Consider the following 123824-nt stretch of genomic DNA (forward strand, 5'->3'; position numbering starts at 1 on the left):
ATATATTACTATATTCTACTCTTATAATAGCTTAGGCAGGGTCGGTAGCTAGAGGATTAGCTCGTCTAGAGTCGGCAGCTAGAGGATTAGCTCGTCTAGCGGCTAGCGGCTCTAGTATACGACTACCGGCTAGCTACTATTATTCTACGACTTCTAGTAGAGGAGTACGTTCTAGGTATAGAGGGACCGAGTCTCTATCTACTACCTACTTAGCTACTATTATAGTACGGGCAGCTAGAATAAGCGGTAGTAAAGAATTGCGGCGTTAGTAACTACGACCTATAGCTCTCGTAAGTAGTAGATAGTCGTTCCTACGTCTACGACGCTATACATTTCTATACGGTCCTACGTACTCGCTATAGAGTCCGTTTCTACTAAAACTACCGAGTAGTCTCTACTAGTATTATTAGTATAGGTTATTATAAACTAGTTTACGAACTAGTTCTTACTAGTTCTCTATTTCCGCCGTTACTAGTATCGGACTCGGTAAAGGCGTTATATAGACGTAAACGACTAGTAATTTAACGGCCGCGAGGACGGGAGTCTCGATAGACGGCTATAGTAGGGAGATCGAGAAGTGCTCTAGAGTTCGTAGTTCTAAGCTAGAGGGCTTAGATTATAGCTACTACTTAGATAAGTTAGTAGGAGGAGAGCGCTTAACGGACGTATTAGATAGAGTTTCTTATAGCTATTCTTATAAAGTCTTAGGCTACTAAAATAGCGGGCCGTACGCGTCTAGCTATAGAGGCTATAAACGCGAACGCGAGTATAAACGCGGTAAGGATTTAGTACGTACGGCGCAGTTAGCTCGGTTTGCGCGTCTGCGATTACGTACTATACTACGTCGAATCTCGTTTAGCGAGCGGATAGGTCGATAGCGGATAACTACCTAAGGAATATCGTTAAGAGCTAAGCCTTCTTCTTATTATACGTTAGGTACTACGTCCTAGATAGCGACTAGTTCGCGATACTACGGCAACTCTTAGACTAGCGGAAGATTTAAGAGTACGACTTTTACTATAGTCGTAATAGAAGAGGAGTTTACTACCTAATCCTATAGAAATCCTAGACGAGAGGTACCGCGTTTAGCTAACTCTATAGCTAGTTCGTATTCGTTTAGAGTAGGGTAGTATATCGTTAAGAAGTCTACGAGCTTTTTTAAGGCTAGCTTTTAGCGTCTAATATATATTAAAAGATTATCCTTCTTAAGGAAGGCTTTAAATAAAAAAGCAAGAGTAAGAGACGTAGCGTTAATATCGGGCAGGTCCTAATTCGCTAGAGTAGGTAGGTCTAGACGTAGTATTTAGTAGGAGAAGTCTAGTACGCTATAAGAGCCGTTATTAAGCGTATCTAACGACTGCCGAATTAGACGTTATATAAATTAAGATAGGACTACGGGGCCGTCGCGAGCTACGTACGGCCGGTATAGAGGCAAATAGAAGCGCTACGAAGGCAGACGCGTTACTAAATTATATAGTACTTAATATTAGTATAGTATACTATCTCTTTCTCGTATTCGTCCGGTCTTAGTACGCGACGCGTTCCGATTAGACGTCCGAGACGTATAGATCGTAGTACTTAAGATCGGCGAGATACGAGTAGAGTCGTTCGTCGGAGTTAAATATATCTTTCGAACGAGTTTAAGAAAGAACCTCCGATACTACTAGTTTGCTACGTCTAGGACGAATAAGCTATAAGCGGTAAAGTATATATCGATTCTATATATCTACTAACTACTATCTAAAGGAGGTACCGGCCGCTAAGGTACCGGCTGCTAAGTATAGCTAGTATAGTAGCGGCGGCTATACGGTTATACTATAATATACTTACTCTATTTAAAAGAGGTAGACTAGCGTATAAGAATTATCTATCTATCTATATATTATAAGAGTTAAACTAGAGGCTCTAAGATAACTAAGAGATAAATCTTACTACTAGACTATAGAGGCTATATCTCTATATAATTATATAGAATAGTAGAGGTATAGAGCTAATATATTACTTTAGTTAGACTTTAGAGGAAAGTAGCCTTAGGTACCCCTACGATAATAAGGTAGTTCCGAGCTAGCTAGACCGATTAGTAGGTAGGTAGAGTCTCGTAGTAGTATAGAAGAGGTAGGTAATAGACCTAAGTACCTAAAAGTATATTCTTAGGCCTAGTAAAGTTAGGTTAATATAGAGTAGAAAGCCGGTTAGAGTAGATAGCGACGGCGACTCTAGCTAATTAGACGCCGAGAAATACCTCTAAACTATATAAGAGAATATAGAGAATATAGAAATCGATTATTCTATAGTCTTAGTAGCCTTCTCGCTATTATTATCGTCGGAAGTTATATCGCTAGTATAATTAAGCGTAGGCTTAACGTTAATAGCCTCTTCTATAGCGTAGTTCGTATACTCTATTAGGTAATAAGGTTATAAGATAGTAGCTAGATTAGAGATATCTAGCTTAATAGCTTCTAAGTATTTAATATCGTTATCTTATACTTAGTAGTTCTAGTATAACTTCGTTAACTTAGTAGCTCGCGTAGCGCTTAGTCGATTGCGTTTCTTAGTATAAATAATACCGAAGGCACTCTAATTACGCTTAGTAGAGCCTATAGATATCCGGATCGATAAAGCTTTCTTTATAAGCTTTATAAGCTAAGGATCCTTCTAAATACTCGATATAGACTATAAGGTAAATACGTCGGTATACTTCTAGTTAGCTTTACTCTACCGAGCGAGCTTAATATATTTCTACTACTATTAAGGAAGATTATCGCCCTATATCTTAATCGGTACGCTAAGTCTCTAGTCGCTATTTAAGGCTATATTTACCTAGATTATCTATAAGCTTACGTAGCTCTATTTCTATATATACTATCTAGCTATAAGGTAATTAAGAGTTATAGATAGCTTATTATTCGTATAAGTACTACTTAATCGCCTTTTACTTATTCGATATTAGAGAGCTATTCTATTTAGCTCGTTCGAATAGGTTACTAAAGTACGCTATAAGCGTAAGAGAGTAATTAAGTACGATCTCGTCGTAGCGTAAACTTAAGGCTTAGCGTAGTTCGTTTAGTAACCTAATAGGACTAGTCTTAAAACTAGTTATAATAGTAGAGTCGATCTTAAGCTAGAATAGCCTCTTTTTAAGTAGGTTAAATACTAGATAAACTACTAATATTAGTAGCTTATTTGCCTCTAATTAAATAGTTACTTTAAGTAGTAGATTAAAGAGCTTAAGGAGATAGTCTACTATAGGCTATAGGCCTAGTAGGTTATAGTAGTCTAATATCTCCTTAAAGACTATCTTCTATCTACTATTAAGCTTCTAAAGTAGATTATCCGAGTTAGTTAGGAAGGCCTTAATTGCTTTCTTTATAGTATTAAGAAACTTAAGAAGCTCGACGGTACCTTACTAGCGCGTATAGCTAGATAGTCTCGGTTTAGTCTATATAAGCTTCTTATTCTATAACTATTTCTATATACGTATATATAATAGTCTATAAGCCTTAATCTAGCGTATAATACTCTTCGTAATTTAAAGCTAGTACTTAATTATATTATTTAATTGCTAGTCTATACTAATAAAGTTTATATAGTACGAGAAATAGATAATATACTTAATCTATAGATAATCTTTATAGATAAACTAAGTAGTAGTTTTATTATTCGAGGCGCTATCTAGATAGACGGCTAAGATCTATATATTATTAGATTCGGCTTAATCGATAATAAGCTTTAGCTACTAAAAAATATATTTACCTATTATTAACTTAGTATCTATCTTAACGTAAGAGTATAGCTAGGACTTCGAATATATATAAATTAGTAGATTAAGAACGTACTAACTCCGAAGGTTTAACTAGCCGTCGCTAATTAGAGTAACGCTCTCGTAATTAGTAGGCTTACTAATATCGTTCTATAGAAGTTTCGTATCTTTGCGATCTACTTTATCTAATAGTATACTAGATAAGGTAGGTCTAGATAGTAGACGCTAGTTAACTCCGAGAAGCTTAAAAACCTTTAAGAGATTAGCGTTCTAGCCTATATTAAGCTCCTTCGTATTATCGAAAATATAGGTATACTAAGTATAATTAAGAGCGACCTTTAGCTCGATAGTAAGACTTCGAACTTAAGGTACTATTACTAACTCTTAATACTATAGTTTTAAAGAGCCGTTAGGTAAGCGTTTATAGATACGCTAGTATCCTTTAATATAGGTATAATTATCGCTAGATTACTAGATACTATAAAATTTATATATAAAGCGCTTAACGCTAGAATACTAGTCCTTATTACGTTCGACTATTAACTAGTATATATTCGAGTTTAGAACTATACTCTTATAAACTACTACGTCTTCGATTTTATACTACTTCTAATTATATAAAGGAGCTTACTATAGTAGTATAGCTAGTAGATTAGCTCCTTTCGCTAGCTAGTAAGGCGATTCTATAGTAGTAGTCTCGCTATAACTACTACTAGATAATACTATAGTTAGAAATACTATTCTTCTAGGCGTCTTTAGAATCGGCTTATTTCGTATAGACTACTTAGTATTCTTCTACTACCTATAAAGTATCTAGATTAGTAGTAATACGTTCGTATTATCTATATTAACTTCTATTTCGTCCGCTATAGTATCTATATCGCTAAATACTAGAGATTCGCGTAGCTTCTATATTATCTTCCGCTTATACTTTTTTAATAATTCTATCTCTACCTCGTTATTACTAAAGCTCTCGAATATATTATCGGTAGCTAGCGGCTAGATAAGTAGCTAGATAGACGTAGTTTAGTACCTATTCGAGCGTCGAGTCGCTAGCGGAAGTAGTTTCTTAAGTAGAGGTAGTTTCTTAGAGTCGATATCGTTACTAATATATTTCTTTATAGTATTCGCTACCTTCGCGGCCTTCGCTAGTTTCTTCGGTACTATTAGCGATACGCCTACTAAACTACCTAGGACGAGTTTACCGTTAGAAATCGTATAAGCCGCTAGATTAGCTAATATAGGCCGTATAGTTTATCGCTACGTACTATTAAATTGTATTCTCGTAGGCACTCGTCGGATAGATATAATATAGTAGAAGTAGAGATAATAAGTAGGAACTAACCGAGTTGATTATACTAGTTAGTTATAGGTTATATCTTACTCCTAAGATAGGTATTAGCTAGGTTATATAACCTAGTGTTATATAACCTATATTACCTAATCCTAATCTCTAAAGTATCTCTTAGAATATCTAACTAGACTGCACTTTCTAATACTCCTACTTAGGCTAGATAGTCTTCTGCCTATATTCCTATATTTAAATCTATCCCTAAATTATAATAAGTTATTAGGTGCTATAGTTATATAGTTAGAGCTATATACCTAATCTATCTTAGTTTAACTCCTTAGCCTAGTATCTACGAATCCTTCTTCTAGTATATACTATAAGGGAGATAGCTTCGTTTTTGCTTCTCTACTAGGCTTTTCCTTTTAGACTATATATAGATTCCTAGATCCTAATTACTTATTATATATAGCAAGCTACTTCTCCTATAGTACAACTCCTAGGCTTAATATTACCTAATTAAGGATATTATATATCTCTTAATTAAGTATCCTCTTTTATTAATTCTAGGTCTAGAGTTCAATCTATAGTTAGAGCTAGAATCTTTTGCCCTTTTCTATATAAGCTAGAGTTGTCTTATAAACTCCTAAAACTATAGCCTACTCTTTAGTTTAGTTAGGCTATTAGTAACTATCTCTTTTATTAGAATATATTCTACTATAATCTTTCTCTGCTACTAGAGATGTCTAATATAGTTATATATAATATTAATATATATTGAATTGTATTCTCGTAGGCACTCGTCGGATAGGTATAATATAGTAGAAGTAGAGATAATAAGTAGGAACTAACCGAGTTAATTATATTAGTTAGTTATAGGTTGCATCTTACTTCTAAGATAGGTATTAGCTAGATTATATAACCTAGTGTTACATAACCTATATTACCTAATCCTAATCCCTAAAGTGTCTCTTAGAATATCTAACTAGACTGCACTTTCTAACACGTACTACTATTATAGTATAGCTAGCCTATTAAGGCGTAGCTAGCCTATTAAGGCGTATCGATAGGCATAAGACAGTTAAAGTACTATAGATCGTATAGTAGGTGCGGAGAGGTCGCTTACGGATGCCTTACAGCCTAATTCCTTGGCTTATAAGCGGATTGTAAGCGCTTACGTAAGATTTTACATCGCTACTTTTGAACAAGTCTTCGGCTTCAATAGCTCCCTGCTAGAAATGAGTGAGATGCTTAGAATGCGCATGACTGATCTGTTTCTCACATCTTCTGGTCTTGGTCCATGAGGCAATGCAGCAGCAAGAGCTGTGATAAGGAGAATGGCGATGTGGGAACGCATGTCGGTAGTAGTTGCGATGAGATTGCTCTTTTGGTGGACTATCGTGGTACAGGTGTGTTAGAACAGTCTACACGTTCGGATAGCGGGTGTATCTCTTATATGATCAGCAGCTCTAGCTGTTAGCTGTGATTCTTGCCTCATCGCAAGTCAAACGGGTCAAGTTCGGGCAGTCGTACAGACATGCAACGCCCGCAACCTAGCTTGAACCATGAATTGAACCATGAGCTAGAGAAAAGTGGAATCGAGTTGCAACAACTATTGCTCAGAGCTCATGGATCTCCTTGCACGCAACCGCATGGGCCTGACATATGAGCTGCCAAATGACTTGCTCTTTCATGCTCCAGTGCAGTGCCCGTATCTATCAAACTCTTATGTCCCCAAGGACTTTCTTCCATCCGCGACCAGATACTTATCAAGCATCCACCACGCCAGGAACGACTAGACAATCTCTGAGTTATGGCATACACCGACAAAAGTGATCACCAGTCACTACTGGAGAGCAGTGAGCAGGACGCCGACTACGTGAGAAGAAAGCCAGCACCAATCTGCAAGCCGGCATGCGCCTTCTATCTTCATATCCTCCTCTGGCTGGTCGCGATCGTCACGGGTTACTATTGGACACAGAACCAAGTAGAGCGAGCGAAGCGACTGTGCGGCCAAATCATCTACTGTTTGTCTCACCAATATTGTGATACTTTACCATCCATGTTGACGATCAGCAGCTCCTGTTCAAAATGAGATCGAATACGAAGTTCGTGTCTTCTCTCAAGCCTTCAAGCCCGAGGTTACTGAGTATTGGGGCCCGCCGACTGAGAAGAGCAATAAATTGTGGGAGGATCTGCTGAACAGTAAGCGCATTGTCACCACGTATAGCTCGCAACACTATACTGACAAGAGTGCATTGACAGTCGGAGGAGGAGTGACACTTACCAGAGAAGAAGCATCGCATCTTGCGAATCAAACATCGCGACTCGACCCGTACTACCCAGGAAAGTACTACGCTCAGATCGGCGTGATACATCAACTTCACTGCCTAGTGTGTTGTCCCCACATCTTCGACCGCAACTGCGCGCAAACTGATATCAGCATAGTACAACCTCCGGCTGGCATTATTCTCGAATCGATCGATGTACGATGGCACACGTCGAAAGGGTCTGCTCGACGACGACCACATGTATCATTGCATTGAGAACCTTCGAGAAGCACTGATGTGTCACGGTGACATCTCATATGTTGTGATGCAGTGGCACGAGGGACGACAACGCAATGTTCTCCACGGCAGTACACCTCACAGCTGTCGCAACTTTGAGAAAATCGTCGAGTGGATTAAACCTCGTGCTGTTCATAAGTTCAACTGGGCCGAGTATCATATGGACCCGACATTGGTTGTGGATGGGCCAAAGATCCAGATATGAGAGCCTCAACGGAGACCGGGTTTGTTTAGCCATTATCCAATGTGATTCCACTTCAGTATCTCCAGCAATCCTCTCCGAGTCTGCGAGATATCTTCTAAAACGGCACAGCAGATGCACTGTCTGTGCCTCTGATGCTTCAACGTTGAAAGATCAGCATGCTCGTGTATTGCCCTGTCTTGTACGTGGAAGTAACCTGGTCAGACTCATAATTGGGACTGTTGGCTATACGGAAACGGAGCAATGGACAATTCTGTCAAGCTCGGATCCGTTGAATCGATCGGGGTTTCCTGCTTGACGTTCTTGCCCTAACGGGGGCTATGTCGTGGATTCTCGAGGTGCACGTGCTACGAATCTCTGCCCTACTGTAACGACCGTGCTGTAGGTTCAAGAGGTCCTTGCGCTTGAAACTTCTGCCCTCTGGAACGTTGCTGTTGGCTACTGCTCCTAGCAAAAGAGTCAGCTTGACGACCATGCGCCAGATCACTAATGAAACTGAACTCTACCACATGATCTGCTGACTGAAAGCCCGACTTCATGAATGTGCCATGACGCTTCAAGAACTGCGCCTTGTCAGGATCAACGATCGCTGCAAAGTCATTTCTAGCGTCCTGGTCGAAAGGATTGACTTTTGATCCCTCGTCTTGTTTGTAGCCGATTCGCACCCAACTGATGCTGTGCGCGCTTCGATCCTGCGGGATGCAGTTCTGTGGCGTGAGGCGAATGCTCGAGTGTCCATTGGTTGCCAACGTACTGGGGCGATTCCCTGTAATGAGGACGTGGTGCACCCCTAGAACGACCCAAACAACAAGGTCAACTTGCTCCAAGCCCTAGCTATCAAGAAATGTGGCCAAATCGATTGGTGGGTCGTGAATTTCTTGATTGCTATAGAGCTGTGCAGCGCGGGCCTGGCAATCATGCTGCATAGTAACATATTTGGAACTGGAATGGTGATCGTCGATGCTGTTGCTCTACCACAAAGCGAGTTAAACCTTCTTGCTCGCGGTGACATACCCAGCAGCTGTATGCCGCTGCCAGGGTGCGTCAGCTGTGGCCTCAAAGATGCAGATCGCTTTCTTGTGGATCATAGGCCTACCGGCCTGAAAGTATGTGACATCGAGGTAGGATGAGCCGATTGGACAATCGTAGCCAGGTAAGAGCTCGAACGCATGCGTGCCAAATTCATCGGCTGAGTCCAGAGGGGCGGGGTTGGACTGGAATGGATTGCGGCCTGGATAGATTTTGGTCTTTGAGCACGGACAACAAGCTTGACTAAGTATATGCGTGAACAAACGAGCATAGTGAGCTAGCCCCTCCTGCAGACTGAGCTCGAAAATCAGAGGCAGCCCTTTGAAACGGAGATCAAAAAGCCCCAGGCCCGTTTCCTGGCTGAACCCCAGGAAAAATTCAAAACCCATCCATGATATTGAGCCTTCATCCGTATCCAAAGAGTATCGCAATGCGCTGAGACCCATCGGAGGCGTAATGATGTCCAATGGCAGCACGGGCTGCTGAGCATCGGTGCCCACCCAATCGCCGTTGAAGTTCATCCCCAGTTTGACAAAGCTTTCGGAGAGACAGGCGTCTCTGAGTTCTTGTGTAGTGGAGTATGCCTCATTGTCGTAGAACCATGATAAGATTTCCCAAGAGTGGGGATCCCTTCCAGTGACATCAGCCTCAAAGTAGAGGCCAGTCGGCAGAAGTGTTGAGCTATCGAACCTTGCGGAGGACACCCCACGAAAAGTGTACCAGGTGATGATTTGCCCATCTTCTTTCTGTCCGAGTGGATCAGTGGGCACAATGTGTAGCGAATCATTAGCCGCGCCCACGGCAGCACCGTTCAGAAGGAACTGGGTAATGTCTGAGACTGATATTCCGATTTCGTGCAACCAGTGCTGGTACGATTCGCTCTTCTTGTCGACACGCAGGTCGCGCACTCTGCCACTGGTCTTTCGGGTCCATGGAAAGTCCGAAGTCTGCCATTCAGTAGTGTTCTCTGAAACAGGTAGGGGCCCAACTAGGATTTCCGCGAAATGCGGCTCGGACGTTGCGCTGAATTGCAAGAGTGCCCGCGCGTAACGCGCAGGGGCCTGATGTCTAGAGCGCATATAAGACAGGACTTGAGATTTATCCGGTCGTTAGAGCTCGATCGATGCACTGATCGGAATTGTCAGCCATGTGGGCTTGTACTCCGGGCTGTAGAGTTTGTGACATGGAGTTAGACCAGGTTGCAGCCATATCAGTCGCATCAGCCTTGCTCAAGTTCAGCTCTGGCTGCTGAAGTAGCCATGCTGCGACCTCGGCCATCTCCCTTGAGCTTAAATCTTTCCACGGATTTGTGGCGGTAGAAGTAGTAGTAACGACATGCCCAATGAGCACAAGGCTCCATGCCATGCAGTATAGGTCTCGCATCGTGATGTTACAACTCGACAATAGTAGTGGATAGTTGACAACGCAGCACCCATTTATGCCTTCAGAGAGCAGCTCAGTTCCAGCCTTCTGATAAGGAACCGCGCACGAAACCTTCAGCTTTTGTCGGTGTGTGCGAACCAAGGATACTGTGACTGTCCCACGATGTAGCCGGGGTGGGGTGGGGATCCTCGACTGATGACTAGAAAGGCCCATGGCATTTCATCTGTTGCAACAACAGATGCTCTTCGTACAAGGGCCGGGGCTCACTGGATCTCATCGAACTCCACAAGGAATGCAACTAGCTGTATGAATCAGGAAAGCCGCGAAATGGCGTCGATGCCCTGTCACTCATATCAAGCCGCGTCACGTACGTGATATCTCTCTAGCCGTGGTCAGTGCGTGGCTGCTCGAGCCAAATGCTCCAGCCACTGAGCATGACACCGCGCAGAGAACAGTCTACATACGTACAACCCCGATCCATTCTGGCACATGAAACGCACCTGAATATGTGCTTCTGCAGATGGTTATCGAGCCAGCGCTGGTGGGAGATTTGTCGATCGAGATCCCGTGCGGCTTTGGGGAGAAGGCAGTACCCCCGGAAGCTTCAAGTTGACCCTAGATTTGCACGGGCGTCAAATTGCTTCGCACCGTCTGCGCGGTCCTGATGTTACTGCACTCGAAGGCACACAAGACGAGCGTGTTGGGGCTATCCGAATTGTTGCAACCGATCGAGGTCAGACGATTGGCCGAAATATGCTCTGAATCGGCCGTGAAAGCGGAACATGTCCCGCGCTGGAGCAGTATTTGAACAGGTCGTGAGCGATATGGCTGCCGGAAGGTCGAGAGAAACACTGTCGGACGAAGGATCTGTCAGCGTGGCGGTCGCTGTTGCTGGTGAGGTTGGTTGGAGCGATTGCCAAGACTTCTAATTCCGAGACTCGGGACTTAACCTTAAACTTAGTTAATCTCAGCCACATTCTTTCTTCCCCTCTCACATGCTCATCACCTCAAACCTCCGCACTCCATCGTGTGCCGACTATACTCGGGCAATCAGCGCGCCACAGCAATATATCGTAGGGAAGCACGATTCCTGGCGGTCTTTCGACTGGGTCTAGAAGAGCGGCTCGACAGCATCCATTTTACGACCTGGCATTTCTCGGCCACTCATTCAAATGCTACCAAGTCCCAGTCCCGATTGCAGCCGATAACGATGCGAACGCACAGAAGTCGCACAGCGCTATGCTTTCCCATACGGTAGCTATGTAGCCTGCATCAGCTGCAGCATGGCGCCGCGCTGCTGAGCCTTGACAGCGCTGATCAGTGGGCTCACGGACTCTTGCGCACGCTGACCTCGCGTGCCCAAGAGGCAGCGGCGTTGGTTGGAAGAGTACAAAAGGGAAATTCGTAGGCGATCTTTGCGCGAAACATGGCCCATTCGGTATTGCGCAACAGCTACTGGGCATAAGGCGCCTCGGTGAGAAGTATTACCTTTCTTAGCAAACGGCATGTTCCATTTCTAAGCCGCCCTGGCCTACGTCTGTCGGCGCTTGGCATATGGCCCTGTGGCTTCTGAGGGCGCCGCCACTTGCGCCAAAGATGCAAGTCATCCTCAGCCCAGGCTGCTTGAAGCTGCGGAGGCGACGAGTATTTCACATGCCTTGCCAGAAACTCCTCGGCGATCCAGCCAGGTCTCCGTCGACGACGGTTCAACGCGTGGACGCAACAGAAGACTGGATATTTGCCATCACGACTGAAATACGCCATGTTTTTACAAATGTAACGAACCAGCTAGGAGCCTCGGTATATATCCACTTTCGAGGAAAAGCCACAGACTTTCTCCAGAGCAATGCTTGTTTTTCACTCTAACTTAGCTGAAAAAGGTAGGTGAGGGGGTAATCTGAAAGATATTGGACGACAGTGCTGGCGGTACTCATCTTGGTATTCTTGGCTCCTTCTCGAAGACGAAACGATCGGCCTGGCCAACAAATATGAGTTCTGCGATCTACAAATTTTCTTCCAATGGCGCGTCAAAGAATACGGTGTCTGCTCTGGTGGTGAAGTGTGGCTTGCATCGGCTCCGCAAGAAGAGGCATCAACAGATACGCAACTACCTGCGTAGGTGAAACCCAGAGAGTACATAGGTGAACGAATCTGCCACCTGCAAAGGTCATCACCGCTGCTTCGTTCATCCCTTCAGCACCTTTCATCAAGATGCGATCTTTCCTCAACATCCTTCTGGCTCTGCCAGCTGTGCTTGGTGCCGCCACTGTCGACAAGAGACAAACCGCAGACACCGTCTCTGGAAGTTGGATTGCCCGCGTTCAAGACAACTCCCCACTCTCAACCGTACTGAACACTCTCCGTCTCACGACCAACATTGTGCCCAAGCACCAGTACAACTTCGGTACCTTCCGTGGCTTCGCTTTCGATGGCGACGAGTCACTCGTCGACCTTGTCGCCAGCATCCCCCTGATCGCAAGCATTGAGCCAGACACCACAGTCCGTGCCTCAGCTCCTGTTGTTGAGAAGCGTGCTCTCGTCCAGCAGACTCCTGCCGAGTACGGACTTGTCCGCATCTCCCGCCGCGCTCGCGGAGGCAACACCTACACCTACGACAACACCGCTGGCGCTGGAAGCTTTATCTACGTGATCGATACTGGTGTCAATGCTGGTCACCAGGAGTTCGGCGGCCGTGCTGTCAACGGAGCCAACTTCGTCGCGACTGAGCCTCTTATCGCTACTGATCTCAACGGCCACGGAACACACTGCTCTGGAACTGCTGCTGGTGCAACATACGGTGTGAGCAAGCGTGCCAACGTCATCGCCGTGAAGGTTCTCGGTGCTCTTGTAAGTTGATCCACTGACTTCGGATTGTTGGCGCAACACTGATATCTCGTGTAGGGAACTGGATTGAACTCCGGAGTCCTTGCTGGTATCGACTGGGCTGTCAACAACGCCCGCCAGAATGGCCGCACCGGTCGCTCCGTCTTCTCCTTGTCTTTGGGCGGTGGCTTCTCTCAACAAACCAACGACGCAGTCAAGGCCGCCACTGATGCTGGCATCTTCGTCGCTGTCGCTGCCGGTAACGACGGCGCTGATGCTCGCCAAACCTCTCCAGCTTCTGAGCCTTCCGTCTTCACTGTCGGCGCCACCGATGCCAACGACAATCGTGCCAGCTTCTCCAACTTCGGCCCAGTTGTTGATGGTTTCGCCCCAGGTGTCGATATCAAGTCGTAAGTTTTACACCAAATTCAGAGAATGTTCAGTCATTTACTAAGCCATGAAATAGTGCTTGGATCGGTAGCCGCACCGCCACCAACACCATCTCCGGCACTTCCATGGCCTGCCCTCACGTCGCCGGTCTCGCAGCTTACCTCATCGGCCTTGAGGGCCCACGCTCACCTGCTGCTCTTGCCGCTCGCATCAAATCTCTTGCTACCACTGGTGTTATCGTCAACGCTGGTGCCGGTAGCCCGAACACCCTTGTGTACAACGGTTCTGGACAGTAGATTTACCAAGGCTGGGAGAAAAAGCAGGATGACTCCCACGATGCATGAAATGGGATACCTTGTATGAGGAATGAGGAATGATTTAATGTGCATCTGATGATGGAAATACCAACAGGTAGAAGCTCAAGTGGGATGCTGCCGACTAATGCTGTCGGCATAAATGCAAAAATTTCAAACTTCCATATGCCGTCCAGGTTCATTGACCGTGATATCACTGATTGATCGTGACTTGCAAATAGTTGTTGTTCTTGGAGAACACGAGTCTGGCACGATATGTCCGTAATGCCAAGCTTGAGCTACGGCTACGCGTGACGATCCGCTTCCTCCACGGTCAGGCTTCTGCTTCTGCTTCTGCTTCTGCTGCTTCTGCGAGCAACGAGGTCCTTCCTTTGACGAACTATTCCAACATCTTTCAGTTCGCCATGGTTGTGGAACCATCGCTCATCACGTTAGGCTCACGTGGTAATCTGGACCGGGAAGAGATGACCCATACCAGCGTTCCAGAAACGCGGAGGCAAGGGCTGTGCGAGCCGCGAACTGCATCGTTTCGAGCGTGATCTATGGGCTGCAGGCGGGCTGCATAGCTCTGACAGCAGCTCGCCTTGTACATTTCCTGGACTACACAAAATGCAGTCTGAGCTCAAGAGAAAGACCCTTCAGGGCTTGTGATGATGGTGCAGACGATGCGTACCTTCGAAAGATCATTCGACCCGCCAGTTCAATTCCAAGCAGGCCCGCTAGCTCAATACGAAAGTCAGTTGCAAGACATATCGCAAATCATGTCTGTGAATGCTTCAATCACTACCATGGACGGTATCGATTGTATCTTAGTCTGTGGAACTAGCACATTACTTCCTGAAACCAAGCTTCCCGACAATGGCCTCTTTCGACAATCTTTTGAGCGGCATGCATGATTGGGTCTGGTAGAGCAGAGAGAAAGCGTATGGTCTCGCTGCTCTGAGGGTTTCTCAAGCAGTTTACGACCAGGCCCAGCGGAACATGACATCTTCCCGGGTCATTGGAAGACTGCTATGGGAAGGTGACACGGCCACCCGGCAAAACCATGCCCAAAGTTCCTTGCGCTTTGGAGATGACTTCACTACACAGGTACGATCTACCGATGCTGTGAGACTTCGGAGCAAGTCACCTCGGCCTGGCTAAGAGCAGCACGCTATTGTGAACAATGCAAGCATCAAGCGCTTAGGCTGAATAGGTGCAGCATGGGCTTGACTGCCGCAGTGAATAGTGCCAGAGGATTCCAGTCGTGAAAGAGGCCAGGCTGATGGAGAGCAACCCAACAATACCGCCTAGCAAATTGCCCGCATGCAACATTTCTTCACCAATGCTAGCGTGGTTGCTGCCAAGATATAAGTACCCGGCTTCTACACGAGGGCCTTGCATCCTGCGCGAAACTTTCACGCTCCTTTGCCATGCCGGACATAGACTGGTCAGATGTGTTCGGTCCTGCGCCGCAACGACAATCCTCCGCGTCCAACGCTAAGGATCTCGATGCGGCGACCAACGAATTTCGATCCATATCCGACCGAGCGTTGAAGCTCCGCAAAAGGTTGACCCGCTCACATGCAGTCGGTCTCGAGGAAAGTGCACTCGCCAGTCCTCTGCTCCAAGAGGTCGAAGAAAGCCGAATAGTCAGCCAGAATGTGGACGCTGTGCTGAAAGTTGTCGACGAGATTTTGCGGGAGAAGAGAGAGAAGAGAATCGCAGAGGAATCAATTGTGAAATGGCCTTGGCACGACACCATGATGGCGAGAATGCGTGCAAGACCGAGCGTGAAGAATAAAGATCTGCCCAGGCAGGGCGCAGACGTTAAAGAAGAGGCAGAGCTGAAGAGCTTCTCGAAAGAACGATCATCCACGTCAACTATAAAGCGTCAATCGGGTAACCCCAATCGTAGTGCGCACCAGGGACTCTCGAATGCTCCGCCGAAGCGCTCGCATGTTCAAAGTACGTCGAGGGCGGAGCTTCAAAGCCTTGCGCAACCACGACAGTCATCATGCATCAGAAGCCACTCGTCGAGCTTGTACAGCCGTTCTACTAACGACACGGCATCCCATCGTTCCGTACGAAGAGAGCTGGGCTTATCGACTGCGTCAACGGAGACATATACGGCATCTGACGATCCAATGATCGCATGGCCTTGGCCTTCGACCATTGTACAAGCAGCAACCGGAAGATCGAGTACGACCTCTTCGTTGAGCCGAGCAAAGATGGGCTCGCCTCCACCTACGAACGTCTATCATACTTGACCGGTCAGCAACTTCGCCTTACGCCGCTTCAAGGTGTTCAGTAATCTGAATATCGACATCGACCCGGACCCTCGGCGAACGCTTCGGCAGCTGCTAGTACGTGGCGCCACTATGAATACATGCATACGATCCGCAATTGAGCAGCAAAATGCCGATTTCAAGTTGGACTATATAGTAGTGTCCGTTCTGGCCGAACGCAGCCCTACTGTATTCTGTTCCCACACGCAGTACCTACGAATCTTCAAGCTCCTTGTTCATCAGTTACTCACAGCAAAGATGTCGGTTTGGCCATGGCAGCCACCTCGCATGAACCGGAATCAGCCCTGACTGCCGGTTCTTCCGTTCCGGCAGTAGTATATAGAGCTAGCTCGTTCGCTACCTTCTATAGAATTAGACATCTTTATTATACCGACTTTGACACTTGATCGAATACTCTCTATAGAGGAGCCTACCTATACTAATTAGTATAAGTTCTTTATTAATTCTTACGCAAATTAGCTAGCTAGAAGAGCGTAATTAGGAAGAGATTAAACCTACGTATAGTATCGTTAGGACCTTAATTAACCTCTAATTACGGCTAATTCTTAGCAAAACTACGACTAGTATAGTATCTTAGTTATATAGCTACTAAAGAGGACGCTAAAACCTACGTTCTTTAGATTAATTTAATATCTATAGTACGAAGTATTAACTATACGAAAGAGGATTACCTACGTATAGTATCGTTAGGACCTCCGAGTAGCTACTACTATACCGTACGTACGTACGCGGTAATAACGATACTACGATAATATTAGAACTACTAGAGAAGCTATAGAAGTTTAGCGATTTAATCGATACTAGTAACTAGAAGTATACCGAACTAGATAATTAAGCGACGCCGGAAGTTATCTATAATTAGATCGTACGCTTCCTTAATAACCTTACCTTTTATTATAATAGCGCGCTATTTAAAGAAGCCGTAGATACCTTTAGCTACCTTACTAGCGAGTAATAGAAGATAACCGATAGGCGATTACTCTATAAACTAATTAATACGCTACGCTACTAAGGAGTTCTTATTTTAATTACTAAATAAACTCTAGTAATACGTATTAGATAGGCGCTAGAACTAGAAGAATACTAACTCTAGCTAGAAGACGAGGTAAAGCAATAACGTAATACTCTTAGCTTTTATAAACGATTAATTTATAGCCCTTAGCGAGCTACTAAACTATAATAGTCTCGCTAATATAAGGAGCGATTAGCCTCGAGATAAGCGACTAGTTTACTAGTACTAAGGCTAGCGACGATAGCGATACTAGTACTACTAGTAAGTAGCGATACGATTAACTCTAAGAACCTACTAGAATAACCGGTTCTTAGAAGCTAAGAACTAATTCTACCGCCGACTAGTAACTCTACCTATATCTCTTAGAACGAACACCCTAGCTAGAACTAAAACCCTACTAGTAATCTAAAATAAACTACTATAATTCCGGAGTTTAATAAAGGTAAGGCTACGATAAACCTTAATAAGCTTTATACTAATTAGAAGAAGTATTCCGAGGCTAAATACGAGATACTAGCAACCTACCTAATTCGGTTTAATAAGCGCTATAACTAGCTACGTATACTACTATTAAGCCGTAAGAATATTATATATACTATACTTACTAGAAAGATAAAGGAACTATAGGAGCGATAGATTATACCTACCTCTATAACCTTTAATTAAGTATACTAACTAATCTAAGACACCTTCGAAACGCGTAACTTAAAGCTAGAATACTAATCGGAATAGCGTAATACTACTCTAACTAAGGTTTACTACGATAACTCCGATAAGCTACTAATTTAATATTTCTAAACTATATACGATAACCTAATAACTATTAAGCCTAGACTACTAATCTTACTCTAGTACGATACTAACGTAATAAACTAGCTTATCCTTACTTACTAAGATAGAGCAGAATATTAAGTAGCGCTACTAGGTAACTACGAGTTATTAGAGGCTCTAATTACTACTATACGAACGTCTATTACTACCTAGTTAAATATTAATAAAGTATAATCGGAAACCTCTAACTAGTTTATTACCGATAGGCAATATAGAAGGAATACTAGTAATATCGGATAGGTATAGTATAGTAGCTACCTCGTATAAACCGGCTTAAGCTCTAACTACTAGAATATAGATATTCCGTTCTAGTAGTAGTATATAGAGCTAGCTCGTTCGCTACCTTCTATAGAATTAGATATCTTTATTATACCGACTTTAATACTTAATCGAATACTCTCTATAGAGGAGCCTACCTATAAGTAACTCTTATAGTAACCGAAGATAACCGAATAACTACTAGTAACGTTAATCTTAACTATAGAAGAAGTGCTTTATTTATAATAAACTAGGTTACTAGTTAAGTAATTACTTACGCTAAGAATATAATAAGGTACGAGAACGATTTACTAAGAATAATTAAGTATACTACTAGTACCTCCTTAATTATAAAAGCGAAGGATTACCTAATAGCGACGACGATTCTAATTAATTAGATAGCTAATAATTCCTTATAGAGTTTAGTACTATTATACCGGAGATAGCGAAAATAATACTTTTAGCGCTATTAGATAATTCTACCTACTACGCCTTTACTCTATACGATCTATTTACTAAGCTATCTACTACGGTTCTAATTAAGTAGATCTTTATAGCTAATCGCTATTCGAGCGCTATATTCTAAGATATCTTACCTAATACTAGAGCCTCTAGCGTATTAACTACTAGAATTAATTAGGTTAAAGCTCTTTAGCGATTAATGCCTAATATCTAGCTAAACTAGTCGATATAAGGTACTTACTATATTAAATTCGGAGCTAGTAACGCCTCCTCCTTAGGATTAATCGTCGTACTAATACTATTCGGCAATATCTAGTTCGAGGCTATTCTAACCGATATACTATTCCTCTAGTATATATAAGATATAGATAAGCTCGATATTATACTTAATAACTAGAAGAACCTACTAATCTAAAGCGATAATAAGGTTACTATACCTATCGTTTGTAAATAGAGTTATCTATAGCTATTACTCGACGAATATACCTATCTAGCTATATATAACCTCTCTAAGAGCGAACTATAGACGCTATACTGCCGATTCGGCTACCTCTCTATTAATAAGCTAGTAGCCGTACTAGAGCGGATTAGTACTAATTATAATAAGTATACTCTCTAGCGTATTACTAAGTACTATAGGTTATACTAGTTCTATAGATAACTACCTAGACGATTTAAATTTACCTTCTATAACAATAATATTAACTTTAATACGGAGGTTATCGTTAATATTATATACCTCGGACAGCCTAAACGACTAGTTCTATACGTCGTTAATACGGCTACTACTTTCTAAGCTATACGATTCCTACCTAATATAACTACTAAGGCAGTTTAGAATACCTTACGTACCTACTAGATTAACGTCTATTAAGGGCTACTAGAACGTATTATCTATAACGCTAGTACTAACTTCTATACGGACGAATTCTAGTAGTATATAGCGGCTATAGATATTACTACTAAAGAGGTACCCGTAGAGGTATATAATAGTATTAGTAAGGTCGAACGATACTACGTACTACTATAGCGAGCGTTCGATATTATTAAATCGGAAACTAACCTTCCGAACGACACGGTACTATAAATAGTAGTTAAGGCTATTAATAATACTACTAGACCTCGAGGTTTAGTACTAACTTTACTAGTATTCGGTGCCTATCTACCACTACTATTAATAAGCACTCCTACGCCTAATATTAAGTAACGAGCTCTCGCTATTTAAAAGGCTATAGCTAAACTTAAACGTCTTTAATTAGAACGTTTAATCCGTAATACTCTAAATACTCGTAATAGCTCTAATTTACTCGTAGTAAAGAAACTACTACTAGGGGATAAGGTACTCGTTTAGCGTAAATTAGGTTAATAGACTAGCCCTTACCTACTAAACTATATTAAGAACGAAGATTATACTATAGAGTTACCTAGTAGACTAACCCGATTTAGAATTACCTTAGTTAAGCTATACCTAAGTAATAATAACGAGATAGAGGTAGAAGCTAATAACTCCGAGTATAATTAACTAGAACTACTAGTAGTACTACGGAAACGTAGAAGGCTAAAAGAGTTAAAGAATAAGCTAAAATAGCTAGCGGAGGCTATAGTTAATACTAAGGAATAGCGTACTATAGACGAATTAATTAGATTAAGAACTACTAAGGTTATTACTAAACTAGGTCGTCTATTTAAGGCATTAACTAAGGTAGAGATTAAAGGCCTAATTAATAGAGTTATCGTATTTAAACCTTACGACTACTAGAGGTATAGTAACTACCGACTATTTAAATTATATATAGTCTATAAGGTTAAGAAGCGTAGTAACGGATAATTTCACGAGAAATTAAGACTTGTTATTTAAGGCTATAATAATCGTAATAAGGAAACGATTCTAATATAGTTACTAACTATTTAGCGAGTATTATAGCGAGTAATTATTAGCCTAGCTACGAGTCTAATTAAGTAAGGTTTTACGCTAGAATTACGCGATATTAGCTAAGCGTATACCTAGTTAACTACCGAACTAAACCGAGTCGTTTTAGCGTTATTACCTAAAGAACTAGAACGCGACTACTATAGAATAATTATAAGAGTCGTCCTACTACTCTATAGACTAGTAGAATTAGGTACCTATTAGTTTAATACGTATAGTAACTACTATAAGGATAAACTCTATATAGTAACTAGCTCGTTTAATCTATACTTACTAATTACTATCTCGGAATTACCTAGAACTAGAATCGTCGGAATATAAACCGATAATATACTAATCCTCGCTAACTAAGAGTTCTAGTATATAGAGGCTAAATACCTCGTATTTACTAGTAAGCCTAAGGAACGACTAATAGCCGATACGCCTCTAACCTTTAATAGATATACTATATCGCTAAGCACTACTAGAACTATTCGTATTATACTAAAAGGCTAAAGTAAATAACTAAGCCTTATCTATAATACTAATAGCTATATAGTATAGCGTATACGAGGCGCCTACCTAGTATCTATATATTAACTAGAAGCTACTTTTAACCTCTTAGTAGTAGCTTAATCTAAGGTACTAACCTCTAACGATATTAAGGCTCTTAATAAGCGAATCTAATAGTAAATAAATAACTTTAACTATAGTTTAATATACTAACTACTAAATCTTAATTCGATAGTATTATATATCTTTATTAATAGCTTATTTACGAATAATAAGGACTTCTCGTTATAAATCGGTTACCTAATCGTTATTAGTACCGAATTAAACGCTACTAGCTTATTTACTATAACTAGTAATATCGTCTATTAGAGCTTAACTAAGAGTAAACAAGTAATACGCTTAGTTCTTATATTAGAGATATATACTATTAGCTATAGTATTAATATAGTATTTAGTATTAATACTACTCTATCTATAATCTTATAGCGACTAGACAAACTAGCCTTACTATTAATCGTCTATACCGATTTACTCTCGCTTTATAAATATATAGTTAAGCTCGGTACTACTAAGGAGAAACGCTTAATAATCGATATTATAGTACTAAGGCAGATATACGAGGCTAGAGAGGTTTATAAGGTACGCTAGATTAATAGTACTACTAACTCTACTAACTCTATAACTAAATTAATACCGAATAAGGCATTAACGACGCTTATTAATTAAGGAACGATATTATATAACGTCTAAGGATAGGTTAAAAGGTAAACCAACTAGGTTCTAAACGATTTATACGAGAAAGAGAGATTGCTAGTATCGGTTTAGCTATAGCAGCCACCTCGCATAAACCGGAATTAGCCCTAACTGCCGGTTCTTCCGTTCCGGCAGTAGTATATAGAGCCAGCTCGTTCGCTACCTTCTATAGAATCAGACATCTTTATTATACCGACTTTGACACTTGATCGAATACCCTCTGCAGAGGAGCCTACCCACAAAAGATGAAGAGTTTTACGCTATTTACATCCCTGTTCATGTTTGCTCTCAGCGTTGCTGCCGAACCTTTCTCGCCCAGAGGGCCAATGGACGCCACTTTCGGGAAAAGACAGGACTGTCAAGCAAAATGTCCTGACGATGTGAGCATATCGATGACTCGTTCGAAAAGACTACAGACATTGATAGCGCATAGACTTTAGTCTGGTGTCATTGTGGAGGTGGTCTCGCTACTTGCATGGATGGCGTCACGCAGGTTTCCTGTGTACGTTGGATTTGGAACTACGGCAATTCGCAATTGCGCTGACCTATGCAGTAATGCGAGTGTTCTGAGTTCGGGTTGAGGCGCGTTCTTGCCACTTGAAAGACAAATTGTGCTATGCTATGCCTCTGCTTCCATTGACCGGACTCGTTCAAGGCGGTGCCATGTTAGGATCAAGTCGAGCAGACGCAGAATTGACACTGTATCTTGCAGGGCCACCAACTACAATTGCTGATGTTCGGACCCAGGAGTGCAATGCCCCCTTCTCATTATCAACAAGCGGAAAAGGACAAGATAGAAGAAGGTTGCGTCGTTCGCAAAATCAATCCAACGCTGTACAGCACATTGAAGCCTTTATCAAGCTCTTGCCACGCCAATGAGGCTCAGGAATTCGTTGCGCGTCTTTAACTCATCGAAGCAACCGAGGACGCAGCTCGTAATGGTACTAGTACCAGTCTTCTCAACACCTCGCATGACCATGCACAAATGGCAGGACTCCATAACAACACCGACGCCTTGCGGCTTGACAATATCGTTGACAGTATATGCCACTTGTTTGGTCAATCGCTCTTGGATCTGCAGCCTACGGGAGAACATCTCGGCGATACGTGGTAGCTTGGAAAGTCCGATGACGACGCCATTCGGAATGTAGCCAATGTGCATCTACGAACAATTATCAGCTTGAACCAGAATGACGATCGCTAGTTGGAGGAGTAGTACCTTTCCAATGAAAGGGACGAGATGGTGCTCGCACATGCTGTGGATCTCGATGTCCTTGACAATGACCATCTCATGGTGAGCCTCGCGGAACAGGGCTTTGTTGACAATGCTTTCGACGTCGACTCGATAACCTTGTGTCAGGAACAACAAAGCCTCCGCATACCTTGACGGAGTGGCAAGCAGGCCCTCTCGATCGGGATTCTCGCCCACACATTCGAGCAGTGTTCTAACGGCCCCACGCATCTTTTCCAAGCGCTTGCTTGCATGTTCAGACTCTCCACCCATGAAGCTTTCGGAGCCGCTGCTTGGCTGCCTCAACCTGTCAACCTCGAAAAATGACGATCGGGTCAGCAATGGGTTTGTTACCTCGGCGATCTGCTCCGCAGACTCGGCCCTGATATTCTGAATACAATTGGAATGTTCTGGAGTAGACAGTCCATGGCTATCGAGGCCACGCACTGAAGCAACAGTATTGTCATGTTCGATGAGCCTCTCAGTGGTCAAAACGAAGTTGTCGGTGCTGGCCATGATGGCAAGTCGTGGTATGCCTGTAGGGATGTATCACTCTATCTCGGACGGTGCCTCAGGGAAATAAGTATCTTTCCTGAGCCCCGTTTGTCAAAAGCAAGTATTGCGCTTGTCGTTTGAACAGATTTGGCTTGAGATGAAGCGTACACTGGGCACAATTCTACAACAAGTATCTGACATACGATTGATGTGATCAGGCGACCGGCACCAAGCTCCGTGAAGAGTTTGCTAATTGTATGTGTTTCAGTAGTGTCGGCGGCAGACAAGAGTGCTCACAGGAGTCCATTGGAGTCTGCCCCTTACCGAGAAGTTTCGCGCCTGCAACAGCTATTTCGGGCATTGTCGGTCAATCTGCTGGATGTTAGTGTCTACTCATCTTCTGTGTTTGTCAGCCCCTGCCCGTTTGCTGCGTGACCGGCCGGAAGGGTGCAGAACGCTTGATTAGGACTTTTCTGAGCAAACGGCTTCTTTGTGCACTGACTTGCTCAACAACTTCATCGAATTCCAAATTGATTACTGATGCTAATTCAACTTTTGGTAGAAGTCACACCACTGTCGTACAAGATCGAGATGGCGACCCTCGATGCCCTCAAAAGCGCTCTCCGTCGCAAAGTCACAGAAATCGCACTGTCTCCCACGAGACCGCTGTCCGACCTTGAATACGATGTTGGCTTCACCGCACTCGCCGAAGACTTCGGCAAAGCAACTTACGACGACTTCATCATTCCCCAGCTATCTCTTTTGCTGGAGCCACTGCTCAACTCCCGTACTCAAGTTTCAATCCTTGAGATTGGACCCGGTCCCAAAAGCGTACTCGCAGAACTGCCTGATCGTCAAAAAAGCAAGATCAAGAGATATTCTGCCTTCGAACCCAACAAAGTTTTTGCCACCAGACTAGAACAGTCTTTCTCCTCCATGTTCCAGTTCTCATCCTCACTACCGAACTTGCAGACTGCACCAGACATCCGTCGACATCGGTTCACTTTGGATCCCAGAATAAGCACGAACGCGAACCACGAGGGAGAGGGCTTCGATGTCATACTCTTCTGCCACAGCCTGTATGGCATGGAACCGAAGCGAGATTTTGTGGAGAAAGCACTTGAAATGCTTACAAAGTCACTGGAAGACGGCATGGTCATTGTATTCCACCGGCAGAGCTCGCTACAACTCGATGGTCTAATGTGCCATCGAACCGCTTCTTTCCCAACGGGAGTGTTTCATGTCGAAGACGACGACAAAAAATTGGACTGCTTTGCTCGTTTCATCGCGGGTGTCGTCGTTGAGAATGAGGGAGAGGATGAAACTGTTCGATTGGAGTGGCGGAAGGAATATCGACTGCTCGGTCGTCGTGAATCTGGTCATCCAAATCATCTCTCCTTCGACGCACCCAACATCATGGTAGCCTTCACAAGACATGCAACTTCTCTGCCTCAGCTGATGACGAAGATGCCGACGGCGCCTGCATAATACAAGGTCAAAAGCCGCGAGGCACGACAGCATCAATCTGCATTGATCGTGAAGCCACAAGAGATCAGGCATGTGCAGTACTGCGTTCGTTGGGCTTTGTAAAACCAGACTGCTCTGACAATCATCGGTGGTGGACACAGCGGTCACTGTCTCCAGCCAAATGTAGTTGCTGTTGATATGGGGGCCTTCGATAAGATACATATCGTCGCTCCTGCTGCAGGAGTGTCAGATACCGTGATTGTCGTCGGAGCTGGCAGCAAGGCCGGCGATGGATTCGCAACAGCCATGGCAGCAGAATTGACAGTACCTCTAGGATCACGGCCAAGTGTTGGTGCTGGACTGTGGCTCCAAGGTGGCATCGGTCATTTGGCTCGACTGCATTCACTCACGTGTGATGCCATTCTGGGTGCCGTGGTGGTCAGTGTTGCCTCTGGTCAAGTCTTCTGCGTTGGCCAAGTTCCAAAAGACCATCAACCACAAGGTGCAAAGTGCATCGACGGCGACAGCGATCTTTTGTGGGCATTGAAGGGTGCCGGCAGTAACTTTGCAATCACTGTCAGCGTCACTTTCAAGGCCTCGCCTGCACGACAATTTGCTATTCAGAATTGGGTCATGCCGCTGAACGATAAATCTGATGCGCGACGAAAGCTCCAGGACTTTGATCACCTTGTCGCCAGCAAGCTTCCCCAGCATTGCTCTGCAGATGCATATCTGTATTGCGAAAATGACAAGCTGCGTTTTGGAGTCAGTCTCTGCGAGACCTTCACGACTGAGCACACAGGCGAATGGCTGTCCATTGTCAGAAAGACATTTGGGCCCGAGAACGGCTCTCAGATCGTAGATGGTGTTGATCTCTTCGATACTGAGATGTATGTTTCTGCAATGCACGGAGATCATGCTGGCGGCAAGACGTCCTCTTTCAAGCGTTGTCTGTTCCTCAAAGACATCTCGGCATCAAGAATGGTCGATTCATTGATTGCGGCACTCAAATCTCGTCCCTCCCCATACTGCTACTTCCATCTTTTGCACGGTGGAGGAGCAGTCAGCGAGGTATCGGACGTCACCACTGCTTTCGGGTGTCGAGACTGGGACTTTGCGTGTGTGATCACTGGCGTATGGGACCGTAGCCAAGAGGACACCGACATAGCCCGATGCACCACACAGTGGGTGTATGATGTGGCCAAAGGACTGTTGCCCATAAGCAGTGGAATCTACAGCGCCGACCTGGGGCCAGATCTTCGAGATGCTGATCTAGCAGTCAAAGCCCTTGGGCCCAATCGCCCACGTTTGGCTCATCTCAAACAGAAATACGATCCAGAGAATGTGCTAGCATACACTTGCCCCTTGCCGAAAGTACCGGGAACTCCGAAGCTCATTGTACTGGTCACAGGTGAACACGGCGCTGGCAAGGACTATAGTGCTGCTGTATGGGTCTCGGTCTTTGGTTCCAGCACTCACAAAGGGCTCACGGCACGCACAGTCAGTATAAGTAACGCCACCAAGCGAGAGTATGCGGAGGTGGCTAGTGCGGACTACAACCGTCTGCTTGAGGATCGGAAGTACAAGGAGCAGCATCGAGGATCCTTGACAGCATTCTTCGAAAATCAGCTACATCTGAGACCTCAACTAGCCGAGGAGCACTTTATGAAAGTGGTGAGCGACGCTGAGGGTGTCGATGTTCTTTTTATCACCGGCATGCGAGACGAAGCCCCGGTTGCTGCCTTCTCACACCTGGTATCCCACAGCAGGCTGCTCGAAGTGAAAGTCAAAGCTAGTAAAGAGACGCAGCGAGCTCGACGAGGATTTTTGGAAGATGACGATGACGATTCCAATGACACTGCCACTGATGAAGATCAAGGCAGTAACAGTTGCCCCAACCTCGTTTTCACTAATGATGGTCTTGGAAAGGACGCAGCGATCAAATTTGCTGAAATTCACCTCCTGCCTATCTTCGATGACGATCTGCTACAGCTCAGGCGTTCGATCCGCCTGGTACATGATTCTCCACGTCCGGGTTTTGCGTTCCGCGATGTACTCGGTATCTGTCAGCAATCGCCTGAACGAGATTTATGCACAACCTTATTGCAAAAGCATTTTAACGGCGACCGGAAGAAGGTTGATTTGATCGCTGGCTGCGAGACGGGCGGTTTAGTGCTGGGGCTACTGTTGGCGACACATCTCAATATGCCATTTGCGATGATACGCAAAGACGGTGAACGCCCTGATCCAAAGATCGCGGTTACAAAGTCTCTCTCGTACGTCTCATCTTCGGCGACCGAGAATCCCATGGCGGAGAACATTGAGATGGATGTTGGTTTGGTGTCCAAAGGCGATAGAGTGGTGGTGGTGGATGATGTTCTTTCCACTGGCGAGACTCTCTGTGCTGTCCTACAGCTCCTGGCTGAAGCGGGAATCGATACTGAGAAGATGAACGTCCTCGTCGTAGCTGAGTTCCCTGCTCACCGTGGACGGAACCTGCTGCGTCAGCGTGGTTTTGGTGGAGTCAACGTGCAAAGTTTGTTAGTCTTCGGTGGTGAATGAGAACCGCGGATGGCAGGGCAAAGGAGATTCGGATACGAGAACGGACCGGAGGGCTTCGTACGGTTACACCAGAGCTGTGGTCGGTAGCCAGGTGGGTGGACTTTTGCACGTACTCGCAACAAGAGTGAAACATGGATTCAATACTGCATACAGGCCACGGTACGAGCGATAGCTAGTCTCGTCTGGTCGATATCTATTGCAGGAACAGTCGCATCGTGCCTGTTCGACGACCGTAGTCATGTGAAAATTGATCTAGCATTCTTCTACCACATCGAACAATGTCAGCTCGTTAGGTTTGCATGATCATGCTCCCATTTCTACATTCTCTGTCAGTTCGCAAAGCTCAATCATGACTGTCAGATTCTCAGCACATCCAAGGACAGACGTCAAGTATTCGTCAATATACATAGGCTGGTAGCCAATGTCTCGAGGCCGCAGAGTGGCAATGCAAGAAATGCAGGGACCATAGGACGGAGCAGAAAGCACGATTTAGAATGGTGTGGCGGATGTGGATGTATGTTGATTATTGACATTATATGTATGAGAGGACAAGTTTCTGTGTCCGACACGGCTTTGACGCAAACTGCATTACAATTTTAATTTCAGAATCATAACCCATCGGTTTATCAGTCTTGATTCGAATTTTTAGGAAATGGATGATAGAGGTCGACCAGGTTGTCGAATCATCATGTGGGGCTCTCAGCTCCTTAGAGCTGCATACCAAAAGCTGGGAATCGAGGCGCAGATGTCTCATCGCAAGAGTACTGTACGAGGTATGGCGACGCCTGGGTCTGGGGACCCAAGAACTCCGTGCCGTCCGGAGCGGTGACGAGGAGATGGAATTCGGCCTGCAACTGAGCGTTCGCGGCCATGACACGGATTGGATAGTAGACGCCTGCTTCGAGTGTGATAGTAACACTGACCGGGGGTTCACCTGTTGTGCAAAGTCAGTTCAATTTCTGTCAATATGTATGAGAGCGATTTACCTGGATAACCAGTGAAGCCCTGTGGTGGAGTTGCATAGACTTGCTCCAAGATGGCGTTCGTTCTTGTCCAGCCTGCATATGCGGTTGGACCAATCCACACGAGCACAATATCGTCAGCATTGTAAGATGTGAATGTGTAGTCTCCAGAGACGCCGGGGTAGATGTAAGCCTGGTGGTTGATTACCCAGTAGTCGCTAGGAATGACAACGCCGTTGTAAATTTCGAGTGTACCAGTGACACCGATCGGCTTGAAGGAGAATCCGCCAATGGAGGTGGTCACTCCTTGGTGTCTTGGTGTAATGGTCTTATAAGGCTGCAGTGTTTCGTTAGCGACTTTTCCGCATATTATGGAGCAAGTTACCACTTACCGCGGCTCTGAAGGTAGGGTAGCCTGGAGCATAGCCACCGCCAATGTTCGCGTAGTCAGCCCAAGCAAGACCTTGGTTGCCACACTGAGTCGGCGCAGGTATTGGTGGAACGACCGGATCGGTGGGAGGCGCAGGGATCGCGAATGGAGCACTCTGAGAAGTGCCGACGGACTTAGTGACAACTACGATTGGTGCTTGAACAGCTTCGGTCGCGGGGAGGACTTGAAGAATCGTGCCTTGCGTCATCGGATTACCTGTGACGATAGTGCTTGTAGAAGAGGCCAAACCGTAGCTGGTCGTTGTCACGTACAGTGGACCTTGTTGGATCACGGTTCCGGAAGGTGAGCCAGGATCGTAGTTAATCGAAGATGTGGAGACAGGGAAATCGCCAAATGCAGTCGTTGTAGTGTACTGCACAGGGACATCGACCTCGACAGTCCCGGTGGGCGCACCATCGACGTAGTTAGTGGTGGTGGCTTCGGCAGGGAAGTTTCCATACGAAGTGATGGTGGTGAGCTGAGGAGGCGAGTCGACCTCGACTGTGCCTGCAACTTGAGGTGGACCTGGGTTGAAGAGTGCAACGGTAGACGTGGCGACAGCAGCGAACTGGGTTCCAAACGATGTTATAGTTTCGTATACCGCCCTCTCGGTGACAGAGACGGTTCCACTTGGCCCACCAGTGTAGATTGTCGTTGAAGCTGGCGTATCAATCAACGGATCATAGACAGTGGTAGTCGTGAAGACCACTGGTTGATCAACACGGACAGTACCTGGCACAATGGGGGGACCTGGGGTGAAAGACGCCAGAGTGGTTGTAGCTGGAGCTGCAAACTGCGTACCAAAGTTTGTGGTTGTCTCATATACCGCCCTGTCGGTCACTGAGACGGTTCCGCTTGGCCCACCAGTGTAGATTGTCGTCGAGGCTGGTGTGTCGATCAGAGGGTCATACACAGTGGTAGTTGTGAAGGTCACTGGTTGATCAACACGAACGGTACCTGGCGTCAAAGGTGGGCCGGCGTTGAACAATGCGACAGTCGTCGTGGTCGGCTCGGCAAACTGTGTTCCGTAGTTGGTGGTTGTTTCATACACTGCCTTGTCGGTCACTGAAACGACTCCGCTGGGGCCTCCCGTGTACACTGTGGTGCTGATGGGGGTATCAACCAAAGGATCATAAATTGTAGTCGTCGAAAGAGTCACTGGCTCATTCAGCTGTACGAGTCCAGTGACGATCGGTGGTCCAGGTTGGAACGTGGTGAGCGTTGTGGACGCTTCAGCAGTAAAGGACAGGTCGTAAGATGTGCTTGTCTCATAAACAGCTCTATCAGTGACCGAGACGACTCCGCTTGGGCCTCCCGTGTAGACAGTGGTGCTGATAGGGACCTGGATGGCAGGGTCATAAATGGTTGTTGTCGCCAGGCTGACTGGCTCGTCAAGCTGGACGAGTCCGGTAACAATTGGTGGACCAGGTCGGAATGTGGTGAGTGTTGTTGAGGCCTCTGCAGTGAAAGAGAGGTCATACGATGTGCTTGTGACGTACACGGCACGGTCAGTGACCGAGACGATGCCGGTAGGGCCGCCGGTATAGACGGTAGTGCTGACAGGGTTCTGAATCGCAGGATCGTAAATGGTCGTCGTGGAAAGGGTGACTGGCTCGTCAAGCTGGACAACACCAGTGACTACAGGTGGCCCTGCTTGGAAGGTAGTCAAAGTGGCCGAAGCCTCTGCGGTGAAAGAAAGATCGTATGAGGTTGTCGTAGTGTAAATGGCACGATCCGTCACGAAAACTGTCCCTGAAGGTCCTCCAGTATAATCAGTGGTAGACACGGCATCGACGATAGCCGGATCGTAAATGGTTGTCGTGGTTAGAGTAACTGGCTCGTCAAGTTGGACAAGACCAGTAACTACAGGTGGCCCTGGCTGGAAGGTAGTCAAGGTCGTTGAAGCCTCTGCGGTAAAAGAAAGATCGTACGAGGTCGTCGTAGTGTAAATGGCACGATCCGTAACAAAGACTGTGCCAAGAGGACCTCCGGTATAAACGGTAGAAGAAACTGCCTCTACGATAGCCGGATCGTAAATAGCAGAGGTAGTGAAGGAAACAGGCAGGTCCAGCTCCACAAGACCAGTTACGACAGGTGGGCCAGGAGCAAATGATGTAAGAGTAGAGCTTGAGGGGGCTGCAATAGCGGTGTTGTAAACGGTGGTAGTCGAGTAAATAGCACGATCGGTTATGAAAACTGTGCCCGAGGGACCACCCGTGTAAACCGTGCTAGAAACTGCAGATTCGATAGCAGGGTCATAAATCGCGGATGTGGTAAATGAGACTGGAAGGTCCAGCTCGACTAGGCCAGTCGTAAGAGGAGGTCCAGGCGTGAAAGATGTCAGTGTAGAACTAGAAGGGGCCGCAATGGCAGTGTTATAGATTGTAGTCGTCGAGTAGACAGCACGATCCCTGATTACGACCGTACCAGATGGACCTCCATTGTAAATAGTTGTCGTAATTGGCGATTGAATTTCCGGATCGTATACCGCAGATGTGGTGTACGACACGGGAAGATCAAGCTCTACCAGTCCAGTCGTGAGTGGCGGCCCCGGCGCGAAAGGCGTAATAGTGGTGCTAGTGGCGGCCGAAATAGCAGTGTTGTAGACAGTAGTCGTAGAGTAGACAGCTCGGTCAGTGACGATCACCGTTCCAGATGGGCCTCCATTATAGATAGTGGTTGTGACAGGTGACTGAATTTCTGGATCGTATACCGCAGATGTAGTGAACGATACTGGGAGATCGAGCTCCACCAAGCCAGTCGTGAGAGGCGGTCCGGGCGCGAAAGTCGTCAGAGTTGAAGTCGCGGAAATTGTGATCGCAGTGTTGTAGACAGTGGTGGTCTCATAAACTTCAGGTGCTCTGACGACAATCAATCCGGTAGGCTGGCCGGGGACATACTCAGTGGAAGTCGTACCCTCACGAAGCGACGGGTCGTAGATCGTTGTGGTTTCAAAATCCACTGGCTGGTCGATGATGACAGTCCCGGGACCACCGGCAACACCAGGAACTGTGGTCGTGGCAGACGCTGTGATGGTAGGATCGTATTCGGTGATGGTAGTCAAGTTGGGAAGTGCAGTAGCGCCAGGCTGAGGAGTTGTAGTCGTAGGGCCAGTAGCACCGCCTGTTGGTGGCAGTTGAATGATGATAGTCCCAGGCTGGCCAGTGACAGTCTGAGTCACGGTAGTGGTAACAGGCGCAACGATTGTAGAGACAGTGACGGTTGTGGTGGTGTAGTTTCCTGGAAGAACGATGATGACTGTTCCTTGCTGGCGTCCGCTTGGTTGTGCGATGGTAGTCGTCACGGTTGTAGTCACAACGCTGGTAGCATTGAGGGTGAACGATGTCGAAGTCACGTAGTCGGTTTCGCAGGGTCCATAGCCGTTGCAGGTTGGCTGATCGTACGACGGTCCATATGCAGGAGGCGGGCTGGGTTGGTCGTATTTCGGAGGTGCTGGCTCAGCATATTCTGGCTGATCATATGCTGGAGGTGCTGGCTCGTTGTACGATGGATGATCGTACGTCGGAGGTGCAGGTTCGTTGTACGAAGGCTGATAGCGATCAGCTAGCTGTTTATACGAGACAGGCTTCGCGAGCACCAGGCTCTGCGAAGCCAAAAGGAGGAAAAACGAAAACATCCCGACGGGGCGACTCCGTACGGGAGGTAGAGAGCGGGTTTGCTGCGGCGAGCGGACGTGCAAATGTATTGCGTGACTTGCAATCAAAGGAGCGAGGGCACTACTTATCTTTTGGTTGGTTTCGAGCCTCCATGGTCGCTGGCGGACGGTATGAAACATTACACTTCTGCAAGCATACTGCATGACGCGTTGGTTCCTGCATTACCACGCGCGAGAGTATTGCCGACATGTCGATATGCCAGCTGAAGACGGGTGGAAGACACGTGCTAGCAGTTCAATAGCAATGTCTTATCCTGCCCGCGATCTGTGTCGTCCGATTATAGACAGGATCGGCGGAGCGGCAGCGTGAAATTCCTATGGAATTTTGGAAACCAAGTGCCCAAAGGTGAAACAGCGGCAGATCTCAAGAGCACTCTCACAGAGAGAAATTGCAATGAGCCATGCAGCTATACGTTGATCGAGCATCGAACGCATGCCTCCGGCGATGTAAGAGCGAGCGAGGCTAGTCTCTCAGTCGATGCCTTCCATTAGCACCCAGTAAGCATTGTGTAATACAACATCGTTTGCCTTCACTATTTTCGATTGAAGATCTTGGATAAAGCCGATGAAGCGGGAGCGAATGGCATCTCTGACCGGGACGGAAATGCAACGATCGATAGACTGTCCTCCTACCCATGCCGCGTTTGCCCCGCATCTGCCATCTCGCAGACTGGTCAAATGGAACGCGCCGTAAGTGACGTGCCTGGACTCACTCACGGGCCGTTGAGCAATCGATAGCAGCTTTGGTACAGCTGACCTCATTCCTGTTTACGTTTGTGGAAAACATCGTGGGAATTGTCACAGCTGCAGGGCGTTGCAAAGTCAGCTGTGAATAGCATACGAAGTGACAGCCCGAAAGAGGTTAGCCGGCGGGGACTTCTCAGCTTAAGCATGACTGGTTCCATGGATACAGCTTTGCAATCTCCAGAAGACGTTGGACTCAACCGTAAAGAGATCGCGATCCGAATCCGAAGCACCCCGGCCGATGCTTTTTGCCGTTCAGACCACATTGTGATTCCTTCCATGGCATCGCAAAGTGTTTGGATATCAGCGTTCGAATAGCCAGAGCTCCCTCGCAATATGTCGAATCGTAGCAACAAGCATTATTCTTAGACTGAGCGTTGGTTTACCAGAGCTTGAGTTCCGCTTAGCAGTGTAGGCGTACTGTTCGTTGGCCACACCTACAATGCGAAGGCGGCCGATCGCATTGCTCTTATTAATGAAATAGCACTGTCTTATTCGAGGTGGATCCCATCACTTGGATCATCGTTGGACGATTCTGAACACATGTCGAAGTGAAATGATTCCAATTCTTCCCTCGTGGACCAGTGAACATTCATGTTCTCGATGCAGTTCATCTCTGGGCGCTATCACATCTCATAAACATCAATCTGCGGTCTGCTCCGATGTTTCCTTTGTGGACGTCAATCTCGTCCTCTTCAGGCGTTGTCCTTGGCACAGAGGGCAATCTGTCTGGTCTCGACTTACAAGCCGGCCGCTCACTGGAGCGAATCTGGTGTGCCATCGCAGCGTTAGGCAATATTTCAACAACATCTCCCGCAAGTCGCCCGACTGGGTAGGTTTTCAGGTCAAAAGCGACAGTGCTCAATGGCACATAAGCGGGGATGTCCCCACCCATGCATGCAATGCTTCTCGACACAAGCACTCGACTTTGATCCCAAATAGTCAGAGTCCTGTGATGTTGTTTGACGATCTCCGGCTGAGGACAAATGGACAGAGGACTTTCACCGTGAGCGCAATGCAGCTCTACCTCCCAAGTCAACCGGCGGGTATTGCTGTAGAATACGATTGGCGCTCGACATTCAAGTTGTGCCGTCGAGTTGTAAGTTTCGGCGTGGGCGCCTTTCTTGGCAGGTACATGCAGTCTACGCCCGTGGCGAATGATTATAGCCACTATCCGATGGCATCGTAAACAGTCTGCTTCCAATTTTTCGTGCAACTTGATGAGGAGTTGCTGCGAGCTGAAACGCCATGTGGCGGAGGCGAAGCGCACCGGCGTAAAGCTTCCTTGCGCGGAGCGGCACGACAAGGCTGTATTGTTTTGCACCTCTCAGCCCCTCCCCATGCCGTAGCCAGATCGTATCCTCAACGAGCAGGTCATTTGCAAAGCTTCACTCAGGCATCTTGTGAAGAACAACGGCTATAGCATGGTTTCACGCACAGCCGCTTTCCAACGGATCGAAAACGCACACGGCAGCGACATCGACCTTGTGCCACTGACAGACACACGACACGATGCAGGCTCGACCCTCCGCAAGCAAATAAAGCAGCAGCAACATGGCGTGCCTGCAAGCAAGCCTCTGCTTGACGGGAAAGATACCCTCGCGGCCTCGGTCTCCATTGTATGCTGTGCCACAGCATCGATCGTGGTAATGGACGAGCACCTCGCCTGGAGTCTGGGCGTAAAGTACCAACTCATTGTTGTTGGCTTCCTGCTCAGCATCATGAATCTTTGACTCGATTACACTGCGCCGTTGTTCTTTCTTTGCTGCGAGGCTCGGGGAGCAGCGACTTTGCAGAACTTCGAAGCGATCATGCGCGCCACGCTTCTTGGAGAGAACATCAGCTATATCTGGAGGGCCGTTTCTCTGCTGCTAAAGATCTTGCCAATAGCACTGAGCGTTGGGTACAAACTGTTCGTGGGCGGCATCAGTACGCATGAGATTGGCGCCAGCGGCGAGATGTACCCTAAGTTCTTCGGCTTGTACGCTCCTCCTGGATTGGACTGGACTGGCCCGATCCTGATGACGAACGTGACTTTACCATTCATACAAGCGACAGCAACGAATGTGTCTTTCTACTCTGCTGAAGGAGTTCCGAAGCTCGATCCGCCGTATCGCAAACTTCCTCGAGCGTATGGTTACAACATGCTTATGCTTGACGAACACTCTGTCGCCATGCTCGACACTCCAAAACCTGAGTGGGTGAGCCGAGTGCAAGCGGATCTTGAATTGGGAGAGCGATGGAATGTAACTGCAACAGTCACAGCCACCGTTTCTGTCAAGAATGACACTGCCGACGAGTTTCGCAACCTGGATCGAGACGAAGATGAGGCGTACTGGGCAGGATATGGTGCCATTGCGGGCCAAGAGTGGCCGAATAGTACTTTCGCCACTGCGAACCGGCACAATGGCTGGAGCACAGGTCTCATGTCAAATCGAGGCGGGCAAGGCGACGAGTCTTGGACTTATATTGGCCTGTACCCGAATGTACGCACACGATCCGAGTAGCGTGCAGTGGGACATGGACCATTGCACGGGGCATCGTGGAGCTAGTGGAAGGGAAATGCGACCTTGCAGAGGGGATGAAGTCGGAGAATTTCGAGCGGGATCAAAGAGTGCTCCGAGACAATAATCTGAATATGGCAGAGCACTATTTGCCCAACCTCAACCACTTCCTGGGACCGTTTACCGTACTTCGAAATGACTCTAGGTGGATTGCGCCCACCATGACGGCAGTGGTTGCTTCGATGAAGTGGTCGCTCATTACCGTTGTGAACGACCCGTCCAGACCTGGCTGGGATACGAACTGGGATGGCATCTACGCCAACACTGGACTGAAGTACACTGCAAGGCCTAAGATCGTGTCTTCGAAATTGACCTTACAAAGATCATACTTGATTTTGCTACTCTTCGCAGTCCAGCCAACCATGACACTCGCGATGATCGCAGGCAGTATGATGCCCCGCAAGGTCCCAGTGGGCAAGGGCTTTGGTATCATTGCCGTGTTGGCAGGTGTACGACCGGAATCGTTGGGCATTCTCAAGGGCGCAGGGTTCTCGGGCGAGGTGACGGAGCCCATTCAATTGAACATTCACATCGTAGAGGATGAGAGCAGGTCGGCCAAGATAGTCTATACCCTGAGCGACCAAGGCCCGGGCCCAGCAGAGGATTTACACCGACGTTGGCGATATAGCTAGTAGCTGTTGAGATTGGGCTTGGACCATTGCTTTTGTACCTCGCTGCTGCTCAAAATGTCCAGCACGGAGAGCGTGACGATAAGGCGAAAATATCAGAGCCCCAAGTAGCATTCAAACAACCACTCGGGCATGTATTTCATTGCAGCCGAACTCCAGACCTCCACTTTCTGTGCGACGGTGATGTCGGTAGATGGATTATGTGATCCAACAGTCTCCAATGTTGAATTCTGATTTCAATCGGGCAAATGCACTTCCAAAGTTCTTCAAATGCTGGCATATTCCCGGTGAGCAAAGTGTAAACTTCCAGGATCTTGTATAGAGAAACTGGCAGCGGATAAAGTCTGTCAAGAGTCGTATCTTTATTGGCTTCCGCACTCCACGACGTCTCCGTAAAAAGTCCGAGGTAGTCGTGGGTTTGTTGAAGAGTTGAAATGGTTCTAGCCCTGGAAATTTTGTCTCGGCGCATCTTCGCCCATGTCGAAAATGACGTCCAAGTCAAGCTCACCGCAGCAGTTTCAAGGTTCACTGCCTCCATTCAGCTCTGCACCGTAGTGCGCATGAGCTTCAGACATGCGATGCTGTTTCGATTTAATGTGCATTGCGTTTGTTCGATATTGGTCCAATAGAGATGGGCGTTGAAGTGCCGCACAGGGTTGTAGTCTGAGAGCAGTCAGAAGGTGAAGTCCAAGTGGGAGTCATGCTTCTTCACAATTGCATCGCCCTTGCAAGGGTTATCCTTGTAACTTAGCCCATCAATGGACAAAATGTTCCTGGCGATGCAACGTCATTGTTGTTGGTCAAGACATGCGTATGTGAGAAGCTGTTCGGACTTCACACGCAGCTCCAGCATAGGCCCGAGCATCGTTTTTCCTTTCGCTAACGCTCAGTCGAAGACTGTCCTAGCACAAAATGGCTCCAACTCTCGAACACCACTTCACAGTCCGAGCATACTTCGATGGTCCCAACATCCTCAATTGCGGAACAGTCAAAGGTGGACCACAAAGAACAGTCGTTCCTCTCAACACCGGCTGGCTGATAGGCCTTGGCCCATCTGCAGGTGCAACAGCAGAATTGCTTCCAGGAAGTGGAGACTGGCTCTCGTGAGAAATGCTCCTTCACACGCTCTCGTGTCGAGACTCTAACAATCGTTCTCCAACAGCTCAACCCGCAAACCAACACCAGCCACCTTGACGTCCGACTCAGTTTCAGAACACCCGAGGGTCACGGCATTTATGTGCATTATGATGGCATGATGCAAGTGGATGAAGCTTGCCTGGCAGCAATCCTGAACAAGGATGCTAAGACAACACAATATGGCGACCATGAACTGTTCTCGACGCCGATTATGGAGACGAGTGATGAGAGTAAGAAGTGGATTGAAAGCTCCAGCTGGGTTGCAGAAGGGCGATGGGTTGTGGAGGACGGCAAGGTCGCGATTGAGTATGAGGTATACCGTGTCCGACCAACGAAGAAGTGAAAGACCTGGACTCTGTTGCTTGCGTGCTTGAAGTTGTATGTATGATGAGGCTGGTTCTTCCGCTGTTGATTGGTGCTGCATATACCAGAATTTGGCTTATTCTCGTCGTTCCAATGTCTGACTTACGTTCGTTCCTCATGCCCTCGCCTTGATCAAATCCGCAGCCTTCTCACCGATCATATAAATAGTGCTCTGCAAATGCTGACTCGGAATGATCGGGATGATGCTCGCGTCCACGATACTCAGCCTCTGAGTGCCGTAGACCAACAAGGTATCGCTGACACAGCCACCCAGTTCCTCTGGCATCATTGGGCAACTGCACGAAGGATGCGCGAAGCTTGGAGCTAGCGTCTGCTGCTCTACCAATGCGTCGTAAATTTCGACATCAGAAGTGTACTGTGCTCCTGGCACGGTCTCTGAGATGGAGAACTTCTCCTGGAGGGGAGGGTACGAGAAAAGTTCGCGCAGATATCGCATTCCGACGGACAATATCCGTCGGTCGACAGGGTTGACGAATGCGTTGTAGAGGACGTTTGGAGGACCAGTTGGGTTGGCTGGATTCAGGTGAACTGTTCCACGCGATACAGGCTTCTGAACAGCTACGATGCTGTAGGTTGCGTCTGCTGGAATGGGGAACTCGGCTACAGCGGCGTCTTTGCGACCGAAGATCGAGCTGATAATGTCCCTTTGAGCGGTAAAGCCAGCAAGAAGTTCGGCATTGTTCTGGTAGAGCGATGGCAGGTAGTCGAGGGCATTCTCGTTGTCAAGCTGGGAGCTGACGCTGCTGAAGTTTGCAGTCATGTCCGGAAGGGAAATGAATGCGAGGGCATTTCCGCGAGCATAGGTGTACGGTCCTGTCTTGCTGACTTCATATTCTTCCCAGGCAGAAGCATTGAACGTCGCGTTGTTCATCAGCGAGTTCACGCTTGGGAATGTAGTGGAGGTAGTGTTGAAGATAACGGTAGCGTACGGGTGATCCTGGAAGTTTGATCCAACAGCATCAAGCTCGACCTTCACTTCAATACCGGCTGCTTCGAGAACTGGTTTTGGACCAACGCCGCTCAATTGCAGAAGTTTGGGAGTCTGGATCGCACCTGCTGCGAGAATGACTTCCTTTTTTGCATTGACAATAGCGGTTTCTCCAGTGCCGCCAGATACAACCTCAACACCAGTGGCGGTGGACGGAGAATTGGCATCGCCAAAGACAATCTTCTCTGCTGTAGTGCCAGTCAAAACTTTGAGGTTTTTGCGTTCAGAGACCGGATCGATGAAGGCGTAGCGAGCATGTGCTCTGCGCCCAGTGTTCTTGTCCACCGTGTTCGGGTACCACGACGGTCCATAAGCCTCGCCATTGTTGCCGTCAATTGGAATATGAACTCCAGTAGCTCTCCAGGCATCCCAGTAGTCCTTGATATCAGGATACTGAGTATCAACAATGCTCACAGGCAAAGGCCCATCACCATACGCTTCAGGATCCCAGGTAATGTTGAAGTTCTCGGCGACAGCTGCAGATGGAGGCTGGAAGGTGGTACCCTTCTTGAAGTATGGAAACAGGCCTTGCCAGCCCCAGCCTTCGTTTCCAAGCGCTTCCCAAGCATCATAGTCAGCGGCAGAACCCCGATCATAAACCATTCCATTGATCACTGAGCCTCCTCCCAGCACCTTCGCCACAAGGACGTTGAAGGTGGAGTTTCCAAGTGCCGGCTCGGGCAGCGATGTGATATTCTCCCATATGAGACCAGCACTGGAGGTGAGATCGTTGGCCTTGTACGGAATTTTGGTGGCATCAGTGTCCACTGACTCGCCGCTCTCGATAACAAGGACGGTGACTGGTACTCTGGTGAGTGACTGGCTCCTGCCGCATTGTTCCCGGACTAACCTTGCTCATCTTCGCTGAGACGGTTTGCAACGACCAGACCGGAGACGCCGCCACCGACTATCACATAGTCATATTCTTGAGTTGCCGGTGCAGCGCATACAAGTCCCAAGGCGCCGAGAAGCGAGTATGCTGTGAAGGACTTCATATTTCCACTTTTCAGCACAGAACGAAGTGACACTGTGAAGTACTCTCAAGCAGGAGAGACGGATGATATGTAGTAGACATCCCCGGCCACTGACAGCGCGAGCACAAGCACCTCAAATGCGTAAGCGAAGTTCTTGTCTTCCGCGAGGGCCCATCTTGGCGATGGCTATGTGGGCCACTAATATGTGATCCTAGTCATTCACGCGTTCGAGATGCCCAAATGGTGGCCGAAATTGGGTTCGTCCCTCGCCTGTTGCTGTTGTCTAAAGTACCTTCTACGGCCGTGACTCGTTCAAGGTGAAACTCCCGACCGCTGGCCATCACTCAATCTTGCTCGACTGCGACTAGGCCTGGAGAAGGAGCTCATCCGGTGAAAATAGACAGCTCGTGTTATTTATCATACGAGAAGCTCCGCCTTTCGTGTGTGGAGTAGGCCGGGCATATTGTTGATGCAAAGGCGGCGACGAAGGCACAGGACTTGAAGTCGCCCATCACTGGCCAACCGCCTTTCCTGGCTGTGAGCCGATGTGATGATCCTCAGCTGTATGCATGATCCGGCAGGCATATCTTCCGCAATCCCATTTGGCTGATGCGAAGGTGCGCTGAGGTTGAGTGGCGGTGGCAGGAGGAGTCGATGGAATCCGGACGGGAGAGCCAAGCAAGACTTTGTGCCTCAGGCTTCCACATCAACTAGAATATTCAAGCTAGGCTGCGAAAACACTGTCTTGACACTTTCCTTTCAGTTGGCATGGGGCTTCTCGTTGTTCGTACGAGACAAATCGTCCAGTCGGATATCCGCCTGCCCAAATCATGAGCTTCGACGTCAAGACCGAGAACTGATATCGGCCGCGACTCCGATTCAAGAAAGTGTCCGTTGGCTCGCTTTTGTGGCGCTTTTTGCAACGCGTCTCGTGAAAGCCGTTTCTCTTCCTCCAGGGATTTGGGCCAAACTCTTCATGTTAGAAGAACTGCTCGGAATCGGAGTGATTAAGAGTAAGTATCGGGTATGGTTTTGGGGAGCTTCGCGGCCAACGGCTAGCGCCGCCGAAGAGGACGTGACTTGTACACACTGGACTGGTTAGGACGTTGCTGTCTGCCCTTTCCAAACTCATGAAGCTGTACGAAAAGATCAATGATGTCGTCGAAGGTCTGTCTCGCATCCAAACCACTGGGAGGAATGAGGTGAGGTCGGCAAGTCTCGGGTAAGTCGGAAGTGTATATGTGGTTGCCCTAGTTAATGCCAGCTTGCTCACCACACTTTCATGTTCCCAAGGAACATCCGAGAGTCAGCATGAAGATGACGTCCTTTGAGCCTTCATGCTTCATGCTGGACTACCAGAGCGATACACGATCAAGTCACACACTGTTTACTGCACTGGATCGCCAGACTTGTTTCTGCGAACCACCATGCCAGACACCTGAGTTGCAGTGATATAATCGAAATCTAACGTCCTGCTTCCTTCGACGAGATCGACATGTCGTTGGCTCAAAGACATAGCAAAAGTCTGCATCTGTACCTCAGCGCCCATCATCACAAATTTATACCGGTTCCCAAAGGTGGCTCGAGAACTGAGCATCTCCATCGAGCCCGCCGCGACACTCTCTGGACCAAGACCTAGACCTGATGCATTCGCTGAATGGTATCAAAAAGAAAGTGGACATCATTACTATATTCAGCTCAAGGAGAGTGTTCAATCGAGCACAAGCAAATGCTGATCGGGTCTTGCAGGTAATATTCCAGATTCCTATCACCCAATGAGTCTTGATATACCAGCCGCATGCGGAATCCACGACAATCGGTCTTGGCTAAATGGTCGAGTCGTAAGTCGCTCACGAGAAGTGCAGGCTTGGTGCAGCATCACAGCACCCGCTCAAGTCGCCCTCTGCGATGTTGCGTTGGGAGCCTGGGGCAAAGCACGGTCCATGAGACAAGGACGATTTTTTGCTTTTGCGTCAGATTCTTTTCCTTTTGCCTTGGTATACAGACTCTGTTGCCTCTCTAACCCGCCCAAGTCTTCAATATCATTCAAGGCAGCCTCGAACAGGCATCATATTCAAACTGGCGGCCACCTCACATAACGATCGTTCTTGCCTTCATGGTTGAGCCGTAAGTCGCCATCGCCACTAAATCTGGACTGCGCTGCTCGCTTGTGGAACGACATGCTATCACAGAGATATTGACAACTTCTCTATACCAGTGCTTGTTCTTTGCTGCAGGTAGCTATGAGCCAAGAATGATTGTTCTTGCTTCTTCTAGTCACCCTTTTCTTCTTTTCTTAGCGAACGCTCTTGCGGTTCAAGAGGGGCACAAACATGGACTCTCGCGTGGCTGTGCAACAGTCACCGGCAATTCGCCCAGCGAGCTTCGAGAACCACATTTTGGGGGTCTTCTGCGTCGGGCGATCGATGAATGAAGCACAAATGCACCGTTGACTGTGGTTAGACTTTTGATCGGCGGACTGTTTGCACTTTTGCCCTTCGCTTGGCCCCTTTCCTCTGCCATTTTTTCGTCCCTAACGTAGCCACCGTGTATGCTTTCGCTCCAACCTGGTCCCCTAAGACCTTCTTTTGCAATGCTTGCAACAACGGGCAGCATTATATGTCCTTCGAGATTCTAGCCATTCAACGATCGTCCTTGCAAGCGTGGTCCAGTCGTAAGTCGCTTAGGATTCGTGCTGTCTACAGGAAGTCTCGGGAAGCACAATACAGACCATCTGGTCTATGTGGCTTCGCGCTTGCGCTTTCCGCGTGCTGCGTAGCAAGGGCGATTGTTTTTATGTTTTGCCCGTCTTTTGTTCTTTTCTTGCAACGTCTGCCTCTGGAATTTTTGTCTCGCGCTACTCGACTCTTCTACTATGTATGACTTGGAAAGATGGTTTACAAAGGACTCAAAAGTCACTCCGTTCAACGATCGTCCTTTGGCGAGATGGCTTAGTCGTAAGTCGCAGCATGCTGTGCTGTCTAAGATACTAGCATCGAGGGGTTAAGTTGCAGGCCATATAGACCTGTGCTCTTACCATATCCGGCCTGTGCTATGCGCTACGGGCGATTGTTTTGTCCATCCCTTACCTCTTTCTTTTTCTTTTTGCTCCTTCTGCCCCAATGAGCATAAATCTCTTTTGGTAGAAAGATACGGAAGTCACCCCTAGAATACAAGCCTTCCTCCACCACCTTAGCATTCGTCCTCTGCATCGTGGCAACGTCTTAAATCGGATCAACAAGACTTTGTCTGCAAGAAAATTCCATAGTAGCGTGCTGCGAGGCATACTGCAACTTGTAGCATCTCCGTCCTTCCTGCATGCTGTGTGCTAATGGCCAAATTTCGGGATTTTTTTGTCTTTTGTCTCGCCCGTTCGCTCCGTACTTCGTGCCTGCTCTCCTGCCAGCCCTCGATTCCGAATCTACGCATTATATGTAGTTTGAAAACTTCCACAGCAACGATCGTCCTTGGTGTCGTGGCAAAGTCGTAAGTCGCTTTTTTCAGAAAGCGCTGTCTGTAATGCATGCGTGAGGCATATTAGATAAATCTGTTTTCTATCAAAGATGTCGCGGACGTGGTGCTACGGCTTAAGGGCGATTGTTTTGCCCTTTCCATCCACTTTTCTGCTCTGCAGATTGCCTTCTCTGCTCTTCTTGGACATGTATTCTTTTGCTGCCTTCTTACCCGTTAGACAACCGTTATATAGCATTTCTACTATCGCTGCTTCAACAATCCGCCCTTGGCTAAGTGGTATAAGACATAAGTCGCATCCTTGGAATGCGCTGTCTGTTACGACCCTTCGCTCCTGTAATGGTATGAGGCCGACAGACCCCCACCATTTCGGGTGAGTGGAACCCACACCAAGCGCGATTGTTTTGCCTTTTGCACGTTCTTTTGCTTTCAGTCCATCATGGTTCATATCTTGCCAGCCTGTCTCTCCCTTTTGCTAGCCCTCATCTGCGAATCCAAGCTATATGTGCTCTGCTTTCCACGGTTTATACAACGATCGTCCTTAGTCTAGTGGTACCAGACATAAGTCGCAACCAACAGAATGCGCTGTCAAAGAACGCAACAGCAAGGGAGTAGATCCAGGAATCAACTCGTTTCCCGGATCGCCTCGGCCCATGGGTTGCAAGCCACGCGCTCTGGACGATTGTTTTTTGCCTCTCACACGCCTACTTTTCCCTTATTTTCTCACGAACTTATCGTTCGACCATCTGCTCGTTTTGCTAGCCTTTGGTTCCTAGCCCAAGCATTATATGCCATTCCTGTCGCACCTCTTCTAACGATCATCCTTGGTCTAGTGGTAACAGATATAAGTCGCGAACATCACGATCGCGCTGTCTTCAGACCAGCAACGAGTTCTCTTCCAAGGCTAGCTAGTAGACCTTCGTCGATAGAAAAACTGCCTGCATCGTGCTACGGCCCAAGGTTGATTGTTTTGCCTTATCCGAGAACTTTTGCTTTTCAGGTCTGCATCATAAGTCCTCATGGCATCTCCTTTCGCTTTTGCTAATCTCACCCTGATGTTCACGTATATCGATGCCTTGAAAGCATCGATGTTAACGATCGTCCTTGGTCTAGTGGTAAAGACATAAGTCGCACCTTCGTGCTGCGTTGTCCGAAAGCAGTACTTAATGCCGGCGCTATCAGGCCGGTTAGACCTGTGACCTGGCATTAGAGTAGCTGCTCTGCCCCTTCCTAAGGGCGATTGTTTTGCCTCGTCTTTGCACTTTTTGTCCGAATCCTTCATCGCCAAATTTTGAACCATATCTCTTCCTTTTGCTGATTATCCGGCCGTTGGTTTGAAGCCGTATACACCAGTTGAAAAGCATGCGTTGTAACAATCGTCCTTGGTCTAGTGGGTGAAGACATAAGTCGCTTTCCACAATGCGTTGTCTAAAAGCGGTACTCACTGGCAGCCGTACTAGGCCGATCAGACACATCTGACCGGTCGCGGTGCGGGAATGATAGACCACTTCTAAGGGCGATTGTTTTGCCCCCTTTCATCCTCTTTCCCTTCACATCCACAATCGCCATCCTTACAGCATACCCTCCCCTTTTGCTCCCCCCACCCCTTAGAATGAGGCCATATGTACCAGTTACCGAGCGTGGTTGTCAACAATCGTCCTTGGTCTAGTGGTAAAAGACATAAGTCGCAGTTTCGAGATTGCGCTGTTCGTAAATACATACATGGAGCGGACCGACGCGAGGCCGAAGACCTCCGGGACCTGTTGCGTAGGTCGTAACCACACACCAAGGGCGGTCGTTTTGCTACTTTTCCTCGTTGGCTTTTCAAATACCGTTTCGTAGTCTTTTGCATTTTGATACCACCTTTTGCCAGACTGTGCAATTTTGAGTGGTGGGCTGAGAGGTACGATATCGCCCATGTCAGTGATCAGACGGAGGGTATGGGGCTACAAGACAGGTAATCATCCATTGTACAGTTATCAGCATGTAGCAGTTCGCAAGCGCTCAGCAGGTATCTCTCATTCGTTCGATCAAGCAACTCAGTTCGCCTCCAGCAAGACGCCATCATACACTACCGCGGGTCGCATAGCTCCTCGTCCCTACCTTCATTGCAGAGTTCCTTCAAAATGTCCCCACATTTGAAGTCGATGGATACGGAAGAAAGAGATGTTCCGAAGGCTGGACTTCCTAAGCCGCAGCTGCTTCGCTCTTCCTCTTCTTGCGCTTCTTCTTCTCGGTTCCACTGCCAGCTTCCGCTTGACTCGACTCAGGCACTTGTAGCTGTGCAGCAGAAGCAGCTTGCTCAGCCAGCACATCATCCTTCTTACTCGACTTGCCACGCTTCTTCTTCTCGCCACCCTCAGCAGTGCCCGGCGTCTCGACCGCAGCTGCAGCCTTGCGCTTCTTCGAGCTCGCTTGAGGTTGCGATGGAGGTAATGCGAGGGAGCTGGAGGGTGTCATTTGAGCGATGGGAGCACTCGAGGTCAGTTGCGGGTCGATAGCCATGTTGGCGGCAGGAGTGGCATCGGCAGCGGCCTTGACTTTCTTTGGTCCAGCTTTGGGTGTCTTAGCCTTCGGTGGCGGAGGAGTCGGCAGCTTGGCTGGGACATCCTCATGCTCGTCGGACTCCTCACTGCTAGAGCTGTCGTCGGATGAGGAATCGTCGTCGCTCTCATCTTCTGCAGCGGCGACCACATCCGCAGGCAGAGCAGAGGGAGATTCCACCTCTGCATCTCCATCTTCAACATCCTCAGCCTTGCCACCTGCAGCTTTGTATGCCTTGGTAGCCTCCTCGTACGCGCTCAGCTCGCTCTGATACGCAGCGTGATATGGCTTGCGCTGAGCTTCAGTCATGGTCCTCCATCTTTCAGTGGCGATCTTGCTGATGTCGCCAGCCTTGGTGCCATCGCTGGGCGGGTTTGTAGCAACCTCTTTCGCGATGAATGGGCGCACCTCCTTCAAGTAGCGGAAGTAGGCGGTGAGTGGTCGCTTGGGCGCATTGGGGTCGCGTTGCTTGTATGGGCGCTTCTCTCGCTTCTTGGGATCGACCAGATTGCCGTTCGCATCGATGGGCGCGGCGGCGAGCTGGATCAAGCCATTCTGAATAGCTTGCTCTGCGACTTGAGCAGCGCCTGCGACGCCTTGAAAGGGCAGAAGCAGTTGGCTGATGTCGAAGTTGCCGGCGCCTTGCAGCACGACGTCGGTGTGGGCGATGTAGGCCTTGATGGCGGTGTCGATGGAGCTGCTCAGGCCGATGTACGCGCTGGTGAGCTGCGACGCGTTAGTTCATCGTTGGAGGTGAAGTTGCATCGGCTGTTGCTATGCGCCAGTCGCGTCGAGGCTGCCTTTGTTGTCGCGTCGCAAAGTTCGGCGTAGGTGAAGTTGGCCGTGATGCGACGAGGGAGTGTGAAGACATACAGCATTGCGCGTCTGGATGAAGCGCTCCGTGTCGACCGACACCTGCAGCGTTGGAGGATAGGCCATCGCGTTGCCGTTGCTGTTTTGATTTGTGTGGTTTGGGCTGTTATTCGCGGCCCACGAGACGAGCTGGTGAAAGTGGTCGGGATATTGGTGGCCGTTGGTGGAAGCCATGCCGCGTGGTTGATGGAGGATTTGATGGGGAAATGAGTGTGACGAGACGAGAATTTCAACGAGCGCGTGCTGGAAAGTCGGTGGCTGCCCATCGGATACTCGGGCTCAATTCGGCTTAGCGGGGAGCAGGCCAAAAGAAACTTCCCCTCCAATTTCATGAGACAAGCTCCCTCTCTGTCCACCACCACAAATCACTTGCTACTCCGCATCTTCTTCCAATGGCCAGTCGTCTCCGAATGCTCTGGAAGGGGATGTTGATAACCTGCAGTATCAGTTTCTAGCCCAGCCAGTAGAAACGGCGCAGACAAGATACATCTCCTCTGCTTTTGGTCAGGTCATGGGCTGGCAGATGAGTTAATCAAATCTGGCCTAGGAATAAGCTGCAAGGGTCGCCCGCTGCATCAAAAATCACGACTGCTTGTTCCACCCTTCAACCTGCCCTCAATTGCTTCGGCTTCCACTTCACTAACGAAGATTTGCTTGGGAAACCATTCAACCAGCCGAGCCATTGACATGAGCAGTCTTCATGGCCGAATCGTCCGGCTCACGCTCGCGACTATGGGCACATTGGATTGACATGTTTGACGCACTCACAGATCAGGAGTCTATACATATGTCCAGCTTTTGCAGCGCTACTGCCAGGCCTTTGCATCCCTTCGTACGCCGGGCGCAGTCGGGGCGTGTAGTCCTCTCTCGGATCGACATTGCGAATGCCATCAGGCAGGTTGTGCTGGGCTGCACGGCGATATGCAACATCCCATGACAAGTGAACTTGCATGGCCAATCTAGTTAGCTATTGAGCACACTTGCATCCTGACCGACTACTATTCCTCATCTCCTAGCTTTGGCAAGAGCGTCGACATCTCGGCCGCGCACGTCCACGGCAGCACCCGCTAGTGCCAAGTGCATCTTTCCAAGTGAAGCATTCCACCATTTGCTCCCTCTCCTCCTGCATCAAACTCCCACAATCCATCACTTGTATTCATCTCTCCATCCCGCTTCAAGACAAAAGACAGTCTTACTCGATAGGTTCAAGTATACATTATCCAACAAACTCTCTTATCTCTTATCGCTCGCCTGGAACAGCGGCCGCCCCAATTTAACCTACACCCCCCCCGCTTTTGCGCTCTTCAAACTACTTTGCTACTCTTTCTGCTGGAGCTGAACCCTGCCATGCATTTCCTATTTACCCAAACGTAACCGTTTCCATGCGACAGCTCCTCTCACCTAAACAGATCGTCACTCTTTCCTAACTCACCATGCAATTGGCACCGAAGGAGGTAAGTACTCTCCCCATGCATCCCAATGGCTCTCACAACAAACTTCCAACCCTCCAAACACCCATTGACACTTTGCGCATAGATCGACAAACTCCTCATAACCCAAACCGGCTTCCTCGCCCAACGCCGTCTCGCCCGGGGCGTCCGTCTAAACCACACCGAAGCCCTCTCCCTCATCGCCTGCGTCCTCCACGAACTCATCCGCGATGGAACCCACTCTGTCAGCGACCTCATGTCCCTGGGTACAACCCTCCTCGGCCGCCGCCACGTCCTCCCCTCCGTGCCCCACACCCTCAAAGAATTAATGGTCGAAGGCACATTCCGGAATGGAACCTACCTCGTCACCGTCCACGATCCTATCGCGACCGATGAAGGGAATTTAGAAAGGGCGTTGTATGGATCACTATTGCCTGTGATGGATAAGGGGAGGGAAAATGAGGTTTTTTCGTGGCCGCCTGTGGAAGGGTTGGAGGTTTGGGGGGAGAAGGAAATGCCGGGGGCTGTTGTTGCTGTGAGAGGGAAAGAGGGGAGGATAGCATTGAATGAAGGGAGGAAGAGGTTGAAGTTGAAGGTCACGAGTAAAGGTGATAGACCAATTCAAGTGGGGAGTCATTATCATTTTGTGGAAACGAATCCGAAATTGGAATTTGATCGGTTGAAGGCTAGAGGGATGAGATTGGATATTCCGGCGGGGACGTCGGTGAGGTTTGAGCCCGGGGAGAGTAGGACTGTTACGCTGGTGGAGATTGCGGGGAATAAGGTGATACGAGGAGGGAATGGGTTGGCGAGTGGTGGGGTGCATGCTGTGAGTGATGAGGGGTTGTTGCAGAGGTTGAAGGAGGGTGGGTTTTTGCATGTGGAGCAGCCGAGGGCGGATGCGAGGTTGTTGGAGGGGTGTACGATGGATCGGGAGAGTTATATTGCTATGTTTGGACCTACGACGGGAGATCGAGTGAGGCTTGGAGCGACGGATCTGTGGATCTCAGTGGAGAAGGACTTGACAGTCTACGGAGACGAGTGTTCTTTTGGAGGCGGCAAGACGATTCGTGACGGCATGGGACAGGCTTCGGGAAGAGCTGACAAGGACTGCTTGGATACCGTCGTTACCAATGCGCTCATTGTGGACTACACGGGCATCTACAAGGCGGATATTGGCATCAAAGATGGCATCATTGTTGGCATTGGCAAAGCTGGAAATCCGGATGTGATGGAAGGCGTCGATCCCAACCTCATTGTTGGCGCTGCGACAGATGTCATTGCTGGCGAACACAAGATCGTCACATACGGAGGCTACGATTCGCATATTCACTTCATCTGCCCTCAGCAAGCATACGAAGCAGTGGCGAGCGGCATCACGACTTTCCTGGGAGGAGGTACAGGACCAAGCACCAGCACAAATGCTACGACTTGCACGCCAAGTGTCAATATGATGAAGTGGATGCTTCAAGCATGCGATGACTTACCGATCAATGTTGGAATCACGGGCAAAGGTAACGACGCAGATCCCGCAGGTCTGATAGATCAAGTTGAAGCTGGTGCATGCGGACTGAAACTGCACGAAGACTGGGGCACAACACCTGCCACAATCGACACATGTCTCTCCGTTGCCGATGAACACGATATCCAAGTCCTCATCCACACCGACACCCTGAACGAATCCGGCTTTGTCGAAACCACAGTCGCAGCTTTCAAAGACCGCACAATTCACACCTACCACACCGAAGGTGCCGGCGGCGGCCACGCCCCAGACATCATCTCCGTAGTCGAACACCCTCACGTCCTCCCTTCATCCACAAACCCCACCCGCCCCTACACCGGCAACACCCTCGACGAACACCTCGACATGCTCATGGTCTGCCACCACCTCTCCCGCAACATCCCCGAAGACGTCGCCTTCGCCGAATCGCGCATCCGCGCCGAAACCATCGCAGCCGAAGACGTCCTCCACGACATCGGCGCAATCAGCATGATGTCCTCCGACTCCCAAGCCATGGGCCGCTGCGGCGAAGTCATCCTCCGAACCTGGAACACAGCCCACAAAAACAAAGTCCAACGCGGTTTCCTCCCCGAAGACGCCGGAACAGACGTCGACAATTTCCGTGTCAAACGTTATATTTCGAAATATACCATCAACCCGGCCATCGCGCAAGGGATGTCCCATCTTCTCGGTTCTATTGAACCAGGGAAACTCGCGGATCTTGTCCTCTGGGATCCTGCGAATTTTGGTGTGAAACCTGCGCAAGTTGTGAAAGGGGGGATGATTGTTTATTCGCAAATGGGTGATCCGAATGCTAGTATTCCGACTGTGGAACCTGTGATTATGCGGCCCATGTTTGGGGCGATGGTTCCTGGTGCGAGGGGGATTGCGTGGGTGAGTGGGAGGAGTATTGAGAGTGGGAAAGTTGCATCTTATGGATTGAAGAAGAGGGTGGAGGCTGTGAAGAATTGTAGGAGTGTGAAGAAGGGGGATATGAAATTTAATGGGAAGATGCCGAGGATGAAGGTTGATGCGGAGAGATATGTGAGTTCTTGATCTCCAGATTTTCTTCGCTATGGTGTTTGTTGTTGTTGCTGACTTGTGTGATAGATTGTCGAAGCGGATGGCGAGGAGATGAAGGCTGAGCCGGCGGATACGCTGCCTTTGAGTCAAGGGTATTTTATCTTCTGAGCAGGTATGGATCAAAATTAGGAAACAAATGAACCTCGATGACTCCAAAACACAGGGCGTGACCAGAACTCGCAGCATAAGCACAATTTTTGCGTTGGCTTTCTTGCACCTGCCTACCTGGCCTTGCTCTGGTCTTGTGCCGAGATCGGGTTCGCGGCATTGTTGTGAACGCTGGAGACCAGTATGCTTCCGAGAAACAACAGAAAAAATGGGCCGGAATGTTTGAGCTTCAATGAGCTACTCGAGCAACAGCAGGTTTTCTGTCCTGCCTATTAGCCATACCACTCGGCGCGGCAACTCCAAGTCCCAATGGCGAGGTGCCTGGGAGTTCGGCATCGCGATGATCTTGCGGATGACGATACAGCCACTGAGGGAAGCCACATGCATAAGAGTATGCTGTCGTCATCAAGCACGAAGACGTGGTCTACTGACAATGACATGTATTGCACGTGGAGTCGGTGCGCGCCGGATCGTCTGCTTGCTGATCGCAGTGACCTTACATGGCTAATGCAAAGCCCCATCAGCTGAGCTCGAAAGGCCCGCCACCAGCCGCAACAATGTACGAATGACGAATGTGTACCAACGTGCCTTGGAGCAGAAGACCTCCAGTATCACGCCACAAGCCGGCAGTTGTCGAATACCTGGCGTCGATCATAGCAAGAACAACCTCTTCACCCAAAAGCATGGCCACGGACAGCCCGGAAACATGCCCTAAACCGCGGTATGCCGAACATGATGTGATGCCCAGTGCGCGAGTGGCTGTGTATCCCGATTGCCGATTCCTTTCTCAGCCTGCCGGTTCCTTCAAGCCGGTGGACAGAGCGTCATCTTGAGCAGACGATTGAGATTGCCTTTCCTGCGTGCCGCGCACACGGCACAACATCCCATACCTCAACGTCCATTGGTCTTGGAGCTATCGTGGGATCCACGATCTCGACAGCTGACTCGCAGATGGACAAAGGAATGCATACGATTTGCTGTGACTGTGCGCCACACATCGCGGCAGATGCGCCACTGACAGAGCCAGAAAAGCGTAATAAGTCGAGCTAAGTGCCAACTTCTCAGCGTCGTCCTAACTCCCAAATAGGAAAACACTGGAGTAGCGTGTAGATTCGCGAGCGAACGACTATAACCTGGTCGCTGCACAAGCCTGTCTGGGGAATCCTTGCCCCCTGTCTCATCTATCGACTTCACGTTGCACACGTTGCACGCAGTGTTGCAATCATGAATACCGACGCGAAGGTCGTGAAGCATCCTCACATTAGCAAGCTCATTCGAAAGATCCCCATTAACAGGCACTGGAAGGGGCACATCGTCGCAATCATCGGAGAATTCGTTGGCACGTTCTTCTTTCTCTTCCTTGCATTTACAGGAGCACAAACTGCCAATGTATCGTCAAATCCGAATACTGGCGACACGGTGATCACGGAAGCGCCGCAAAAGACACCACAACAACTTCTCTACACTGCGCTGTCATTCGGCTTCTCTTTAGCCGTCAATGCCTGGGTCTTCTTCCGCATCAGCGGAGGGCTATTCAACCCTGCCGTACGTTGCTCTTCACCTGAGCAATGCTTGCCATGTAAAACTGACATCGTATACAGGTCACCTTGGGTATGGCACTCATCCGCGCCATCACCATCACGCGTGCCATCTTCCTGTTCGTCGCACAGATGCTCGGAGCCATCGTTGCCGCATTCGTATGAAATTCCCGAGAGCTGCGACGGTCGAGCCACAACTAATGTATCGCAGGTCGTACAAGCGCTATTCACAGGAGACTTGAACGTCGCAACAACTTTATCAGACACAACAACAATCGCGCAAGGCGTCATTATCGAGATGCTTCTCACCTCTGTCCTAGTCTTCACGATCTTCATGTTGGCCGCAGAGAAGCACGTCGGAAATTTCATCGCTCCCGTTGGAATCGGTCTCGCACTCTTCAGCGCAGAACTCACTGGTGAGCAAAAGAGCAAGCAAAACAACACATACTTATCGCAGGCATACTGACCAAGTATTCCTCCAGGTGTCTTCTGGACCGGAGGCTCCCTCAATCCCGCACGCAGCTTCGCCCCTTCAGTCGCAACCTCCGCCATCGGAACAGCCGGCTGGGATTCAGAGCAGTGGGTCTATTGGGTCGGTCCCTTTGCCGGCTCAGGTCTTGCAGTGCTCCTCTACAAGTTGATCAAGATTCTGGAGTACGAGACTGCAAACCTCGACGATGATCCGGAGGCGGGTGTCAATCCAGCGGCACCTACAGAGCCTCCTGCTCGACGGATCGCGAGCGACGACACATTAGATCGCAAGGGGCACAGTTCTGATATGGATCCCATACCACCAGCTGGCAGGGTGTGAGTTCTGCGGTAATTGCTACATGAGGTATAGAATGTTACGACTTTACGAAGTTATGGATATGTAATAATATACATGAGTGATGAATGACCTTGATGGACATGCATCTTTTGCTTGGCCACATTATAAAAGATTCTTCTATCCAGCATTGCCCCCACTAGAGTGCCGTTCTTCACACCTTCTCGTCAGCAGCTGGAGCTCCAGCTCCACGACAGCCCAGACGTCATCGACTACTTTCGAACCGCTTACCAATAGTGTCACCGACGATGAGCAATCAGCATGCAAGTCAGAGCTCTGAACACAAGCACTGCTCTGTATTGTGTTCGTTATCTGATTGTCCCGCTGCTGCGACTTCCGTGTAGCCCTTGGACTGCGTCCAGACCGCTTACCTTGTCTACATCGAGGTTAGGTAAGTACAAATAGCTTCCTGCTTCAGCTGCAAGGACACTTCTTTCCTACCTCATTTCAAAGATCTCACCCTCTCCACACAAGACCTCTCGAAACAGAACTCGCCCCATAAGAACAAGCAGCTCGCTACAAAATGTCTCCGAAAGAAATTGTCCTTCCATCCGAAGGAGCTCATGGCGAGAAGGATGGAACAGCAACGGCAACTTGCTACTGCGGTGCAGTACAAATCGAGGTGCCTACCGAAGGAGAAGGATTGGTAGACACTTTCATCTGCCACTGCACAGATTGCAGGAAAATCACAGCTTCGTGAGTAGCCACTTCCATCACCTTCATCAAAAGCGAAAAAAACCCAGGTACAAATCGATCTGACACTCTCCCAGCATGTTCGCCTCCAACTTCGTCGTCAAAGACTCCCACCTCAAACACCTTCGCGGCGAAAACAAACTCACAAAATTCAAACAATCCGCCACAATCGCCACAGGAAACTGGATGGAAAATTCTTTCTGTTCTGTCTGCGGAACTCTCATGTATAGACGTTCCGAAGGGTTTCCTGGAATGTCGATTCCAAGGATCGGAACGATTGATGATTTTGGATTGCAGGAGACGAAGTTTAAGCCGAGGATTGAGACGTTTGAGAAGGATCGGTGTGCGTGGTTGAAGCCGGCGGAGGTGAAGGAGCATGTTGAGGGGGCGTATTATACGGCGGGGAAGGAGTGGAAGAGTAGTCATGATGGGGTGGGAGGGAAGGGAGAGTGACTGGGATGGAGGAAGGAGGGGAAGGGAGGGAAGTTGTGAGACATGAAGCCGTTGGTGGAACCATGGAGGACTGGAGTAATGCGATTTACTTGTAAGTGGGACTTGGCATGTACTACTCAACAGACAGAAGACTGCCTAGCTGCCGACAGCCAAATGGAAACTGAGTAACACCCACACATTGTCCTCTGTTCTCGCGACCTTGGCTGCACGGCACGTTTCTTGAGACAAAGTGCACTCAAATGCTCCGGGCAGACAGAGTGCGCAGCATTGGCCTTAGGTAACTGTTCTGCTTTCCGGCGGGAGACTGCGTCCGATTGTTTTCCAGAACATACTGACTGCAAATAGGGCTAATCCATGTCCAAGTTACAGATATGAAAAGCTTCATGCTGCCCAAGCTGCTCACTTGACTTTGCTGCAGGCTGTTCCGATGGCACGAACGTGGGCTCACAGTTGGTGATGTTCTGTTGAAAGAGCAAAGCAAAGAAGTCGACAAACTTTGATCGTCTCTTTGGAGCGAACTAGGACCGAGCGATTCTGTTTGCTGTAACGTATCAGAGCGATTTTTGAGAAGCAGGCATTGGATTGCACACTGCACGGATCTTCTCTTTCCGCCTGCGATGAGCACTTCGCATCATTGATTCGCTTACACAGACAAGCGCGACATACGACATGGATCCATGAAAGCAACTTTGGACTCACAGCCTACATTTCGGGCAGTGCTGGCTTGCGGTTTGCAGTTGGATGAGATAGTAACCCGTCTAGACCTGGGCGCAGCCGGCCTCACGATAAAGATACCTTTGAGGGTGGAGTTCACCCACTTGTACCCACTCTTCTACGGAATCTTCGCGTCCATCCATCGTGCAGTAGGCAAAATGTCCAACGCAGGATCCCTGCAGTCCATCACACTGAGTGACCGGGGCTGAGTGCATGATGCGAGCGATTAAGTGCATGCTGTGCCACTGCTGTGCGTTGTGGGCGCTTAGAACAGCTATCTCCACACAGCTCAGCTCGTTGCAAACATCCAAAACATCGAAACTCGCAACATTCTGTGGGACGACACTCGTGCAAAAGACACCAGATATGTCAGGCGCAGAGGTTGTTCAACTTGTGAGCGCTTGTATTGATCTTACCAAAGCAATCGTTACCATCGCCCAAACGGCAAAGGACTCCCAAGGACTCCCTCCAAAGGTCTCCAGATTATTTGAAGAATTGCCGGCTGTGTAAAGTCTTTTCCAAAGGGCGCTGCAGCGCAATGTTGACGTCGAACTCCCACAAGACACACAACCTGGTGTCACACTCGTGCTAAAGCATTGCGAGCAAGATCTACAAACAATGAACCAACTATTCGAGAAGATCTGTCCCAAGGTTGGGGCGAATAGCCTGCAGCGTACATGGAAGGGCACATCTGCGATCGTCTCAGGCAAGGATGTCAAATTGCAAGATTTGTGGGCCTCTATGAGAAACCATCTGGACACTCTGGAGACGAAGCACATTCTCGACATCGGAGACCAGCGGGATGACTTGACCAAGATCGTGCGTTCTTTAGCGGATGAACGAGAAGCAACCAACCAGTACAGCGTGGCTGGAAGCATGTACCAGATCAATGGTGGAACCATGTTTCACAATAGTGGTGATCAAGCGACCAACTATCAAGCTGGAGGCAGCCAGTCATTTGTGTTCAACAACAGAAGTAGGTAAATATTGCACCATGGAAAGATCATCGACACGATGATGGAACCGCACGAATTGTGATTTGAGGTTGATGTGCGAGTGTGTGAATCCTGTTCATGACCATTACTTATTTGTTTCGCTTTCCAGACGTGCATGTACATGCGAAGAAAGACGATGACGGCTCCCCACTTCAATGTCTATCCTCTCTTGCTTTCCCGCAGATGACAGCGCGAGGGGACTTTGGTCTGAAGCAGCACGTTTCATGTGATTGGGCGATGGAGAATTCTTTCTATACTAAGTGGCATGATGAAGGCGGTCTGTTATGTATCAGGGGCAGAGCCGGCACTGGCAAATCGATGCTCATGGAGGCCATTGTGACAAGTCTAAGACACAAGATGCCGAATACCCTGACGCTCTCGTTTCATTTCAATAGGCGCGGACAGCTTCTACAGTACACCCCACACGGACTTTTTCGATCTATGCTTCATCAGCTGCTTTCGCAAGATGAGGCACTGCTTTCGAAATTTTGCCGAGATATTAGCTTCGAGAAACGTGTTAGAGAGTACGGAAAGCCAGGCACAAATTGGGACTGGGATGAAATCGATTTGGATTCAAGTTTTCTCAGGAGCTGTGAGCAGTACGTCCGAGAGCATAAGAAGATCAGGTTGCTGATCGACGCACTTGATGAGATTGGCGAGAACAGTGCCAGAGAGCTTCTCCGTTGGTTGGAAAAGCTCTTTGACAAGGCTCCAGGTGCCATTGCTATCTGTATATCTTGTCGACCATATCCTCGTGTAGGGTCATCGTGGACATGTATGGACATGGAACAGATGAACAGGACCGCCATTGAGGCATATGTCCGCTCATCTCTGGAGGAAGGGATGTGTCGAATGTCCGCAATTGACAAGGAGCGAGTGATCAACGACATTGTTCAGAGAGCGAACGGTGTATTCCAATGGGTAGTTCTGGTCACGCGAAGAGTCCTAAGTCTCGAGCAAGAGAGTGTTGCATTCATCTTGACCGATATCCTCAAGACTCCCGCAGAACTGGACGAAGTATACCGACACATGATGGAGCAGCTGAATCCGAGCGACAAGAGACTTGCATTCCCTATTTTCCGCTGGATCACACTCGCTGGCCGACCAATGTCCCTGGTCGAACTGCGCTACGGAGTAGCGATAGACCCGCTTTCACGGTTGCGATCGACCGAGGACTGCATGAGGTCAATTAATTGGTGCATGCACGATGATGAGCTTCGCGAGAGGGCTTCCCGGCTGTCACTAGGGTTGATTCGCGTCGTCTCTGATACGACTGGCCAGACGATCGTCCAATTCGACCATGAATCTGTGCGAAGTTTTATGCTTCGCGGTGGCTTGCAAATACTTGAAGGCGGAGAGAGCATAAAGTCGGAAGAGCCAATGGTGGGCCGAGAACATAGCGCACTAGCTGCGATATGTGTGCATTTCTTGGCGGCACAGGATGTTCTCGATGCTGAGCTTGACACAGATGAGTTCAACAGGCTGCAGGGAGGATCGCAGGGGTTGGGAGAGGCCTTGAGATTCGTGAATTACGCCACTCATTACTGGATCATGCATGCAGCTGAGGCCGAACTTTCAGGAGTCTCGCAGAGACATCTGATTGGGATGACTGACTGGCCAGCGAATGAATTGTGGGTGCACTGGGATCAGCTATGGAAATCCCGGCGGTGGGGATCGCTAGCGAGAAGAGAACATTGTGAGCGTACAACATTACAGCATGTCGCTGCCCGATTCGGGCTTTTGAGCATAGTCACAGAACTGATAGCTCGAAGCAAACAGGGCGGAAAGCTGAAGGCAAAATTATCCAGGTGGCGCTGGCAGAATGATGGTACACTGGCAAAGGACGGCAATCGCTGGATGCCGATCGTCTATGCAGCCTACGGGGGCCATCTCGAGGTCGTAAGGGCTCTTCTTACTGTCAGTGCATCGAGTGCAGACGGCTGGCACGGTGGCGGACGCACACCTTTCATCTGCGCGGCAGAAAGAGGACATCTTGAAGTGGCCAAGCTACTTTGGAGCACCGGAAGAGTGAACTTGTTTCACGTAAGCGATTTGAGGCCTTTGCCACTCTTCCTCGCAGCCATGAATGGACACGACGGCATCGTCAAGTTCATTCTTAAGGAGGGAATAGGAGACGTGAATGCAGCCGTTGACCGGGAGACGCCATTGCATAGAGCGGTTGAATACGGACGCACGCAGGTCGTACAAACACTCGTCCAGGAGAAGAAGCTGATCATCAACGCTGTCAATCATAACGGCCAAACTGCGTTGGATCTTGCTCGTGAAAGCGGGCACGTTGAAATTCAGCAAGTGCTCATTGACCGAGGAGCAGTAACGGGCGAAAGGTAGCAAAACGCTGGAATGTATACCCTTGAGCAGCAGTCTACCTCGACAACAGCTCAAACGTCAAGTGCCGCTGGTTCAGCACAAGAAATGGCAAGTGGCAGAGATAGCAATCATGGACTTATTATTGACACCTGCCACATTCAGCGCACTTGGGTCTTGGAAGCCGCGCTGCTCCAAGGTTGCGGCTGCAGGTTTTGAATCAGGGAAGCTAAGGCTCGACGGTCGACAGGACGCTTGGTCACAAAGAAAATTATCAGCTCGAATTCCATCCTTCGGTGGACCGTCGATCTCAACATTATCCATTATCATAACTATCTCATCCGCATTATCATCATCAAGCCACAATAGTATCATGCCTACGAAGCATGATACTGCTGATGCTGAAAGTCATAGATATCATACCCCTCGCTTCCCTGCCGGGTCTGCACCCCATCATGCTGCGAGTGCTGCTGATGACCATCTTGGTGATGTTGGCCAATATGCGCCATGTAACCGCTCGCATCTGCCAAAGCTGCCAAAGCGTCCTCGTCCTTGATTACCGCCTCCTGCCCGGCACCACCATAAGCTTGCTGGCTGTCGTGTGGTGAGATGCCGTAGGTTTGGCTGTATTGTTGACTGTCGTCATATGGGGTTACGCTGTAGTCTTGAAACGTTGCTGTTGTGGATCGGGATTCGACACCGCATGTCGCAGGGACGTCGAGATTGAAACTGTATGGGTCATGCTGTTCGGTACTGCTGTGGGCGTCGCCGTCCTCCAGAGTCGCGCCGGCAGACATGGCAGCTTGTGGAGCAGGCGTCTGGCTTTGTGGTAGATGATGCTGCTGAGAGCCATCGAAGCTTTCGTACCACTGCGTGTCGAAGTCGTGATGACTGTAGTCCTGTGTTCCGTAATTCTCCAGAGCAGGATCGGTGGCAAAGTCCGCTGTTGCACTGGCACCAAAGTCAAATGCGGATGCATCAAAGGCACTAAAGTCCATATTGTCGTAGGAGATGTTGATGTTCCCACCAGTGAAGTCGAATGCATTGTCGCCATCTGGCGGGAAAAGTTCCACGGCAGAGTTTGGTGCTGTGTTTGTTCCGTCGTTCGTATCGAAGTCGTTTGATGAGGACCAGACTGCCGAATTGAGAGCGCTATTGGATGAAGACGATGTTTCGTACTTGAATGGCGATTGTAGCGTAGCCGGTTGTTGTTGTGTCATAGATACATATGCGTCCGCACCGTAAGTCTGCAAGCCAGGATACTCGTAGACACTGTCCACCCTGTCGGTCTTGAGGTCCAAGTATGGAGCAGCGGCTTCAGCATAATCTGTTCCATAGAGAGCCACTTCTTTTGCCTCCGATTTGGCCGAGTCTGGAGTCGGCACACTCAGCTGTCTCCAATAAGCACGTCCTTCTTCCGCCCGACTCAATCGGAATTTCCAGTAGATGAGCAACAACCTCTGGCCAGTCCCGTCAGGCATCTTGATCACAATCTCTTGTAATGCCGTTGTATCTCTCAACTCCTCGTCGACCTTCTCTCTACCATCTGTTGTATTTCCGAACATCCCACACACGGCATCCCTCAATCCAGCAGCTGGACTCTTCAGCTTGTTTGCCAAAGCCCCCAGCTTCATCGCCCAGAATGTAGAACCGAACTTGATCAATGTCTCCAGCCTTGCCGACCCGTCACCATCATCTACCCAATCATCCCAGGGTACCGGATGCGAACTGCCGAAGTCCTTCTGCAAAACCCCCTTCTCGTAGAATCGGTTGCAGCAGAACACCATAGAGTCCTGGGGGAGTCGCTGCGAAGAACAGGACAACGAGATGCCCAGCTCAACATTTGTCTTGTCCTTCCAAGTTCCTGTTGGAAAAGCGATGGAAGCCTCAGCAAATAGAACATTACAGTCAATGGGGCGAGCAGAATGCAAGCTTGCCAGAAGAGGGAACTCGGAGGTAAACTCATCCCAAGTAGGATGTATGTGGTCTTTGAGCGGAGCTGGGAGATTCTTGGTATAAGTATGTAGTCGTTCAGGCTCTGCACCCGGGGCTTTCCGTTGAACAAACATCTCGAACGCGATCGGGTGAAAGACAGAAAGGCTCTGTTTGATTTGTGGCAGAGTGTGGTAAAGGTTCGCAGTTTCCATTGACGGTGCTCCAGCGGCAATGGAGCTGCGTGTGGAGTAACTGCCGGGTGCTGTAGCAGGGTATTGTGATGCTCTTCGGCCTCCGACTGGATAGTGTCCGCCTCCTTGGTAGTAATATCGGTGACTGTGCCCGGTCAAATCCTCCTTGGAGAGGTAGCGCATGATGTGTGGATCGGATTCGACGAAAGGTTTCAGTACTTGGATGTGGCTGGAAACTTGCTTTCGTGTTCGAGCTTCGCCAGTGTGTTCTTCGATATAGTCGGCGATTAGTTCGTTGCGGCCGCGTTGCTTATCTTTGTGTGGAAGCTTTCTTCGGCCCATGGGAGGCCAGTTGACAAGTGCTATGAGACGTAAGCATTAGACACGAGGGTATGGAATTGTGACGAACGTACCCTCGAAGAAAGCATACTCCAATCGATCGGGCCACTTCTGCTCCGAAACTCCCTTGTCCTCCTTGTGTTGTCGATTGCGATACTTCATGTAGCCATCTGATGATCGAAAGCGATGGAAAAGATACCGTGCCTCCTTCCTGATCTGTTGAGGATCCCTCTGTCCATGATGAAACCTCTGCTGCGGGTGTCGAAGTCGATTGTGTTGTAGAAGCGAATGAGTGTTTGTGTGCAGTGGGCGGGGAACTTGTTGATAGGCGGGATAAGTGTTCTCCGTAAGGTATGAAGCAGGATACTTCTGATCTACCGATGCGGCGTAGTAATCCTGCTGTCGATTGCCCGAATGTTCCTGTAGCACTCTTGATGATCGAGTGTATGACTCCTGATGATGAAGCGGTGCATTGGAGGGCACCACTGGTGTTGGCTGAAGCATCGTCATGGTAGAAGACATGCAATCCGCTCCGGATCGAGGCACGAAGAACAAGAATGCCGCCCTTTCGAAGAATGTCTGAGAGCCCTCTCAACCGCTCAGGCCGTGATTCGTCGCAGTGAGTAGAGATATGTCTCTGACAAAAGGAACGCACACTGTAAAGGAATGACTATGGTGAGCGTGATCAAAAAGAGCGTCGTGGTAGGCAGCAAAACCGCGGATGACGCCGTCGTTGCTACGCAGAATAGGCAGTATATACAGGTCGATGATCTAGACAGGCAAAGGGTGGCGCTGACAGAGTCTTGTGTCGCCATCAGGGACCCAGGAGGAACAGCAGCAATCTCGGCCACATCCTCTGCTCATGCGCGCAAAGGTGGGTCGGATAGTGTACCGATTGCACAACCAAAAAGTGGCCAGCATGAGCAGGTGAGTTCGCACAGACCGTGCAGACAGGTCTCATCAAAGTGGAGTGCAAGGGCATCGAAGGCGACGATGTAACGCCTGGCAGAAGAGCGATCGAGAGAGGGATGGGGATTGGCTTGGCAGTGGTGGCCAATCTCCAAGTAAGACAGTCGGCGTGGCATATGGAATGCGATATTGAAGGCGACGGAATGTAAGCATTGTGTTGGCCCGTGTCGTCGAGATAGAAAGGCAGTATTTTCCGAACGACGTCCGGCTCGAGTTTTTGTTGAAGTCATCGTCTGCAAAGCACTTGAACACTGCATCTCGGTAGCCTAAGGTTGCAGAAAAGGTCGCATCAGCCACGCAAGGGATGTGTCATATGTAGTTCTCGATCTGAGCAGTAGTCCACGTGACTGCATAAACCGTATTAGGATAGCGCTTTTGCGATGTGAGTGGTTTGAGCAGAGGCCAGATGAGAACAATGTAAAAACACCGGCTGCCAGCAGCGAGTTCACATGACTGGTTGTCGATGGATGAGTTACTTGTATTGATGTTTCGGATATCACGCTTCTCAAGCATCCTCGTCAGCGTCCTGCTGAGTAGTAAACTTCCTCCTCTTGCCACCTTCAGCAAGCTTCTGCAACGCAACCTTGTTGACTTGCGCGCCAACCTTCTGCTGCATCTTTTCAATCTCTGCTTCGGCATCTTCCGGATCTTCAGCAGCAAAGTCCAGCACGAGCCTTCGGCCCAGCAAGTGAGTATCTTTCAGAGCATCCATTGCACTTTGTGCTTCCTTGACAGTAGTGAAGTCTGCAAACGCGAAACCTCGGGCTCCGCGGTCCATCTTCTTCGGCACACGAACACTTCGCAGTTGACCGTACTCGCCAAATAGGGCTCGAACATCCTTCTTCGTTGCTTCGAATGGCAAGTTCTTGATGATGACTTTAGTCGTAGCTGCCTTCTTAGCCTTATCAGCCTTCTTGCGCTTCTCCGCGGCATCTTCACCTTTGTGAGAAGCGCGGATCTGCAGCTTGTGACCTTCAAGACTGTAGCCGTCCATAGCACGCAGTGCATCCTGAGCCTGTTTGGCACTGTTGAACTCGAGAAAGCCAAAGCCCATACTAAGTTCACCTCGTTTAGGATCGACCCTGGTCTTGACCCGAGCATTGAGGAACCCATCGAGAGCCTTGAATGTTTGGGTAAGGACGTCCGTCGTGGTGCTAAAATTCAAATTGCGCACAAACAACGTCGCCGAACCTGCAGTGTCAGGCACGACAGTGTCCTTCAGGTCAGACGTCGAGAGCTTGCTAACACCTTCAGCAGTTGCGGATGTGGCGGGATCATCGATCGGCTTGGCAGAGAAGACATCCTTGGGTGCCTTCTCCAAGAACAGCACGGACGACTTCACTCTTCGATACGCCAATGTCCCAAATGCGGCCTTGCACTGCGCAGGGTTGCTGTACTCCACAATCGCTATTGTGCCAGCAGGTGGCATGAGGAATCGCTTGACGTCTCCCTGCTCGTCAAAGAGTCGCTGCAGCTCATCTCGGCTGCAGTCCGCTGGAATGTTCTTGACCAAAATGGCCGTGTCCCCACGCGCGCTTTTCTTGAACGCGTCTAGATCAACGCCTTGTTGTCGAAAGTAAGACTTTGTCTCTTGAATAATGTGTGTCTCAGCATGAGCTTGCTTGACGGCAGCGTCGCTCGAAGTTGGATCGAGAACTTCGGACTTCGCAATACCGAGTCGATTGGCAACACTGGAGATGACAGCATCTTGGTTCATGTACAAAGCGTTCCAGTTGAAGACTGTGTTCGCAGCTTCTCGTTTCCGCTTGATCTCATGCTGCTTCTTCAGTGGAAGTTTGGCGAGGTCGAAGTCATCAAGCTTCTTCTCTCGTTTTGCAGCGCCAGGAAGGATGTGCATCAGTCTACCTTGGAAAATGCGCCCATCGAGCTCAATCAAAGCTCTTTCGGCAGAGTCCGGATCTGTGTACTGAACATAAGCAAAGCCCTTCGCTGCACCGGACGTCTTGTCTAGCGGAATGTGTATCTATGCAACAGAATTAGCCACGTAGTCTTGCATGAGCATTTTGAAAACTGTGCGTAGTGTGAGATTATCAGAAACGACGAAGCATCTACTAAAATACGGTCCTCTTTTGGTCTAAGCATGTGCCGAAGCATAAGCTGTCCCTATCAGGAGATCATCAGGAAACGGGTGAGATGAAATGAAATTCACTGACCTGCTCAAGATTGCCAAATGGTTCGAATTGACCCTCGAGGTCTTCGTACTTGACATCGTATGGCAGGTTGCGCACGAATAGGCGCATCGTGGTGCGCACCTGCTTGATGTCTTGGTCCTCGTGTTCGTCATCGTCTTCCGCAGGCGGTGTGGGTATTGAGGATTCCGGCTCCGCGGGTGTCTTCTCTCGTTGGCCGGGAGCATCATCCTGCTGTGGAGACTCGGCTTCCGAATCAGATTCAGCTGGCTTCGTGGGCACAGCTTCTTCTTCGTCATCCTCCAGCAGGCCAAGCAGGCGGCTTGTCCGAGAACGAGCCCATTCCGCATCAGAGACTGCCGGTATATCATTGCTTCCATCTTGCCCAAGATCTGTCGCAGCATCGCCTGAAGGAGCTTCTGCCTCGACCACTTCCACCGCCGCATCTTGCATCGGTGTGTCCTGGATGGGCTTCGTCTCTGATCTTGTTCGTTTCGTTTTCTTTGGCACCTGCTCATACTCGTCATCGCTCTCCCCAGCCTCTACGACTGCAGCCTCCTCGTCTTGCTCTGCTCCTGCGACCATCGCCTGGTTCTCGAGCGCCTTCTTGTCGGACTTCGATTTGTACGAGTCGAGGAACTCTTTCAATTTGGGGTCGTTTTCGGTGGCGTCATCCTTGGGTTTGCTCTCGCTGTCGCGCTTGCGCTTCAGCTTGTTGCTCTCGGTAGCCGTCTGCTGGTTAGCACCTGTGACCTTAGCTGTAGGATGACGTCTGGTAGCAAGGCTCTCGTCAATGGGCTTGGCCATCTCTACGCCGATACGAGACATGCGAATGAAAGTCTTGTTGAAGTACTTGACCGCCTGTTCGGCATCCTCGCTGGTTTTGTAGCCAACATAGCCAATGCGACGATTGGGAAAGATCTTTGCATCTGTGATCTGCCCTTTTTGCCCAAAGTGCTTTCGAAATTGGGCTTCGTCAAAGGTGGGCGGGAGACCCTTCACGAAGATGCGTGACGAAGCCATGGTGGGTGGGAATGTGGTGAGGATGGGGCGGAAGTGATTTTTCGAGCATACGAAACTGAAAGCGTGAGGGAAAAGTTTGCGGGAGGCGGCCCGCTTCCCGCTGTTTTCCACTTCGCATCCCAGCCATCGCGGGCGTCACAGCGTCACCCAACTTCACCCTCAACTCCCACCCGAAATCGCACTTCGACGCGATTCTTTGATACAACCAACTGTACAGCTGCACATATATACTCTGGCCACACGCGCACATCCCATCAAGATGGCAGACGACAAGCATGACGAGAAGCTTGAGGGTGAGTTCGGTGGCATTGCGGTGTGGTAGGCAACTCTGGACTGACCAGCATTGCAGCTCAGATCAAATCGGTGGACATGGTGCGCAAGACTCCTCGATAGCGAGACTAGGCGACGAAGTCTGGGTACTGACCAAATGCTTTGCAGAACGAGGACATGCAGCAAGAAGCCATTGAAGTCGGTGGGTAGCGGGCATTTTTCCCCCAAAAGCTCCAATGCTGACTGATTTACAGCACAAGAAGCAATGAACAAGTTCACCATTGAGAAGGTACGCTCTCGTATCCTGAGATCCAGGATTGAGGAAGTTGCTAACAATCGAATAGGAAATCGCTCAGCACATCAAGCGCACGGTACGTCCCCGCAGTCACGACTGAAAGCACATCCACCTTCGATCAACATCTGACTTTTCCCTCAGTTCGATGAACGCAAGGGTGCAACATGGCATTGCATCGTGGGCAGGAACTTTGGGTCATTCGTCACTCATGGTGAGTTGTCAGCCGCGCTCTCCTGTCTGATGAGGCTGTTCCAGCCCCACTTGAGCCATTCCGCTGACTCGTGTCGCAGAGACGAAGCATTTCATCTATTTCTACCTTGGTCACTGCGCAATCCTGCTGTTCAAGACGCAGTAGATGGGAACAGTCATGTCGGCGAGGAATTCAAAAGGGGACTGAGGTGCTTCTCCATACTTCACATGCAGTTCAGCCCATAGCCCAAATAGCTTGGCACTCAATAAAAGCTGTTTCGCGGCTTGGACCCTTGAGTCGTGCTTCTTCAGTGGAACTGCCTCACTTGTCTGTTCACGTAGCAAGTAAATGATATCTTTATACCATAACGAAGCTCATTTCACGCGCTCGCGGCAACAACCATCGCTTGATACCCATGCAAATTTCCCCAGATCGACAGCCATGTGCCGGCATGCAGCCGTATGCTTCAATCCGAAAGCGAAAGTTGCTGAGCCTCGCGCCGAGCGTTCCCAAGCTCCTCTGCCGCGCAATCTTGCGACGACATCATCGCCAAAGCCACAACTGACTGCAGTCTTTCCTTGAGCCAAAGCACACATCCAGTATTGCCAACGGAGCCATAACCGACAGCGACACCTCGATCAGACACCCGCGACAGACAGTATGGCCTTCATCTTCACCTGCGGAACGCACAGTACGTCACCTACGCGCCACGCGCGACACACGACAGCTCCCATGTCTCGCTAACACTTCGGATGCGATAGCGTTCCAAAAACTACTCAAAGGCTACGAGAACGTCACCGTTCAGTGTGGGCGATGCGGGAATTGGTCATGCAAGATCTGTACAAAATGGTGAGTTGGGAGCACAAAAGAACGCAACTCCCAGAAAGGAGTAGAGCGCCATCAAGGTCGCAACATGAGCTCCCACGAGCTGACGCTTTGGTACACAGGGAATGGTTCACATTCTGTTTCGTCCCGATCATCCCATTCTCCCTCAAACCCTACCGATTGATCAAATGCCATATCTGCCCATTCGAAACCAACGTCGAGAACTCGGATGATGCGGTGCGACAAATGCAACAGATTGATCAGGGAGGAGTGCCGATGCAGCCACCGCAACAACAGCAGCCACACGGCGGGCCGCATCAGGGCTGGAATGCTGGGAATCCCTACGGAGGTCAGCCAAACATGAGCGGAGGAGCAGGAGGAGGGCAGTACCAGCAGCCACAGGGTATGCCGCAATACAAATAGGGTCCTGGTAAAAGTGTATTGCAGGACGGAGACAGTCCAGAAATTGGCGTTGTTAGGGCAAGAGCATGTCTGGATTTGAGATACCACAGCTTTTTACGCGTTATTCGCGAGTAATCGAGCCTTGATTGAGGCCAATTCTGCCGCATCTGCTCCACTCTGAGCACCGGATCATGAACTAGATTTCACGAAGGACGGATGCCTCCGTCTGCATGAGCACTGTCTGGGTCGAAGCTTGGTCATGCACCTGTGCTAGGCCCAATGTCATCTGGTTGAGAACGCAAACGCGTTCGTCCTGGAGCAATTCTATCCCGACTCACGCGTCATGCTTCAGTCGGGCTTCGTCAAGCGGTATAGCGGAAGTGGCGTGGCACACTGCCCTGTAGCTTCCTCTTTTGCAGGAGGCTCCTGACAATCGGCTCTTCTCCCTCTGGCATCCTATTCAGGGTCACTCAACTCGCTAGTCCGGAAGAAGAGCACCGCCAGTTCCATATAGACTTCCAAAGTCGCAGAAGAGCAGACGCGAGCTGATTTGCGTCCTTCGCAAGGCGTCCTCACTCGCCGTCTTCTTCGCCACAGCGGTTGAACACTGCTTGATTTGGAGGCTCGTATCCCTAGTGAGTTCGATGCCTGCCGCAGGATTGTGAGGTGGTGGAGCGTGGCGTGCCTGGTCTCAGTTTCGCGGAGCTAATACGTGCCACTGTCAGGATTTTGCAGCTCGATTCGACAGCGCGAACGCCGGTCAATGGCAATAAAGGGCGCTGCCTCCACTCGAAACTTCTGCCACGTCGCACTCCATAACAAGATTGCTCTCCCTGAAGCCTGAAATGGCATCAGAAGCGGCACAGAGCCATTGGATCGGAAACGTTATGAAGGTCTCTGCGAAGCGCAGCGTTGTGCACCCCTTGCAACTCCTGCAGATTGGCTCGAACGGGCACTATTTCCCGCGTGATGCAATTCAGACGGGCACTTTCTTCTTCGACTTGCGGACCGTTGTCGCAAGGAGTCAAACAGAAGACCGGAGGCACCGGAAGATCGCTGTCTGGACGGAACAGACGTTCTTGGAGCACTCGCCAGCCTCAAGTGCTTTCAACAGCTCTGGGGTGCCGACGAGGCAGCGTCATGAAGGGAGCGAACCACTGTGGGCGGGCGCAAGTCCGTGCGGCAGAGAATGACATTCATATATTCCAAGCAATTGTGCTTACTCAGATAAGTCGGCGGCTAATCGCTGAGTAAATGGTAGACCCGCATAAATGGGACCGTCGGCTTATCGTTTTGCTTTTCTATGGCGAAATTCGCAAGTCGCGTGGAGGTCAGGGGTTCGAAATATGCTTGGTGCGTGGTACATTTTCTTCTACCTGCCGCCTTTTTTTGCTTCTGGCTTACACATTCTGACTCGAGGATATCAAACATCTCCCCCAAGAGGCCCCGCACTCGCGAATTGCTAGCTAAGACAGCGAGATATCGCTGTCTCTTTTTCGCCGCAGTATAGCTAGCAACATAACCCCAGGTCGCGCCACTCCATCGTACCGTGCACTCGCCGCACGCAAGTATGCCACGCCGGTGCCGTATTGCGAGAAGTGCCGCTGGTCTCTTTGCTACATTGATATGTCCGGGGAAATCATGCTTACTCAGACAAGTCGGCAACTCATCGTCGATTCTAGTTCCGGCAGATCCCCATAAGCAGGATTGTCGACTTGTCGTTTTGCCGTTCGGTGCAGAATCCGGGCGGGTCAGGAGTTCGAATGCTAGTCACATTGGTTTTCCCTCCATTCGCTTTTTGCCTTTTATTTTTACTTCGCAGCTTTTGACTCGAGGCGCGACTGACGCGCTTACAGGACTGTGATGGCTGAGGCAGCGCAGTGCAGCACTAGAGACGGCTTCTCGACAAGAATCTTTTGGCCGTCTAACTACAATAGTCTCTGGACGCTGCCAACGGTTCGCCGCAGCAGCAGCAACAGGGCGTTATCAAGGAACCACCGCAACACCCGCTAGGGTTACCCCAACTTCTCGCTACGCTGACACAAAGGATAGACAGCATCCGCAGCGCGCACCTCACAGCACGCAACGCCAACGCAAGCGTGCGGGGGACCATCGTCGATATACGGTGCAGGAGAGGTTTTGCATGACCTCGCACCATCGCTCCGCCTGTGCCAGATTGGCATCTGCGTCCCAAGCGTCAGTGCGTGTGGCGTAGCATTTCCGCTGCGTTCCCTGTTTTGTTGTTGCCAGACGGAGCAGTCCCTTACTGTACTCCTCGAATATCATGATTTCTCTGCTCGCTAACGTTTGGTGGTAGGCAACCGACGTTAATATGTTCTAAGAAAACATGCTTACTCAGACAAGTTGGCGACTCATCGTCGACTTTAGTTCCGGCAGATCCCCATAAACAGGATCGTCAACTTGTCGTTTTGCTATTTTGGCGCAAGGTCAGCGGTTCGAATGCCGGGCAATTCTTGCTTCTTCTCACTGGACGACTCCTTTTTGCTACCGGAGTCTGCACTGGCTTCAAAAACCTTGTTGCCGGTCGCAATTAAAGGATCTCCAGGTCCACGCTCCATTCGAGAGATACTAGAATGGATGCCTGTGCTCGTTTTGCTAAGGACAGTCTGCTTTATCAGGCAGTGCAGGCTCTTCGAGCCACGCGGCAGTACCGTTTCTCAACTACCTGAAGCTTTGATGGAATCGCGACAATCGCAGCCACCCTTTTTGCAGCTCCAATCCGCTCGCGAAACAAGAATTACCCTTGTAGGCTCAACACGCGATGACGGAGTCAAGTCGAGCTTAGGTCCTGTTGCAAGTACATCCGATCACACATCCCAGCAGCAAGAATAGGTTCGACCGTCGAAGCAAGGGAGACTTTGCGATCACTGTGAGATCTCACAATCAATTTCCGCAGGTGGGATCAATATTTGTTGGCAGCAAGATGTGTTCGATCGTAGGAGTGGAAGGCAGCTACGGGACTTTCTCTTGCTTTTTCCAATCAATTCGTTCAGCTGAGCTACTCGAGTGAAACAAAATACTGCGCTTTTCCCGGAATTTCGGAACCAGACGAGCTGGCTGGACTCTACACCTCTTGGCGGCGACAAGCGCTCGATTGCGAGAGTAGAACAAGACTCATTGCTTTCCCCGGCATTCTGGGATCAAGTGGCTCGGCTGGAAATTGCGCCGGTCGGCAGCATTCTGCATTGGATAGCGAGAGCGGCGGACTGCTTTCGGCTCTCTCTGGAGTGTCTGAGCCGCACAAACCCACTGCTACTACCTCCTATGAGCAAGCAGCATGCATTCGAACGACAGAGACAACGGAAATAGCTGTTCCCTCCTTGAACTGCTATCTGAAACTTTCCGCACAGGTTTACATCCGTTGGCAGCGAGTGGTGACCTGAGACAGAGAGCTCCCCAAGTCGGCAGCAGAAGTGAAGCCAAGTGAGAACTGAAGTGAAGCTCGACACGCGCGACAGCTTCAACCTTCAGATTTACAACTGAAGCAACAAACACTGCTCACGTCTTGCACTAGCTGCATATGAGCCCCTCGCCGCCGCCGCCCACAAAACTTCGCACTTTTTCCAACCAAACCCTCTCCAGAACATCACCACCTCACCACCTCACCACCCCTTCCGCTCTCGCCTCGCCTCGCCTCGCTTCGCCTTCACACACAAAATGGCCGACAGACTCGAAGAACAGAAGAACGCTGTCGGCGAATGCATCAAAGCCGAGATAGCACGAAGTAAGACTGTGAAAACAGTCCTTCAATCATCACAAGGTACTATTCTCCTTAACTTACTAGTGCGCGCACTTCCTAGCCAAAGAACTAACCTAAGCTTCTAGAATTCTGGATTATCATCCGCGATGCTATGCGCGAGCCACCTTACAACATATATCTGAGCGAATACCAATGCCGCGGCCTCTACAAGACTTGCCGTAAGGCCAAAATGCCTCTGCCCGACGTGAGGCGATACATTTCCAAAGCAGTGAAGAGAAACGAGCGAGTGAGGGCAGCGATTCTGCGGGAGAAAGCTGAGTTGGCGGAGAGTGAAGGAAAAGGAATGGAGAAAGAAGCCGTTTCGGCTGAAAATGAGGAGGATGCTGAGGCTGAGGATGCCGGCGGTGATTCGGACATGGAGGATTTGGAGATGGAGAACGACGGCGAAGATGAGGGTGAGGACCTACGTGCCGTCCAGATGACCCTGGCAGTGAGGACAAAATGAGCGACATAGAAATAGCCTCTTCCACCACATACGAAATTCGACGGCACGCAGACTATTTCCGGCAGTCTTGTCATCCGAGTCCATGTTCTACAGCCTCGAGCGACTGAACTGCAGCTACTCTACCTCTCGGGCCCTGTGGCTTGAAATTGGGATGTGCTGCTCTGTTTGGCGTACGCCGCAACCCATCTGGGAGAGAGAAACTCTATGGCCTGAGGGCGCATCGTCTGCAGATTGATCATTGATCGAACGAAGAAAAGCTCGCATAGCTAGAGAGCCTTGACTGTTGTTGAAGTTCGCTTGTGGTATGCTCTTCAGCTCCTTCGTTGCACGTATACCTTTTTGCGTTCAGCACGCTGGAGCAATCCCATGCTCGCCACGTCCATGCATGCCATATGGTCATCCTGCTGGACAACATGTTGAGATCGGAAGAAGACGAACACTGTAGAAATGCAAAAGAAGTGCGGACCCAGAAAGCGGGAAGCGGCGAAAGGCGTTCGCCAGGAGGCAACTGCGGCCTCAAACCGACATCCCTTAGCCGCATGTAAAAACGTGCCAATCATATGCCACAGAATGCTGACTTCTCGCCAACCATTCACAACAAAGCCATTGATAAGGAATATTTCATGCTTGTAGAGCTGGATCAAAATGCAGAGACAGAGTTTCAGATATGTCACTGCCAATTTTAATTGGTGCATCTCGCCATGGAGTGACTTTCCATTCATCTTCAAATCATGCACGATCATCAAGGTATCATCTATCTACAATGCTCCATTTCAGTCATTCATTCATTTCAAATCTTCACTTCAGCTGGAACGCTGATTTCCATGATATCCACGCCCTTTGTGATTTCGCTCTTGCTGGGCATCTTTCCTCTGCGCATCAGCTCGGCGCTCTGTGTCATGTATGGGTCCTACAATCAAGTCAGTAAGGGAACGCGGTGTGAGGAAATACCAGATCTGGTGCGTAGTCGAGACATACCTTCATCATACTCGCAACAGCCACGATCGTATCACCCTTGGTATAGTATGCAACAAAGCTCTGCTTGCCTTCGCTGACATCTGTGTTGCCTTGCACAATGACATCGTCGTAGCCGTTTGGCGTGTGTCCGCAGTAGCGCAGTTGAGCACCAAGAGCTGACCAGAAGACAGGAATGAAGGGCTTGGGTTTTGACCCGGGGTTGTTGATGGAGTTGGCAACGCTTCGTCCTTGGTTCTGCGCGACGTTCCAGTGCTCAATTCGCACAGGCTTGCCGTTTCCATCAGGTCCATGGTATGGATATCTCGCAATGTCTCCGATGGCCCAGACGTCCTTGAGGCCGTTGACAGCAAAGCTCTCGTCAGTCTGGATTGAGCCATCCTTCTCGAGGGTGACGTCGCTGTTCTGCAGGAACTTGGTCGCTGGCTTGACACCAACGCCCTCAATGACGACGTCTGCCTCAAGTGAGATGCCGTCCTTCAGCTTCACGCTGCCGATGTAGCCACTCTTCGAGCTTGACTCCTCACCCTTCTCGACCTCCGCCTTCATGTAGAACTTGACGCCGTTCTTCTCTAGCAGCTTGCGGAAGATGTTGCCGACTGTGGCGCCGAAGACGGTCTCGCATGGCTCGCCCTCCATACCGATGATCGAGACTTGGTGCTTCTTGCCTGCAAGAGCATTGCCAACCTCCATACCGATGAAGGAGCTGCCGATGACAACGATCTTCTTGCCTCCATCTTCACCTGCTGCACCAAGGATCCCTTGTACATTCTCGAGTGTGCGAAGGAGGAACACATTCTTCAAGTCGCCCTTCAAACCTGGCAATGGAAGCTGATTTGGTGTGCCACCAGTCGCGAGGATGAGTTTGGTGTAGTCTGTCTCTGTCTTCTCGCCCTTGATCTTCTTGCTCTTGAAGTCGATCGCAGTCACGATGTCGTTGACGAACTCAACATCACCCTCCTTGTAGAAGTCTGGCTTCCTGAATTGAACCTTGTCGGCCGTGTCCATGAGTGCCTTAGACAGCTTCGTCCTGTCAATGGGTGGGTGGCCCTCGCTAGCGATGGATGTGATGTGTCCCTTGTATCCACCAGCTCGCAGACCTTCGATGAGACCCATGGCACCACTACCTCGCCCAACAACGACTACTTTGTCCTGCCCTTGGGCTTTGCACTTGATGCTCAGTGTTCTCCGTGCAGCCTTGATGTCTGCCTCGTTGCCCTTGATGTACACTCCACCATCTTTCTGAACGATCTCGAATTTCTGCAATGGGTCTGGAGCTGGGGCATCCTCGATATCGCCGGTTGCAACGTTGAAGCAGGCACCGTGCCAGGCTGTTAGATATCAATGTCAGCTTCGAAGTCGTGTTTGCCGCGCACGAGTCAGGATGGGTGAAAAGAACTACTTACGACACGTCAGACGGCCATCGCCAGTTAAGACACCCTTGGCCAGAGGTGCTCCGTAATGCGTGCACTTTGGTGAGAGAGCATGCACCTCATCCTTGACCTTGGCCAGCAGAACAGTAGCCAACTTGTCCTCGCTCGCCTGGACACCTTCCACCTCTACCTCTTGTGTCTGACCATTCTTCAGGTCGATGCTGGTCAAGCCCTTCAGCTTGAATTCGGTGGCCATGATTCTGAAACTCGTGGAGAAAGCTCGCGGGGTGAAAGTCGAAGTGGCAGCAGCGTTCCTCAGGATGTGGAGCAGGCTGCGTGTCGAGAACATGAACTAAGTGCGTATAGAAAGTGCAGTAGTGAGTGGTGTGCAGCTGGTGAGGGAGCGACAAGGACCAGGCGCGTTGCATGGCTTCGTCAATGGACTCGTCATGAGTTCCGATTGATCGTGTTCCAACAGCTCACCATGATGACATTGCCCGACAGCTCAACCTCCACCAATCATACGCCCCGCAATGGTCGGCCGGACAGCTCCCCGGTGCTGCACTTTGTCAGCACAACAACGCGCCAACTGCCCGAACATCACCACGCGGATTTATCGCCATCTTCCTTTTCATTGATTCTCCCTTTCCTTTCTTCAGAGTATTCAGGGCAGGCGATTTTTGTTCCCTCGTCTCATGGTGTTTGCAGTATCGATATCACCGGCCTATCTCGCCGGAAACTTAGAAGGTCTCATGAGAAGCAATACATCTTTTCTGAGCAGCAACGCTGAAGGGCCCGGGCGTGCTTATGAAGACCAAGACCAGCTCGACTCACCCGTTGTATCCTTCACCATCAAGATGTTCACTTCGCGCGTTTGATCTCCGCAAAGTGTTCGTCCTCTTCCATCCACTTGTTCCACTCTTTCAACTCTTCTTCATCTGTCAACACTCGGATACTACTTAGACATGATGAAGGAATAGTCGCAGAGCTATGCGGCGATATAACGTTTGGCCTTGTGGCCAAGTGCATCTAGGAGTCCATATCTACGATCCTTCAGCCCCACTTCGGCCGCAATCTGCACTCGGTACTGACTGCGTATTTGCAGTGTCGTATGAGAACTAACCCAGGTGACATAATCCGTTCGCTCGACCTGTAGCGCAATGGCCGAACTAGGAGCCTGGGACACCTCCGCCTTTTGGGAGCAAGACAATCCCGAACTGGGAGCCATCCCATCCGGCTTCGAAATAGCTTGCGGAGATGAAGCCCTCGTCGAGAATGTCGCGACGCCAGAAACCTCGAAGTTCCTCACAGAACAATTGACCGCATTCATGAAACGGAAAACCCAAGCACCGGATCCAACACCAGGACCTACAGACGCCAACAGCACATTGTACCAACTAACCCCACCCCACCACATCCGCGTCCTCAAACTCGGCCCAGGCCCCATGGACGCACCCCTTATCGCCACCCTCGAACAAATCAGCGTAGAATTTGATTACACACGAGACTCCTCCGGCTGGCGTCTCCCGTGCTCCTTCGGGATTTCTTTCATCAAACAGAAAAAAGTCCCATACACGGCCATCAGCTACTGTTGGGGCGACGATAATTTCATTCGACCGATCACAGTCTCTGGACATTCTAAGATGATCACAATCACATTAGACGGTATTCTTCGACATCTTCGAGACCCAGAAAAAGAAGTTACCTTGTGGGCTGATCAATTATGTATTAATCAGCAAAGTCCTGCTGATCAGGAAAGTCAGGTGAAGTTGATGGGCATGGTATATACTAAATCTCGGAATACGGTGATTTGGTTGGGTAAAGAACCTGGCAAAGAAGCTTTCAAGGCTTTGCAAGGCTTATCGCAGGCGACGATGGGAAGCGAAGAATTGCTAGATGAGGAATTGAAGCATTTGAGAAGGCCTAAAGGTGAGGACGCGGAGACGATGCTGAGCCTGAGGGCTTTGTTGAGGCAGCCTTGGTTTCAGAGGACGTGGATTATACAGGAAGCTGTTCTTTCACGAGAATTGTATTTGATGGCTGGACGGGACACGATTTCTTGGGAGGATTTTGCGGGGTATTGCATGGGAATTCATGACTTAGGCATCTTCGATGATGAATTTGATGTCAAAGGAAAGTCAGGCTTGGCAGTTGCGGCGGAGATCTATTCGGCGAAGAACTACTCTGACACGAGCAACGGGACGGAGTCGATGTTTCGATGGTTGGTTGATACGAGGTATGCTGGAGTGGAAAAGCCGGTGGACAAGGTATACGGTGTGCTGGGTCTTTGCGATAGTGATGTTGTGCCGGATTATAGCAAGCCGAAGGAGAAGTTGTATGGTGAGGTGGCTTTGCATGAGGTGAAGCAGGCTGTTGCAGCTATCGACAACAGGATCGCTGCTGGAGATCAGGATCTAAGAATGGTTCAGCATAATATGACGAGCATTTTGGCTTGTATCGATCACGATACGGATCCGGGGACAAGCAAGCTTTCTTCGTGGGTACCAGACTGGTCGAAACCACGAATCACAGTTGCTCTGGCATACAGGACTTCGTGTCTTGCTCATTACCGCCCAGGTAACACCAACGGACAAGCCGTCTTCAGGATCTCCGAATCAGACATGATAATTCATGTCCTCGCAAAGCCTCAAGATAAAATCACCCAACTTTCAGAAGTCTTCAACGACCCTCATCTCTCCCTCCAGGATCCTCTAAACACCAACGCCACCCTCCAAAACTGCATCGACTTTCTCCAACAACCACATCCCGCCAAACCTTCAATTTCCTCATACTTCTCCAATTCCCAATTCTGGCACTCCTTCTGCTCTACCCTCGTCGCAGGAAAAGACGACATCGAAGGCAAGAATACCTGTTCAGAAGCATACACTGAGATCTTTAGTTTCTTTTGCGACCAGCTCAGTACTTCGACACCAGGACAGACGTATACTGCGAGACAAAAGAGGCCTGCGAAGCGAGGAGTTCTGACGTTTGAGCATTTTCAAAGTGGTAAGAATGGGAGGACTTTCAGGGCGTTGAATACTGCTTTGAGGAATGCGTTGAAGGGAAGGAGACTTTGTTGGACTGAGAAAGGGTTTGTAGCGTTGGTGGGCGGATTTGCGAAGGGAGGAGACCAGGTCCTCACAGTTCCAGGGTGTGCGGTGCCGTTTGTGATGAGGAGAGCTGAGAACGGAGGAGAGAATATTGGTGAGAAGAGGTATACTCTGGTGGGAGAGAGTTATGTCCATGGGCTTGTGGAGGATGTGCGGAAGGACTTTGTGCCTTCGGATGCAATGGAATGGGTGTCGATCGTGTGATAGCATCGAGGATCATGCGAGAATCATGGTGATTCACTTTCTAAGTGCATCGTCCACCTCCATCCAAGGAGATGATTTCAAGGAGGCAAGTGGTGATCGAGACGGGGTCGCTGGTATCCACGCCCTCGAGACGCGACCACAGCTGCATTGGCCCTTTGAGACCTGGTCATATAGCTGATGCACATGCATGCTCTATCACGCCCTGTTGTTGACATGTTGGATACGCAAGCTCGAGAAGGCAGATGTTATGCACTGAAGTCAAAGTTGGGGCCAAGACCTAGAAGTGTGCCCCACGTGACCCATAGAACCTCGTAAACCTACAATTCTAGTATGTTTTTGAGGTAGTGTTTCTTAACTATTACTATATAGATTGTTATAATTTAAACTATATTATAATCGCTATATATTAAGCTTACTAAACTAAAGGTTTAGTACTACCTTCCTACTTAGTTATTATATTCTTAATAGTTTAGCTAGATTAGCTTATATACTCGCTACTAGCTTTATAGGCTCTATAAATATAGGCTATAGAGATAGTGCCTTTAACTCTACTTATTTTAATTACTTTAGAGCTTTAATTAATTAATTAAAGTATTACTAGAGCTATCTATTAGCTACTTTATTTTCTTTAATATATTATACTTCTACCTTTACTTTAGTAGCTTATTCTTACTTAGTTATATACTAATTAAGCTTTTCTAACTTCTACTATTCCTTTATAATTAATTTCTATATATTAGCTAGTTTCTTAGCTTATTTCTAAGCTTCCTTCTTAGTTTATTCTACTTCTTTATTTAGCTATTATTAAGCTATAAAGTCCTTAGCTTCCTTTATTTTCTAAGAGCTATATATTATAGTACTACTTATTATAATATAAGATTCTAAAGATATTATATCTCTCTATCTAATAGTTAGACTTTAAGTAAGTAGTACTTTAGACTTTAGGAATTCTTAGTAGAAAGTATTTCTTTATAGGCTTATAGTAGATAGAAATCTAAGCCTCTCTAACTACTTATTATAAAAGATTTTACTTTACTTTATTCTACTATATCTAGATAAGTTAGACCTCTAAATTTAATAGGTTATAAGCTTAGGTTTATATTATAGCTAGAAAGCTAGAAGCTAGAGGATATAATAGTAAGTACTCCTAGTAGAAGTTAAAGTACTTTAATAAGAGGCTTAAAAGTAATAGTAGAATCTAAAGCTATAAAAGAGTTAGAAGTAAGAGGAGTAGTCTTATAAGTATAAACTAGATAGTAGAAAGAATAGTATATATAGGTAGATAGGATATTATAAAAGAGTATATAGTAATATATAGACTATCTTAGACTCTCTATTTAAAAATAGACTAATTCTTATAGAATTATTATATATTATATACTCCTCGTATACGTATATACTATACGCTAAGTAACGTAGTATTAGCTAGCTACTAAGCGTTAGCTAGGCCTAAAGTCTCTAGCTTTAGACTTTACTTTACTCTTATAACTATTTTTTTCTTTTTATAGAGCTATTTTAGCTCGTTAGGCGAATAGTAGTATATTCGTCTATATATCGTATTTTATATATATATATATCTTATTTTACTTAATATTAGAAAATATAGTCTAGTTAGATATTCTAAGAGATACTTTAGAGATTAGAGTTAGGTAATATAGGTTATATAATACTAGGTTATATAACCTAGCTAATACCTATCTTAGAAGTAAAATATAACTTATAACTAACTAATATAATTAACTCGATTAGTTCCTACTTATTATCTCTACTTCTACTATATTATATCTATCTAATAAGTACCTACGAGAATATAATTTAATAGGTTATAAGCCCGAGTTTATAGAGAGGCTCTAAGTAGTAAGAGTTAGCTTTCTTATTCTTAAAGTAATACGTATTATCTCTTATAGGACCTATAGTATTAATTAGATAGAGAAGCAGAAAAAGAGTATAAAAGAAACTAGAAGTATATCCTATCTATACTACTTTAAAGCTTTAGAAGATTCTAGTTATAAGCTAGAAGTCTCTAAAGAGTAGATAAAATAGAGAAAAGCCTAGTAAAGTATACTCTACTTTAAAAGAGAGGTATAATAAAGGAGTATAAAGAGGAAAGGATTAGCTTTAGACTATAGTACTTAAGTAGATAAAACTAGGTCTAAATACTAGGTACTACTAATACCTTAGAACTAGCTAGTAGTACTTTTCTAAGAAAATAGATCTTTTAGAGGTTCTCTACTTAAGAACCTAACTAACTTCTATAAAAGAGAAGAGTTCTTAGATACTTTAGCTAAAAGAAAAGAGTTTTAATAACTAGAGAAGGCAGAAATCTAGAAGCTACTAATTAGATTAAAAGAGCTTATATTTCTAGAGTTTAGATTTATTTATTTAATTTTATAGAAATAGATTTAATAAGTAAATTAGATAGAAAGAGAATACTAATTCTAATAAAAGAGAACTAGAGACTATAGTTTAAGCTATAGAAAAATATACTTAGAAGAAAAGAAATCTTCTAGATAATCTTAGACTTAAAGAGATTATTAGTACTTACTCTAGCTAAAGCTAAAGTATCTAAAGCTTTATTAAGTAAAGAGAAAGGTACTATATTTTTAGAGTTTAGTCTAAAATAGTAGAAAGATAATATAAAAGTAATCTATATTCTAATAGAAAGTCTTTATATAGATAACTAAAATAAAGTAATAGATAAGATAAGAGTATATAATATCTAGATAAAGCTATATAGGAAATATAGTAAAGTCTAATAGGTATATATAATAGCTATTATCTAAGAATTTATAACTTTTAAAATAGAACTAGAGGATATAATTAGAAAATTATAGATCTACTTTAGTAATCTTAAAAGAAGGATTATAGAGATTAACTAGAAGAAGTTATACTATAAGACTTCTAATATAAGAATTAAGTATCTACTCTTTATACTTCTAGCTAAGTATAAGAGTATAAGGTAGACTATCTAAGCTTAGAAGGACTTAGACTCTAAAGAAATCCTCTAACTTCTTAAAGTAGAGAAGTTAATATAGTATAGATACTAGTTATAAGAAATAGTAATATTTACTAAAGAAAGAGAGATCTAAAGTATAAAGCTAAAATACTATTTCTATAAGAAGGAGTATTTTAGAGGTATTACTAAGTATCTATACCTTAATAAAGCTAAGAGAACTATTAACTTAAAATAGGCTACTAGAGTAAAGAAGAGAAGAATACTACTTAGAGAGAGTATATTTAGAAGGAGATCTTTACTAAATAAAGAAGTATTAAAAGAAATAGTAAAGAAACTTAACTTAAAAGTCTAATCTCTTAAGAAGAGATAAACTTTAAAGAAGTTTTCTAAGAAGATATATACTACCTAAGAAAATATAGAGCCTTCTATAGTATCTAAAGTATCTTAATCTCTATTAGAGAATAATAATAGAGATAGATAATTCTTATACGCTAGTCTACTTCTTTTAACTAGAGTAAGTAGTACGCTCTATAGATTTCGGTTAAAGGAAAAGCCTTCGAAAAACCCTCGTATATCTCTTTATTTATAGCCTATATAGCCGCTTCCTTCGCTTCTATTTTTCTTCGGATAATACTAGGTATCTAGTAAGTCCTTCTTTTACTAGACTCTATCCTTCCTTTTCTCTCTTCTCTTATCCTTCTATATCTTTTCTCTTATAAGTAAGAATTAGTCTAGGATCTCTTCCTAGATAAGCTACCTTACTATTATATATAGCTCTCTCTTTATATTAGCTAGATCCTTCTAGTTTATAGATACCTCTACCTAGAATAGTAGGTATCTTCTCTCGTTCTATTTTAGATAGAATATATATATATATTTTAGTATTTTATATCCCTACCTATATTCGTAGTCTAGTATAAAACCTAGAACTCTTCTTTTAGTAAAATACTACTTTATTCTAATATACTCTATCCTTAAGAGTATAACTATTATACTCTCTAGTCTAGTAAGTCCTTTATATAGAGTTAGTCTAATAGTAGAGGAGGTAGTAGTTTTCTATACTAGTAGTTATTCCTCTTCTACTCTTACTCTTCTTTCTTTCTTATTTCTTTCCTACTTTCTATTCTACTAGTATTTAGCCTACTATATCTTATAGCCTAGGTATACCTATATCGTTATTTCTTAGCCTTATACTATCTAGAGCATTTCCTTCTATCTAGTTTAGGTTAGTAGTATAGATTACCTAGCTCTCTTTCCTACTTATACTTACCTTTTAATCTCTCTATATCTATCTTTAATATACTAGTATATAGATTAGGTATTTTACTTTTTAGATACTTACCTAGCTAGGTCCTAGATATATAAATAGAGAGAAGTAATATTTGCTTCTCTCTCTAGAATAGCTATTATAACTAACTTATATACTCCTATAATATTCCTTAGAGCCTCTCTCTAGATCTTCTTAATAGATTTAGTAAGGTTCCTATAGTAGCCTTATATACTCTCTAGGTTAGACTAGACTTAGTAGCTAAAGGTAATAGCTAGTCTTACTACTACTATATAGAGATACCTTACTTTTTAGAAGGATACTCTCTATATAGACTTATATAGTCTCTAAAGTAATTATATTTAGTAGGCTCCTTTTCCTACTACTTATTTAATATATAGGCTCTATTTAAGTTTAGTATCTACTTATACTCTAAGGAGTCTAAGTAATAGTAGTAGTTCTCTATTAAATCTCTAGATTTAGACTATAGCCTTAAAGTTATACTTCCTACTTCTAGTAAAGTAGATTAGCTAATATTTCTATAGTATAAATTCTACTCTATATCTCCTTACTTATTCTTTATATTTCTAGTAGGCTTTCTTAAGTTACTTATAGTTATCCTCTATTAATATACTATATATAAGGATATTAGAGTTATCTATAAACCCTATTACTAAAGTAGTCCCTTTATAGAGTATTAGAAGTAGAGTAGAAGTAAAGAAAAGGAAGAGAATTAGAGATAGAGTAGAGCCTTAGAGAATTCCTATATTTTAGAGCCTTAGTTAGTCTATAAATTCTCTAAGCCTTAGGTAGGTAGTCCTATCTTAGAGGAATAATTAGATAAAGCTAATAGTATAGTCTAGGAAGCCTTTTATTCTAATATTATAAAGTAGCCTCTAGTAGGAGACCTTATTAAATACCTCTAAGATATTAAGGTAGAGTATAGATACTATAGCTCCTAGCTTAGTTTCCTAAATAGTTTTTACTTACTTAGTAATAAGGTCTAGTACTAAGGTAGTAGACCTACTAGGTCTAGTACCTATTTATTCTTCTAGAAGAAGCTTCCTTTCTTTAGCCTTTTTAGATATCCTCTTAGTAACTATAGCTTCTAGGACCTTTACTATTATATTAAGTAGAGTAATAGGTCTATATACTCCTAGCTTTAAGTAGTCTAGCTTCTATAGTTTTCTAAGTACTACTATTATAGAGTACTTAAAGGCTTTAGAGTAGTATACTATTCTTAGGTATATAGTAAAGAGTTTAGCTAGAATTAGAGAAAGTTATTCCCTATACTCTTTTAGTAAGAGGTTTAGTATTTAGTTAGGTCCTAGAGCCTTATTACTAGATAGTTTCCTAAGGACTTCTTCTACTTTCTTTAGTTAAACTTTAACTTCTATCTAGAATTAGAGTAGTAGTTAGGTATATTAGATATTACTTAAGTCTGCCTCTCTTAAGTCTAGAAAGAAGTATCTTACTAGAATTATAGCCTTCCTCTTATTAGTATCTTTATTATACTCTATATTAGCTAGACTTAGGAAGTATAGTAGCTAGTACTCTTAGTTAGCTCTCTCTCTAGCTTATTTAGCTATTTTCTAGATTTTCTTAGAGTCCTCTATAACTTCCTTTATTAGTCTCCTCTAGGCTAGGTTCTACTCTTTTCTTATAGCTTTACTTCTTATATATAATACTTTAAGATATAGCTTATAGCTCTATTTTATCTTATAGTTCCTCTATTCTCTTCTCTTCCTTCTTATTAGCTTTATAGCCTCCTTATATTCCTAGGTCTATACTATCTTTATATAGCTTAATAGTCTAGCTATTAGAACTATCTCCTCTATAATTCTCTAGATAGAAGATTATATTCTATAGGCTAGTATATCTAGGTATTCTCTTATATTAAGTAGGAGTTAGTTAAGTTAGTTAGTATCTTAGGCTATAAGGTCCTAGATTCTATCCTAGTAGGTAGCTTTCTACTACTTTCTCTAGCTTCTTCCTCTTAGCTCTTAGAGGTTAATATAGAGAGTTATTCTAAGAGAGATATAGTTAGAGCTATATATCTCTTCTAGAAGAGCTTTATATTCTTAGATTAGGTTTTAGAGAGAGAGGCTAATAAAGACTAGGTCTAGTATTTAGTAGCTAGCTATATATCTTTCCTATATAATTATTCCTAGCTCTAGAGCTAGCTATAGTTAGGCCTCTATAATTATGTTAATAAGCTTATCTACTATAGTATATTAGGTTTAAGTTATATTTCCTCCCTATTTTAAGTAGTAGAGATTAAAGTCTCCTACTACTATATAGCTTACTTTTATATCTCTTAGAGTTTATAATAGTACTTCTTAGAGTATAGAGATAGTCCCTTCTTATCTATAGCTTATTAGCTCTAAGGAGTTATAGTAGTTATAAATAGAGATAGTTCCTATAGATATCTAGACTTAGATAGTTACTAAGTTACCTATATTATAGAAGAGTAGTTTCTAGCTATTAGTTCTAACTTTATCTAATATAAGTATTACTACTCTTAGGTTTTGCTAGAGTAGAAGGACTATAGAGTATCCTTTCTTAGCTTTAGTTCTACTATTTATAGTATTAAGCTATAGTTCTTATAGTACTATTACTATAGCTTCTTCTATAGCTTAGCTATCTAGTAGTAGAGTTTAGGTAGTATTTAACCTATTAATATTATATTAGTAGATTATTAGAGTTTAGCTACTTATAGGATTTATAGAATTCTTAGAAGAGGAGCTTAATTAGGTTAATATCTATATCTTCCTAGAGAGTACTTATTACTTCTTAGGTATCCTTATTCTTCTATATAGGAAGGAAGTAGAGCTTACTTACTTGCCTTCTACTAGCTATTACTATTACTATAGTACCTAGAAGTCTACTTTTATACCTAATATCTCTCTATAGAGACTTAGCTAGTAAAGCTTTTCTTTTAAGGATTATAGGTTCTATAGTACTATCTCCTTATATTAGGCCTAAGGCTACCTTCTATTACTTTTTAAACTACTCTAAGAATGCTCTTACTTTAGCTTTTATAGTAGCTTTATAGCTATATTAGAGAGAGTATACCTTATAGTCTCCTCTATAGTTACTATATTTAATTTTCTTCTCCTTATAGCTATCTATTCTATACTTCTCTATATAGTATCTATATATATCTTCTATAGCCTTATAGTAGATAGTAATATATCTAAAGCTATTATACTTTAAGTATTATATAATCCTCTACTATAAGTAGTATAGTTCTACTATATACTATATTAACCTAATAGTAATACCTCTTCTATATATTTCCTTTATAGTCTATCTATCCTATACTACTATTACTACTAATAAGAAGTTAGTCTCTCCTCTTACTTTTTAGTTCTTAAGCTAAAAGGCCTTCCTAATTTTAAGCTTCTCTAGGAACTAGATAAAGTTATCTTAGTCGAGCTAGACCTAGCTATTTATATTCTCTAGCTTCTAGGATATCCTAATACTATATATAATTACCTAGGTACTTAGTATCTCTACCTAGGCCTCTAGGTATATAGCTTTAAGCTAAGATTAGTCCTTCTCTAGTCTACTTTTCTTTCTTTCTCTATAGAGGATAACTTTAAGATCTCTACTTAGAAGCTTTTATATAGCCTTAAACTACTATACTTCTAGTTTCCTTCTAAGCTCTTTATAGCTTATCTTCTTTACTATCTCTCTTTCTTCTTAGTTTCCTATCCTTACTAAAATAGTTATAGATACTTAAAGCTAGAGCCTTAGTATTATATATCTAAATTAGGCTATCTAGGCCTATATTTTAGAGGTAGTAGTAGTAGGTATTAGGCGGCTCTAGAGAGTTTTCTAGATAGCTTAAAGAGTCTAGGACTCTTCCTAGTAGAGGGCGAGATAGAGGAGAGCCTATTAGGTCTATTAGAAAAGGAAGAGAGTTAGGAAGGAAGAAAGAGTTATCTAGATATCGAGGTAACTCTAGATCTATTCTATAAGTATTTTTAGGTTCTTTTAGATTATTAGTTTTAGAGTATTAGTATTAGTAGTTACTTTCTAGCCTTATTAGCTAGAGAGAGGTAGTTACGAGCAGATTTAGGCCGTCTAGAAGTTAGAGTTATAACTTTCTTCTTCTAGGCTCTCTTCTCTACTTATAGTATTATAGTATCGGTCGAGAGGTATTATTATATATTAGAAGGCCCCGAGGCCTCCTACTATCGTCGTCGTCGCCTACTAGAGTACGTTTATATTTTAAGAATAATAATATTAATAAAGTTATATACTTAACTATAGAAGTAAAAGGTAAGTATATACTATTAAGATAGCTACTTAACTCCTATACTTTATTATATATAACTAACTAAGAATTACTTTTTAGAGAACTAAAATCTCTTTAGAGAAAAAAGTAGATTAAAGTTAGAAATAGCTATCTAATAGCTATATATATATAGGAAATATAGTAATAGATAGAAAAAAAGAAAAATAGATTATTCTTAAGAATATTCTCTTTATATCTAGTCTAGAAGTAAATCTTATTTCTTAGAGCTAATTTAGCTAGTAGTATAGTATTTAACTACTAAAATTTATACTTATTTTATTATCTAGGAAACTAGTTATCTAGATAAAACTATTAGAAGGAGTACTATTTATTAAGGAGATTAATAATATATTATAGAAGCTTATAATATTATACTTTAATTAAAAATAAAAGAATAAAGTCTATATCTTTAAAGTCTAAGAAAAGTTCTAAGAATAGTAGAAGCTTTAGTATAGAAGACTTATATATTTTAGAAAGAATCTTCTTAGAAACCTATATAAAGTATTTAACTTAAAGGCTTAGATTCCTATTCTAAAGAAATACTAACTTTATAGAATATATTCCTTAGTAAAAATAAAGAAATATAGAAAGAAAGAAACTAAAAGAAAACTCTAAAAGTTATCTCTAGTTTCTATTAATATCTATAGTTCTTTACTTATTTTAAGATTAGGATATAAATAGTAGCTTAAAATTATTAATAACTTCTTAAGAAAGAAATAGACTTTCCTAATAAAGTCTAGAGAAGATATACTAAGTATCCTTAAAAACTAGAAAGTAAAAGCTAAGCTATAATTAGGAAACTCTCTCTAGATTATAAGGAGTAATAGAGTAAGAGAGCTTCTTACTATACTAAAGTAGTAGAAGAAGGAATATAGAATTTCTTTCTATATAACTAAAGTATATAACTCTATCTAGAATAGAGTAGTTAAGAGGTTAATCTAAACCTTTAAAGACTATATAAAAGTAATACTAGAAGATATCTATATACCTATTAAATTCTAGCTAGAAGCTTTAGTAGCTTATATAGTTATTAGAAATTCTCTTTCTAATAGTCTAGAAATTAATAGATTTAAAGTATTATCTAAGAAAGCCTTTTTAGATATTTAACTCTTAGTATTATACTTTAGAGTTTAGAGTTATAAAGTAGTAGTCTATATAGATCCTAAGTCCTAGCTAGTAGAAATAAGATTAGATAAACTAATAAATAGAAGTAAAGATACTATATTTATTAGATATATTCCTAATACTACTAAAATATAGCTCTTCTAGGAGCCTAATATAAGAGCTATTAAAGCCTATAATACTACTACTTAGTTTAAGTATAAGAAAGGAGGAGATATAGAGCTAAATATTCCTAAGCTTAATTAAGTAAGTAGTATACTTATTAGAAACCTAGTTAGTAGACTTCTAAAGAAGCTAATAGTAGTTATACTTTCTATAGCTACTATACTTATAGCTATAGTAACTAAATCTATAGGTCCTAGCTAAATACTCTTTATATAGTTACTATCTCTACTAAAGAATAATAAGAAGTACTAGAGAATAGAGAATCTAGAAGAAGAAAACTCTAGAGAACTATAACTCTAATAGGAGAAAAGTAGAACTACTAAACTATCTAAGCTAAGCTAGGAAGTTAATAGATAAGCTAGTTCTAGTACTAGTAGAAGACTATATTCTAAAGTAAAAGGATTAAATATTATATAGTAGGATCTATAAGGAAATAGAGATTAGAAGAGAAACTAAGACTAAACTTATAGCTAAAAGAGAAGGAGATCTATTTTAAATAAAGGACTAGGCCTAGAGCTAAAAGCTTATAGTATAGTAATAAGATAAGTACTTTAGAAGAGATAGAGAGAATATAGATAGAAGGAGGAGCCTAGTACTAAGTATTATAAAGTATTCCTAAGCTAAGTCTAAGGCTAAGAATAGAAGTAGATTTAGAAAGCTCTATTAGAGGTTTAGGAGTCTATATTTATAGTAATTACTCCTTAAATCTCTATATAGAGATAAGAGGTACCTATTCTAAAGTCCTATAAAGAGATAATTTAGGATCCTAAATAGAAATATATATAGAAGGATATAGTCTAAAAGGAACTAACTATATTAAGAAGTAATAATACCTAGATAAAAGTTATTCTATCTAAAGGAGTAAACCTTATTATATCTAAGTAGGTATTTAATATAAAGAGATTAATTAGTAGAGCTATTAAGAAGTTTAAAGTAAAACTAGTTATAAAAAGTTTCTTTTAGAAGTTTAGAGTTAATTTCTAAGAGACCTTTATACTAATAGTTAGATATAATACTTTAAGAGTATTTATAGCTATAGTTTATAAGAAGGATCTAGAACTCTACTAAGTAAATATAAACAATATATTTACTAAGAGTAAACTTTAAGAAGAAATCTTTATAATTCTACTACTAGGAGTTAAGATTCTACCTAATATAGTCCTATAAATCCTAAGAAGCTTATATAGACTAAAGTAAGTAGTAAGAGACTAGAATAAACTCTATATCTTAAAGTTAAAATAGATTAGGTTTATATAATTAGAAGTAGACCTATATCTTCTTATCTACTAGGAAAGGAATATTCTAATCCTAACCTATATAGATAATATTCTAATTATAGTACTAAAGCTAGAAGATATACTTTAATTTAAGGAATAGCTAGGTAAAGTATTTAAGATTAAAGATCTTAGAGAACTAGAGAAAATCCTTAGAATAAAGTTAATAAGAGATAGATAAGCTAGAACTTTAAAGCTTAATTAAGAATACTTTATCTAGAAGAACCTTATAAAGCTAGGAATAACTAAGAAGATAGCTAACCTAACTCTCTTACTAATAGATAGTTATAATAGCCTAAAACTAATAGGCTTATATAATAAGAGAGAGAATAAGATAGAGTACTAAAGCTAAACTAGTATCTAGATATAGCCTATAGTTATAATAAGACTAGATATTACTTTCTCTTTTAGAAAGTTAAGCTTATATATCTTAGACCTAACTAAGAGATATATATAAGCTCTAAAGAAACTAGCAAGATACTTAAAGTTATCCTAAGACTTAGAACTAATATTTAGAAGAAATAGAGGAAGTCTAATAGGATATTTAGACTCTAACTATATAATAGATAAAGTAGATAGAGTTTTAATCCTTAGAAGTATTTTCTTTCTTTATAGAGCTCTAGTTTCTTAGATAAGTAGGAAGTAAAAGTCTATTATAATATTAATAATAGAAGCTAAGTATATAGCTATAAATATATATATAAAGTAATCTTAGTTCCTAGTAGTACTCTTAAAGAAGATAGACTATATAGAGTTAGTAGGAGAATATCTATTCTAACTAACTATAAAAGTATATCCTAATATAGTAAGAGAACTAAAGCTAGTATAAATTATAGAAAATAATTAGATAGCTTTAACTCTTATTAAAGATATATATACCTATAAGAGATCTAAATATATTAATATTATATATAACTATATTAAATATCTCTAGTAGTAGAGGAAGGTTATAGTAGAATATATTCTAATAAAAGAAATAGTTACTAATAGCCTAACTAAACTAAAGAATAGGCTATAGTTTTAGGAGTTTATAAAATAACTCTAGCTTATATAGAGAAAAGCAAAAGGATCTCTACTCTAACTATAGATTAAACTCTAGACCTTAGAATAATTAATAAAAGATATATACTCTAGTATTAGTAATACTATAGTATATATAAAACTAAGCCTAGGAGTTATACTATAGAAGAAGTAGCTTACTATATATAATAAGTAATTATAATTTAGAAATAGATTTAAATATAGGAATATAAATAGAAGACTATCTAGTCTAAGTAGAAGTATTAGAAAGTATAGTCTAGTTAGATATTCTAAGAGATACTTTAGAGATTAGGATTAGATAATATAGGTTATATAATACTAGGTTATATAACTTAGCTAATACCTATTTTAGAAGTAAAATATAACTTATAACTAACTAATATAATTAACTCGGTTAGTTTCTACTTATTATCTCTACTTCTACTATATTATACCTATTATATAGGAAAAAAAAACATAAATAGTAAAGACGAAGCAACTACTAGTAATAGCTAGCAAACTAAAGAGATAGATAGGAGGGCCTCTAGTAATAGTAGCGGAGGAATAGGCGGTTAACTAAAGCCTCTACTAGTAACGCTAAAGGTTACTCCGAAGAGCGTAACGCGCTCTATAAATCTAGTAACTACTATACTAATATACTAGATATAAATAGACCTAATAGATAGACTTAATAGAGCTAGATAGGTCCTCGAGACCGAAACCTCCTTACTTAAGAACTCTATCCTCTCTACTTTCTATAATATATACGAAGTCGCGTCTCTACTCCTCCTCTACTCTATCTAGAGCGACCGAATCGACTAGCTTACTAAAGAGGTAAGCAAACTCGCCGCTATAATACGCGTAGCAACTCTAAAGACTACCTCTTCTACGACTACTAAAAGAGAATAGGATACGTACTATATATCTATAGTTAGTTACGTAACTACGATCCGAGTACTAGAAGGAAAGAAACGCGAAGCTCTAAAGAAGAGGTTCTATATAGATATTCTTAAGAGTATTAAAACTATAGATAGTAACGTAGTCGGAGTCTAGAAAACCTACGACGGAGTAAGAGTATTCGCTACTAGTAAGGCTAGCCTAAAGGAACTAGAAAAAGACGAAAAGTAGGTAATAGTTTACTTTAGAAAGTTAGTAAGAATAGAGAAGAGCAGCTTCTAGCTACTAGTATATAACGTACCGATAACTAGTATATAAATAAACGCAAACGATACGATTATATAGTTTATTTAAAGTAATAGAATACTATACTCTAGCTTAGTTATTAAATAGGCATTCTTTCTAAAAGGCCTAGTCTATAGAGTAGATAGGAAGACGACGAGCGTAGTTATCGAAGTAAATAATATCGAAACGGCTAGAGAAATCTACCTATAAGGTATTACCTACGAAGAGTACTTCCGGACGGTCGAACTATACTCCTCGAAGTATAGACCTATATAGTATAGGAAATATATATAATAGAGCTATATTAAGAAGTACTATAAAACAGAAGTAGAGTATAGGAAGTATATAGAGAAATACGAGATAAGTATATATATAGCTAGTAGTAATAAGTATACTAACTATAGAGGGAAATACGCGGTATAGTAGTTAGAATACTAGGTAAGATAGATATAGAAGGAGAAGGTATAGAGAGCCTATATCGCGCTATATAATATCCTCGACCGAATAACGATAAAGATAAGCCTAATAATAGAGAGTATAGCTCTACTACTACTCCTACTACTACTACTAGTACCTATATACGATATAGGAGATAAGCGCCTAAGAGCGGAGTCTCCGATAGATATAATACTAGCTAGGCGAGAGCTAGGAAGGCCGAGGAATACAAATATTATATAGATAGTAAGAGACCGTAGCTAGAGCAAGATTATAAGCTTTATAGAAGGCGACGACTATACTTTCGATATATATATTCCTCTCTCTAGCGCGCCTAAAGCCTTATATTACGCGATACCGACCGGGAACCTAATAGACGATAATATAGTAGACGATAATAAATAGTATACCTACTCTTACTATCCTATAGTATAATATAAACTATAGTAGAAATAAGGTAATAATCTTCTTCCTATAGATACTCGACCCGAAGAGATACTATATAGTCGCTATTTAAGAACCTTAGATTAATCTATCTACGAAACTAATATCCTAAATACTAGAGTACTATTATATTATCTCCGGATCGGGAACTACGAGAATATATACGTATATCTCTAAAGAAATCGACCTCTAGACGTAGAAAGCTATAATAGTAGAAGACGATATTATTATAGTTATAGTCGAAATATACTACGAAAGTATAGTAGTCCTTAACTACTATAATCTACTATAACTAATAGAAGGCTATAAAGAGAGGACGCTTCTAACTATTAGGAGACTCCTCGAGGATAAATAGTAGTTTATAATAGTTAGAGACTTTAACCTATACTACTTAGACTAGTTAGAAGGCAACTCTCGACTATACCGGATAGCGTTAAAGCTAAGAGCTATTATAGAAACTAACGACGTATAACTAGCTATATCTAAGAGACTTATTATCTAGGAATCTCCGAGAAGCTAATAGATACTAGATCTCTTATAGGTTAGTAGAGATATCTTCCTTAGTTTTATCTAATATAAGATAGAAGAGGAACTAGATTATAGCTCCGACTACCGGCCTATAGCTACCGAACTCCTTCTATCCTATAAGTATACCTAATATAAGCCGCGCCTATAATAGAAGAAAGCCGACTAGGAAGGAGTTAGAGAAGGTATAAGAGCGACTATAGACGAAATTACTACTCGACGCCTAAACTCTACGATAGATATTAGCTAAATAGCTGTCGACCTAACTACTATAATTACGCTTATAATCCGAGCTAAAGTACTAGTTATAAAACCCTTACTATACGCTACTATATAGTAGACTATAGAATATAGCCGCCTTACGAAATAGGCTCGCCGAGTAAAGTAGATATAGTAAAGGAGTAGGGACGTTCTTAACTACGTCCTATACCGAAAGGCCGAGAACGCAAAAAAAAGACAAATTCGACGCAATATAATATAAGTATAGCGAGAGACTATCCGAGAAGTTATAGCTAATAATAGCAAAGTATAGAAACTAGCGAAATAGATAAGATAACCGAAATAAGCTACTCTTCTCTAATTCTCTTCTATTCGATTCTAAAGCGGCTACCTATAAGATAGTAATAAGAGTAAAGCGAGAGCTCTAGTAGTATACTTCTTCCTACTACTAGTTAATATAGACCTAAGCGATATCTAGCTAGTTTAAACTCTAATAATCTCTATCGACTAAGAGATTATAATAGAAGACGTACTTAAGGCGATAAAACGACTCCCGAAAAACAAGGTACCCGGCCTAGATATAATCCCGAACGAGCTCCTTAAGGTATATACTAGTACGCTCGCTCTAGCTCTATCTAATATCTTCTCTATATATATAAAACTAGGCTTCTATTCCGAAACGTAGAAAAACTTAACTATAGTAGTCCTACGAAAGCTCTAAAAACCGGACTATATAGAGGCTAAGTTATACTAACCGATCGCCCTACTTAATATAATAGTAAAGCTCCTTAAAGCTATTATCGCTCGACGTATATTAGCTATCGTAGAAGAAAGAGACCTACTCCTAGTAATATAGATAGGAGCCTAACTAAACCGCTCTACTCTATCCGTACTAGAGTTAATAACCGAATAGATCTATATAGTATAGAGCTACCCGAAGCCGAAAGTAGTATTAATACTCTATCTAGATATCTCCGGCGCCTTCGATAAAGTCTTATATAGCTACCTTATTTATATTCTATACTAGAAAGGCTTCCTACTATAGCTAATATACTTCGTTACGTTATTCCTTATAGACCGTACGACGAGCCTCCGACTTAGTAACGCTATAAGTAGCAAATAAGCGATAATAATAGGAATCCTATAGGGGTCTACTCTATCGCTAATCCTATTTCTATTTTTTATATCCGAACTCCTCCTATAGCTAGAAAGTAGAGAAACGATAGAGATAGAGTTCGTCGATAATACGGGAATACTAGTAGTTAGTACTACGACCGAGGGAAACTATAAAAGGCTAGAACGGGCCTATAAGAAGTATTATACCTAGGCCGAGCGATATAGAGCTAAGTTTGCCTCCGATAAATACTAACTAATCTACTTTATAAGGAAGAGAAAATAGAATAAAATAGCAAAGGTTACGATTATAGAGTTTAATAGCGAACTAGTAGAATTACTACGCTTCCTAGAAGTCTAGGTAGACTCGAAGCTTAACTAGAAGGCGAATATAGAGGCTACTATATAAAAGGTAAGGGCGACTACTAAGGTACTATAGAGACTCTCGTAGTCTACGTAGGGAGCCGACCTACTCTATATAAGACAAATATATAATATAATTATACGAACTACGCTTATATATAGTAGACCGGTATAGGCGATACGATAGTAAACGAATATATAACTCTTCGAAGTCGCCTAGAACGTTAACCTATACCGAATTACCGGAGCCTACTATACTATACCGGTAGACGCGCTACGCTACGAAATAGGTACTCCGCTAATTAAAGACTATCTATATAAGAAGACGTCTCGATATATCTAGAAGATAGAAAACCTAATAGTAATAGAATATATATAGTATTAGTACTATAAGATTAGAAACTCGTACTACCGATAATATATAGAAGATCTCCTCTAAATAAGTAATACCTAACTCGGCTACGATATATAGAAAGAAGTATAGCCTAACGAAGTATAGAATAGATACGATACTCGATACTCTTAGTAGGAGGAAAGCTAGAGAACTATAGTAGCCTAACGATAGGAGATAGACCTATAAGTACTCTCTATATAGTATATATAGATAAGAGGAGACGATAACCGATACCGGAAATATAAAGAGCTCTCCTGCTCTAAGAGTACGGCTATAATACTACTCCGAATAGAGTATATCGAGCTTAATATATACCTATATACGAGGAATGTCCTAGAGTTCGATAGCTCGGTATACGAGTATAGAGTAAGACGATAAATAGGGAAATATATCCTACTCTAGTACCTAAATATAGTATAGAGTAGGAACGAGTTTATCCGATTAATAGAGAGTATAAATATATAGACTATACTATTAACTACGAGAGAGATAAAACTAGTAGTATAACGCCTAATAGTACTTAAGTGCCTCTAATAGTTCGTATAGGTAGAAGTAGAGCTAACGATAGAGTAGAAACGAGAGAAAGAGATAGGAAAAGAAAAGAAAGAGAAGAGCCTAGACCTAAGAGAGAATAGGTACTCGAGGATCGCTAATCTACGATCGTATATAATAATAACCCGATACCTAAGAGCGCCGTAATAGGTATAATATACGAAGTAAATAGAAGATAGGTTTTTATATCGCGAGACTTTTCGCTCTCTAGATAAAGATATATAGATAGCTCTATATAGATCTAGATAGGAGCCGATTTAGGAATATAAGACTTTATCTATCTATCTATATTATACCTATTTAACGAGTACCTATAAGAATATAATTTAATACTACTTAGTATAAACTAATCCTCTAGTCTTATAAGATCTTCCTTTAAATAGATAGTAAGTTCTATCTATATAGCTATTTTTAGGAGACTCTCTCTAATAGTCTAACTACTCTTCTAACTTTATTCTTTTCTACTTTCTAGTAGTAGAGAAATACTAGACTAACTCCTAGTATTATTAGACTATAACTTTTATTTACTAAGTACCTAGCCTAAGTACTTTATAGAGTTTATTCTCTATCTTTATATAGCTATATAGTATATCCTTCTACTTAGAACTAATATATATTAGATATTCTATCTACTTATATATACTATTCTTTCTACTATCTAGTTTATACTTATAAGACTACTCCTTTTACTTCTAACTCTTTTATAGCTTTAGATTCTACTATTATCTTTAAGTCTCTTACTAGAGTACTTTAACTTCTACTAGAAGTACTTACTATTATATTCGTAGGAACGGCGATACTACGTCCGGAAGTAGGCGCCTCTAATCGAGCTACTAGATAGCCTAATATAGTAATCTGCGGCCTACGCCTATATATTGCTCGAGTATAAGACGTCGCGTCTCTTACTATATCTATCTATTTTGCTTATAATTCTCTTTCTATATATCTATACTCGCGCCTATTATACTCCTACGCCGACTACCGGTCCTACTACGCTCCTATTATATAGCTATTACTCTCTTAGATCCTCTAGTACTAGCTTATAGGCTATCTCGGCCGCCTAATTCCTCGCTCTAAATTACTACTATAGAATCGTAGTAGATCGATCGTTCTTCGTACTCGCCTAGTACTATACTATCTACTACGCGATATACTAGCTCCTTCTCGAGGCGATTTATAAGATAGAGAAGAATACTCGTAGCTATAACTCTTCCTAGCTCGAGCTAGTATATATATAGAGCTCGGTAGTAAGCGCGCGCGACGCTAGCTATAAGTTACGACTTCGGGAACTCCGACTCTATAGCGCAAATAACGCGTTATATTATAGATAGTTAAGCCTAAAAGAAAGTATTAGGAAGAGATAAAACGAGGCGTAGTATATATTTCTAGAATATAGCTAATAATATTCTCTATAGATCTCGGTAGTAAGGGCGCGTAACGCTAGCTATATACTACGACCTTAGAGGCTCTATCTCTATACTACGTAGAACCTATTACGTTATAGATAGTTAAGTCCGAAAGAAGTAGTTAGAATATAGCTAAACGAGGTATAGCGTATATTCCTAGAACTTAGCTAATAATATTTATAAAAGAAAGAATATAAATAGGTCTTTATTATAGTATAGAGAGTATATATTATCGCTATAGGTACCGAGTTTATCTCTACTTATATCGATATACTCTAAATAGTACTCGAGGAAATAGTAGTATAAAATATCTATTTAGAGCCTAGCTTTCTCGTCGAGGCGATATAGAATAGAAATAAAGATACCTAAATATAGAAAAGGCACGTAACGCTCGTCTCGAAAAAGCGACTTCGAGGCGTATATATCTAGGCTCGCGTTATCTTCGGCTCTATTTTTAGGCTCTAATAGGTAGTATAATTATCTTTTTAAGTATTATATAAGTAGATTAGTATTAGTAATTAGAAGAGAAGTCGCGGCGAACTTTTATTCTAATAGTAGGCCTTACTATAGTATAATCGATAGAGCTTATATAGTCTACTAGAACTAGATATTATCTAGTAGAATATAAATACTCGTAGGCCTAGTCTCCTATAGAATATCTACTTACTTCTTAGCTTTTCTTCTTATATTATATCGAAATTACTTTAATAGATACTATACTTATATCCTTCTACTCGAGTACTACTACTTAATATAATAACTTTATTGCTTATTCCGGACTACCTACTACGAAGAATAGTAAAAGAACTTCTATAAGAAGAACTCTCTATATATAGAAGAAGAGCCTACTTATATATTTAAGTTCTTATAAAGATAGAGATAGATATTATAGTAGTATCGGCGCCTAAGGTAGATCTATAGCGCGTTATATAATTAGTAGGTAATAACTACGAACTAACTTCTCTACTAATAGTATACGATATATCTATTATTATACCTAGTAGATTTAAGCTCTCTACGAATATTGCCTTAGCTTCTACTAATAGATACTATAAGGTTAAAGACTATATAATAGCTACTATCGATAGTAGAGACTTATTCTCTAGAGTTCTAGAGTCTCTATATAACTTTAGTAAGTAGAGTAGTCTTAATATCGATCTACTATTCTAACTAGGTTAGACGAGTATCGAGAGCGTATCTATAAACGCTATAGTTTCTATTAGCGTACTAGACTCGATAGAAGTATAGGTTATTACTCTAAGTAAAGCTCGAGAAGATATACTAGCTAAGGACTATAATTAAGAGTTTATAGTAGTACTAGATCTACTCGCTATAGATACGAGGTTAGACCGAGGTACTTATACTAAATTTAGTATAACGTATATAGTAGCCGAGTCGCTACTCTACTTCTCTTTAGATATAGTTACTCTATTAGAGTAGAATCGAGGCTAGTAGCGAATGTTTTATAGTATAGATAACGACGCGATATAAGTTATAGAGTATAAAGAGTAACTTAGGTAAGCTTAGTAATATTCCTCGGCGCTAGTAATAATCTACTAAGTTATAGTTAGGCCCGATTGCCTATAAGATACGCCGAAAGTAGATAACGTATTCTACTACTCTATTTAATCCGAGAGCTTAATATAGAAAAGGTAAGACAATCGTTTATCTAACTCGCCTATTCGACTTAGAGACGAGCTAAGTAGTCGTAGGTATAGTCCGATACGTTCTTATTATACTCTTAGGAACTATATAGAAGTCGATAGTAGTAATAACGAGATAAGACTATAGAAACTATAAAGGCGTCGCCGATCGATTAGCTATATTCTTCGAGGTATTTTAGAGACTAGCTCTCCTAAGTAATAAAGCTAACTAAGCTATACTTCGAATATTACTTTACTCTACTAGAGAATAGCTATATCTAATAACTTCTAGTCTAATCTCTAGCTAGGATATCCGGCTAATATAGAAGAGTATACGTTCCTAGTAGAATTATAAGAAAGTATCGGCCTATCTATACTACCTAGAGTAGATAAAAACCTTAGGCTCGGTAGCTTACTCGACGACTAGCTATAGACTAGCCGTTCGAAGCTAGTCTATAGAGACGTTACTTAAGATAATTATATAAGAATAGATCTTCTATTCTTTTTTCTAAGCGCTACTAATAAGACTAGTCTTTATTCGAAGAAAGCTAGTATTCTCGATCTAAATAGAAACCTTAGTATAGCTATAACTACTCGAAAGTCTTACTATATATATACTATACTAATAGTATAGCCTACCTATATCGCTCTACGAGCTCTATCTCTTAGATACTATATATATATATTAGAAAGTATACTTATTAAGACGTAAGCCTATAGGCTATTTCTAGTATAAAAGACTAACTCTACTCGAGTCCGGTCTATAATATTAAGAATAGGCCTATATAGGCTATTAAGAAAATTATAAGTAGTCGATATAAGGATAGTAAAACGCTCTATAAAGTAAAGTAGAAGCTAATATAGAAGCTAGTAGAAAGTCTACGAGAAACTATAAATAGAGCTATTACTAAATTTTACTATAGAAAATTCTAATAAAGCTATTACTATTAGAGCTCTACTTAATAAAATAAAGAGATCTAAAGTAGAAGGAGTACCTATATAATTAATATATAGACCTAACTATCTATTAATACCTATATAGATTCTTCGCTATAAATATAAGCGTATTATTAGGTTCGCTATAGTACTTACTATCCTATATTAAATAACGTTTTACTTTACTTAACTCTCTATATACCGAACTTAACGAAGTTATTAGTAGGTACTTATACTAGAGTAACTATAGGAAGGCTATCTATAATATCTACTAGGATACGTTAGACGTTATAATAAAGAGCTTAGAACTAAAAAGGCTATACTTTACGTCGTACGAATATACTAGTAATAATATATAATTTAGGCGACGTCGATTCGGAAATATTTTTTAGGTTTAGGTTCTCGTTATCGTACTCTATCTTAGTCTCGCGAATCGTATTATCCTATTCTCTAGTTCGTAATTATATCGGCTAGTATATATACGTACTTAGGCTACTACCGAATAAGTATAGTATTTAATCGTTATATTAAGAATCTTTAGTAAGCTACTCGTAGCCTTATAAAGTACTATTACTTATTTCTAATTTACGAGTATAGTAGAATAAGAAGAAGAGTATTCCGAAGCTTACTCGATAGACTACTTTAATTCTACTACTATAGTTACTCTAATATTTTTAGGAAGTTAATATAAGATACCTACTAAATAAATACTACTTAGTACTATCCGATATAGAAATTTATAATATCTATAATAGGAGTAGCGATAACGGAGCGTAGGAGCGTAACTTTAATATAGAAAACCGATAATTCTAGTATCTCGTAGTATTTAAAGTCTTATAGATTACTATAGTAGCGGTCGTAGCTCTCTTTCGCTAATCTTAGATATATAATAACCGTACTACTACTATACGTATCCTTACTCGTAGTATTTATATATATATTCTATTTAAAGCAGAGGTATTAAATCTAGCTATAGCGAGTTATACTAGTAAAACCTTCTAAAAGTTACTAGCGATATAGCTCGCCTCTCTATAATTAGTTTTCTCTCGCTCTCGCTAGGTTAATAGTAGTTTATACTTACAGTTCGGAGAAAGTTTACTTAGCGCCTATCGTTTAACTAGTCTACTTCTTTTAAAATCGAGGATTATAAGCTATCTCGTATTCGCGTTATAGACTATATTCTATAGCGCCTTATTATAATATAGGACTTATAGGCTACGAATAGCCTCGTATACTTTCTTAGCTTATTCGTCGTATATTAGTTTAATAGACGCGAAGGTCTCGTACTAGACTATTAGCTATACTAGCGATTTCTCTACCTAGCTTAGTAGTAGGATATACTTTAGCTCGACTCTATTATAATAATATAGCAACTTAAGCCCGATAATACTATAGTATATAGGTACGTATCGCTCTTATAAGCTCTTTAGTCGACTATATATAGTTACCTTATACTCGAGGTAGCTTCTATAAGTATTATCTATATCTTTTATAACTAAAGTATACTCTCTAATATTTAGGCGAAGTTTTAATAATACTCTCTAGGAACTATAAATAAATAGAAGGCAATAGTTAGTAGTACTACTATAATTAGTAGTAAGTTACTAATATATATACTAAAGGAACGAAGCTTAGGACAAATATCTCGACCTATATTCGATTACGTTTAGATAAGAGAAGTCTATCGCAAGTTCTTAGTAGAGACCGAGAAGGTAATTATATAAATAGTACGCTCGTTACTAGATATATATACGAACGTACTCTCCTTAAGGTAGAGCCTACTACTATCTACGCTCTCTCGTACGCCTTATTACTATATTCCTCGCTACCTATAAATATATTTATGCTCTAGAAGTAGAGCTTATAGCTCGTTCGGCGCTATTACTCTTAGACTCGTTACTTTTAGATATTATATCGGTGTCCTATCTACTATATTAACTATAGAGGCCGATTAGTAAGCGCTATATACTTTTACGCTATATATATAGTCGATATTCGGAGGCTTCTTTAGACTTATACTCCGTTTCTAGAATCGTTATAAGAATATCGATAAATTCTACCTACTATCTCTTTAACCTAGCTTTCGCGTTATAGATCTAGGCCTAGCCGAGTAAGTCTTCTAATAGCGCTTACTAAATAAATATAAATACCTAGGAGATAGCTATTCGTTCTAAACGACTCTCTACGTCTATCTCGTAGTCGTTCTTTAGTATATTAATACTAAAGTAAATAGCTATAGAGTCGTCTAGTATCTATAGGAAAATATATACCTCCTCTATATAAATATATCTATAGCGAATATACTTATCGATTATATAAGAGAATAGTTATATAATAACTATAGCTAGTAGGCGTCTATAGAGAAAGACGAAGCTATTTCTATTCTATTCGATTATATTTCGCTTAGAGTTAATATTAGACTAAAGCCTAGTATAAATCTCTTCGATAGTTAGCTTATATAGCGCTTTATACTTAATTGCAATTAATAGCTAGACGCTTCTATCTTCTTACTAGAGTATATAGAATTAATCTGCTTATATATTTCTCTATATTTAATTACTCTTACGTTAAATCGCTAGTTCCTCTATTATATTACTTAATATAGCTATTTCTACTTCTTAGAATCTCTTCTAATTCTCGAATAATATCTAGCTATATGCCTACGAAGTCCTATTATATACCTCTATACGGTTATAGGTAGAAATAAATAGCTTCGGCTATACTAGTAAAGTATAGAGCGGCTAGATATCTATAGAGATAGGAAGAAAGCGATAAAAAAAAGTCTAGAAATCTATAGAAGTATATACCGGGCGAACTCTAACGAATACTATAAACTAGAGCTAGCGCAGCTAGAACTAATATAAGACCTAGTACTAAGAGACTAGACTAGAATCTCTAGATAGTAAATTCTATTCTAGGCTTAGGAGCTAGAGTAGTAACCTAGTACTAAAATAAGCTAAAGAGGAGGAAGGAGTATACTATAATTAAAGCTTTAAAGTAAAGCAGAAAGAGCAGAGAGGAGTATAGGATAAAGTAGCTAAAACTATAAAGGAAAACGTCCTAGTCTAGGTAGAAGGCAGGATAATAAGCTAAATAAGAGGCCTAGAAACCTCTTAGGAAGTACTCTAAAGAGAAAGGAGGATATATCTCTATATACTAGTATATACCTCTAGTACTACTAGGTTTAACTACTTATTCTAAGAGATTAGGAACTCTATCTATAGAGCCTATTTGCCTACTAGGTCCTATAGTAGAATTATATAATAACTAGTAGAACTATAGAAATAGAGATATTTATCTAAGGTCTAGCTCTCCTAGGTACCTTATAACTAACTCTAAAAGTAGAGTATCTAATAAAAGTAACTCTTATTCTATATTTAAGGCTACCTATAATAGAAGAGCTAGTTTAGAATACTACTACTTAATATAATTTCTATAAATATAGGTTATATAACTTAGATACTAAGTAAGGTAGAAAGTTTAGAGTAGGAGTATAATATTAGAGAAAGCTCCTACTATAGACTAGTAAGAAAGAGTTAGATATAAGATTAATATAAATACTAGTATAGAGACTAGGACTATATATATAGACTTAAGTCCCTAAGCTAGTAGATAAGAGAATTAAGCTTCTAAGTAATAATAATATAAGAAATAACTAAGGAGAACTACTATAAAGGATCTAAACTATTAAGATAACGCAAATTGTCCTAAGAAGAACTAGAAACTATAGAAGCGGTAGGCTATATAGAGCTTACTATAAAATATAAAAATATAAGGAGGTTTTTCTACCGGAGTACTAGTACGAGAGCTTTTCTATCTACGAAAAATATAGAGCGTACTACTTACTCTAGTTAAAAGAAGTAGACTAGCGTATAAGAATTTATCTATCTATCTAATATCTAGCTATACCCTAGTAGGCTAGGAGCTAATTAATAGCTCTATACGAGCGCCTTATATATATCTTTAACTATCTTTTCTACTATAAGCTATTATAAGAATTATAAATCGTTTTCGGACTCGATCGGATTAATATATCTCTTAATAGACTTATACGCCTCTATTAATAGATAGAGTAGCTCTTACTATAGCTCTATAATACTACTTAGAATAGTCTAGATATACTACTATTATTCGATAAAGTCTTCCTAGAGAATAATAGTCTAGAGGAAGAGCCTTAAGGTTAGATCGGTAGTAGAGCTATAGGTAACTAAGAAGAGGTCTATAACTAGACGAATCTTTCTATAGAGAGTATAGTAGCTTTCGAGAAAGTCTATAAGCGTCTAATTAATAGCTATTATAGCTACTTCTTCTATATATTCTCGCTACTACTACTCTTCCTCTTACTACTACTACTCTTTCTATTATCTATACTATACTTCCTCTTATTGCTACTATTCTTCCTTTTATTACTACTATTCTTCCTCTCGTTACTACTATTCTTCCTATTATCTACGCTCTATAACTTCTTACTTACGCTATACTTTCTCTCTTTAATACTATTCTTTCTCTTTTTAATACTCTATAATTTCCTAGTTTAGCTACGCTTCTATAAGCTCTGCCTATAGCCTAGCGATCTCGTCGGCTATTATTCGTATATTATTAGCTTAATAGTAAGCGATCTAAGTAAATAAATATACTAGCTAACTTTCGGCCGTAGCTACCTAGACTTTACTAGTTAATTACTAGAGCCGAGTCTCTATAACCGAAGCTTAATATTTCTACTAACTAGTTAATACTAGTAGTAGTCTCGAATAATAGATATATTATTATATATTACTAAAATCGGGCTACGTATTATATCTAGTCTAAATCGTATACCTAGCTAGAGCTATAGCTTATAGCGTATCGGCTAGCGCCGAGTTCCTATTTAAAGTAATTACTATAACCTATATATAATAGAAGATAGGCTTAGTACTATAGTTACTATAGTAACGATCTACCTTATAGTAAATCTATATTAGCGACTATATATACTTCTATAGCTACTTATATACCTCTAAATAAATATGTATATATAAGAGCGTTCTAAATAAAGAGTCTCGTAATTACGTAATAGTTTTATTTTAATTATAGTCTGCTTATACTACTAGACTTTATAGATTATTTACTTATATACTCTATATCTATATAAACGCTCGTTCTATAGTATTACCTCTAGAAGCTATAGTCTAAAACTATTTAACTCCTTTTAGGAATTACTTTCTAAAATAAATATAGAGTTATTCCTTAGTAAGAGATATTCCTTCTAGTAGATTCCTATAGTAATATTATCTCGAATAATAGCTATATACGTTATTATATTATTAAGTAGAAGAGCTTAGATAATCTCTATAGTCTCTAGAGATCTACTTATAGCTAGTTAGTTTATTTAGTAGCGCTTCTATAGATCGAGCAAAGCTATTATAGTCTATATTTAGATAGTAGGTTATATAAGGTACTAGATAAGTATTATACGATACCTATATAGTTAGTCTACCTCTACGAGAAATATCTCGCGCGGCTCGTATAACGAATCTATAAAAGCTATCGATACTAAGTAAAGTACTAGCGACTAGTAGTATATCTAGGCGTTACTATAGGTCCTATTCTATCGTTATAGCGATATTATACTCTATATTAGTAAAGATATCTTCTTTATAAAGCGTAATATATAGGTATATAATACTATAGCTATAGTAGCGTAGGCTACGAACTTTACGCTCGTCTTATTCTTTATAATAGTCGAGGTATAGTCTCTAAAGCTCTAATATAACTATTAGATAGTAATAAGATAGACGGATAGTATATACTATCTTCTTAAGCGAGCTATAGAGGTATATAACCTTCCTATTAGCTAGCTCTACTTCTGCTTCGAGGCTATTAATATTCTAAGTATAGAGCTAAAGTAGCCGACTATTAAATCTCTCTAGAGACTCGTAGAAAGGTATTAGTTCGGCGCGTATAGCCTACGTAGCTAGGAAGTCGATAGCCTTCTTAAATATATCTATTAAGTATTATAGTATAGAAGTATCGAGAGTATACTATAAGTTATATATAATAAAAGTACTATAAGAGGAGCAAAAGTCCGAAATATCTACCGATATCGAGATTCCTATATCTATAATAACTAAGATATTATAATATTTAGAAAGTATAGCGATAGTATCCTTAGTATACTATAGGTCTATACTATTATAGAGCTCGAGTCGCTTCTAAAAGCGTAATACGTAAGTCGTAGTAGCTTTCTATTTAGATATATTTAAGTACGAAATAGTAGAGTATATAGGAGAGCTAATTAGAAAAGAAAAAGAAAGAAAAGAAGGAAGAAAGTCGGGTAGGCTACGAATATAAAGGTCTAGAGCTCCTACTATCTTACTAGCTACGCGTAGTAGTAGCGTTATCTACTTATAGAGCTCTAAGCCGCGATATATCTCTACTATAGCTACTATTCTAGTACGAGTCGATACTATAGTTAGATAGAGAATAGAGTATAGTATATAGTAGAAGGCCTCTAGTATATTCGATTAGCTAATATAAAAGTCTATAGAGCTATCGTAGGCTATTCTGCCCTCCGAGATTATATTATCTACGTAGAATATAGCTATTAAGGCCTAGAGTATATAACCGAAGTCGTAAGTCGAGATACTTATATTAGTTATTAGTCGTATACTATATCTAGCGTTATCTAAAACTTTATAGATAGATAGTTATAATAGAAGAGGATCTTCTATATTACTATATATCTTCTATTATTAGGAACGGCTATAGTAAATATACTAGAGTTAAGGCCTATATAGCCGACTATATACTTTAACTAGCCTCCGAGTTACTAGGTATAAGAACTCCGCTCTATATAAAACTAATTAGTAGTATATTAAAATATCCTACGTTCGAGTCGTATAAGAGAATTCTCTTCTATCTAGATACTTAACTAGAGAGGTCTTCGCAGACCTTAGAAGATATAGATAAACTCTAAGTAGATCTATTAAAAGCTATATATAGTAACTATTATAGTACGAAGTATCCGTCGTAGCGTCTATATAGCTAGATCCTAGCAGAGTTACTACGCTACTATTAATATTAATAAACGTATACTCTATTATTTACTTACTCTTTATATAATATATACTCTAATATTTCTTTACTTTTATATACTTATAGCGCCTACTACTACTATTTAGATCTTATAGCTCTATAAACTACTAAGTAGTAGAGAGTTATAACTAGTACTACGCGCCGAGGAAGCTCGTCGTCGACTACTTTTAGCTCTTAAACTAGCTCTTACTATTACTATAGCTCTTCTCTACTCGAGTTAGAGAAAGTTATTAATTTATCCTAGAACGTTTAATCCTCTACTTCTTAGTACTCGTTATTATCGGATACTTTAAGTATAGGCTAGTAATAAGCGCTAGGCTATTACTATTTATTTCTTATAGTAGCTAGGCCTATACGAGGCTAGGAGAAATATAGGATTCCTTATTACTTTAAATTATTTTCTTCTTCTATTTCCCTTTTATTTCTTATATCCTTATTACTCGTTATTCTCGTTTTAATAGGTTAAGGTACTACTACTATCCTATATAGTATCGGTCGCTATATACTTAGCTTCTATATTAGAATACTAAGAGTATAGGCCGACTAATAATATACTAAACGAGTTAGTATATCTTTATATCTATAAAATAGAACGAAAGCTATATTACTAGAAATATAAAGTATCGATATCTAGAAGGACTAAAAACGAGCGAGAAGAGGATAGTAGAACTTCTAGAAGATAGAGAGTATATTACTATACGTCTAAAATATATAGTATTATATAGTACTATTAACTATCGGAGCCTATATCGAGGTACGTATACTCTAAATATAATAAAATCTAGAGTAGTAGGAGAAAAGAAGTTAGACGTAGTAGAAGAGAGTAGAGATAGTATATAATAAATAATAGTAGTAGCTAGTAATAATATACTATAGAGGCAAATACTAGTATAGATAAAGCAAGTAGAAGAGCGAGCAAAATAAGCGGAAGAGCGAGTAAAATAAGTAGAAGAACGAGCTAAGTAGATAGGAGAGTAAATTAAGAAAGTAGAAAAGTAAGTAGAGTAGATAGGAAAACGAGTAGTATAGGTAGAAAAGAAATTAAAATAGCTAGAGGAAATAGTTATAAAGGTACTAATAATCGAACAAATTATAACTATAATATAAGAGTAAGTAGTAGTAAGTATTTAGTAGTAAGTAGTAGTAAGTATTTAGAAATAACTAGCTAATATAGCTATATCTACTTATAAGAGCTAGAGGTATATAGCTCGAGAGGTATAGCTTGCTAGGCGTTAAGATATAACGGCTAGTACTACTTATACTTAGCGTAGGATAAAAGTATATAGAACGTATATAAACGAAAGAGGCAAGAATTATTCTTAATATCTCTAGATAGGAAGTCTAGAGGCGCTTAATATATTACTATATTCTACTCTTATAATTATAATTCTTCTACCTTATCGAGAGTAGCAATCTATTAAGGCCTATTATACTTACGCAAAACGTATCTACCTAGCGGACTAATTACGATAACGACGTACCGAACGATAGATAGCTATTAGGCTATATCGAAGAGATATTAGAATCCGGAATAGTATAAGCTAAAAAGAAATAGGACGAGGATATAAATAATACCGACGACGCTAGTAACGCGTATATAATACGTAGGCGCCTCTAAGCTAAAAATAATATATTACGCGAATAGCTAGAGATCCGTATCCTTAAGGCTAAGAACGAACGCTTACTAAGAGAAGTATAGATAATTAAATTACTAGTACGGCTAAGCGCGATAGTACTAGGCCTTAGATAGCCGATATCTTAGTAAGGCAGCGCGTCTATAAATTATACGAGTAGCGTACGTTCCGAAAGCGACGAGTATAGCTTATACGAGTCTATTAAGCTACGTACGCCTAAGCTTTTTAAGAGTAAGACTATAAAGAAGGTATACGAATTTATCTATACTCTCGAAGTAAACTTTATAGCTATACTAAAGAGGTTCCCGACGGATTACTAGAAGGTAATTACGGGTATTATATACTTTATAGGCGAAGTGTAAGAGATATAGTATAATAAATACCTAGGCGTTCTATCTATAGGATATACCTAGTCTCGGTTCTATTAATTCCTATACGATATCGTTAGAGATTAAGCGAACTATATACTTCTCGTAACTATAGAATACGAGAATATACGCTAGAGTAAGAGCTAGAGCGTACGATAGTTCGTAATAGACCTTAGTAACCTAGAGTCTTAGTTAGGTAACTATACTAAGATATAGCTAGTATACTAGTTCCTCGTAAAACTAAAGCTATTACTACGTAAGGATATTATTAAGAACTATACTATCCCTAATAAGCGTACTAACTTTATTACTCTAGTAAAGCGCCTCGAGTAAGCTAAGAAAGCTATATCTTATAAGCCGTATTATAGTAATACCGAGAACAAGTAGGCTAAGTATAAGTATATCGATAGCGACGCTTCTTATAAAGGAGCCTCCGGTTCGACTAGTAGCTAATACGATACCTATAGTAGTAAGCCGAAGGATAAACGTAGAGGCAAAAGCAAAGGTAAGAGCTAGTAACCTATATACTTCGTATATAACGAGGTTAGCTATATTAGTTCTAACTACTCGAACTCTAAGAAAGATAGTAATAAGCCGGCTATTCGTAGAATAACTATAGCAAAGGAGTAGAGAGCGAAAAAAGCTAAGGCGCCGGAGATAACGCGCGAGTTACTAGCGCTAAACTAGATAGCGATAACTCTCTACTAGTTTAGAGCGTACTAGCGACGCGTATAGAAGAAGAAGTCGAAACGTAGCTAGGTAGTAAGCCGGCCGCTTTCCTTCTCGACGATACTACGGATATTAATATAATATTAAGGGCCTTTATACTATAGTATAACCTACTAATAAGGCCGAATGCGGCCCTACTACTAGTTACTACCTTTATAGGTAAATTAGAGCACTATTATAGTACGCACTATATATATATATAGATCGTAGACTCTAGTAGTAAGGAGCGATCTATAGGTAGTATCTTCTATATATATAATATACTAACTCCTAACGTAATCTTAGGCCGTCTATAGCGACGTACTTAGCGCGTACTAGCTAGTAGCGCTATAGATAAATAGCTATATAGTAACGATCGTTTTAGTAAGTTCGAAGTCCGAGAAGTCTATAAGTTCTTTAAGGATCTTTAGAAGGCACTAGTAGTGTTTATAGTAAGCCTAAGTAAAATAGGCGATAAGGTTAAGCCTATCTCTAAGGAGTTCTATTATTTTAATAATATTCTTAATCTAATAGAGGAAATAAGAAGCAAGCTAGTTAATAGTATAGAGTATACGATTAACCTACGGCCTAGAACTATACTACTATTCCGTCTACTATATTACTAGTCGGAGCGAGAATTAGACGAGCTTAAGAAGTACCTAAAGATAGGACTCGAGTATAATTAGATCGAGCGTTCTAATAGCGAGGCAGGTACGCCTATTCTATTTATACTAAAGAAGAATAGCAAGCTACGGTTATATATTAACTACTATAGGCTAAACGAGATTACTATTAAGAACCGGTATCTACTATCTCTAATTAGTAAGACGCTAGATAGGCTTATAGGAGCTATATAGTTTATATCCTTAGACTTAGCTAATATATACTACTATATTCGGATTAAGCTAAGTAACTACTAGAAGACTACGTTTCGTACGTACTATAGCTATTTCTAGTATAAGGTAATACCCTTCGGCTTAACGAATATACTAGCGACGTTCTAAGTATATATTAACTATACGCTAGTAGAGCTAGTCGATATAAGCTATATAGTATACCTAGACGATATCCTAATCTATAGTAGGATACGCGAGGAACACGTACGAGACGTATACGCTATACTTAAGAGGCTCTATAAGTTTAGACTCTACGTATAGCGTTCTAAGTATAAGTTCTTCTAGAAAAAGGTCGACTTCCTTAGATTCGTAGTAACTACTAGTAGCGTCGCGATAGACCTAAGTAGAGTAGCCGCAATCGCCTCGTAGCTAACTCTAACTATACTAATAGAAGTTTAATCCTTCCTTAGATTCGCGAACTTCTACTATCGATTTATCTTCGGATATTCGAGAGTTATAGTACCTTTAATAGCGCTATTAAAGGGTATAAAGGATAGAAAGAAGCTAGAGCTAATTAAGTAGAAAGCAGCTAAGAAGCAGGTATTCTATAAGCTAAAAAATCGATTTTAGACTATACTACTACTAAGGTACTTTAACTCTATACTATACCTACGAGTTAAAACCGACGCTTCCGACTTCGTAGTAGCTAGTATCCTAAGCTAACTATTCGAAGCGGAATAGTATCTAATTACCTTCTTCTTATAGAAGATAATTAACGCTAAATATAACTATAAGGTTTATAATAAGGAACTACTTATAGTAGTTAAAGTATTTAAGGCGTAGCGACTATACCTCGAAGGCGCTACGTATAAGGTTAAAGTACTTATTAATTACGCTAACCTTAAGGGATTTATAGGTATTAAGTAGTTAATAGATAGATAAGTAAGGTAGGCGATATTCCTCGCTCTCTTTAATTTTACTATTAGCTATCGAGCTAGTAAGCTTAACCTAGCCGATACGCTATCTAGACGTAGCGACTATATATAAGAGGCGAAGGAGATAAGTAACCTCCTACTATTACTATAGTAGAAACTCTAGATATAGAGTACTATACCTATAAGCGGCTTAGTTATTGCCCGTATAAAAGCTACTTACTAGGCTTAGTTAGATACCCTAAAGGTAGTTATAGTAGTAGTTAAGAGCAGAGAGGTAGCGCTGCCCGATAGTAGGTATATTATAGTAGCGGTTAACCGTTCGGTTCGTCCGTTTAGCTTTACTCTACTCTTACGAGTCGCTAGCGCTATTACTACGTAAGAGTAGCCGTACGCTAACGTCTTAGATATAATTATTAGGTATACTACTATATTAGTATAGCTCGATCCGAAAGCAAAAGTACTATACGAGTAGGCTGAACGCGAAGGCGTAGCGAGCGAGAAATATACTATTAAGGATAGCTATATATACTAGGAAGAGGCTCTATATCTACCGAACGACCTAGTATTATAGACGTAGGTAATCTATATATACTACGACGATATCCTAGCGGGCTATTTTAGTAAGGATAAGATAGTAGAGTTAGTTAAGCAGAAGTACTAGTAGCTAGAGGTTAGTAACGACGTAAGGTAGTACGTCGAGTAGTATAGTAGCTATTAGAAGGCAAAAGCGAGGCGCTATCGCCTCTATAGCGAGATAGCTACGCTCCTACTACCTAACTATTCTTAGAAGGATTTATCTATAGACTTTATTATAGATCTTCTATCTAGTAAGTAGAACGGCTATATCTTCGACGCGATCCTTATAATCGTAGATCGTTACTCGAAGATAGTAACTTTCGTCCGAACGATAAAGTACTATACTAGCGTAGAGCTTATAGATATCCTAATTAACGAAATAATACGACTACGTAGCGTACTAGCTAGTATCGTAAGCGATAGAGGCTTAGTCTTTACTAGCTAGTTCTAGTTAGACTTCTACTACGAGACGTATATAAAACGTAGGCTAAGTACTATATTCTACCTATAGACTAATAGTTAAACCGAGCGCGCAAACTAGACGCTTAAGTAGTACCTATATATCTATTATAGTAAGCGATAGGACGACTAGGCGTCTATCCTATCGTTAGCGGAATTCGCGTATAATAATAGCGCGAATACTACGCTTAAGATATCGCTATTTCGAGTAGTATATAGGTTTAATCTAGACCTTTCTATAGAAACGTATAAGAGGAACGTAGACGAAGCTCGGGACGCGCTTCTTCGGAGAGAGGTACTAGTAGCGAAGGATACTATAGAGAGGTTAAAGCGGAACTACGAAGAGCTAACTAAGCGCTAGTAGTCGTCGTCCTCTGCCTTCGGTAGGTCGTCTACTATACGAGAGAGATAGTTAGCGGCTAGGATAGTAGGAGCGGAGGTAGCTCTCCTAGGAGGTATATTACTTATAAGTCGTATATAAGGGAAGTACTAGATAGTTAAGTATATAGTACGAGTTAGATACGAAGAGCTTACTAAATATAGATAGTTAATAGAGAAAATACGCGAAGAGTATACGACGAATTTATAGTATACTAGCGCCTTATAGCGCGAGCGCCGATAGTACGTACTATTAATAAGCCCGTTACTATAGAGAGTTACTATATAGCAACTAGCTACGAGCTAAGACTCGACTTAATATTTACGTACGTAAGAAGTAGTACGAATACACTAGATACTATACTAAGATAATAGAAATATATAGTCTCCTCTATAAGCTAAGATAGCTCTATTAGAGAGAGGAGATAGTTATAAGAGCTAGGAGTATATAGCTCGAGAGGCGTAGCTTACTAGGCGTTAAGGTATAACGGCTAGTACTACTTATACTTAGCGTAGAATAAAAGTACGTAGAACGTATATAAACGAAGAAGGCAAGAATTATTCTTAATATCTCTAGACGGGGAGTCTAGAGGCGCTTAATATATTACTATATTCTACTCTTATACTACTAATAGAAGTCGCTTATATATAGAAGTAGCTTATATACCTCTAGATAGTTAACTTAGTAATATCTATAGTCTTATAATAAGTATAACTCTATTAGCTTTTATAAACTCTCTCTACTATACGATCGATCTCTCGAGAGCTAATAAAGCCGAGAAAGCGAAGATCTACTCTAGTATAGTTAGAAAGTATATAGAGAAAGAGATATAAGGAGTCGAAGAATAAGAATAGTAGCGCTATATAGTAGTTACTAAGGATCTATATAATACCGACTAGATCTATATAGTATATAGGAATAAGAGCGAGCTAATATAGGTTAAAGAGGCGATATTAAAGACTATAGTAGCGATACTAGGAAGCCGCGTACTATACGACTAGCTCTACTCGATTAAGGTCGATAATACTAACTATATAGCTATAATTACTAAGACGAGAGACCTTCGACTAGGAGTAATTAAGATACTAGAAAAAGAGAACGAGACTAAAATCGCTAAAATTATATAGATTAGCCGAAAAGATAGTATAAAAGTATATAGGTCGATAATCGTCTATCTAACTTATAGTAACGATATAGTACGCCTATTATAAGAATAGTACTTCTATATAGTAGGAGAATTAGTATATACTTAGGTTTACGAACTATACTAACGACTAATATAGTACTATAGATACTAGGAGATAGACTATATCGTATATATATATAACAAACTATAGAGGTATACTAAGTACGCGTAAGAAGGTTACTACTATACCGAATACGACGCCGAGAGTTTAGTTCTAAAGTATATCTCTTATAGTAGACTCTACGAATTATATAGTAAGAACTATCGAATACTATATCCTCCTTCTATCGCTAATATCTAGCCTCTTAAAGGTCCTTTTACTAAATATTAGTAAGTAGCGAGTAGTATAATATAGCGTAATAAATAATATAGACCTCGAGGACTTCGGAGTTATTATATTATTAGAACTTTACTTATTTATAAAAGAGAGTAAGGTATTAACTATACTACTAGGCTATCTATACTAGACTAAAATAATACCTATAGAAATACGCGAAGATAGATAGATAATTAGAAGTATATTCTAGATCTAGAAGGGAATAGAGAGTAAGCTAGTCCTAGTACTCTCTCCTAATATTACTATAGCGTTACTATATCTACCCGATTAGTTAGTATTTATCGTATCGGTCTATATAGTACTAGCTAACCCGTAAGTACTCGTAGAGACGATATAGCTTCTATAGTAAAGTATAGATACTATAAGGAGATAAGTAATAAAAGAAAGAATAGATATACTTCTTACTAGCGACTTTAACTAATATAACTAGCTATAGAGTAGAGACGATATCTTACCTACTCGATAAAGAGAGACAGACGGACTCGTAGACTTTATAAACGACTATACGCTATATAGTCTTCTACCGAGAGGTACTAAGATATAGTAGAATAGTAAGTATAAGAGTACTATCGATCTAGTACTAGCCTCCGAGGAACTAGCTACTATACTTATTTAGTATAGGATTTATAGAACTAAGTATAGATCGGACTACTATACGATCGAGACTACTATTAATATTAATACGCTAGAGTATATAGTTTAGCTATACCTACTACTTAAGAATATACTCTAGAAGGAGATTTATACGAGGATTACTAGTATACTCTAGCTATTAGCCGTAAACGTATATAGGTATATACTAGTAGATATATAGATATAGGCCGACTAACTTATAAGTATAGTACTTATAGTAGTTTATATACTTACTCCTATCGCGAAACTATTACTATATACTAAAAGGTAGTAGATATACGACCTTACTAAGCTTTATTAGATCTATATCTATTAGAGGAATAGAGTAAGAAGCTATTATAGAGTAGGAAGCTATAGCGAATAACTCGAGAAATAGATATAGATCGCTTCTAAGGAATACTATAATACTATCTATTAGTAGTAGAGGAGGTATAGAGAAGAATTCTTAGACGATACTAATAATATCTAGTAGGTAGCGAAGTATATAAAGGCCGATACTAGCCTAGGCTTATCCTAGATCCTATTTCTTATAAGAAGAGATAGGTCGATTATAAGTAGTAAAAGAGAGTAGGCGACTAAGTTACTATTAATATTCTTTCTACCTCTTCTACTTATAATCGAGAACGAAGAATAGTAAAAGTAGAGGAGGCTAGTCTATATATCTCCGCTTACTATAAATAAAGTTAAATAGAGTATATTCGTAGTATAGTCGTAGAAAGTAGTAGAAGAGAATAGGCTACTAGTAGTAGTATAGAAACGAGTATAGCTAGCTATAAAGAAGAGAGTTCTAATACTCTTTCGAACGTTACTATAAGAGGGAATACTACTAGTCTAATAGAAGATAGCTAAAATTATTCTACTAAAGAAACCTAATAAGAGCGACTATATAGCTACGAAGGTATAGCGACCTATCTCGTTACTCGCTACGCTTAGTAAAGCGCTTAAAGTAGTAGTAGCTAAAAGAATATTATATATAGTCGAAACTATAGGCCTTCTACTAATAAACTACTTCGGAGCTTAGAAGAGACGATTAGTAGTATAGGCGATCCTTCTATTATAGGAATATATCTATAAGATATAGCGTAATAGGAAAGTACTTAGTCTAATTAGCTTCGACGTAAAAGATATATATAATAGAATATATAAGGAAAGACTACTATAGCGACTCTAAGTAAAAGGTATCTCTATAATACTAGTTAAATAGATCGATTCCTTCTACTCGAACTAGTCGGCTATAATTATAGTTAATAGCTATATATCGGAGCGATAAGCGCTATAGTAAGTAGAATTACTATAGAGGTCGCTACTATTACTAGTCCTATTCCTCTTCTTTAATATAGACTTTATCTAGTATAAGATCGATAGTAATAGTAGTACTATAGTATTTATCGACGACTATATAGCGTAGGTTATAGGCCCCTTTATAGAGGCAAACTAAGGTAGGATCTAGGCGGTTATCGACTAAGCGATAGAGTAGGAATAAAGAAGTAGAGCTACCTTTAAAGGCGATAAGATAGTATTTATCTACTTTATACGAATACTATACTAAAGTAGTACCCGACTAGTTCTAGTTAAGAGATAAGAGATAGAGCTAGTAAATAGTATAAAGATCCTAGAAGTAGTTATAGACTTAGAACTTCGATTCTAATAGTATATTATACGAGCGGCTACTATAGGTCTTACTACTATAATAGTACTAAAACGACTACGAGAGCTATTACTATCTACTACCTATAGGCTATTCGAGATAATAGTAGCGCTAGTAGTCGACTATATATCGCTAGTATAGATATATAAGTATAAAGAGCGACTTATAGCTATAGTAAATCGAGTATAAAGAATCGGAGTATAGGTAGTTATAGGCTACTTCTATATAGTAGTAAAAGAAGTAGCCGAAGTAGAAGTAAGTATATATATAGTCTAGTAACGATATATAGCTAAAGCTACGAGTATATAGATCGATATTCTCTTACTACCTATAACTAATCTACTATCGAAACTTAGAGTTATATCGACCCGAAGGTTCTGCTCTCTACTATAATAGATATTAACTACTTATAAGATATCGATAAGAGATATAGAAAGTATCGCGCTATATATAGTAGTACTATAGTACTAGCGACTAGTAGTAGATATAAAGGAAATAATAGAGGAAGTAGTAAATACTACTAAATAGAGCGTAGATATCTATATTATAATAAGCTCCTTAGCGAGAAATAATATTATCGGAGTAGGAGTCGTAATATAAGATACCGAGTAGAGAGAGCCTTTATCTACTATCGTCTCGACTATAGTATTAGTAAGGAAGGAGTATAACCTATATATAGCAGCCTTAATAGCGTTAGTAGAAAGCCTTATATAAATATCTCTATCTATAGTCTCGTAGAATATATATCTCTTCTTAGATAACCGAGTAGTACTATAGGCTATATATAGTCCTAGATACTAGTTAGAATAGGAGACTATATAGTAGATCTATAAGAGTATAGGAGCCTTATAGAGCTATAATACTATCCGGTTAGTATAGTATTCTACTCTCGAGTTTAAGCTTAGCTAGAAAGCAAAAGAGGTAGCAAAAGCTATAATAGAGCTAGGTCGAATACTATAGTCGACCCGGCTAGTAGCTAGATCGACTACTATTAGCCTCTTAAAAGTAGAAATAAGAAAACGATAGTAACTAATCGAAGATATAGGAAGATATATATAACGAATCGATACTATAATACCTAGGCTATATATACGAATACTATATAATTGTCTTAGAAGTAAATAAGTAAGCGTATTAGTATAGCTCTAGACTAGAATATTATAACTAAATAGCTATCTCTACTAGATAGGAGCTATAGAATTAGACTAGTATATATATATATAAGTAAGTAAAACTATTAAGTATTTCTTATTCTAGTACTATCTATAGGATAATCTCCGACTATAGATACTATAATATATAGATACTATAAGAGGTAATATCTCCTTCTTTCTTAGAGGAAAGATAGTATTAGATAACGAGAAGTAGAAACCTATAATAGAAGTAGTCTTAGCGACTATCTAGTTTATAATAGCTATAGGCTACCTCGAGAGCTTACTATATTAACCTTCCTCTAGCTAGAGAATAGTTAACTAAGATATATAAAGTATATAATACTAGTAACTCTATACCTACTACTACTAACTATACGATAGACTATCTCGAGGCGGCGTATCTAATATATAACTATACTACTAACTTTACTACTCTACCTCTAATACGCTAGGTCGCCGAGGTAATATATAAAGTTATATAGAAATATTAGCGCTAAACTATACCTATAACTCCTATAGCGTCGGGATTATCTACGCGCTAGATATCGAGAAGGCTATAGTAGAAGTAACGCTAGATAAAGAATATAGTAGGCTAGCGAAGATAGCCGAGGATAATAATATATACTTATTTAGTAGAATTAGAGCGTATAATATAGTAGTTATCTACCTTCCTACTAGTATTATAAGGAAGGCTTTAGTAGCTATTATAGCTAAGGATATAATATATAGCTTCCTAATTAAGATTAGCTTTATAGTTAGTATTTATAGTAGAGTATAGAATAAGAAGACAGATATTAGACTCGGTAACGTAATCGTTAGCTAGCTAGACGGGATATATAGTAGCGTTATATAGTAGAACTATAGTAAGATAGAAAGAAATAAAGTATTCTAGAGAAAAAGAATACTAAATAAGCTACTACGCCTATTACTAAATATAGTATAGAGTCTAAAAGCGAAGTATCTACTTAAAGATAGCGTAGTTAGCACTTACCTCGAGCGGATATTCGCTAAGTATCTATAGCTAGTAGACGAGTTTAAATACTAAGGCCTAGAGTATAATAAGCTATTTAAAGCTAGCTATAGTTATATTAGTAAAGGTAGCTACGATAGCTACGATAAAGCTAGAACTATTAGACAAAAACTAGGCTATAAGGATAATAAGCTAAGGATATACTATAGTAATATTACGTCGGGCGACTAGGTAATAAAGAATAGGCCGATAAGAGACTATATTATATAAGAAGAAGGGATTCTATACTTCGAGATAGAGGCGGTAGAGCTAATAGATACGTTTCTATATATAGTTATCTATAAAGTATATAACTACGTAGACTCGTATAAGAATAAGTAGTAGTAGCTCTATATAGCGGCTATAGTAGCGTACTATATAAAAGAGCTTCTTAGAGAGGTAGATCTATAGAGAGTAGAGTAGCTAGAGCTAGCGAGTAAGTAGAATATATATAGTACTATAATTAATTTTATATAACGAACGCGAGAGGCTCGAGCTAACGAGAGATAGGCTACTAGATCCTATTTAGTATAAAAGAAGTATCTATAATAGACTATTTCGTATAATATAAGATAGAGATAGGCTAGCTCGAAGCCTTCTTCTACTCCGGATCCGAGAGTACTCGTAAGAAGGTATTTATAGTATATAGACTTAGTAGTATAGGTAAGACCTAGCTATATATAGAGTATATATAGAGGTACCGAGCCGACTTTATAGCTATCTTCTAGCTAGATAGGTCGTCGAAGAATATACTTAAGTAGTCGCTTACGAGTATAGTAGCTAGACTATCTAGTAGTATAGTATCGCCGGCTATATAGATATTATAGAATAGCTATAATATAGAAGAGTTAATAGATATCCTATAGTAGTAGCTATCGCTAGAGGCTAATACTAGCTAGCTAGTAGTCCTAGATAACGTCGACTACGAGTAGTAAGTAGTATATTATAGTCTAGACTCTTAGGTATATAACTATAAGGACTTCTTACTTTCTATAAATTATAGAAGTATCTTAATTACGATAAGGCTCGCTAGACTATAGCGCTCCGGGTAGAGCCTCTACCTATCCGAGGTTAACTATAATCTAAGTAGATAGATACTCGAGTTATATATAAGTAGGTATTTACTAGATATATAAATATAACTATACCTATACGATCTATAGCTTAAGAACCGAGTTACTAATATATAACTTATATATAGGCGCCGATATACTCCTCGAGAAGCTTAGTAGCTTGCCTCTTATACTCGTCTAGGTAGGTACGTATCTCTAGTAGACGAATATATCGGTCGTAGCGTATATTAGATACTACGATATAACGTAGGACGTTCTAATATACTACTAAGACTAGTATCTACTCTAAGAATACGTATAGAGAAGTATATTAATAACGTAGAAGCTATCCTACTAGTAGGTATACTTAGTTAAGCTAGAGATAACGAAGCTCCTCGATTTTTAGGCGTTCTTATATTATAGAGACGTATCCTATAGGCTTATTAAAATATATATATAAGCTTCTTAGTAGAGGAAGAGTAGTATAGAAAATATACTCGACTTTATAATAGACGAGCTTTTATTCTAAGATTCGCTTAGTATCCTTATATAGTACTCTCTTATAAGCGCTAAGAAGAGTAGTACCGGATTCTCTATTTACTTAGTTATATACTAATAGAGTCTATATAATATTATAGATAAGGAAGTTAGAGTAGCGTTATATATAATTGCGATCTAGATTATAGCGAGAATAGTACTATCGAGTAGTACTAGCTAGCTCTTAAAAGTATAAGAATTACTACTATATATAAAGATAGTAGCTACTCGACTTAATAAAGAGACTATAGTAACTAGTTTAGAGTATAAGCTTTATAGAATAGCTCTCTTTATATAGAAGTAGGAAAGCTTATAAGTAGTAGAGATACTATATATATAAATACTAAGAGAATATAAGAAGATATAGAGACCGAAGTATATTGCTACTCTCGATACTATTAATAATCTCGAGATCCTCTATAAAGTTTAAAATAGAATAAAGAAAGTAGAAGAGATATATTTCTAAGTACTAAGTAGAAAGAAGGAGATATAGAGACCGAAGTATATATCTACTCTTAATACTATTAATAATCTCGGGAACCTCTACTCTAATTAAAGTAGAATAAAGAAAGTAGAAGAGATATATCTCCGAGCGCTAAGTAAGTTCGAGGAGATATAGAGACTAAAGTATATATCTACTCTCGATACTATTAATAATCTCGAGGCTTTCTATAAGAATTAAAATAGAATAAAGGAAGTAGAAGAAATATATCTCTAGATACTAAGTAAGTATAAGAAGATCGAAGGAAATTACGAATCCCGAATTCGTAGCTTATAAGAGTACTTTTTAGCTCTTAAGCTATAGTATAATATAGCTAAAAGCTCTACTATATAATCTATAAATACTAGGAAGGAGAATACGAGTATAAGCTAGACTAGAAAAAGAGACTATCTACTTCGACTTCTAGAAAGAAGATAATAGAGTAAGTAGGCTATAATCTATATAGGCTTATTAATATATTTAGCTAGCGATATAAATACGCTAGCTCTATAGCTTTATTAGTATATATATACCTAATATCTTGTCTTCCTTAATCTATAGTAGTTCCGGATTTCCTTTAGACTATATTAGATATTAAAAGAAATATATTCGTTCTATAGTTTCCTATAGTAAGAACTAAGTTAAGCTATATCTATTATTCTAAATATCTTCTTCGTATACTCTACTACTATATTTGTACTACTAGAGCTTAATATTACTCTAGTACTATAGTATATCTCTTAATATATTCCTCGAATAGCGATATCGCTCTAGCTTCTAAATCTAGTATATTTAATTCTTACTTACTTCTTATAAGCTATTTTTCGCTACTCCTAGCCGCGCTAAGTCTAGTTTCGGGAGTATATAAACTTAATCTAGCTATCTTTCGTTTACTACTACGCTCTTTCTTACCTATAATTAGAACTATAGCTTCTACTATACTTTTTATAATTTTCCTAGCCTCTTTCTCTATTTTCTTAGTCTCTTTCTTAGTCTCTTTCCTAGCGCGCTCTACTCTTACTTTCTCGAGGTCTTCGTAGCTTATTACTCTCGCTATCTCTATAACGTTTAACTTAGTTAAGTAGCGGACCTTAACTTCGTTATTAACTTCTATTAGAAAATAGTTTTACTAGTAGAAGAGAGTATACTTAGTAAAGGATAGTTATATAGTATTAATAAGCTTCTAAAGGTACCTCTAGAGACGCTACTTCTTTGTCTTATCTAGTAGGTAGGCGTCCTACTCGATTAGGTATTATAGCGAAGTAATAGCTTCTATAGATATAGAAGTAATAGGAGTCTATAGTATATTACTTTTATTACTAGTACCTACTTATACCTAAGTAACTTCCTAAACTATAACTTTTATAAGAGGCTTAGGAGTATCTCTAATAATACTAGTAGTATTAAAGAGAAATAGGCCGGCCTTTAACTACCTAGCTCGAATATTTCTTAATATAAGTATACGATCCTATATAGAGCTATATAAGTAAGTAAAATATTCTTTTCTAACTATACCTATACTACTACGTTCTAACTATTCGACTTAATTATAATAGGCTACCTTTAGTAGGCTAAAGACCGAAACGTTATAAGGCTAGAGCTTATAGGATATATAAAATAGAATATAATATAGAATAATATTATTTTCGAAATAGATCTAAGACTTCGAGGATCTTATATATTCTAAAACTATTATAGATTAGTACTTATAGCTTCTACCTCGCGTAGTCTTTAGTTTAAGTATTAAAGATAAGCTTTAGCTATTATAAGCTAAGATATAAGTCGGTATACCTACTATCGGAAAACGTATAGTACTATTCTAGAGTAGAATATATACTCTAATTAGATCTATAAGTTAAAGCGGGCTAGATTATTATCGGATTTAGATATCTACTATTAGTACTAATATACTCGATTACTATAATCGTCGTACGCTTAATATATACGCCTCTACTTCCTTATTAATTATCTCTACTAATAAGAACTTTAACTAAGCTAAGCTAGGAGAGTATAATACTAGTCTTATCTATATTATAAATATTCTCTTATAAAATATTCGGATCCTATAAAACTAGGCCGATTACTTCGAACTAGTATATTACCTTATCTTAAATATTATACTAGTTCTAGTCTAGCACTTTTGCTATACTAGCTTTTAGCTCCGAATAGCGTCTATAGAAAAACTAAAGCTAGTTCTTCTTAGATAGCTTACTTAGTCTTCTCGTAGAGAGTTATTAGTAAGTAAAGCTAAAGGCTATCGAGCTTACGTACTTAATCTATACTAGGCGACTAAGTATATCTTAATATATAAGAAACTTTATAATAGCTTTTTCTTTCTATAGATCGAGATATTATTAGCTTCGAGCTTTCTCTATAAGTAATCGCTATCTATATACGTAATACTAAAGCGTAGTACGAGGTATATTACTACGACTAGAACGAGCTCGAAAAGAGCTTTCTAAGCTAGAGTAGATATCTTCGGCTAAGGCCTAACTAGCTCTATCTATAGTACGTTAATATACTAAAATAAAGACTAGAAGACTAGAAGAGTAGGAAACTAGAAAGTAGGCTCTATAGATACTCGAGAAGTTATCTAAGAATAGATAGTAGATAGAAGTAGATAGACTATAGATATTAAGGAAGTATTTAGAAGTAAGTAGCTATACGCTATAGTATATAGTATAATATATCTAAATATAGCGTAGCGTAAGTATTTATTAATATACGTTATAGTCTTATATAGCGCTATTATATATCCTAAAATCTTATACGAACTAAAGCTTCTTCTACCGACTAGAGATACTCTTAGTATATATATCTATATATTAGAATAATATATTAAGTAGAGCATATTAGAAAGTATAGTCTAGTTAGATATTCTAAGAGATACTTTAGGAATTAGAGTTAGGTAATATAGGTTATATAATACTAGGTTATATAACCTAGCTAATACCTATCTTAGAAGTAAGATATAACCTATAACTAACTAATATAATTAACTCGGTTAGTTCCTACTTATTATCTCTACTTCTACTATTTTATACCTATCCGACGAGTGCCTATAAGAATATAATTTAATAGAGCACTATATTTCTAGACTACTTAACTATAGTATCTACCTTCCGAAGCTAGGAAATAGTTGCGTTACGATTGAGTAGTAGAGTTATATCGCTTAAGAGTTAATTACTTATATTAGTATACTAATTAATAGTACGACTAGCTTATCTAATATTACGTAATACTTTAGTAGAATAATAGAGGGACGAGTATATATTAGAAGTATCTTACTTATATCTATATAAATATATAGGAAAATATATATAGATATAACTTTTATAATATAGCTCGTATTATAGAGTAGCTCGCTAAACTAGAAAGAGAAAGAGAGGAGAGATATTAGTAGGTCGGAGGCCGGCGAGGAGATATACCTATATATAGTACTAGCTACGAACCTTCGTCTACTCTAGAAAGTAGTTCGGAGAGCTAAGATATCTCTATAGTAAGTTCTATAGTAGTAGATAGTAGACGTATATAGTATATAACTAATAAAAGTAGAGCTCGCCTTACTAGCTACTATTAGAATAATAAGAGACGCCGAGGATATTCTAGTATCTATAAAAGTAAAAGTAAAGTTAAGGAGTTAAAAGGGAACTTAGAGAACTCGTCGCTACTTAAAGTTTCTTATAATAAGAGGATAAATTTAAAGAAAGAAGAGATAGTTAGTATAGGCGCGTTAGGTCCTATACTCTTATAAGAGCTTAATATATATAGGGCGTAGTAAACTCTATATATAATAGATAATAAGAACTACTAGTCTATACTACTAGCCGATAGGTATTGCTCTAGCCTAGAGCTAGTAGAAAGAAGTAACTATTATCTTATAGAAGTACTCTATAAGAAGATAGTAGTAGAAGAAGAGAAGACTATTTCGTACTCTTATCGAATAGCTCTCTAGGTATTAATCTGCTCTACCTAGAGAAAGTAAAAGTTATATAATACTCCGACGCGACTAAACGAGATAAAAGTACTACTACCTATAAGTAGGAAAATTAATAGCGTAAGATAGCCCGAGGTTTAGTTAGGCCTTAGGACTTTAGTTTAGAAGAATACTATTATACGTCTATATAGTAGAACGAGAATAAGAAACTAAAGGATAAGCGATAAGAACTCTATCTCGAGCTAAGAGGTAGAATATAAGTAAGAAACGAAAGGTATACGACTAGGTATTATATACCGAGCGCTAGAAAAAACAAAAAGATAGTAAGAATATAGTAAAGCTCTCGGACTTAGGTTTTCTTTATAAGATAAGGTTTTTGCCTAACTAGATAGGCAATTATAATAGTACTCTTATAGAGTAGCTATCTCGATTATACTCGTATAAAAACAAATCTAGAGAATATTTTAAGTTAAGATAGTAAACGAGAGTATAAATATAAAGTTAAT

General features: G+C 42.4%; 23 protein-coding genes across 23 annotated transcripts; 15 read left to right on the plus strand and 8 right to left on the minus strand.

The window, feature by feature from the left end:
- Positions 1 to 6861: 6861 nt before the first annotated feature.
- RHO25_008945 (uncharacterized protein) lies at positions 6862 to 7820 on the plus strand (the record flags this gene model as incomplete). Its single annotated transcript, XM_023605085.1, has 4 exons — positions 6862 to 7075; positions 7128 to 7253; positions 7314 to 7441; positions 7497 to 7820. The coding sequence occupies 4 exons, from the start codon at positions 6862 to 6864 to the stop codon at positions 7818 to 7820; spliced, it is 792 nt and encodes a 263-aa protein (XP_023460861.1).
- Positions 7821 to 8803: 983 nt separating this feature from the next.
- Positions 8804 to 10124, minus strand: RHO25_008946 (uncharacterized protein; the record flags this gene model as incomplete). The annotated part of the gene is made up of 2 exons (XM_023605084.2): positions 8804 to 9914; positions 9976 to 10124. The coding sequence occupies 2 exons, from the start codon at positions 10122 to 10124 to the stop codon at positions 8804 to 8806; spliced, it is 1260 nt and encodes a 419-aa protein (XP_023460860.2).
- Positions 10125 to 12440: 2316 nt separating this feature from the next.
- RHO25_008947 (uncharacterized protein) lies at positions 12441 to 13738 on the plus strand (the record flags this gene model as incomplete). The annotated part of the gene is made up of 3 exons (XM_023605080.2): positions 12441 to 13076; positions 13131 to 13462; positions 13519 to 13738. The coding sequence occupies 3 exons, from the start codon at positions 12441 to 12443 to the stop codon at positions 13736 to 13738; spliced, it is 1188 nt and encodes a 395-aa protein (XP_023460858.2).
- A 1430-nt stretch (positions 13739 to 15168) lies between these two features.
- RHO25_008948 (uncharacterized protein) lies at positions 15169 to 16005 on the plus strand (the record flags this gene model as incomplete). The annotated part of the gene is made up of 1 exon (XM_065603120.1): positions 15169 to 16005. One exon carries the CDS (start codon positions 15169 to 15171, stop codon positions 16003 to 16005), a length of 837 nt encoding a protein of 278 aa, XP_065459192.1.
- A 6633-nt stretch (positions 16006 to 22638) lies between these two features.
- On the minus strand, positions 22639 to 23529 carry GCH1_1 (GTP cyclohydrolase 1; the record flags this gene model as incomplete). The annotated part of the gene is made up of 2 exons (XM_023604746.1): positions 22639 to 22944; positions 23002 to 23529. The coding sequence occupies 2 exons, from the start codon at positions 23527 to 23529 to the stop codon at positions 22639 to 22641; spliced, it is 834 nt and encodes a 277-aa protein (XP_023460598.1).
- A 519-nt stretch (positions 23530 to 24048) lies between these two features.
- On the plus strand, positions 24049 to 27537 carry RHO25_008950 (uncharacterized protein; the record flags this gene model as incomplete). The annotated part of the gene is made up of 2 exons (XM_023604747.1): positions 24049 to 24927; positions 25105 to 27537. 2 exons carry the CDS (start codon positions 24049 to 24051, stop codon positions 27535 to 27537), a joined length of 3312 nt encoding a protein of 1103 aa, XP_023460603.1.
- Positions 27538 to 28244: 707 nt separating this feature from the next.
- Positions 28245 to 32566, minus strand: RHO25_008951 (uncharacterized protein; the record flags this gene model as incomplete). The annotated part of the gene is made up of 3 exons (XM_023604748.1): positions 28245 to 28471; positions 28524 to 28836; positions 28892 to 32566. The coding sequence occupies 3 exons, from the start codon at positions 32564 to 32566 to the stop codon at positions 28245 to 28247; spliced, it is 4215 nt and encodes a 1404-aa protein (XP_023460602.1).
- A 2594-nt stretch (positions 32567 to 35160) lies between these two features.
- On the plus strand, positions 35161 to 35856 carry RHO25_008952 (uncharacterized protein; the record flags this gene model as incomplete). Its single annotated transcript, XM_023604749.2, has 1 exon — positions 35161 to 35856. One exon carries the CDS (start codon positions 35161 to 35163, stop codon positions 35854 to 35856), a length of 696 nt encoding a protein of 231 aa, XP_023460423.2.
- Positions 35857 to 36074: 218 nt separating this feature from the next.
- RHO25_008953 (uncharacterized protein) lies at positions 36075 to 36545 on the plus strand (the record flags this gene model as incomplete). Its single annotated transcript, XM_065603121.1, has 1 exon — positions 36075 to 36545. One exon carries the CDS (start codon positions 36075 to 36077, stop codon positions 36543 to 36545), a length of 471 nt encoding a protein of 156 aa, XP_065459193.1.
- A 909-nt stretch (positions 36546 to 37454) lies between these two features.
- On the plus strand, positions 37455 to 38022 carry RHO25_008954 (uncharacterized protein; the record flags this gene model as incomplete). The annotated part of the gene is made up of 2 exons (XM_023604750.2): positions 37455 to 37556; positions 37705 to 38022. The coding sequence occupies 2 exons, from the start codon at positions 37455 to 37457 to the stop codon at positions 38020 to 38022; spliced, it is 420 nt and encodes a 139-aa protein (XP_023460424.1).
- A 135-nt stretch (positions 38023 to 38157) lies between these two features.
- On the minus strand, positions 38158 to 40046 carry RHO25_008955 (uncharacterized protein; the record flags this gene model as incomplete). Its single annotated transcript, XM_023604751.2, has 2 exons — positions 38158 to 39851; positions 39902 to 40046. The coding sequence occupies 2 exons, from the start codon at positions 40044 to 40046 to the stop codon at positions 38158 to 38160; spliced, it is 1839 nt and encodes a 612-aa protein (XP_023460421.1).
- Positions 40047 to 45683: 5637 nt separating this feature from the next.
- Positions 45684 to 47087, minus strand: RHO25_008956 (uncharacterized protein; the record flags this gene model as incomplete). Its single annotated transcript, XM_023604752.2, has 2 exons — positions 45684 to 46766; positions 46914 to 47087. 2 exons carry the CDS (start codon positions 47085 to 47087, stop codon positions 45684 to 45686), a joined length of 1257 nt encoding a protein of 418 aa, XP_023460422.1.
- A 1259-nt stretch (positions 47088 to 48346) lies between these two features.
- Positions 48347 to 51035, plus strand: URE1 (Urease; the record flags this gene model as incomplete). The annotated part of the gene is made up of 3 exons (XM_023604753.2): positions 48347 to 48367; positions 48450 to 50888; positions 50955 to 51035. The coding sequence occupies 3 exons, from the start codon at positions 48347 to 48349 to the stop codon at positions 51033 to 51035; spliced, it is 2541 nt and encodes an 846-aa protein (XP_023460419.1).
- A 1224-nt stretch (positions 51036 to 52259) lies between these two features.
- Positions 52260 to 53384, plus strand: RHO25_008958 (uncharacterized protein; the record flags this gene model as incomplete). Its single annotated transcript, XM_023604754.1, has 4 exons — positions 52260 to 52580; positions 52637 to 52732; positions 52785 to 52989; positions 53056 to 53384. 4 exons carry the CDS (start codon positions 52260 to 52262, stop codon positions 53382 to 53384), a joined length of 951 nt encoding a protein of 316 aa, XP_023460420.1.
- A 538-nt stretch (positions 53385 to 53922) lies between these two features.
- On the plus strand, positions 53923 to 54545 carry RHO25_008959 (uncharacterized protein; the record flags this gene model as incomplete). Its single annotated transcript, XM_023604755.2, has 2 exons — positions 53923 to 54095; positions 54170 to 54545. 2 exons carry the CDS (start codon positions 53923 to 53925, stop codon positions 54543 to 54545), a joined length of 549 nt encoding a protein of 182 aa, XP_023460417.1.
- Positions 54546 to 55877: 1332 nt separating this feature from the next.
- Positions 55878 to 58603, plus strand: RHO25_008960 (uncharacterized protein; the record flags this gene model as incomplete). The annotated part of the gene is made up of 2 exons (XM_023604756.1): positions 55878 to 56235; positions 56364 to 58603. The coding sequence occupies 2 exons, from the start codon at positions 55878 to 55880 to the stop codon at positions 58601 to 58603; spliced, it is 2598 nt and encodes an 865-aa protein (XP_023460418.1).
- Positions 58604 to 58956: 353 nt separating this feature from the next.
- On the minus strand, positions 58957 to 61554 carry RHO25_008961 (uncharacterized protein; the record flags this gene model as incomplete). Its single annotated transcript, XM_023604757.2, has 2 exons — positions 58957 to 61067; positions 61119 to 61554. The coding sequence occupies 2 exons, from the start codon at positions 61552 to 61554 to the stop codon at positions 58957 to 58959; spliced, it is 2547 nt and encodes an 848-aa protein (XP_023460425.2).
- A 964-nt stretch (positions 61555 to 62518) lies between these two features.
- Positions 62519 to 65186, minus strand: RHO25_008962 (uncharacterized protein; the record flags this gene model as incomplete). The annotated part of the gene is made up of 2 exons (XM_023604758.2): positions 62519 to 63997; positions 64188 to 65186. 2 exons carry the CDS (start codon positions 65184 to 65186, stop codon positions 62519 to 62521), a joined length of 2478 nt encoding a protein of 825 aa, XP_023460426.1.
- Positions 65187 to 65445: 259 nt separating this feature from the next.
- Positions 65446 to 66106, plus strand: RHO25_008963 (uncharacterized protein; the record flags this gene model as incomplete). The annotated part of the gene is made up of 7 exons (XM_023604759.2): positions 65446 to 65479; positions 65536 to 65558; positions 65625 to 65658; positions 65711 to 65745; positions 65801 to 65827; positions 65893 to 65962; positions 66042 to 66106. The coding sequence occupies 7 exons, from the start codon at positions 65446 to 65448 to the stop codon at positions 66104 to 66106; spliced, it is 288 nt and encodes a 95-aa protein (XP_023460660.1).
- A 495-nt stretch (positions 66107 to 66601) lies between these two features.
- RHO25_008964 (uncharacterized protein) lies at positions 66602 to 67189 on the plus strand (the record flags this gene model as incomplete). The annotated part of the gene is made up of 3 exons (XM_023604760.2): positions 66602 to 66632; positions 66703 to 66790; positions 66889 to 67189. The coding sequence occupies 3 exons, from the start codon at positions 66602 to 66604 to the stop codon at positions 67187 to 67189; spliced, it is 420 nt and encodes a 139-aa protein (XP_023460659.1).
- A 3657-nt stretch (positions 67190 to 70846) lies between these two features.
- RHO25_008965 (uncharacterized protein) lies at positions 70847 to 71394 on the plus strand (the record flags this gene model as incomplete). Its single annotated transcript, XM_023604761.1, has 2 exons — positions 70847 to 70949; positions 71015 to 71394. The coding sequence occupies 2 exons, from the start codon at positions 70847 to 70849 to the stop codon at positions 71392 to 71394; spliced, it is 483 nt and encodes a 160-aa protein (XP_023460662.1).
- A 790-nt stretch (positions 71395 to 72184) lies between these two features.
- Positions 72185 to 74091, minus strand: RHO25_008966 (uncharacterized protein; the record flags this gene model as incomplete). Its single annotated transcript, XM_023604762.2, has 3 exons — positions 72185 to 72304; positions 72373 to 73700; positions 73776 to 74091. The coding sequence occupies 3 exons, from the start codon at positions 74089 to 74091 to the stop codon at positions 72185 to 72187; spliced, it is 1764 nt and encodes a 587-aa protein (XP_023460661.1).
- Positions 74092 to 74902: 811 nt separating this feature from the next.
- On the plus strand, positions 74903 to 77056 carry RHO25_008967 (uncharacterized protein; the record flags this gene model as incomplete). Its single annotated transcript, XM_023604763.1, has 1 exon — positions 74903 to 77056. The coding sequence occupies one exon, from the start codon at positions 74903 to 74905 to the stop codon at positions 77054 to 77056; it is 2154 nt and encodes a 717-aa protein (XP_023460664.1).
- Positions 77057 to 123824: the final 46768 nt, after the last annotated feature.

The sequence above is a fragment of the Cercospora beticola genome, chromosome 5 (genome assembly GCF_033473495.1).
Source record: "Cercospora beticola chromosome 5, complete sequence".
NCBI lineage: Eukaryota > Fungi > Ascomycota > Dothideomycetes > Mycosphaerellales > Mycosphaerellaceae > Cercospora > Cercospora beticola.